The 141135-nt window shown below is 41.5% G+C and overlaps 5 protein-coding genes across 14 annotated transcripts; all 5 read right to left on the reverse strand.

Moving 5' to 3' along the window:
* Window positions 1-3924: 3924 nt before the first annotated feature.
* tmem145 (transmembrane protein 145) lies at window positions 3925-45118 on the reverse strand. The gene is made up of 15 exons (XM_008290054.1): window positions 45008-45118; window positions 28064-28138; window positions 27565-27642; window positions 25130-25216; window positions 24378-24479; window positions 15241-15325; window positions 14669-14740; window positions 12401-12469; window positions 11639-11719; window positions 11207-11285; window positions 9718-9811; window positions 7604-7776; window positions 6801-6921; window positions 6256-6444; window positions 3925-4167 (listed from the first exon to the last, which is right to left on the reverse strand). Exons 1-15 carry the CDS (start codon window positions 45116-45118, stop codon window positions 3925-3927), a joined length of 1659 nt encoding a protein of 552 aa, XP_008288276.1.
* A 1251-nt stretch (window positions 45119-46369) lies between these two features.
* On the reverse strand, window positions 46370-73940 carry lipeb (lipase, hormone-sensitive b). Of its 2 annotated transcripts, none has more exons than XM_008290055.1 (13): window positions 73818-73940; window positions 65808-66049; window positions 64788-65072; window positions 64023-64113; window positions 61343-61488; window positions 60801-60986; window positions 59700-59852; window positions 56702-56846; window positions 54813-55040; window positions 53488-53670; window positions 52348-52529; window positions 51338-51607; window positions 46370-50577 (listed from the first exon to the last, which is right to left on the reverse strand). In XM_008290055.1, exons 1-13 carry the CDS (start codon window positions 73906-73908, stop codon window positions 50176-50178), a joined length of 2604 nt encoding a protein of 867 aa, XP_008288277.1. In that variant the 5' UTR covers window positions 73909-73940; the 3' UTR covers window positions 46370-50175. The 2 variants fall into 2 exon arrangements, with proteins under 2 accessions (XP_008288277.1, XP_008288278.1); XM_008290056.1 differs by lacking the exon at window positions 73818-73940 and adding an exon at window positions 70269-71197.
* A 201-nt stretch (window positions 73941-74141) lies between these two features.
* On the reverse strand, window positions 74142-77019 carry cd79a (CD79a molecule, immunoglobulin-associated alpha). Of its 2 annotated transcripts, none has more exons than XM_008290059.1 (5): window positions 76854-77019; window positions 76085-76396; window positions 75259-75374; window positions 74933-74995; window positions 74142-74747 (listed from the first exon to the last, which is right to left on the reverse strand). In XM_008290059.1, exons 1-5 carry the CDS (start codon window positions 76891-76893, stop codon window positions 74622-74624), a joined length of 657 nt encoding a protein of 218 aa, XP_008288281.1. In that variant the 5' UTR covers window positions 76894-77019; the 3' UTR covers window positions 74142-74621. The 2 variants fall into 2 exon arrangements, with proteins under 2 accessions (XP_008288281.1, XP_008288280.1); XM_008290058.1 differs by having other exon boundaries at window positions 76085-76399; window positions 76854-77018.
* A 339-nt stretch (window positions 77020-77358) lies between these two features.
* On the reverse strand, window positions 77359-118183 carry arhgef1 (Rho guanine nucleotide exchange factor (GEF) 1). 8 transcript variants are annotated; one of them, XM_008290061.1, is made up of 33 exons: window positions 118101-118149; window positions 107010-107075; window positions 103396-103479; window positions 103184-103297; window positions 101298-101396; window positions 99341-99383; window positions 99095-99200; window positions 96774-96914; window positions 94238-94267; window positions 93262-93373; window positions 93010-93085; window positions 92744-92773; window positions 92097-92297; window positions 90913-91054; window positions 89778-89789; window positions 88796-88960; window positions 87864-88054; window positions 87596-87742; window positions 87185-87267; window positions 86749-86874; window positions 86477-86591; window positions 86019-86119; window positions 85780-85854; window positions 85615-85690; window positions 84765-84932; window positions 84567-84654; window positions 84373-84477; window positions 84188-84240; window positions 83934-84077; window positions 83686-83811; window positions 82926-83110; window positions 82389-82493; window positions 77359-80776 (listed from the first exon to the last, which is right to left on the reverse strand). In XM_008290061.1, exons 2-32 carry the CDS (start codon window positions 107034-107036, stop codon window positions 82419-82421), a joined length of 3240 nt encoding a protein of 1079 aa, XP_008288283.1. In that variant the 5' UTR covers window positions 107037-107075; window positions 118101-118149; the 3' UTR covers window positions 77359-80776; window positions 82389-82418. The 8 variants fall into 8 exon arrangements, with proteins under 8 accessions (XP_008288283.1, XP_008288284.1, XP_008288282.1 ...); XM_008290062.1 differs by having other exon boundaries at window positions 88796-88957; window positions 103396-103482; XM_008290060.1 differs by having other exon boundaries at window positions 103396-103482.
* A 4938-nt stretch (window positions 118184-123121) lies between these two features.
* erfl1 (Ets2 repressor factor like 1) lies at window positions 123122-130304 on the reverse strand. Its single transcript, XM_008290068.1, has 5 exons — window positions 130244-130304; window positions 129333-129567; window positions 127372-127549; window positions 125560-125689; window positions 123122-123939 (listed from the first exon to the last, which is right to left on the reverse strand). Exons 1-5 carry the CDS (start codon window positions 130302-130304, stop codon window positions 123122-123124), a joined length of 1422 nt encoding a protein of 473 aa, XP_008288290.1.
* Window positions 130305-141135: the final 10831 nt, after the last annotated feature.

Below are 141135 nucleotides of genomic sequence, written 5' to 3' on the forward strand. Positions count from 1 at the left end.
AGTTTTCGAGTATGTTTAGGGCCTCAAAAACGCGTGTCTTTGGCACAAATAATAATAATAATCCGATGGCACGAATAATAATAATAATCCGAGCAGTTCCAATAGGGTCTTCGCACCCTTTTGGGTGCTCGGACCCTAATAATAATAATAATAATCCGAGCAGTTCCAATAGGGTCTTCGCACCCTTTTGGGTGCTCGGACCCTAATAATCATAGTAGCAGAGGCCAAGGTATCCTGACTTTCTCTAAAGAGGGTCCAAGCCTTTAAAGGATGCCGCGCTGGAGCCTGCATTTCCTATAACACAACTGGACAGCATATTTCATCTGACCCCCCCCCGTTCTTAGACGACCTAGTGCAGTGCCGGAATTTAAACTAGTTTTGATTTCGGTTCAGAATTTTAATTGATGAAAGAAACTGTAGTTATTTACTGTTGTTCACTTACTGGCTGTATCTGCTGCACATGCTAATGAAAAAATCCCAACAGCCTGAAAAAAGCTCTAGCTTTGTGCTGCTTTTGTTGAAGAAGAGCCCATGTAGGTACAGGGACAACATGTAAACTCCACACAGAATGAGATTTGAACCTTCCAGCTGTGAGGTGCTAACCACTGCAACGCCACGCTGTCCCATACATAATCCATTTAGTCCCACTGTGAACTTTGTGCCTTTACAGTGATGTACCGTCAGTGTACACAAGGCTGAAGCAGTGATGCACCTTCAGCCTGTCGAGTACATCAGCTGTGGAAACATCAGGCAAAACGGCAGACCTACCGAAGGCCGAGTGAAATTTACAGTTCACGTCAGAAATCACAAAATGATGCTGATGTGTCTAAAATGTAATTTACTGCTCGCTGTAAACTATTGTCAGAGGCTTTTTATGTTCAGAGTGGTGAAAGAGTCAGTGTTGGATGGTAACAATGAGTCTAGAACAGCCAAAGGACAATGAGTCATTGTTAATGTCATTAATCACACGTGTGCTCCCCACGCTGCATGTCCTTGTCTGCAGTTAAAAGGGTTCATTATGTTGCACTATAATGTACAGTGTGCTTTTCTGTTTGGTATTTGGTGGACAAGTGATTGGCAGAGTGATGAGCCGTTTCCTCAAAGATTTATAGTCTGTTTGCATCAGATTTACGGTAGACAGTTAAATATTAATGGAACTGAACATCACAAATTGTGACAAACGATGTCCTCTCAAGACTGGCACTGGTTAGGAGTGTAGCTGTTTGTAAATTCTGTCCCTAACACAGTTCAGTTTGTCTCTGCAGTTTAGGATTTGCAGACCGGGGTATTGGCAGTGACTGTGAAACAATTAGGCTAGCCTACATCAGATTGTGACCAGGCTAGAGTCTGTCCCGGTGGTGTTTTACTTTAATGGACTCTTGTAATGAGAACAGATTCTAAATATGATTTACTCCTTTGGACACGTGCCCTCGTCCTAACTGGATCACAACACTGGCTTACTACCACAGCAGCCAAATAACACACACAGCCAGGCAAGGCCTCTAATAAAACCATATTTTTATTATTTGGCAAAAAGTGTATATGTACAGCATGTTTAGAATTATTATTTGACACCATTAAAATGCATTTGAACGGTGCTTTAGTGATGTGCTCTTAACCAGATCGCTCTGAGGAGCCTAAAAGCTGTGCTGTTTTCTGTCATGCATACAATAATCTCTTTTCTTCGAGTTGTCTCCCCAAGTCGGTGTGTCATTCCTGTAATTAAATGTCAATATACACAAGGTTGAAGTAGTGATACAGTGTCAGCCTGTCGAGTCCCCCTTGTGTCTTCAGTCAATTCATGGCAACCGCAACATCAGGCAACAACAGACGAAATGGCAAACATGCCAAAACGAACTCAAGACACATAATCAGAAAGAACAGCTAGTACTCTAGTTCAAGTATCATTCGGTTTCACAGACTACGTTACACCTCTGACTACACTTCTTACAAGTTACACACCACAGTCCTAACATCACCTAAAGTACTCCATGACAGCAAAAAGTTGCCACCGATTAAATCTGTGGACCATCAGCCGGGTAACCACAGCTTGTTTTAAATCCAGAAGCAAACGAAAGGTCGAGATAAAACCACTGAATTTCTCAGTGCACTTTAACTTTTTTTTTTCTTTTTTTTTGGACAGTTTTTGAACTGCACAAAAGCTGGTGGTAAACTCAGTTTTAATGTCACTCTTATTCTCATCTGTGTTTAAAATTACGCCGGCCAAGCATGAAACGTTCCCTAAAAATGTCCAGACGGTCGGACTGTATTTACAGGTGTGTGTGCATGTGGAATACTACTGTGATGAGGTGTGAATACAAGTTTAAAAGCAGTCTTATAAGGTGACATCATCACGAATAAACAGACTAAGACCAGGAACATTAAAGTGCTCCATGCAGGACAGACAAAATGTATAGTTGTGTTGCTGTTTTCAAAGTTCATCCACAAGGCTTCTTTTTTTTTTTTTAGTCATTGCTCAATATTAGGGGATACAAAACTAGTCATATTTGTTCAGCTTTTCGCACTGTATAAACACTGAGGTACGAAAAACCAACAAATACAGTATTCATGTTTTAGGTACAAGACAAATGTAAGAATTAGGCTACTTGTATATTTAAAAAAAAAAAAAAAAAAGCCAGCCTCCTGCTCTAAAATCATACATGTATTGTAGATCAGATGCCAAAGAGAGAAAATAAAAATTCGACAAAGGTGTACTACAGTAATCCAGTAACTTGAAAATTACCCCTGTCCTTGTGCTGTATTGCATCAGTACATTCACCAACGTCTACACACACAGATATGACATTTTTGAGCAGGCGTGTTCTGCACTCCAGTGAAAAATTAACAAAAACCGATAGAATATTGGCTTTGTGGTGTGTTTCAGACAGCGCGAGACGGTTTTGATTGGAAGTCATCCAATCCAAACAAAAATATATACGGAAGCCTATTGTATGTATTTACAAAAGTACAGATTTCAATACACACAATAAGCAAATATCGTATGGTCGTGTGGAGTACATATATCAGCTCGCTGAACGGGGAATACGATACAAACATGCGTGTTTTACAAGTACTGTACCTAGAAGTGCCCACAGTAAACGTGACATTTTACAGTTACACATCAGCATATCAATCCAGAATAACCAGCTGCAATGAAGGCATATAAGAATATAAATTAACCCAACAGACTCCATATAGGGTAAATATATCTATGCTTTATCAAAATGTGTGAAACATCTTTAAAAAAACAAAACAAAAAAAGCACTTTTTTTTTTTTCTTTTTTTACATGAATTTGAAACATGTCATGGCGTGAGAATTTTCTATGGTCACAGCACCAACTGGAATTTAATGATGCGGAAAAAAACATGAAAATAAATTTCCTTTTTGTTGAAATAAAACTATATAGAGTGGTAGCTCTCACCGATTTTAGCTATTTACAAACTCTCCCAGGCACACCATCAATGCCTCATGAATTTTTGAATGAAAGTATTTCAGGAATTTTGTTCATTTCCACATTGTGCACAGCTATCATTCTATTGCTCTGGCTTACATCCACTTTGTCATCTTTCCTCCCTGTGTGCCTTTTACTGGTCAACATCAAATATTTATTGCTTCTTTATTCTTTAACAAGCCCAGCACTTGTGTCTCAGCCATTTCCCCCCTCACTCCTCCATTCTGGTCATTTCCATTCACAGGTGAAAAAGGGGACCGTTTAGGGATTCGCTCCTCTGGTGATTTCTCTTCGTCCTTCCAAACTTTTATGTTTTGGCTGACCCTTTTGTCTTTAAGCAGTAAAACCTTCAATTCCACTCAGACTATTTCTTTACTTTGTATTGTCATTCTGTCCGTTGCCTTCGTGCCTCCCCCCCACCACCACCACCACCAACACCACCGTCTCCCGCTGTCCTGCTTTTCTCTCCATCTCATGCCTTCGTTCCAAGCCCCCCTCCTCCTCCTCCGCTCTGCATGCTAAAATACTCGGTGAAGGAGGGGAGCCGAGGTGGCAGCGGGGGCGAACGCGCGGCCGGGCGTGGGGGTATCGGGGGCGGAGGTGGGGGCAATATCGAGGTTAAGTCAGCAGCGGTGGTGATGATCTTCTGTTCGCTGTTCCTCGGCACTTCCGGTCCTTTACGGGCCACCGTCTCCTCCACCGTCTTCACCGGATCCTGGAAGGAAGAACATGAGAGTTTTACACTTTTGACCTGTCCGGATCCTCCAGATCTAGATTACGGCCGAGGGTTGAACGGGCCAGAAAGTGGGACCTTGCAGACACCGTGTCAGTTACGCCACACCGTTCCTCACATTTTGACAGCCTGCTCTCAAGGTCACCAACGGTGTGGCGGTTGTATCAGCTGGGGGTAAATTACACGTGTACTGGGTTTCCTGACCTCCAGGCTTCAACAGGTTTAATCACTTTACTCTTTACAAACTACACTTTAGCAACTAATTATGAAAATAAACACATGATTTTTTTTGAAAGGAAAAAAATAGAGATCAAAAATAACAAATAAATAAATAAACACATTTCAAAGCAATGAACCGTACTCCACTGTTACGCACGGCTGTTATGAGAACAAATCTTTGCTATGTGTAAAACAAACACTTCATAAGCTATTTTTTAAAATAATTTTTTAACTGCAGCTCGCTATGAATCATTAATTTCCTCCGTTTGTGTTTAGATAACAAGATCATACAATGGAATTTGATAAACAACAACTGAGTTATCACCCATGCCTTCCTTCATTTTGTCCGTATAGAAATGAGTGTTAGGAACACCTTCTCTCTAATGGTTTGGATTGTTCTGCAAAATATCTACGCTGCAGTGCAGCTGTATTGGCTGGTAAAAAGTGTCATTTCTCATGATTCTCTTTTTTTGCAAATTGTATTCTTACACTGATGCCTTCCAAATGAAGGCTCTTTTATTTGATGAGGCAGCAGTTCAGGTTTGACGTTGGGAAGTCTGCGTGTTTTAAAAGCACCAGAAAACAGGTACAATTAGGTACTGATCTAATTACGTGTCTGATGAAGATTCCCAGTCATCCAGGTCATGGTTCTCGTAGTTTAATCGTAGCAACTGGACTTGCTTGAGTTTCCTGAAGACATTTCACCTCTCATCCAGGAGTTCTGACTGACTAGTTGGGAGTTCCAGATACTTATATCCTTAAGGAGCCACACAGAGTATATCACAGAGGTGGAGGTCAGAGGCATCACCTCTCGCCTATTTACAACTCAGTTCTAAGAACTCTCCCCAGGAAGATGAACCCACATTCACACCTAGCCACAAAAGACCCTAACGAACACCACTGTGGCAGGGGGAGCACTAACGACTCACATAACGAGGGGGAGGAGCAACAAACTCCCAGCTGAAACCGAAACTCAAGCGTTCATGGCTCCTTAAGGAGACAAGTATCTGGAACTCCCAACTAGTCAGTCAGAACTGATGAAGCCTCTTGGATGAGAGGTCTTCAAGGAACTCAAGCAAGTCCAGTTGCTACAACTAAACCATGAGATTGATCTAATTACATTTCACATACATCGCAACATGATGGCAAGTGTTAAGTGGATGTACACCAATCAGCCACAACATTAAAACCACCCGCCTAATATTGTGTGCATCCCCCCTTTCTGCTGCCAAACACAGCTCTGAATCACCAGCACATGGACACCTGGGGTTGTCCTGTAGTGTCTGGCAGCAGATCTTTGGGTTCTGTTTGTTCTGGGATGGGGCCTTCGTGGACTGGGCTTGTTCTGACACGTCCCATAGTAGCTTGATAGAAGTAGGCTGTGGGGAATTTGGAGGGACTCTTTTTTGTGTGTGTTTCTCGAGCTGCCCCTGAGAGATTTTTGCAATATGGCAGGGCATGTTGTCCTACATGCCATTGGTATGTGATACGTGTCAAAGCAACATCTACATGAATGCCAAGACTCAAAGTGTCCCAGCAGACCGTCGCATTCTAACAAGATGATTAATGTCACTCACTCCAGCTGTAAGCGGTTGTAAAGCCACGGCTGATCAGTGTACAAACCCATACAGTGCTACAGCTTAACTCTCATCCTGATGCTCATATTTACCTGCTTCCGCTCCATTTGCTTACATCACACATTCATGAACGAGGTGGATGTAATGGGCAGAAATCAGTAAGTTAATTATAACAGTTTTCACATGAACGGCTCTCACTTGCTCTTCTGTGTGTTCAGCTCTCTCTAATAAAGTTTAATGGAGGATATCAACCAGGCATTAAATGTAGACTTACTGATTGGATGGAGAAGAGTTCGGTAAAGTTGGGTTGAGAATCTCCCAGGAAGGAGCTGTTCCCGTAGGCGTGATGGGGGAAGCTCTCCGCCCCCTCGCCTCCTTTCGGACTGGAGAGTAGGATCCCGATTTGAGATGTCCGAACATGATACGGGAAGTTCTTGTTGGCTGCTGAAGGTCGTGTAATAACCTAAGAGACAAAGGGAGAACAACGTTTCTACATATATATAGTCAATGAACTGTATACACAGCATATAGCAGGTAACACATAGCCAGGGCGTGTGAGGTTCAAGTGAGAAGTGCAATGCATTCAGTGAGCAGGAATATGAAAGGAAATTTGCATGAGCAGTATGGCCCATTAGTAAGGAACAATGTGTCGAAGGTGAGAAAGAGATAGATAATGATGTGTGGAGGAGACAATCAGCATGAGGCCGTTGTGACTCAAGGATAGTGAATAATGTATGACTGACAGTGGCAATAATGACTTGTATAATGTGAACTATGCAGCAGTGCAAGGGTCTGCGCGAGTGTGTGTGTGGTACGAACAAGGAAGACGATGTGAGCGTAGAGGTGGATGCCGAGCTGAATGCCGTTGACGATCTTCTCCCGAGCCCAACGAGGAATCCCAAAGTTGGCGATCAGAGCCATGACGGGCACGGCGAAGAACCTGGGGGAGGAAAATATTGTGTGAAGGTGAGAGGTGAAAGCACAAGAAAGAACGCTGAGAGAAAGGGCACAAAGAGAGCAGAAAAATAAAGCGCGGCGAGTAATAAAGATATTAGGAGGGGAGAGATGTAGACACTGAGGAAGGAGATAATGGTTGCAGTGAGTAAGAGATACACAGATAATATTGGTCTTTGTAATCTACCCTTCACTGTAGATAGCGGGTAAAGGACAGAGAAACTAAGCAGTGGATATATGAGCGTTTTCTCAGGGCGGTGTAAATTAAAAACACTTCTTTCCAGTTCAAAGGACTGACTATCTCGCACACATATATGGGAACATAAATTATTCTAATGGAAGAGATCTCATCAGCGAGGAAAAATAGATATTTTCCACTCGCAATCATTCACTCAAGCACAATTATCTACAGTGCAAGTTGAGCACAGAGGTTGGGCACACAGTGTTGTAGATGCATAGTGTAAAATAAACAACTTTTCATTCCCAGACAGCTAAAGCATCAGCTATCTTGTGCACATTTTTTTTTTTTACAGAGCTGCATAAATTATTCAAATTGAAGAGACCTCAAACAGAGTAATGTGTATTTTTCTACTCCTGCAATCTCCAGCTCAGGTGCTATTATCTGCAGGGAGGGCAGAGCCGGGGGGGGGAAGCTGCGCGGGTCTCACCATAGCGTGTACGTGGTGAAGAAAGGGACGTAAAAGGGCTGCTTCTCGGGGTAGTGTTTCAGAGAGACCAGCACGGCGTAGCAGAACCACACGTAAGCCACCAGCTGCAGGCCCATCAGTCCGTAGCCTGCAGGGCTGTCGTAGGCGTACAGCACCTCGCCTGGGTCAAAGAACTGGCACGAGAACATGAGGCGTTATGCCATGATGAAAACACACACGAAAATCAAGCAAAACTTTTACACAGTGGAGCGAAGAAATGTTTGTGGGTCGTAGCCGGTGCCCTAGTTGTTAAGACTGCCGATGGGTCAGGGATCCACTGCAATGACCAACCCAAAGCTCAGCTCCTAGCTTTCTGTTTGAACCTCGGATATTGACACATCTCCTCAACTAGGTCTTCGGTGTATGTGCGCGACTTTGTGGGTGTAGCTTTGGCCCGTGTGCGTGCATCCGTGGACACGAGATTGCATTTCACAGTCCAGTGAGTATATAGCATGAGCCATACAGGGTTACTCCTGCTACATAATGCATAGGTCCCACGGCTTGGTGTAGAGCTTCTTGGGATTCGACCGGCCAACCAGAGCTTGACAGATTCCCAACTGCAGGCTCAGTACCAGGAACAGTCTTCATGTCTTCATTTCAGTTTCAATTGTAACCTAGTTTAGCTTATTTTTAGCAGGAGCTCCCCTGAGTTTTAAGCTCTTTAATAGCAGGGCCCATGTAAGAGGGCAGGCGGCAGATAAATTATACTGCTTCAGATCCACATATTGCAGTGTGAGACATGGCTATAGGCTCCACTGTTAAATATAGCGAGGATACTTCTGCTGCACTGTTCCCACTGGGTCATTACCGCGCTGTATTCAAAGACTGTAATCCATGGTCCCTAAATATGCCATCTGTACATCTGATTGGCCTGAAGTCTCTGCACTATGCAGGGGATGTATGTAACTAATCCTGAGAGCGTTATTCATTTATGAGTTCATATGCTAAACATCATAGCTGGTCAAATTCATTTCCATCATCAGATACAGAACATAGAGAGGCATCATAAATAATATAACACTGTATGCTGATTAGTAAGATTAGCTTTAAAGTCCCAGGTATAGATCCTTGCTATAATATTTCTTATCTCAGGTATAGCCGTAAGTGTCATAAATGTTCTCAGTTGTGTTTGCAGATGGGAGTTGTCTGGTTGTTCCTGTCAGGATTCAAAATCTGTAGCAGGCTTTTTAAGGGACTACTGCACATGTCATGTTATCAGTTTGAAAATTAGGGCTGGCACTGAAGATTATTTTCATTTCTGATAATCCTGTCAATTATTTCCCCCAATTAATTGATTAATCTTTGGCTATAAAGTAAACTGGTGAAAAGAGCCTATCGCCAGTTTTCTAAAGCTTAAGATAATGTCTTTAGATGAACTGTTCTGGCTTCTCAAACACAGAGCATTTTAAATTTCCATATTAAACAGCAGAAGACAGAAAAGCAGTACATGTTCATATTTGACGAACTGAAATGCTTGGAAGAGATATTATTGCCAAGATATTTTCAACGTGCCAACTAGTGCTGGAATGGTTGGCAAATTAATCAACAAATTGAACATTATCTGACAACAATTTGGACAATTAGTGAAGATTTTAGATTATTTAACAAGCTGCTTACAACATAAGGGTTTGCTGCTCTTCATATGACTGTGAAGTGAATATCTAATAAAGACAGTTGGAAACCTTCCCCCCAGGCAAGCAAGTCTAAGAGTTTATAGCCGTGCTAGTGCCACTGCAAGGCTGTAGACTTAAGCATTGGACAAATTTAAAAACTCCACCTGATGGTGTTGCTACATGAACAGTCAGAAGACGATCTGGCTTATTACAATTCATAAAGTGTCTTCCAAATTTCACAGCAGTTCGCCCAATAGTTGTCAAGCTATTATATTCCACGCACGTCACCTCAAGTGTCAGGGTCATGGGGGGGCGGTGGTGGTGGAAAAGTTAAGGGATCACCAAAGATGGTGTGATCATTTTCTGGGCACAATGAAGGGCTGTCTGAAATTTCATGACATACTGCTGCCATGGCTGAAAATACATTGGTGAACTATTGTGGAGTGTGGGCGTATACTATACCTCGGCCTCGTAGATGAAGAGGATGACATAGGTGATTGTGTAGACTGTCATGTAGATGCTCAGTTTGACAGATCCACTGTGACTGATCCTCGCCCTGACACACAGGGATAAACCGAGAGGGTCAGAGGTTGCACACAAGTTGCAGAAAGATAAGAAACAAAGACGCACAAAGTGAAAAGGAAGGATACAGGTGCATGTGGAAGCACACACAGAATCATGCATTTAGTTCTTTATGCTGAAGCAGACAACTTAATCTAAAAGCAGCTACTGAACACCACACAGCACAAAAAAAAACAAAAAAAAACTGGTGCCCTCAACTCTCTGCTATTTATAAATTTAAACTGGCTGCAGGCTCATGGACAAAGCAAAAGCAGAAATTACTTCTTCTCTATCTGAAGGAATCAGCAAGTAGTAGCATTAAGCCTTTATCAGCATTTTAAACATCTTTTTTTCTGATTCATCACCACAACCAGAAAAAAAAAAACATGTCAAAGTGGTTGACTGTTAATCTCCAAACTGTCATCTGATCAGATCCGGCAGATAAACAGACATGTTTTTAGCTTGACACTGATGCAGTTTTGAGTTTATTCACTGGGGTTCGGTCTAGAGATCACAGAATATTCTGAACCCTGAGGAGGATATAGTCCTAGAGTCAAGAAAACCAGCTTAAAAATCTTGCAAGATCAGTTTTGGCTCCATTCAGAGTTAAGTTTGAAAAAAAATTATGTGGATTCCAGTCAGCCCAAAGCAGAAACCAACCTTCAAAGTATGCAAAATGGTTTCGACGATGATTCATCGTGAATCGAAACTAAAGACCTTGTGAGCTGCCTGGTAAACAAGCTGGTTAGAATTTTAAGAAAGCACAATTGTGTGAGTAACTTTAACACTGTTTTCTCTCACATTAAACTGACTCAGAAACCAATGTCTAAAATATGTGGAATGTGTTTCCAGTTTGATAACAGTTAGACAGATAGACAGTGCAACTGAAACACTGACAGGCAAGTAGGGCTTTTATCAATTTAAGTGAAACAGGGTAACGTTAAAGTGAAGAAGAACATTCGTAATGATTTTTTTGTGCATTCTGACCCAAGTGAACGTCCATCACTAAGCCTCGCCGAAAAAAAAAAACAACACAGTGAGCGAACCAAAAATCTGTCGAGGGCAAAAAGGTGATCCTTCAACTCAGATAAACCACAAAAACAACATAAAGTTCACACCGGAGCAGCATTCATCTGTCACATCCCCCTGGACACATCAGGTGTTCACGCTGTCGGTAACAGCTTTCTAACTGACTTTTTGACTGACGCCTCGCATTGTCACGTCATGAGATAGTGCTATGACTGTCACGGCGAAACCCGCCAGGGAAAGTCTGTGACAGCATAAACACACCCGTGGCAGACACACACACACACACACACAAATAGCACGGAGAAAAAAAAATAACATGTGCACACACACACACACATAAAAAAGTGCAACCCCTCCCCACCTGGTGACAGTGAAACCTTTGCCCAACAATATGAGCATCAGAAGGAACACCAAGAAACTGACGGAGAACAGTAATTTCCCTGGAGATGGACAGAGAGGTGGGGAGACAGAAAATGAGAAAGAGAAGACAGAAGGGTAATTAGGTTATGGTTTCCGAAACTGTAATATCAGAGGGGAATGATAAAATCAGGTCACCACACACATATTGCGCACACACACACACACACACACACACACACACACACACACACACACAGTCATATAAAATCATGCATGATGCTGCCTATGCCCATCAAAACCAGCTATTACATTTCCTCAGCGGCACACATCCATCATCGTCCACTCGTTCATTCTGCTCAGGCAGTGAGTGATTTTCCAGTGCAGAGGTAGTGTCAGTTATTCAGTCAGTGACCGATGCACGAAAAGAACTCACCAAGTATTTTCAAGCTGCCATTGCCAACTCCATCTCTAGCATACAGGCCCCAGTAGACACAATGGAACAACAGGCTGAGCACTGCCAAGTGGAAAAGAAGCAGAGAGGGGAGAAATGGGAAAATAAGAGGAGGGGAGGGGATGGTGGGGAGAAATAGGTGAGCAGGTGTTGCAGGAGAGGAGAAAAAAAGGCAAGAAGAGAGAAAGAATACACGTGGAACAGAAGATGCCAAGAAATGATAATGAAGGGAAGAGGATGGGCAGGGGGAGGAGAAGAAGAGGGAGAGGAACGAACGAGGGGGAAAAAAAAGGATAAAAGGAGCAGAAGGCTTGAAAGAAGTGGGAGGAGAGCGTGAATGAGAACTTAAGGGTGGCAGGAGAATTGAGAAGAGATTCAGAGAGGGGACAAGCAAGCGAGAAAGAAGAAAGTGAGATAAGAGGAAGAAGAAAGACGGGAGGAAAGGATGTGTGTGTGTGTGTGTGTGTGTGTGTGTTGGGGGGAGAGAGAGAGAGTGTTCATCAGTAACAGTATGCTCCACTGAACACTGTAGCGCAGCACGACTGTTTGCGATAGTTCCTATTCAGAGGCTAATAAGGGCGATCATATCTCCGCTCTTGAAGTGGGGATTAAGGTATGAGATGCTGCAGCCATGCGAGAGGCTCTTTGTCAGCTTGAGAGTGTGTGTGTGTGTGTGTGTGTGTGTGTGAGCTGTGTTATGACAATGTGTGTCTTATGATGTGTGTTGAAGACAGAAGCTCTCACCCTCCACACCTGCCGCCGTCATAAACATTTTGTAGGTTGTGTGAAGAAGCTGTCTTCCCTTCAGATTGTCTGCAGGGGGAGAAGAAAAAAAAAAGCACACACAAGAATGAGATAGAGGTGACAGAGGTGTGTGAGAGTGTGTGTGTGTGTGTGTGTGTTGGGGGAATAGAGATAAAAAGGATGGAGATATGCTAACAGATGGCGAAGGAGAGCGAGAGAGGTACAGACACAGAGAGAAGAAAACACAAGAAGAAACGGGCCAGATAAACGGCGAGAGCTGATCATTAGTATGCATCCATCTTATGACGCCCATCTCCAGATGAGGCCTGATACATCTTCTCTATTTTCCTCCACCTAATCTGAGAGGAGGTATTCCTAATGCGTATTTAACCAGGCTATTTTACTACCCAAACACTCCGGCAAACAGCAGTAGCCTGAAGGGCGGGGATTTATAGAGGGAGGAAGGGTCATAAATGTTCATACACACTCGTGGCTGCGCTTTATAACCGCGGACTTGGCCGGCCAAGTACTGCTTGATCCTCCTTTAACTTTGTCGAAGGCACTCTAATGATGGCTGTTAAAAGGAACGTATCCTCCACAAATAGGAAACCTTCTACTTCTACTGACTTCAGTCTTCAGAATCTTTAAGGAAAAAAATCTCACAACCCCCTTTCAGCCATTTTTTTTTCCACCTCTGTTTGCAAAACTCCTTCATAGGTAGGTTTACATCCTTCTTTTATTTACATTTCAGCAAATTAAATAAAACTTCCATATCAATGAATTACGACAGAGTATAAGGGTCACATTAAGAAAAATATTTTTCCATAGATTTCGAGAATAAACATTTAAACCGGTTGTTTTAAAAGAGGAAAGTTGTTAAAATGAGGGCAAGAAGGGCCGCCGCTATAGCTCACTTGGTTGAGCTGGCGACCCATGTACAGGGGCTGTAGTCTCCGATGTAGCTGCCATGGGTTTGAATCCCGCTCATGGCCCTTTGCTGCAACCCCTTCCCCCATTCTCCTCCCCCACTTTCCTGTCTCTCTTTCAACTCTTTCCTATCCAATAAAGGCAAAGAGGCCAAAAAAATTATGTAAAAAAAATAAATAAATAGGGGCAAGAAAATGAATCTATTCTGAAGGTTCTCTCTTCAGAATAGATGCAGATTCTTTTCAAGGTCGTGATACTAACAATAATGTGGTGCTGATGCGCCAAAAGACGACGTATCTCCTGGTTTGTGAAACCGATGCTGAAGTACGACTTCCCAAAATGCTCCACGGCCCTCATTTTACCAACTTTCCTCTTCTAAAACAACTGGTTGAAATGTTACGGCTCTATTCTTGTAAAATTACGACTTTTTTTCTCGTAAAATTACAACTTTATTCTCGTAATATTACGACTTTGTTCTCAAAGTCTGTGGAAAAATATTTTTCCTAATGTGGCCCTAATATTCCATCGTAATGAATAACCTAATAAGATTGTCAGAAGAGACATACACAGACATACAGCAGGTCCTTCACAGTCTTCAATCTTCAACCAAAGCACTACAACCTCACCAAAGCAGGCAGAGCTACTCCTGTAGACATTTACCTACAAAATAACTGGACGACCACTCTGGAGTTCATGTATTAAATAATCAAATAAAAGAAACTAACAAAACAATCTCACCACAAGTGCACAGAGTCTGCAAAGAGCTTAGAAAAACTGAAATTGAATCATCTCCACTTCCATGGCAACTGGTCAGCGCCGTCCGCTGTGAAAGATTCTGTGATTTGATCTTTCACCCGCAATCTCATGACTGTTTCATGGGGTCCCTGGATCAATAAGTGGTTTAGAGAGAAGAGCCACACCAAATAAATATCGGCTACACTGCTTCTTTCCTCGGAGCTACTGCTCTCCGCTGCTTCGGGGGGTTATTTCAGCTGTGACCTTCATGTGACAAACTCGCTTCAGTGACCTTAAAGCTGCCGCTAACTTCTCCATTCAACCATTTACCTTTACATAAAAACCAAGCCCCGCTCTCATCATCTCCTCACTCCTGCTTCTGTGTTGCTGTTCTGACACTCTCAGCCCGGGGAGAAAATAGGCACACCTCTACTTATCGAAAGAAACACGAGAACTTACTCCTATCCCATCAAGAAAACATGTAGATTTTATAATAGATCTGACGTGAAGGGCACTTAATGATCGCTGCGGGCTTTGAAAGTTGGAATAAATCATCTCGAGGAGGAAGAAAGAGAGATGAGAGTAAGAAGAGAAGACGGTACTTACAGGCAAAGTAGCATGAGAGGAGGAACACCATGGAGAAGATGACCAGGAACGTAATGTCCGTCTCCAAGATTCCTGCGAACATGGGGGAGGAGAAAGTAGACGACATGAAGAGGTGTGATAGAGGGGAAAGAATAATTGATGAGGAAAAGGTGAATATGGAGAGGCAGATGTACAGTGGATTCATAAGCAAAAAAAAGTAAAATGACAAAATGTCAAGATGAAGACAAGAAGGGACAACAGGAGGGCATAAGAGAAACAAACATGAGAAGTCAGCAGAGGCAGACACTTGATGAGGATATTGGATTAGTTCAGAGAAAGAACCGGGGAGTTACAGCAGAAGAAGAGCGGGGGAAATATTAGAAATGTAGGAATAATTCATTTAGAAGATATGCAGGCCTCTTCTTCTCATGCTTCCCTCTCAGTTCATCTATCATCATTAATTTATTCAGCCGTCCCTTCATTATTGTAATTTGTTCAGTTCAGTGTGCTTTATTGGCCGTGCTAAGTGGTGTTGGCTCGTGCCATCAGCGATTCGTCCTGTAATCTCTATCTTTCTGTCTAATCACTCTTACCGAACTCATCTGCAGAGAAATGCTGCGTCCAGAAAGACTGGCCATTGGTCAGTTTCATCTCGTACTCCAGCTGCAGGCCATCGCCCTGCAAGAGGAGAGGAGAAGACAGAGAGGCGAGGTTAGGTTAGAGGATGTTGGTTGGAGGTGGACTTCATTAGAATTATTTTATACATATTTTTTTTTATATGTAGGGACAGCAGATGCATCTGAGGGGTTGTAAGGAATAATGGCAAAGGAAAGAAGACATAAATTATACATAATTACACAACTGTGCTTTTAGCTTGTGTACATTTTCTGTCGTCTTTGATTTTTGGTGGGAAATTGGATCAGCTGAGCTTTCTCTGTCGTCCATGTCATGCTAATCATGCTTAGTGCTTCTTCTTTTTTTTTCTTTTTTTTTTTAAAGAAACAAACAGGAAACTCTAAAGATCTTCCACTAAAGCAAAAAAACACTATTTGAGCTGTTAAAAACTCCTTTAATGTGACACACAACTGTTTGTAAGTTGTCAGGAGGTTCAAAACTATTTGTTTAATCATTAAAAATATAACTTAAGCTGTCACAGAAAGCAGAAAGAAAAATATGTCCCCCTGAAATGCAAAGACATAGAAGTATAAATCAGGCTAAAATGAAAATACCAAAGTACCTCAAATCTGTGCTTAAACACAGTAATTGAGTAAACATACTTCGTTACGATCCACCTCTGTTGGCACTGTTAAGGTGTTGTGGTGTGTATACTTTCATATTTTATGCTGTAGTGGACGATTCTGTACGCTGAAGTGGTATTGAACGACTCTTTAGATGTCCATCAATCCGAGGACATTTTGATTTTTTATTATAATGAAAACTGAGATCTGCAGGACCTTCTGGAAGAAAAAAAAAAAAAAGGTCCGAGCAGCACTTTACGGTTAAATCGTAATAACCTCAGAGTGTTGGATCACCCAGATGGCTAAGCATTGTGAAATTAAAAGGGTTTTACTCAGGACTGTGTGGTTCAGTCTGGAGAAGTGAAATCCAATATCATAACATCGTCGTATCTTCGTATAAATATTCAGCAAACATTTACACACAAGAGTGGTTTCCGAAGAAGAATCATTAATAATTGAGGTGGAGTTCATTTGACTTTTTTTTTCATATAAAATCCTAAATATTACCTGAGTTTGAATGTCAGAAATAGGTCATTGAACACACAAATTACTAAAATCCAGCCTTGAAACATCTTACTTGGGAGTATATCATGTAGATAACTCTGTATGTCTGCATAAGGACAGCTTTTTAAAAAAATAACATATTCTCTTAGTCAGTACTTAGGTTTTCATCAGCTTTTAACAAACTATTTCACAAAAGTCCTGAACCACTGATGGGATAAAGTCACAGCTTAACAGAGGAGGAACAGTCCGTGGGGTTGAGAGGCCCACAGAGAGTTCAGACATGTATGGAGGATGCACAGGACCGGGAGGGAGCAGTGGGGAGAGTGTTGTCTATGAGATCAAAATAAATAAATAAAACTATGAGGAGAGTAACTATTATACAGTCCTGGCTCAACAATCCAACACTAAATGTAAAATCTTCTTTCATGTTGGATAGCAAGGCTGTCGGATTTTCAAGACGGAGGTCAAGATACAAGGATGGCTTGATGCTTGAAGGCTCATTTGTTGGTAATATTTATTGTTTGTAGTTGTTGTAATAACTAGTGTATTGTTAGAACACTACGCATCGCTGGGTTTCATGCCTTCTTGTTCGGGCCATTTCCATCCCGCTGGAGCGCACCCCCAGGGTGGAAGTGGCCGGAATGCACAGGCAGTATTTGGCTGCTGATGCTAGTTTAGTTAGTGGTCACACGTCTGTTTCCACCATCAGTGGCTGCAGGGGAGTGGCAGATGCGCTCCATTGTTATCATCCACGTTTACTTCCGTAAATACTGAGCACGCTCGCTGCGTGTGACGTCGTCGTGTCCTCTTCTGTGCATGCAGGACACTTTTGGGTCGTATGAAGTTCTCACAGCAGATCACATACAAGTCGCATTTAATTGGAAATGTGAACGAACTCGCTAAAAATCAGATTTCACAAAAAAATCTGAATTGAGCATTAAGTCCTGCAGTCTGAACGTAGCCAATCTGTCGGATTGTTCAGTCTGATAATACGCCGTTATCCTTATGTGCGACATAAAATGTCATGTCGGAGTCAGAATCCAAGGTTGTCGGTATGTTAAGGCTGTTTTTAATGGGTTCTGTTCGTTTTTCCTAAAAACCTGTCAGATACCAAGGTTTTGGATTGTTAGGGGTTGATTATCAAGTCACGACTGTACTATTGATAACCATATTACAGTGATGTCAGTAACCGTACTGCAGAGCCGGTAAGTCTGAGCAGCAGTTTGTTTTTTTAAGTGCTATAGTGAATGACAATTTTCTTGTCCAGAATACACATAAATTTTCTTTAAAAAAAAAAGTCAAACAAATACTCCAGAGCAGAACAGTAACTAACCCGAATACAACATCAGAAATTCAGCCCCATCTTGCAACAGATAAAAAAAAGGGCACCAAAACAGTGTGAAATTATCTAAACCATCTTTTAAGAAAATGAATGTGGTCATTTCCAAGTGAAGCAAATTCACATTGTCCCACATCCCAGCATCCACACATTAGCCGGCTTTTCAAAGTTCTCTAATTAATCAACTTGAGCAGCAGAAAATGTCCACTGATGTCCATTTTTCACACCACATAGAATTTACAGCCTCTGACTTCAGTGGATGGGTTGTTATTCTGTGCTGCGGCATAATTTTGTCATTTACTTTAATGAGATGGGTGTGTTGCATCGCCAGAAAATAGAAAATATCACAGCCCACCACGGCGTAAACAACAGGCCCCGGATTTTCCTTCCAACCTTTCCGATTACAAGAGGACAAAAACACCCCAATTTTCCTCGGGGAGGAGCGCGCTGTTGATATAAGTGCTGCATGTAATTGTGTCATGTAGCGAGCGAGTCTCCCAGCTGGCCTTGGAAGCACCTCAGGATCCCCAGGTATGTGGAAGAAGTTAGTTGAGAAAGAAAAAGGAATCTAGGCTGCTCTGCCTTCTGTGCTGCGAATGTGAAGATGACCCAGATTAACAGGAAGGATGGATGAACCATATCCATAGCAACAGTTTTCACTGACTTAATGCTCTGAGTATTCTTGTTTGTAATTATTAATAGTGTGACATGCATAAATGATTTCTTAGGTGGATTATTAATCTGATGTTCTTGCAATGCGATGGAAATTTAAGTATGCAAGAAAGAGGAGATGAAGAAATGAACACACCTGTGTGGGAAAAGTCCCTGCTGGAATACTCTTAATTTCTGGCAATCCCACAAACAAAAAGCATCAAACTAAAGTGAGTTTGGGAGGTGATGGGGAGCAAAGAACAAGAGAGAGGGCACAGAGATGGGTTGACAATCAGAGCACAGAGAGCTCATTTCACACACGCAAGTTCAAAGCCAATGGAGTTCGCGCTTGTTGCAGTGGAGCGAAGGAACACAGAGGGAGGAAAGGGAAAAAAAAAAAAAAAGGACTTTGATTTCATTTGGCAGCCTGAGACTCCATCTCACTCCCTCTATCAAAAAGGGCGAGAAGCATGGAGCGTGCACTGCCACAAAATCAATACAGACACAAAGAGCAAGGAGACAAAGATAAAGAGAGAGATAGATGTAGAGAGAGAGAGAGAGAAGAAGTTAAAAATACAGGTAGAGAGAACGGCAGAATGAAGAAAAAGGAGCGAATATAAAGAGGGAAAGGGTGCAAAGGGAAGAAAGGAGAGATGAGGGAAGAAGTGGCACTTCACAGCAGGAATTCTCGCTCTGTGGGACCGACGGGGAGGCACAGGAGGAGCTTTGGGCTGCTGGTTGGTTTCAGTTATGAAAGGTACCCCACTTCTGATCTACTGTGCTGATATATTACACACTGAAGATATTCTCACCTGAACATCTGTACAGTCTTATACAACTTGTGATCCCACGGGCGGCGGATAACTGCATTTAAAAAGGATTCCCGAGAGTCTTTTGAGAGTGTGGCTCTGGAAGATAAATGTTTGGTTACGGCTTGGAGACGAGTGTAGTCGACCTAATCGAAGTGTTTCTCTAAAAAAATATGAAAATTTGACACCTGAGGAAAGTGTGCCGACATCCGAACACCATGTAGCTAAGTGATCGTCATTCCACAAACTGAATATGCTTTACATTAAAAGAGAAAATACAGAAATACAGGGACAAACATTTTAAAAAAAACAGGAAACAGTGGCAACATAAAGTACAACAAGCATGAGTGAAATGCAGAATCTGAACCACTAATGCACACACCTTAGACAAAAATACAAGAACACAAACACACACACACTCACAGCCTTACTATCATAATTTCGTGTTGTTACAGTTTCATGAAGTTGGGGGATTCATCAGGACGTACTTACCTCTGCAATCACCTGATCCTACATTCCCTATCACGCCTTTTTAAAACCAATCTGTCAGTCTGTAATGCATGCTCTCCGTTTCAAATTTCCAAGGCTCCAATTTGAAGCCGAGGTAACCCGGGTAGCATCGCCGTGACATCGTTTGGGTTATTTCCAGAACTTGGACCAAGCTCCTCTAAAGTGACAAGAGCACCTTATCCAACTATTTCCACAGGTAATGAAGCACCAACCAGTAAATTTACTTTGTTATTTAAAGTGTTCCTTAATGGGCTGTCATTCTTGTGGGAAGGCTTTCTGCAGGGTTTTAGAACCTGGCTGCAGGGAGTCGCTCCAAGTATGAGTGGGGTCAGGCTTTCTGTTGAGTGAATGTAGTTGGTGCTCCAAGTCATCCGGAAATTGGTCAAAACCAGAGCTAAAGGCCAATGACAGTCTTCAACAACAGACTTATAACCGTCTCTAGAAAAAATAAATAATTAAAAAATGGACCATGCTTGTGCATGAGAGAATTGTCATATTGAAGTTGCATGCTGTATATTTACCCATATTTAATCTATTTTATTGGATTTATTTGATTTCATTACCTCCTCACTGTACTGTACACATCTTGCCTCTTTTCTCAATACAGTCTTGTTTTATAGGTCAATAATTTTATTATTTATGGTTGATAATTTAGCTTGTTAAATGCACCGTCCAGAGGCAGTTATTTATATTTTCGTCATGCCCCCATGTATGATGACAATAAAGCTATTCTATTCTATTCTATTCTATATTACAACTATTGCAGTTTCCTTTCAGTGGAAATAAGGGGCAAACCCGACTCATGAAAAGCAGCTTCAGGTTGAAACTACACTCCTGTTCACATACTGAACATATTGTCTGGAACTGAAATGATCAGTCCATGAATTATGTACTGAGCTGACTGATCAGTAACTAACATTTAAGTAATTGTTTGAGCAAATGCTTGCTTATTGTCGCCCTTCAGTTTGAATGATTTGGATGTTTCCAGGGGCTGCAAGATGTAGCAGTGGTTAGCACTGTTACTGCCTCACAGCAAGAAGGTCGCCGGTTCGCGTCCCGGTGAGGACACCCAGGATCTTTTACGTGGAGTTTGCATGTTCTCCCAGAACAGCGTGGGTTCTCTCCGGGTTCTCCGGCTTCCTCCCACACAGTCCAAAAACACGTTGAGGTTAATTGGTGATTCTAAATTGTCCGTAGGTGTGAATGTGAGTGTGCTTGGTTGTCTGTCTCTAAGTGTAGCCCTGTGATAGACTGGTGACCTGTCCAGGATGTCCCCTGTCTTCACCCTGAGTCAGCTGGGATAGACTCCAGCCCCCTCATGACCCTAGTGAGGATTAAGCGGTGTATAGATAATGGATGGATGGAAGTTTCCACCTTGTATGTTGAAGTATTGGTCAAATGTAACTAGAACTTTCATGTCAATACCGTGCACCCTCATCAATTTATGTAGGGAATTTTACACAAAAATCTGACAAAATGCATAATTAATTAATCAAGAAAATAAGTCTGATTACAGATTAATAGACAATGAACATTTTTTGGGCTGCAGTTACAAGATGTTGTCTTGAGATATATAAATAATACACCACAGCAGTATATTGCTAGAATCGTACTTACGTATTGCACTTCAGGTGAACATTATGAGCAACAATCTACAAACCATCAGGTCTGTTTATTTCCTGTATGGATGAATATATCTCCCAGAAGAAGCATAACATTGTCAAATGATTTTTTTGTTTCAATAAAAGGCGCAGCATTTAAAGTCCAAACTGGCTCTCCATCCGGCACAGAGGAATAATTCTCCTCTATGTGGCCGCGTTGTGAGTCTTTATGAGAGTCATAGTCTACAATTTCTTGCCAGAAACCTGGAAAATACAGTAGCTGTGGGTGTGTTTCTACTCTGCTTGTTCTATAAAGATGAGTTTCTTGGCCAAGCTGACAGCTGGGAAAGATTGGCCGTTTTTTTTTTTGGTTGTTTTTTTTTTTAGCCTGCACTCATTAAAGCAAGTCTAATTTCAGTTCTTCCTTGGTTCCCTGCTGAGGTGATTTTGTTTCATTAACAACAGTTTTGCTCAAAAAAAAAAAAAAAGGAAGAAGAAGAAGAAAAAGGCAGAAGTTGATTACAGCAATTCAAACCTTTCCATTGCAGCTGTTTAAGAGACCTCAAGGCCAAAAGCTGTGACAGTTGCTGAGGTCAATAGCAAGTAATGACGTTGTGCTATTGAGCAGCTCTGGTTTGGTGATTTTCAGTTAATAGTGTCTAATTAGTTCCTTCCAACAAGTTGTAACACTCTGACACAGACGGCAATACCAGAGAAACATGTGCTAGTTACTTGTTCAAAATGGAAAATTGATATTTGCAATTTTGCAACCGTAAAATAACAACTGAAATTATATGTATAATTTAAATTCTGTGTCAGGAGAAGAAAAGACAACCATGGGTTGGCGTTTGTGATCTTTGGTTATTTTAACACCTAAGATGAGACATAAAGCCTTAGTCCAGACTGCCAGAGGTTCTCTGTGCTGTAATTTGTGATGACCCAAATATTATTTATAATGACTTCCTAATGTTTTTTTTTTCTTTCCTTGATGAAATAATAATTTGCAGCCATGAGGTTTCCTGCTGCGATTAATCAGGTGAAATTGCCAGGAAGTGTTAAACACCGATCAGTCTCTTATTCTACCATTTTGTGCGGGCGAGGGAATTGAGAGCAGACATCCTCTGGTTTTAAGAGCCCATGAGCTTGATATGGTTTCATACCTACTACAGCGGAGGTAAAAACTGAGATGGAAAGCGCAGGAAAAAGAGATCTGGATAAGAGAGAAACAGGAACAAAGAGCAAAACATGTAGCAGCAGATAAAAGTGAAGGTGCCAGAAAAAATGCATTAAATGAGCGAGAGGCGAAAAAGAAACCGGCGAGATGGCGAGACGGAAAGGAAAAACACAATTAGAGACAGCCGAACAGAGAGGAGGAGGAGATGCAAAGGTAAACAGATATGAAAGGGTGTCCAATGTGTCACAGTTTGCCGACGGAGAGTTGAAAGAGAAGCAGGACACAGCCAAAGATTGTGAGTGACGGAGGTAGCGAAGATGAAGAAGTGTGAAAGCGAAACGGAAGCGAGAAGGCGAGCGGTGAGAGACGAGGGGTGGAAATTGGCTGTGGGACGCAGCGTGCACATGTCCGCAGGAGTGGAGACAAGCTTTTATACTCGAGTCCAACAGCATTAGGCTGCGTGTCTTTCAGCGGACGCTGGCGTGACACTAAACCACACTCTGCAGGAAGCATCCATTCTAATCATATCCCTCTTCAGCCAGCGCTCCCAACTGGCAAAACAAACACACACACACACACACACACACACACGCAATTACACAGAATCAGGAGCATGACTCGGGTGTAACGGAGAACATGTCACTGATAGCTAGGCAGACACACTATCACACACATCCAGCTGAAATTTTACTTATTTACTCTGTTCCTCAGTCACTTTCATGAAAACATAAAAAGCCTGCACACGTAGAACACAAAAACAACACACACACACACACCGATTTGTCCTTGACAGAAGCCCTCAGCATAGGAGGATGTATCATCGCTGAGCTATCATTATCCAAGCTCGCCGTTTCTGCGCCGGCTGCCCCGGCCCAGACTCACGTCAACAAACAACAAACCACGGCTACCACTTTGCTCTTTTTCTCCCGGCGCACTATTAGTACAACACAGAGTCCCATTATGAGACAACACAACGTTAAAATGTCCCTAAAGCAAGCTAATCAATAGGCTACAGTGGAGCCTAGATACGGCATGTTTAGCACGGTTGAAGCCGGGGGTTGCATACTAAGAGTCTCTGTGCTTTGTTGTAGACAGCACTGTGGTACGGAGCAGAGATACGACGGCACTTCAGAGTGTCAAGAGCCAGTCCAGAGGCAGATGCACAGATAGAGGATCAGTTGTAGCGCACAAGGAGCTGAGGTCAGGAGTGTGTGTGGCACTCTGGCCAGACATTTGTAGTGTCGGTTATACTACACTCGAGATCAGTCCTGATGATCTGCAACATGATAACAAAAGACCAGTTGACTATTGCAAATCACACGTTTATGTTTCCTTGCGGTTTCTATAACTTTGCTTCTGCCATTTGAAATATAACCCAGTGCAAAACACTCAAATGGGAAAGCACATACAGGCAACAAAAATTATGCTCAAGTTCATTTAAAATTTATAGGGAGGCAGCACAAAAAGTAGCCTTAATATATCCAGCATTTTTCAGGGCCTTCCTCAGGGTATGCTGGGTGGATTTTTTTGCCCAAGCTTTCCTGTCTTATTATCTGATTCTGCTGCTTGTACCTGAAAACTACTTTTTTTTTTTTTGGTCTGAACGCAAAAATTTAAAACTGCGGCTTACAGTTAAAATAACTCTGGACATTTAAAAAGCTACGTTTCAGCCACTTTACTGCCTGAGAAGTAATCTGTCTTTTGGTTTGATGTTGGGATAATAATGACACTGATGACGGTGAAGACGTTTGTTTATCTGGACACAAACAGATTCAAACTACAATTGAGTGGCTTTGCCTTCAAGCCAGTTTGTGTGATAACAGAGTTGCGTCACCACGTCGTCTGCCTTGTACTAAACCTGAAGAGGTAGCGGGGTCAGGGAGAGGTCAGAGGTCAGAGCTTACCCCACACTTGCTGAGAGCGATGTACCACCATCTCTCCCTCACCGAGCGGAAACTACGGCCGCCCACGCAGCTCAGAACCTCCTCGTTCCCATCTCCCTCCACCTGCGAGAGAAGAAATGTATGGATCCCAACAAGGTAGCACATTTTACCTCAGAGACACACTGAATAATCACAGGGGTGTGGGAGCTCGCGATATCGAGATGTGAGCATATTTCACACCCCGATATTGCCTGAAACGTGGCAACAAGTTCCACTAACCTCAACAACAACAGAGTCACGCTGGCAATTACACTTACTAATGTGATAAACAAACACGTCGTGCTGTTTATTGAAAAAGAGGGAAAAGGTTGTATTTTTTTTTTTTTTAAAAGGTTTGACGGGGAGGACAGAGCTTATGAAGCGATCGGATGGGACGCATCATCAACAGTGGAAAAGTGTAAATCAGTAAAAATGTTATGAAAACACATTAGAGGCCTTTGACTCTCGCTTCCTCTCCGTCTGTGTCTGTTTATTATTTCCCTCTTTTACATATTTCTATGCTTTTTTTTGAACTACCAAAGAGGAAAGATGAAAATAGGTGTGTGGTGATAAAGGGCAACAGCGTGATACCCTGTAATGCACACACATACTGTGTATTACCACACAGCAGGGTCAGAGGTCAAACGAAGCTACAAAACCGTTTGGATTTAGTTTCTATTTAGGGACCAGATGCCACTGAGGGAAAGCGGACGCATATATTTGTGTGCTCTTACCACACAGCCTGACCAGGTGTAGCGTGTGGTGAGGTTGATGACCTGGTTGTTCTCCGGCCGCAGCACCGCTTCCTTCTGGTAGCAGTTCTGAAAAATAAAACATTAAAACAATGTTTAAAACATTTTAAAAAAAACTGTCCTAACTGAAAATCCTCTTGTATCTAATTACCCCTAGCCTTTCAAATCTTTTTTTTTCATTTCAGTTTTTTTGTGATTTAACAAAGCACTTATCAATAAAGCTCAGAACAAGATGAGTTGAAAGCGGTTGCATTCAGCCGTGGTTTATAGATACTTTTATATGGCTGCATACTGAGGAGCAGCACAGACAGATTTTCCAGTTCATAAAATGAAAGGTGTGTTTAATCAAAATTTAATTGAAAATGTAAATGCATTGACTTGCAGTCTATTGAAGCTGCTGGAATTAATACTGATGTTTCTGTCTCTTCTGTGATGGATTTGTCCCCCGTGTGACTGCTGAATACTGTAGTGCAACAAAACAGAATATAAAAGTACAATTTGGTGAAAGGAGAATGAAGGCCATGGCATTTGATTCCAGGGATCTGACATCAGAATCTGGCTGAAAGGTGAGAAATTAAGTGTTGTTTTTAACATCGGTGGAAACACGTCAACGTAATGTCACTGCTTTGTGTCAGAAGATGGCGGACAGAAGCGGAGTATAACACCAGCTAAATGACTTGTTTATCCCAACACATTTATGTCGGATTTTTCTGACTGTGCTAAACCAGTTTCACATGAATTCTCCTATATAGTATGTTATGGTACATATCTGCTGTATAGTACATAAACACAATACAAAACACTTTAAAGTCCTAATAACAGTTCTAACCGTTTTCACTCAGAAACGTATCGCACTGTTTTATCACAAGACACATGAGATGTCATGAGCTGATGAACACTCAGCTGGTTAAGGGCTACTTTATAAGTTGAGGGGTGCACTCGTGTTTGTCTGAAATCAATGGATAAATTCTTCGTTATTTGTTGGTTGTGAAAGCAATTTAATGTGGATTTTATAGACTAGATATGTCATCGGATCAGCTGACTGTGCCATATGTAAGAGGAGATCAATAATTCATGTTTGTTAGTTTGACAACTAAGAGACAGACCTGTTTACATGAGTCTACACTCTTTCTGCAGCCGACGACTTAAAGTTCCTATCTTAGCACTGATTTTTTTTTTTGTTTGTTTAAAACCTTGCAACTCATCTTTAATAATCAAAATTAGTCCTTAATGTCCTGAAATGACTGTGAAGTTTAGATTTATCAACATGCAAATGGATCCCCACCTCTTCTTCCACCACCCACCTGAAGTTCACACTAGCCTGTGTTACACAATGGCAAGTTGTAATATTGGAGTAATTCAGCCACGGACTCTGAAGAAGAATAAGGATAAGGGAAGCTTCTTGTTACATCTGGAAACCTGGCTGCCTAAATCCATGTGTTTGAGTCTGTCATCGGTATGCTGCAGCTTCAAGGTGGAAATGCTCAGTCACGACGGTGACGGCTTGTTTTGGTCACGATATGTCTTCTAGCATATAAAAACACTACACGGACATTTTAATAAAGTCAATAAATTGATTTCACCAGAGGGGGAGATTTCATAATGAAGAAATCAGACAGATGTTAAATGTATACTGAATACGTTTAACAAATTTAAAAGGCATATAGTCTGCTGTTTGCACTCCAGCAAACTGGGCTATTAAAATAAAATGTAAAAAAACAGCAACTAGAAAACTGAAATGCTGACTTTATTAGGCTTCAAGGGTATTTGAGAGTGTTCACAATGATGCTGGCCAAACATTACAGGAATCGCAGCCAGTGTATGTCTGGTTTCCTAGTTTCTGATCAGCTGAGCAGGACAGAGAGAGGGATGGAATTTACCCAAAACTGATGCAAATATTATCAAATTAAGCTCAAATTATGCATTTCACCCCATAATCACTGTTTTATTTCAAATCTAATGTGGTAGACTTTAGGGCCAAAACAATAAAAATGCATTCACATACTTTCAGATTTTTACCACAACCAGCCTTCAGAGCCGTACGATCAGTTTGAGAAAAACTGTTTGCAGACTACTCTGTGCTGTCATTTTTGTTGAGCGGCTTCACTTCAAGCAGAACTCTCTGCTGTTCCACTTTGTGTTCAAAAGCATGGACTGTACCATCCTTGATCACTGCCACTACCATCAATAATACATCCAGAAATGTCAACTTTCCAGGAAATGGCAGCTTTGTTTTATTCCGAGCAGCGTGAGAAGTCTGTGATCCTTCAGTTCAAGTTAAAATACAAATTAGCCACACTGGAGCGACAGAACTTTTTTGTTACTACAGTGACATGTGAATAAGTGAAAGGAGCAGTGTTTGGCATTAATAATAGCTTGTCAAAAGACATGATGCACAGGGTGTCAGTGTATCTCACCTTTTCGGGCCTCTTGTACACAGCTGGCCATTGAGAACTGTCATCAAAGTAGAGCAATATGTTCTGACAGCAGCGAGACTGCACAGAGAAGAGACAGAAGGAGATGGCATTGGGATGTGGACGGATCAGAGAGGAGGCAGTGACACAGTTTGAGATTGATATGACAAAATTGTTCCCAAAGTCTGCAGAATAAAACAGTGAAGTAAGGCACGGGTAAAAGGAGGAGGAGTGGACGAATCAACAGATGCATAGAAAGATGTAAAAAAAAAAAAAGGGCAAGGAAGGTACAGGAGGAACAGCTGAAGGGAGAAAGAATAGAAAAGGGATAAAAAAGGGTGGCATCAGCTTGTATGAGGTAAGAAAAGCAAAAGAGAACTACTTAAGAGGAAGATACTAAAAAAAGAGTGAAGAAAGAAGACACTTATTTTGTTGAGCTAATTTGGAAAAAAATGATTAAAATGAATGATACACACACAAAACTTTACATCAGTCATCCTACCTTTGGATATCGGAACCGAAAATCCAGCCGCCCAAAGTCAGTGAGAAAGCAAAAGCGTGTCAGAAAAACCCAGTCCTGTGGTTAACAGAGCAAAGAGACAGAAAAAAAAAACATTAGCGTGTGGACGGAGCAAAGTAGAAACAAGAATCTACAGCCGTGCTAGTGCTTCTTTGAGCCGTAACTTTGGCACGGCAGCGCTCTGGGGAACGCGCCAACATCAATATGTCAGCATGCTCACGATGACAATTACAGATGCACCACACTGGATTTTAGCTGATATCTGATAAGATTATATTTTCCAGCCCACTTTGGCTATTTGCTACTGTTGGTACTTAAACCTATTTTTTTCCACCTATAATTGCAGAGAACATAAGAGCTCTTCTGCCCTTCTGTAGTGGAATAAACGTATTGTTATGCATGCCCATATCCTGACGGCCCACTGACATTGAATACAATGCTTTTCAAATGTACACGTTCACTGGAGGAAAAAACTTCAACTTACATGTAAAACCCACAGTATAACTTTAAGTAACATTATCAAACAAAACAGAATCTTTCCCCTGTCAGGTTTCACCTGTCAGTCTATATTCATTTGGGGTAATGCAGATATATTAAGCTCTTTATCAATAGTGTGCATCTCGAGTGGCAATGTTTCCATGCTGGCATGTAGCAAACCTAATTTGAACCATGCTAATTGTCTAACTTTTGTTTTATACCAAGCTGCTTATAAATACTAAACACAAAGTACAGCTAAGGACAATCAAAAAAAGACATTAGTTTTGCAGGTATTGGGTCAGAAAAAATACAGTCGTGACTCAATAGTCCAACACTAAATGTAAAACCTTCTTTCATGTTGGATAGCAAGGCTGTCAGATTGTCAAGACGGAGGTCGAGATACAAGGAGGGCTTGATGCTTGAAAGGTCATTTGTTGTCAGTTATTGTTCATAATAACCACTATGGCTGGTCCAAATATCACTTTCTGGTCTCTGGATATTCAGGCCCAATTAATGATGAATATCCAAATATTCAGAGCAGTAGAGGGGACACTTCCAGCCTGGGGGTGCACTCCGATGGGCTGGAAGTGGCCAGAACGCACAGGCAGTACTTGGCTGCTGATGCTAGTTTAGGATAGTGGTCACACTTCTATTTCCACCATTGCTGGCGGCGGCAGCGGCGGGGGAGTGGCGCTGCCACTGCTGCCACTGCTGCCGCCGGCACCATCCGTGATTACTTCCGTAAACACTGAACATGCTCGCTGCGTGTGACGTCATCGTGTCCTCTTCTGTGCATGTGGGACACTTTTGGGTTGTATGAAGTTCACACAGCAGATCACATACAAGTCGCATTTAATTGGAAATGTGAACTCACAAAAAAATCTAATTTCACAAAAAAATCTGAATAGAGCATTAATTCCTGCAGTCTGAACGTAGCCAATCTGTCGGATTGTTAAGTCAGATAATACGCCGTTATCCTTATTTGAGACATAAAATGTCATGTCGGAGTCAGAATCCAAGGCTGTCGGTATGTTAAGGTTGTTTTTCATGGGTTCCATTCGTTTTTCCTAAAAACCTGTCGGATTTGGATTGTTAAGGGTCGGATTATCGAGTCACAACTGTATTACACAAATTAAAAGTTTGGCCTTGGGTTGGTCTCCAATAATGTTTTAGACTTATTTTAAGCCTAAAAACTTGTAACACTGGCTCTTCAGTGTGTCCATGGTAACAAACTTGTGACACTTGCTGACCAGTGGCAACAAACAGAGAAAGAAGCCACGATTCCTATCAGTTGTCCGTTACTCACAATGTCATGGAACCAGCAACAACACGAAATTCTCATGAGGAGGTCAGAACATGTTTGGAACATGCAGGATATCATCAGCTGCCTCAGTTTATTAACGTTAACTAATCTGACTATCAAACTGGCAGAGAAATTGAGTCCTACAACATTAAACAGCATCTCAGATCTGCTGCAGCTCTTTACTGTGTTTGGAATATTTAATTACTGGATGTTTCTGACATTGTGTTGTAACACTGGATCCCTGTAACCACATTTTCTAATGGAGTGAAAGCAAGAGCAGTCCTTCTGTTACAACAAAGCAAAGCAGCTTTGTGCAAAAGATGAATTTTGACGTCCATCTGAAGACTAAAAGTCTGATTAAAGCCACAGTCAGAGTCAATCTGTGTGAAAACAGTCCCTGATGACTGTGTTAGATGAAAAGTTAAGGGAAGACAAAAGGCATTTCAATTCATCCTGTCTGTACCAAGTTTCATGGAAATACATCAAAGAGTTGTTAAGACATTTCACACAAAAACACAAATGTCAGTTTTACGGTGGCACGAGAGAAGACGTCTGGGGATCAGCAAAGTCAGTAGCGTTTATTTTTCGAGAACCAACAACGTCTTCAAAGATTTTGCACATCCGTCGACTGAATACTGAACAGGATATATGAAAACCTTTTAGTTATTCGCAATTTAGTCTCTGGGAAAAAATTTTACTGAAATGTACCAACAACCTATCCAGTGGATGCTGAGACATTTCAGTTGGGATAAAAATGGACATTAACCTCCCAAGATGTAAACAAGGTAATGGGAGCAGCAAGGAAAAGGGGAAAAAAGAGAAATAAGAGGTGGTGAGGTGATAAACAGGGCTGTAAAGGAGAGAGCAAGCACAGAGTGAGAACAGGAATTATACGAGCAGGCAAGAGTTTTAGGAATGTTAAAAACAAACTGGAAGGGAGGGAAGTAGTGCCAGGAGGGTAAACTCGTAGAGAGGGTACACGGGGAGGGCATTAAGGGGGTGCTGAGCACATTAATGAGCAAGAGAGGCGAAGAAGGAAAAACAAACTATCCATTCTTAATATTATTCATCCATATGCTTGGCAGCATGAGACCAGACAATAGTGCTGATAGTGTACTTCACTGAGCTTACATAAGGCAATGCAGCAGCGTCGGCATGGTGGATCAATGAGTGGTGATGTGCATACGCCCATCAGCCTCAAAATTAAAACCTGTTTAGTATATTACCCACATTTTCAGCAATTATCCAAGAAAGTGAACATTTTGTAAATTCTAGACTTCCATCCATCCATTATCTATACACCGCTTAATCCTCACAAGGGTCGCTGGGGTGCTGGAGTCTATCCCAGCTGACTGAGGGTGAAGGCAGGGGACACCCTGGACAGGTCACCAGTCTATCACAGGGCTACACTTAGAGACAGACAACCAAGCACACTCACATTCACACCTACGGACAATTTAGAATCACCAATTAACCTCAACATGTTTTTGGACCTTGTGGGAGGAAGCCGGAGAACCCGGAGAGAACCCACGCTGCACGGGGAGAACATGCAAACTCCACGTAGAAAGATCCCGGGTGTCCTCACTGGGACGCGAACCAGCGACCTTCCTGCTGTGAGGCAACAGTGCTAACCACCGCTCCACCTTGCAGCAAATTCTAGACTTATTGCACATAAAGTGAAATATTCAAGCCTCTCTGATTTCGGCTTAATTTTAGCTGATTATGGCTTATAGCTGATGAAAATCTGAGATCCACTTTTCCAAATTGGCAGAAAATTTCCTAAGATCAATCAAAAAAAGGATTTACCTTAACTTCTGAAAAGTATGTTCATTACTCATCATCATTCATCACTCAATACTTGGGGGCTCTTTTATCACACATTACTGCATCAGTGCGTCGTGGCATCAAGCCTGTGCTGAGGTGTTATTAAAGCTCAGGTTGCTTTGATAGCAGCCTTCAGCTCGTCTGTATTCTTTGGTGAGATGTTCCTCATCTTCCTCTTGACAATAACCTGTTATTGGGTTCTATTGGGCTCAGGTCAGGCGAGTTCAAGCACAGTAATATTACTGCAAGCAAAGCTTTTGGTCGTAGTTTTGGCTTTGTGGACAGGTGTCAAGTGCTGCTGGAAAAAAGAAGCCGCCACCTCCATAAAGCCCAGCAAATGAAGCATGAAGTGATCTAAATGAAATGCGAAATTTACTTTCATCTGAAAGACGACTCTGGAACCTGACGTTGCCTCTGATTCAGAAGTTGCTTGATATTAGGAATGCGACAGTTGTAGCCCGTTTCCTAAAGACGTCTGTGCTGATGGCTTTTGATGCACTAAAACCAGCCTCAGTCCTCTCCTTGTGAATTTCTTCCTCTTGAGTCAACCTTTCTTGACAATTGACTCAAGGCTGCGCTCATCCCTGTTGCTTGTGCAGCCCAAAGTGGGCGTGAAACTCCATCTAAGCTAAAGCATATTCAAACCCTGGCACACAGCAAAATTCCACATCTTACACTCTCACATGTGCAGATGTGATGATTGTACTGATGTGCAGAGTTCTACTTCTGTTAATGTTTTCTTTCCTTTAAATCTATTCTATTCTTCAAATGTTCAGCTACACAAATCCAACACATGATCGCGACTTCTCACATGAAACACGTTGACTTTCCAACCACACTTGAGAATTTGTTGCACATTTCAGCCTTTTCAAAGACCGGAGGACAGTTTTCATTTTGCTTATTAAAACATGCCTTAAAGGCAGGTTGTTATGAACTCTTGATCTCCAACCAACCAACAAAACTCCCTATGCACCATTATACTGTAATTACCACTGCCCCGAGTTTCCCCTACATAAACAAGCACAGTAATTTCTACGCTGAGAAATAAAGTGCAACCAGAGCAGCGTACCGTGGCCGGCGCTGCTGCCTCCATATATCACAGCAAAACAAAACCGCAGCCATATTTCAGCCACTGCCAGCCAGCTTCAGCCCTTGGTGCCTCTGTTATAATTCATGGCAAACTCCAAAAGTCACTGAAGCCAGAGACTCACGCCCACCTCTGTGCGTTGTCCTGGGTGACGCTTAAGGCTGTAACCATGACAACCAGGGCAGCAGAGGGAAGCATTGACCCAGAGATGAATCCCTGGAGAGAGGAGAGATGGTCTGGTTGAGATGGTGGGATGGAGAGGAGGGGGTATCATTTACCTCAGCATGTGAAACACCTCTTTGTTAGACGAACACGCACAGAATTATCCACAAGCAGCTGTCACTCTCTTTCCAGCACGCTATGGCTGATCTAAAACATGTATACCCACAGTCATTTACACACACCACGTAAAACACACACACATCGCTCTTAATCCCCCCCCCGCCATTAGTGCCATAGCAACAACTACTGCATACCTTCATTCGCAGCTGCCATAGAAACATCAAAAGGACGAGCCATTCATTCGCGGCACACACCCACTTTTATTTTGTGCCGCTCTCGTGCACTTGTCCTTCCAATTTTCTACCCAATAACCCGGCAGTAGTACACAGCTCCGAACAATGATGTTCAAAGTAGATAATTAGTCTGACTCCCTTGCTCCATGAGCCAGCTCTTTTAGCTGCTCACCGAAGACGGCAGTTAATTGTTGAGTTGAATTCCAAAGATTGAACTACTGAATAATAACCTGACATAAATCTAATCAAAGCAAAAGCTTAATGAGTTACCAACAGTTGTGACTCTTGCTGAAGTTTACTCATATATTCATTGATTTTTAGTAGGAGTCTATAAAATAAAAACCTGTGACTTCTAAGCACAAGTTCAACCAACACACCAGCCAACTGCCCAGCATCTACTGATCAGGCAACCATGAGATTAACTTAAAGCTTTTTGTTTGCTGCTCTTTCTTCTCTTGCCTTGTACAGCAGTGCCAGATGTTGCAGACTTAGGTCCAACTTAAACATGTGGCTGCTCTTTGGCCACTATGCTTGTGCCACGTTGCCTATACAAAATAATCACCTCTATTTGAAGTTTTCTCCTTTTATTGCTTAAACAAAAAAAAAAAAAAAAAAAAACTCCTTCATGTCAAGGTGAAAACTGACTTCTACAAAGTAATGAAAGTTATTTTACTTTTTCAATTAAGTTATTGCATAAGTCCATCCATCCATTATCTATACACCGCTTAATCCTTGTGGGGGGCTGGAGCCTATCCCAGCTGACTTAGGGCAAAGGAAGGGGACAAACTAGAATCACCAATTAACCTCAACATGTTTTTGGACTGTGGGAGGAAGCCGGAGAACCTGGAGAGAACCCACGCTGCACGGGGAGAACATGCAGAAAGATCCCAGTGCTCCCACCAAGACATGAGCCAGCGACCTTCTAGCTGCGAGGCAACAGTGCTACCAACTGTGCCCCCTTGCAGCCCTATTGCATAAGTGACTCAACTAAGTGTACACAGATGCAGCAAACTGTTGCTAAAAGTCCCAAAAGTACCTAAATGGAGATATTCTGATTGCAGTGAATGTGCCTCAAGTGACTGTAGTATAAAGACACCAGTGACTACTCCTGGCTGGAGCTCTGAACACGCAAGAACATTCCAAGCGACTCTGTGAAAAAAGAAATTGAAAATACAAGTGTAGGCATAGAAAGAAGGAAGTTTCTAAGTCACTGATGGACTACAGTTTAATCCATCATCAAGAAATAGCGGGAATATGGCACATGCGTAAATCTGCCTAAAGCAGGCCGTCCTCAAAAAATGAGTGACTGTGCAAAAAAAAGACGAGTGAGGGAAGCCACCAAGACACCTATGACTCCTCTGAAAAAGTTACAAGCTTCAGCAGCTAAAATGGGAGAGACTGCAAACAACAACTGTTCACCAGTCAAAGGAATATGGAAGAGAGGCAAGAGAAAGCCTGCTGCAGTCTGCAAGATGACTGAGGTTTGGGAGAAGATTTGTTTTCGAGGATGACAATGACCTGATGCATAAAACATTGGACAATGTTTTGGGGTTTGCCAAGTCAGAGAACAGCACACTTAGAAATATACTTAAAATAGCACTCCTCAATGTGAGATTTGTGTCCATAAAGAGTTTGATTTAAAATGATTCTGTCTCGTCTACAAACTTATATTTTGTGTTGTTAACTGAATCTTGGTTGCAAACTATTGATTGTAGCCCACTTGTTGACCTGTGCTCTCCACATTACGAGTGTTTTAACCAGCCCAGGATTAGTTGTGGTGCTTGTCTTGTGAGGATTTTTACAAAGAGCTTCAGATGTTATTGAATTGCTTGTGAGATTTTTTGTTTTTACTTTTAAAGTTCTTACTGGTGCAGCTCAAAAATTAGAATATTGTGAAAAAGTTTTCAAAATCTAATTCAAAAAGCTAAACTTTCATATACTCTATATTCACTCCATTGAAGTGAAATATTGTAGGACTTTCTTTATACATATTAATATGGTTTCTAGTTAATGAAAATAAACAACCAGTATATCAAATTATTAGAATATGTAATTTTGAGTTTGAGTACATTTCTGTCCAAACAGTATTAATCCTGTGTATCTCTCCGTCTAGTCCAGTTCATGCAACCCTGACCATGGAGAAAACTGCTGACTTGTAAGTTGTCCAGAGGACAATCATGGACACCCTCCAAAAGGGGGCTAGGCCACTGAAACCCATTGTTATAAAAGCTGGCTGTTGGCAGAGTGCTGTATGGAAGCATATTAATGGAGACTTGACTGTAAGGGAAGTGTGGTAGGAAAAGTGCACAGTGACGACCTGCAACACAGAGAGAGTGTCACAAACAGAGGACTGAGGCTGGTGTCAGTGCATCAAGAGCCACCAAGCACAGATGTCTTTAAAACCGGCTACAACTGTCGCATTCCTAATATCAAGCTATCCTGAAGCAGAAGCAACATCAGAAGCATCTTTTCTGGGCTAAGGACAAAAAGGACTTTACTGTTTCTCAGCGGACCAAAGTCCTCTTTTAAGATGAAAGTCGATTGTGCATTTCATTTAGAAATCAAGGCCTTCGAGCGCGGATCAAAGGTTGAGAGACACAGAATCAAAGGTGTTGGAAGTCCAGTGTGAAGTTCCCACAGTCTGTGATGATTTGGGGTGCAATGTCATCTGCTGGTGTTGGTCCACTGTGTTTGATTAAGCCCAAAGTCAACACAGCTGTCTACCAGGGGATTTCAGAGAATTTCATGCTTCCATCTGCTGACAAGCTTAATGGAGACGCTGATTTCCTTTTCCAGCAGGACTTAGCACCTGCCCACAGAGCCAAAACTACCAAAGTCGTATGCTGACCACCAGGGTATTATGGGGTTTTGATTTGGCCAGCCAACTCACCTGAGCTGAACCCCATATGGGTTATTGTCAAGAGGAAGATGAGAAACACCCGACACCAAAACACAGACGAGCTGAAGGCCGCTATCAAAGCAGCCTGAGCCTTAACAACACCTCAGCAGTGCCACTGGTTGATCACCTCTACTTCACGCTGCAGTCATTCCTGGTAATGAGGACAAACCAACTATTGAGTGTATAAATAAACACACTTTTCAGGAGTTGGACATTTCTGTATCGTCAATCCTTTTATTGATGGGTCTAAGGAAATATTCTACTAATTTGAAAAACTGGATTTCTAATTTTCATGAATCAGGCTTTGAATATTTCATTTTAAACGTAACGAATATAGGGCGACTGTGGCTCAGGTGGTAGAGCCGGTTATCCTCCAGTTGCAAGGTTGGCGGTTCGATCCCCCGCCCCTCCACAGTTGAAGTGTCTTTGGGCAAGACACTGAACCTGAAAATGCTCCCAATGGCAGGCAGCACCTTGCATGGCAGCTCTGACAAAACATTGTAAAGTGCTTTGAGTACCATCAAGGTAGAAAAGCGCTATAGAAGTGCAGTCCATTTACCAATATATGAAATTTTTATTTGCTATGATTTATCGTCCCCCAAAATCAATTGTCAACTTAAAAGCAGAAAATTTTACCTCCCATTGTTTTAAACTATGGCAGAATTGGTTTTGAAATGCTCATCCTAATGGTTTTTTAAACATCATGACTTCTTTTAACTGCAGATCAACACATAACCATGGGCATACAACCGACCTTGTTTTTACCCCGAGCGTAAAAACAGCATCTATTGAATTACCTGGGAAGACCGTATCAGATCACAACTGTATCGTTTTTAACCGTGAATCATCCACTTTAACAGCTATAGGTTCCATACTTACACTTTCACAAGCAAAGCACCTAAAACTTTTGCACTGTATTGGCGAACCAAAGGATGCTCCTGTCTGAACATCCAAACAGATTTGACTGACTGTTCTAGAAACCAAATCACATGTGACAGCTGTTTAGCCCTCTTGACGTTTTACCGACTAAGTTTTAATAACAAGTAATGGAATCTGTCGTGGCCTGGTTGCTTTCAGCTTTTGACAGTTGTGTCTCTGATTATTCTGAAGCTGCTTGTGTAACCCCACTGCTGAAAAAATCTGAGCCAGAAACCTCTCTCTCTCTCTCAAAACTACATTCCTATTTCCAAATTACCTTTTATGTCAAAAAAAAAGAAAATAATATCCAACCAACTTTTAACTGCATTAGAAAACAACATTTCTTATACGTTCTAATCTGTATTCTGGAGGTTCCACAGCACTGAGACTGCACTGCTCGGAGCAACCAAAGATCTTTTTATGGCCGCTGACCACAGCATTTGCTCAGTCCTGGTGCTGCTCAACCTCAGCGCAGCCTTTGACACAGTGGATCACAGCGTCCTGCTGGAAAGGCTGAGGCACTGGCTGGGGATATGTGGGACAGCTTTAGATGGGTTTTTATCTTCTCTGTCGAATAGAAGGGCCTGTGTATCCGCCAGCAACTATCGTTTTCCTCTGTCATGCAGGGGTGTGCCACAGGGGTCGGTTTTGGAGCCTATTTTATTTTCATTATATACAGATGTAAAAGCTGGTTTGTTTCTCAGAGCCTGGAGTTTCTCACTGACTGCATTACCAGCTTGTAATTGCTTGTAATTGGATTGCAGTGTATGGCTAAATCTATTTTCACTTTTGCAAGCTCTTTTGCATCATGTCAGGCCTGTGGTAAAAGAATCTTCGTGTTTCGTTTGACAACAATCTGAGCTTTGAGCAACACACCACGAAGCTTGTGCAATCATGTTTTTACCGTCTCAGAAATATTTCTACGTATTTTAAAACTTAAAGTTGCGATTTTACACCGTTTTAGTTCTTTTCATTTGGATTACTGTAACCGTCTTGCCCCACCCAAAAATCTTAGTTCAGAACTCTGCCAGGCTTCTAACAAGAACCAATAAATGTGATTGTTGAATTAGATCACAGTATGTTTGAGGACAGATTTTAAGATTGTACTGATCACTTTACCAGCCCGTCATGGCCTCTCTCTCAGTTACACTTCCGATCTTACAGCACCTTATGCACCAGTATACATTTTAAGATCCTGGAGCAGAGGTCTTCGGCTGAAAGCTAAAGGGGACAAAGCGTTTGCAGTCAGGTCCCCGAGGCTCTGGAACAATTTGCCTGAGGAAATCAGGTCGGCTGGATCAGTGATCTCTTTAAAATCTCCTGTTATACTTTTATTGGCGAGTCTTACCTGATTTTATTTGAGTTTTTATTTCGTTTGAACTGTCAGGTTTTTTTTTTCTTTTAATAATTTTTCTCTCCATAACTCTGTGTTGGTTTTACACTCTATTGTGCTTTCATCTCTCTTTTAAACTCTGATGATTGTATGACTTGTCTGTTCTATTTTGCTGCCCTGTGAAGCACGCTGGACTCTATACATGAAGAAGATAATGAAAATGCCTATTACTATTAGCACTATTATGAGTTCCCAGATGTGCTACATGCATCTACTAAACATTGGCTTGAGGGGGGTAAACACAATCACTCATTTTACATTTTAAATCGAGTCTTTTTGTGAATTCTTGTCCAAAAAAAGTCACATCAAATTGAACTCCATGTTCAAAAGCAACAAAAGGAGAAAACTTCCAAGTCGGGTGAATACTTTTTATAGCCTTTGTATCAGCCTGCCAGCTCTGGCGGTGTCCGGTTAGTCTTTTGGGCCTCTGGCGAGGTGCAATGAGTGCGTGGGCAGAATGCATGCAGGTAGGGAGGCACTTAGTGAGGCAGGTAGGCCATTCAATCACTTCATACAGACTGAATGCAATGATTGGACGGGCTTCTTATAGATCAGTTACTGCCACAGATAACAGATTTGGTTCTTATTGGCCTCATTAGAACACTTGATTTATTGATGGCTGTCCAGATGTAAAGAGATTTTACTGTGATAAAAAAAAAAAAGCTTCTGGAATACTTTGTGTACTCTGGCTTTAACATCCGAGACGTGAGCGAATACAAGAATGGAAACACACTTTAATATTTACTGTTTGAAAAAAATAATTTAATTCCTAAGCTGCAGGTATTAATATGCCACTAGAACAGCCACTATTCTTTCCACAAGACTTTGAAACCTTGCTGCAGGGATTTGCTCCTTTTCTGCTGCAGGGGCATTACTGAGGTCAGGCACTGATGTCAGGCGATAAGGCCTGGCTCGCAATCGGCAATCCACTTCATCCCAAAGGGTGTTTGATGGGGTCGAGGTCAGGGTTCTGTGCAAACCAGTCAAGTATTTCCTCGAGAAACTCAGTGAGCCATTTCTTTATGGACCCGGTTATGTGCAGTCGGCGTTGTCATAGTGAAAACAGACGAGGGATTTCATCGGACTGTTCTAACAGAGTTAAATAAATATCTGAATTTATTTTGTAACAGTTTCCCTTAAAATTCGATTAACCAATTGTTCTGTCCACACACAACAAAAAGACAACTTTCTCATGATGTGTTCAGCGGTTCAGTCATTTTTCAGGCTAAAACAATAAAACAGATTGAAATGTGACAATTTGCCCCCCGTCTTGTTTTGGATTAAACTAGAATATTTTCAGGTTTCAGACTGTTGGTTGAGGAAAACATTAGCTGAAGGCTTCTCTTGAGCTTGAGGAAATTTTATGTAGTAAACACCGAATCAATAATTGAGAAAATAATTGGGAAACAAAATGCTAATGACAGTCGTGCATATTTGCAGCCCTAATTCAACCCACGACACACAGCACCAGTGCACAAATATTATCCAAATAGTTTTCTGGCAATATCATGCACTGCTGTCGAGTATAAAGATAACTGTAACTGTATATACAAATCTGGATACAGATTTTCATTTTGCTCAGGCCCATTAATTGAGAAAACTTCCTAAAAAGCAATCATTGAAGCCATTTTTCACACACAAATGTCATATTTCTTGGTTGTAAAGAGAAAATCTAGATTTTACGCCATTAGATTGTGGTTCAAATTACGTGTTATGGTTAACATTTTATCAACACGCTCATAGTTGACTGAAAAAAAATAGAAATTTATTGAAAATAAGAAAAATAATGAGTTGCAGGCCATTAGATTTAGCAACAAGGGAAACTATTTTGTAGATAGTTTTAACATTTAGTTTAGTCTTTTTATATATTTTTTAAGCAAAAATGTCTTGTGATTGCATTTTTCACTATTTTTATTTTATTTTTAATTGATCCGTCACTGATGACCACAACTAATCGATGGTCAAACTGATTATTTGTTGTTGCCCTACAGAATTAAACACAAGTTTTTTGCATCATTGGACGGTGCGTTTAAATCAGCGCGTGTTTAACTTGAGTCAAACTGTCTACCAAAGCAGTGACGGCATCAACAAGCCCGTGTGGCGTTTGAGAGCTATTAGCACGATCCAACAATGGGGTCAGGCAATTCCACCGGCGTCAACAGCTAAACCAAGCGGCCACTAGTTAACCAAGTGTAGCTCAGTGTGTGTGTGTGTGTGTGTGTGTGTGTGTGTGTGTGTGTGTCAGTGGAGAACAGAAAAGAGACTGATCCCTGGAGAACAGCAACAGTGGATGAGGTGTCTACCTTAATCCCCTTTTAGTCCTGTTATTTCCCCAAGGCCACTGCATTGTGATGCAGAGTCACTCAGCCACCTCCCAAAGTGATGTGTGCGTGGTTGCACATGTGGTGTGTGTGTGTGTGTGTGTGTGCGTGTATGTACATCCCATTAATCAAGTGCTATGCCTTGATGCAGTATCTGGTCAATTCAGCTCCTCACTGTCTTGTTCTTTTTCCCTTTTTTTCCCCTTCCTTCCTCCCTCACGGTTTCTGTCCTTTTATCTTAGTAGCTTTCTGTCTTTTTCTTTTTCCTCTCCAGATCCCTGTTTGCTTGCTAAGCCTCATTAACAATTAATTACCAATCAGCTAGTCAAGTCACCCCTGGACTGCTGGGCTTCTCAATGATTCATTAGTCAGGGTTACACAATGCTGCAATGCATAAACACACTCCGGCACACTCATACGACAGACAAACACACACACACAGGCTCTGTCCCTCTCTGTCTCACTGGGTGTTTCGGCGCTCAGGCTTTGTGGGGATGTAAACACACATATTAAAGCAAGCATATGGACACATTAAAACACTTCCTCACATGCATCAGCTCATATAACATCTGTATCTAGTCACAAGGCCCTCATTAAAAAGAGCTAAAGGAAAACCGATTGAGTCGTGGACTATCCAAACAGGGCTCCCAAAGCATTAAAGTCTAATTCAAGGACTTTTCTGTGACTTGTGAAGGCTTGAAAATTCAAAACATAAAAAAATAAATAAAAAATCTAATTTAAGAGTTCACAAGGGGCATGTTTGAAGACACGATGTGGCATTAATTAAAATCTGACATCACATACAAGGCCTCTTACTTCAGGATTTTGAGTTCAGAAATCCAGGCAATATTCATTCCATAACTGCTGCTATAATAACTCAGATATCAATCACTGCATATTTCCACAGGATCTGATTTTAGGATGGAGAAAAGCCCAACGAGCTGAGGCATGTCGGTGAATCTGGGTTGCTAGATTTTTAAATTAAAACCAGAGCTTTTACTTTTTGTCTATAGCCATTTTTTAAGCAATATGCATTAATTACTGATTCTTTAAACTCCCTCCTGCAATGCTGAGAGTGTGCAGAAAACTAAGGATGAATGATTCATGCTGTCAAAATGTAACCGAGTTTGAGCTCGTACGAAGTCTTTGTAAATGTTTATCACTCTGCTGCAAATTCATACAGCTCTCCGGACACCGACGCAAGAGAGACACAAGCCTGAAGTGGCGGGTGGATTTTTCAGAGGTCTACGCGTGCTGTTGAAGGAGGGCAAAGTTTATTTCCCAAATTTCCCCAGCTGATTTCCAACCGGCGTCCTTCCTCTGCCCTTAAAAACACAACACCACTGCCCCCTCTACGGGACATTTTATCAGCGTGTCCATATGCCATGAGCCACTTACGCTAATTGTGCACATCGACCAGCTGAAAGAAAGATGTTGACTAGTCTGCCGCGCCATTGCCTTTGGATAACTACGCTCGCGTCTCACTATATTTCTCCAGCCCCTCGGCTATTTTCAACGGTTCATCCATCTCGGTGTGGCAAATTTTTGTTTGCCAATTTACAGCCCGGTGCAAACTCTGCCTTCACCTCTGCAGACATTGATACAGCCACAGCATCCAGGAACTGAAACCGAGTTCATTCTGTGAGCGAGTGCATGTGTGTGTGCTTGTCCAGCTATATTTGTGAGGACCTGTTTGAGTTTTAGGCCATCGGAGAGAGAGGACAGTTTGGTAACGTGAGGATCTCTTGATTTAAAAGATCGCTCTAAAGCCCGCTACATGGTTGTTTAAGGGTTAGGACTTGGTTTTAGGGTTGAGGTTAAAATTAAGTTTAGGGTAAGGGGTTTGGCTCCTAGATGGCCAAAGCATGTCTTCACAAGGATAGCAATACATGCATGTGTGTATGTGTGTGTATGTATGTGTGGGTGTGAATCTGAGAACGAGGGGATGTGTGGAGTGGAGTTAGTAGGTGACCTTGGGGCAGGAATGCACCAGCAAGACTGATGAGGAGTTAAAATACACACACACTCACAAACACACACACAAAATATCAATACGTCAAGCCTGGTCTTGCCTGATGTCATTCAAAGTGCTTTGTTTGCTTTGGCTGTCAAATTATTACCTAACTGGCTGAGGAACAGAAGAGGAAAAATCCCACCACATGGTTCAAGAACAAGCCTGAAAATTAATGAAAGAAACTGCACACCTCAGTCTTTTTTGAACATTCATTTACTCCTGATAAATGATTTCTTGATGCCAATTTGTCTAACAATACAGTAACGCTACAAACAAAACAACAGCTTATTTAATTAATCAGTTAGTTCATCCACAGAAACTGTACTCAACAGCTATTTTAGTAATCATTTGTCATGCTTTTTTAAAGGAGAAGACAAATCCACTGGCATCAGCCTATGAGGTGCATCTGTTGTCTGGTTTGAGGACGTCACCGTATGTTCCAGGATATTGTGAGTTTCACAAAACAATTTTTACAGACATTTTACAGCTTACAGCGCAGCTTTGCATACATACATACTTAAGTTGAATAAACTATGTGCTTATCTACCGGAGAGTAGTCGAGGAGTAGATGACTGTCCCTATAGTCAAACACACACACAGTTACACACTGTTGGAAGTTACCCAGTGCAACCTATTGCTGGCCACTGAGCAGCTCCGCTGGAGCAGATGCAGATTCAGCGCTGCGTTCAAGGGCATCTCTACGGCTGTGATGGATGGAGGAGTCCCTCTTGTTCAATTTATCCATTCTTATCCCCGTCGTCATTCTGGGGATTCAAACTGGTGGCTTGAGTCTCAGAGTCTGGCTCATTTCTAAAAATTTACTGTAGTCAAGAGTTCGGTGAACACACCATGTCAGCAAGCCAGAGTGATGATTAAAACAGCCCTGAATGCGTGGTGTTCACCTGATCAATGCAAAAATATGTATCCTGCATCACGCTGTATCCATCACATCGTGTTCTGAGCTTTGACAAAGACACCTGCTCGGCTGCTCGGTGGCAACAGGAGATTTCCTCTGCTCAGTGTTCATGTTAGAGCTGAGACCACTACCTGACTAAACTGACAGAAAATTATTCAGTCAACAGTTTTACCCTGAACGCATCAAGCCAAAATGACATATTTCCCGTCTCCAGCTTTTCATTCAGCTTGTTTATGGTTTATACAAATGTAAGCTGTACTGTCAGGAAAAACATGAAGTTTGTACAAAACCTCTGGATCTGTTCTTCCATCATATTCTTTCTTTAATGATCTATGAGGTCTGTTTGTTGAACATCAGTTTAATTTAGCCCATGTAACAAAACTCTGATGCTGATGTCAGAAACTGAAAGACTTGGGGATCTAGATTTTCTCTGCAAAATGCTGGTTTTGAGAGAAATATCACAACCACAAAAAAACTTGATCTGTCAGATTTGTTAAAGAGGCTACTTTGTCTGCAGAGTGACCTGCGTGGTGTAATTCACAACAAAATGGTAGGCAGCCTCATTGTGCTGCTCAATTATGTCAAACTTGAGCCCAACAAACTCGTGAGAACGCCAGCCAGGGATGAGGAACAGCAGGTGGTGCCTCCCTGAAACAGAGCTGCTGCTGCACAGTCAACATTTTGACTCTGAGAGCTCGTCAGGGTGGCTGCTGATGCTGATCCGGGTGACAGCAGAAACGAAAAAAGAAAAACCAAACCGGGCTTTAATGAGCCCAGCTCCTGAACGCTCACCACACATCCACCGTTGCGCGCCACAAGCCATATGACGCACACCTGTGACGGCTCTGACCATAAACACAGAAGGCAGCTTATTTACATCGAAGCATGGCAACACAACAATGCAAGAGAGATGGATTGGGCTTCACTAGCGACGCTTCGCTGGTGGACCGTGGACCGGTGGGATGCCGCTTGCTGGGGCAACAATGATGCCAAGGACTATCCTGATCAGGGAACAATATACGCCACACTTGACACGCATGCAGATGGCGCGCAACCGCTCCGTGGAGGTAAGTGTGTTTGACACCGAGGTAGGAAACAGCCTCGGAAATACAACTTGAATCGGTAGAATCTCCCTCGTCTGTGCTCGGAGCAGTCCACCTGCGTGCGGTTACGCAGTCAAGTCGTTTTTGCTCTCCTACCAGCCTGTGTCGTTGTCGCAAAGGCAACAAATTAACGAGGTGAAGACAAACAGCGCTCACCTCTTTGGTGTTGACGATGCCTCTGACGTATTTTCCGAGGACTGAATCCACGCAGAGGACGCTGGACAGCACGGCCAGGCAAAGGAGTCTCTCCCCGACCCTCACCTCCATCTTTCTCTCTCCCCCGCTGTCGCTCGTCTGCTCTCAGAGCTCCCTGAAGCCTGTCTCTGCGCGGGGGCGCGCACGGAAGATGGTGTGAGAGAGAGAGAGAGAGAGAGAGAGAGAGAGAGAGAGAGAAACCGACGTGCTCGCGCTGGTCCCTTAGTGCATGTGGCCCCCCTACAGCAGTTGAAGCTGCTGGATGGTGGATGATGATGGGTGTGTGTGTGTGTGTGTGTGTGTGTGGTTGATTGGGAGGAGAGGGGGTGGTGGATACAGAGAGTGCGCGCGCCCGGTTCCGCTCGTGCTTTGACAATGCGACACGTCCACACATTAAAAATGCCATCGCTGATTGCAATCATGTTTTCATTAGAGGTCACACACCTCTAATGAAGTAGCACTGAGACTGATGATGACCGGCCTTCTGTTCCTAATTATCCTATATCACTTATCGGTGAGATACACATCTACAGTAACAGGCTGCACTCCAGCTGGGCTTTCTTCAGAACTGCCACAGTGAAATCTTGGGTCCATGCTGAACAAGCACTCAGAGCTTTTTCCTCAAAGTATTCTGTTACAGGCATGTGTCTTGTGTTCAGACCTGGCCTATGTGGAAGTACAGGAATATCAGCGAAATGTCATTTAAGTATGAAAGGTGATCAAGTCTTATGGAGAGAGTCCACTTTACAAGTATTACATACAGAACAGGCCGTTGTTGAATTTCAGTGTTGGTCAAAATGGAGCTAATTTATAGGCTGTTGGGTTTAGTTTAATCCGGACAAAGCTCATCATGGTTGGTATGTTAAATTAGGTTATTTGCCTCTAAAATGTCAGGAGGACATAATAAACTGAGAGAAAAAACAAGTGCATCAAAACTGTGCTTCCTTATTTTCACCTCTGTGCAGACAAATCCTGATACATGAAGCTCTCTGCATTGTGTCTTCTTGGATTTAATCCAACACTAAATCTTAAAGAAAACATCACTTTTTTTTGTTCCTGTTCTCAAAGTCGTAGCTGAATCAGAATATAGTAATAATAGTAATATAATAGTATATATAATAGTAAATAGTAAAATTCAATTGAGCAGTTTTCTTCCTCACAAAGGCAGCCCTAAACACATAAAAGTCATTAGAAATACAGAGTATATCTCATCAGATTGAATGAATTAACATGTATTTTCTATTTTCAGTGACTTGCAGTTGATCTTTAGTTTGATCAAGACCTCAAAAAGGTTAATTCATGAGCTTGGACACAACAGCAGGATTCATGGGATAATATATTTATTTAGATATAAATCAACAAAAAGGGAAAAAAACAAAACTAGCCTAGTCATGGCGCATCAAACACATCATTCTAGTATGGAACCTGCAAAGAAAATTCAATCAACTGAAAACAATCTGCAATCAATAAATGTGAACATAAAAATATCTAAATGATTCACATTTAATATACATTCTGTTTTATTCACAGGTTTGCACTTGTGGTGTTTTCAACAAAAGAGCATTTACAAAGTAAAAACAAGTAAACTTAAAACATACTTTGTTTTTTTTTTTCCAGTCTATGGCTTGTTGTTTTTTTTTTTTTTAAAGGCTAATAATATTCTACATCAGAACTGATGCGGTGCAATTTGCATATGGAGTGCACATAGGCTATGACACTGATTAGCACCTGCATATTCAGTGGTAACGTTTAACAGCAAACATTAAACAGCGTGGACTGTACATCTGTTGCGAGATCCTACGTGCAGTCTTTGGTTCTGCTTTTAATTTCAACCATAAATGAAGAATATCAAACTGAGGAGACATTTCTAAGAGGTGCTTGAGGTCAGTTTCACTCAATGAGGCAGCTGTAAAAGCAGCTTCTTAAATCAACCTTAAGCCAAGTTTTACTGTATACGAGTCCAAGCTTAAGGTGATTCAAACACATTGCACAAATACAAACAAAATTCTAACTGAGGAAGCAGAGACTGTGAAAAGAGAAAAACTGAAGTGATGCCATTGTGTAACTACCATCACTTTACTGTAAATGCTGCCCTGACGGTTGAAGCAGCAAGCTCAGGTTTGTTACATTATTGCACTTTGCATGGCACATCATAGAAAATCAGCCCGGAGGCGAGGGAAATCTCTAATAAAAGAGCTTTTGATGGGTAAAACTGCAGAGGTATCCTGCGTATCTCGAGAGCTGAATATTGAAGAAAAAAAAAAAAAATCATATTCCACTGAAGCACTACGAGCTGTTTTACTTGCAGGGAATATTTGCAATTCTAAAGTTCCTCGCCAACAAGCGAATCATCAACACAGACGCACTAAAACAATACTCAACCAAATATGTCGGCTCAAAGTTACAGACAGCATCTAAGCATAGGAAGTGTGAAATGTGTCAGGAGCCGGTAAACTAAAAGCAGCAAAAAAAATCCTCTGACCAGAACAACAGATGAGCTGCGTGGTCCATCGCCTACGCTTTGGGTAGACGAACACATGACAGGTCATAAAGGGTGAGAGGCATATGAAGGCTAATGTACAGCAAGTAAATGAATTTGACACAGTTTAACATTTTCCTAGTGACTCACAGCTTTATGCAAGAAAGTGCTGATGACCAATCAACTCTGCTGTCCTTCATATGCAGTGGTGTTTAAAGTATTAATAAAGTCAAGTTGATTTACAGACATAAGACAAACAGTTGTCCTACTACTACAAAGTGGGTGTTTTCAACAACAGACGATTAACACGATGAATAACTTTTGATTGTAAAGCGCCGTTCCTGTCTTTGAGTGAGCGTGACACAAGGAGGGCAAACCAACCATGTGAGCTCATGTTTCCCTGCAGGCCAGAGACTGCTGCGATCATGTGAACGTGCACACACACAAGCGTCGCTTGAGCCAGACACCAAGCAAAAAACAAACAACAACAAAAATCCTATGCATACAAGCTTCAGCTTAAAATAAACTTGGACTGATTGACAGACCGACTACTGCGAAAGTGCACAGTGAGCATAAACAGCGGCTAGTAGAGGAAGCACAAACTTCAGCCCAACATCTCAGAGACAGCGAGTGTATAACTTTCTTCCTCTTCTCGGGTCTGGTTCTCTCCATCAATCTGACTAAAAATATTGCAGTAAGTACTTCAAGCTGACAGAACTGAGTATGGTCTAATCCTGTAGCATGACTTTGCTGCTTAAAATCCTGCTCTTCTACGCAGGGAGGATTTTGCACTCCGAGCATCAGCTAAATCCTATTCATCACACAGCATCCCTCTCTACAGACCTGGCAACCCCAGCCCTGTTACCAGGCAAGGGCAGGACAGTGCCAGCATTGTTGGCATCTATATTTAGTTGGACCTGATAGAAGGACTGACCCTCAGAAGGACATTTTTGTGTACTTCAAAGTGCTTTGATGGCAACACGCTCAGAAGAGTGTCCTCAGGTAATCACAAACAAAGTCAACCCCAAATGTGACAGTGAGGAGTAAAAATATCTGGACCACCAGTCACTGTTTTCCAGCCAAATACAAGTTCAATGGCTTTTAAACAGCACTTTTTCAATTGCTTTTCTTGGTCAGGGTGTTCGAGGTTTGCCTAAAAGCTTCTGATTTGTAACAAGAAAAAAATGGTTATCAGGCCAGAAAACCCCTGCCTCGAGAGAAGTGGTGCTTTGACACAGTGCATACTGTGCAGAGAAGTAGTGAGCAATAACGCTTGCCGAGAATCCGGGACAACCTAAGAGGAAATCAGTGCAGTCAAGTCTAAAATGTGTATTGATAGCTGAGAGCTGGGCCTTTTTGCAACCGCTCCCTGTCTTATTCCATTTTGAAAAGACAATATAGAATAACTGTTTCCAGTCTTACAAAATACAATAAAAACAATTAGCCTCCTTTAGACATCTGAGAGTTATGATTGTTCTTGAGAGACTCGCAAAGAAGGGGCCCGAGTATTCTTGTACTACGTATGAATGCATTTCAGTGCACTGCCAAAGATTGCACTGTAACAATCGATAAAATGCAGTCTTTGTATTTGTAATGTCAGCACAAGACAAAATCCAGACGTGACACTGTGTCCCTGCGTAATATCCCACATTTACTCTATCAGATCAGTATGTATTACTGGGAGTAGGAGATGAACCTAATTGGAAAAGCCAGGGATGTCAGAGCGGCTGCAGCTAAAGAAGCAGAGGTAAATATTGAGCACTTTTAGAAACATGGAGTAAACACTTTAAGATTACATTAAATAATAGAGTATACAAATCATCGAAAAGCCTGTTGTGACTCAGGGACTATAACAGCAATACAAAAATGACATAAATAACAAAAGCAATACTTCTGCATAGGAGTAATTATTTGCTTAAAAACTGCAACAGAACCTCAAGAATGAAGTAAATCAATTCATCTTGTTTCCAGTCTGTCAGTCTGCTGTGTTGTAGATTTGTAATTCTATTTAGGTGAGAGTCAACAGAGTTACTATCCACAAAGTGACCTGTATTGACTGCCAAACTGGCATAATGGAGAACACAATGTGGAGTTATTAAGTGTGATTTAGAGTGCCTCCCTAAAGGACAAGTGGCCATTTTGACGGGAACGACTCTACATAGAAGCATGTAGTGTGCCTACCACTATCTGATTAGGGCCTCAAATCACTGCCTTAGCCCGGATGAATCACCCATTCAGGCCTCGTCTCAAGAATCTCCTGCGCTGCTTTATGTCCGAGCCTCCGCTGCATAACGGCAACTCTGTTAAGTGTGTGTGCCGTGTGGGTGGGCGAGTGCTGGTCTTTGATCTAAGTAGCTGCTAAATTATCATTTTATTCTAAAACATGACATGACATGTTTTTTGTGGGTGTGTTCGTTTTGTCTACAAGATTTGCGTTGGTGCATAGACAACTGGCAAGAATTGTAAAGTAGAGGGAATAATATTTCAGCGCTCCTCCCCACCTCCTGCTTTTCAGGATGCTTTCTTCATCTCTCACTTAGGCACCACACTGCCTAAATTTGTCTGACTTTCATTTACTCTTTCTCCTTTCACTCCTCGGCGAAATGAAGCACACTTTCTTTTCTTTTTTTTCCCCCCCATCTAACCTTATTTAAGCCCCGATGCCACCAGCGTCAGTGTTATTCTGGGCTGCCACAGCAACTGAACCCTCCCCATCAGCAATTTTAGCTCCTCTCCCGACAGCTAGCTCCCCTCCCTCGGTGGGGCCAACAAAAAGAGGACCGCTGTCCCCAGAAGGGGCAGACACACCCCTATCGGTTCGTTCCAGCTTGCGGTGCTTGCGTGGTTCTGGGGGTGTGTCCTGGGTGAAAACGGCACGAATTCGCTCTGCGCAGACGTTGGCAGCTTCCCTTGTCTCCTTAGAGAGCTGCGATAGGCTGAGGAAGCCATGGGGGAGGTCATCCACCACACAGAGAGTGACAGGCTGGTCTATGTTCCTCAAACGCTTGGCAAACATCACAGAGTCATCCAGCATGGGGTCTAATGCACAAGCCTGAGAGGGGAAAGAGAGAAGAGAAAGGAAGGGAAGGGGTAGGAATGGTGAGAAGCAAATTTGAATTCCCTTTAGACGTGTCAAGAATCTTAATTAAGGGTTGAAGAAAAGGAAGCCAAGCATTCCAGTCTCTTTTGTCCAAGCTTTCTTTACATTCTCACTGACTCTGGCCACTTTAAAGTCAGCACCAATTTCTTCATTTTCATACAAACACCCTTCTCGAAAGAAAGAGCAGGCTTCAACCTCACCAATCCCTCTCGTCACACTGTGTCACTCTGATGTATGCAAGCACATCCTGTTACTCTGTCTCTTAACATTTTGAGTCTGTTTTGTTTTTTTTCTCCCTCACACACAAAATATAAATACTGTACGTGTGATATGATCAAAAGCTAAAGCTCCAGTCAAGTGTTACACTGCTGTCCTGACTACAAAACCATGAAGAAGTCTATGCAAATTGTTTTCAAAAAATGGACAATAACTACAAAACTGTGGCAAATGGGCAACCTTAATCTACTTGGAAGGCTGTGTTTCGGTAAAAGCTCCAATATTATTCTTTTTGTCGGTCTATCTTTCCAGTGCTGTATTCATTCCTGAAGTTTAATCATATGTGCTCCCTCACAGAAGATGACAGTGTGATAAAAAGTGTAGAAAGCAGCAAGTACTAAAAAGCAAAACGTTACAACGCAGTAACTGACGGATCAGTCGCGCTAGATTTGTGTAAGCTTTCAACCAGTGTGTTTGACTGTGACTTTCCTCTTACCACTATGTGTATCGGTGGCAACCCCTTAAGCATGCTATCAGGTGCCAGCAGAGGTGAGCAGAAAGGATCCTTGACCACTGGAGAGCTCTCCACTCTTATCTCAGCCAGCTGCTCTGAGCGCAGTGGTTCAAACCCTAGTGGATACTCTCTGCGGTGCTCCAGCTCTGATCCGTCTTCTCCAGCAGGGGGTGGTGGTATGGCCACTGAAGACAGGTCACTGGATATGGAGGTATCTCCATCCTTAGTGAGAAAGAAACTCACATCTTCTGGCTGCATAAGAGAAGAGATGAATAGTTATTCAGGTGAGATAGACTGGAAAAACATGTATCACACACACATGCACACATCACTCTTTGTCCCTGTAAAAATCTGCTAAAAACCTTGGCTGAGCGCCTGAGTCTTGGCTGAACAATCCCAATTTCAAGGAGGAAAAGCGTATTTAATATCTTACGTCACCTCTGCTTGCTATTTTTTCCAAGCCAGCCACTAATCCAGTCTGCCTGGGAGAAAATACATGCGAGGATAATCTGCAACACCTTGTCAGTCCTGCACAACTAAAAAGTTTTGATATTCTGTCAGCATTTTTTTTTTTTAGCCAGAACTGTTTGTGAGGAATGGGTGACATAATCTCAGCTGAGTTCATTGAAGTGAAACATGCACATCAGTGCTGGGGAGACAGCACTGTAAGATACAGGGTCAAAGTATCTCTGTGCTCCCAACATGTTCGACCTCTTAAAAAGGTTATGGTATGTGTTTTCAAGCAAAGATAAACTGATCATAGACAAGAGGCCAGTGGGGATTCTGTTCACTACAATGGTGATCACCACCACATCACACACATTCCTGTAATGACAATGATAATGTAAATTCCCAGAATAATCCTCACTAACACCCGAGTGTTCTTTAGAGCAAAAGCCCTTGACTGGTTAAATACAGTTAACTTTTTCTGGATAAGATCATCAGCAAAGAGCAAACTAATCTCAGTGTAAACATGTTCAAGTGTGACATACAGTGCGCTCAGACAGCAGCGGTGCACTGTAGGGTACGGAGTTGTTGTGGGATCCCAAGTCCTGGCAAGTCTGGCTCTTCACTGATAATTTCCTACTGAGCAACTCTGAGGGCTCTGTGGGTACAGGAGGGTCAGCGTGAGGAGAACAGATGGATGCCTCTGAAATGCTCTTCCTCACAGCATCTAGCAAACAAGAAGGGCAGAGGGGTAAATAGATTGATGAATGACACACAAATCAAAATGTTTGAAACGCACAAACTACAAAAATAAGTCCTTCAAAAAAAAAAGACTGTTAAGCACACAAAGTATTCACTTGGGCTCAGTAGCAGTTGGAGAGCGCACAAAAAATAAACTAACTCTGACAGTAACACAAGATCACTTTCACTTATTCTACTGTTTCCACTTATCATATGTCCTCTGGTTGACAGCCAACAGTTAAAAGCCTAAAATGCAAATTGGGATGTAGCAGGAAGAAGAGAGGAGAAGTAGGTGGAGGAAATTCAAAAAGTGCTGTCATGGTGATATCATCTGCCCGCCCTGAGCTGTCAAAACACAGCTGTAAAAGTCGTCATGGCTGGTCTCCTCACAAGGCGCTACTGATCTCCCATCTCTTTAATAATAAACTATCTCTGCACCATGATGGTCTTTTAATAAAGTACAGCCACCAATGACACTGTCATTAGACTGGGCGTGCAGCTTTGGGGGTGTCACCTAGCTAACGGGACACCAGGGAAATTACAATTCGCCATCAGATTTACGGTGGCGACAATTAACAATTACTGTCAAAGCCCTGCTGCTTCAAAAAGGTGGATTGATTTGAATTGGGCTACAGAAGTGTTATGCAACACCGTACAATAAAGTGACAACTGGTTAGTTGGATGCTGAAAAGCAGAGATCCATTGCATGTGACCTGTAGCATTTACATTAATTGGCCTAATGAACACTTTAAAAATGTGGGAGGTATGCACACACACACACACACACACACACATAGTGACCAGATCTGCACTTTTAGCAGAGATGCGATCAAATCCAAAATACATTTATTCCACCCACATCTCATCTAATGCTCCTGTGTAACTACACCATGAGCACGCATGCACACACACAACCACCGATGAAAACACATTTGCTGGTTTACCAGTGGCTCCTGGTAGCTCTGCATTCGTGCTGGGCGAGGCTGAGGCTCTGTTGGGATCCAGCAGAGATTGGATCCAGTTGGAGGCTCCCTGTCGGAAATCTCGCAGCATTAGTGCCGTGTCTCTCCTCACCAGGCTCAGTGTGCTCACCTTTGCTACTTGCTTCTCGGTCTGTGGCTCACTGCCTGGAGAAGGAAACAAAAACAGGAAGGAAAATAGATGTAGAAAAGTGATGAAAGTGTTTTTGTTATTCCTCAGTAAGCACAAATGAGTAAAAACAGAGAAGATGGGAAACCAATAATAAGAAAGGCATTGTAGTCAAGTAAGAAAACCACTGATAGAGTGGGTTGAATACTGCCACATAGCTATTTGTGTTACAAACAGCAATAGATAGTGATGACAGATGGAGCAAAGAGAAAATATGTAAGCCATCGACCCAGTGTTTTAGTTCAGTTATTGAAAAGAGACAGCGCAGGCAATATCTCTGTGTCAGTATTTGGTATTGTTGGCCAATACCTGCACTTCTCCACAGTCCTCTACGGTTATCCCCTAGTGAAGCAACAATTTACATGCAAGGGTTTCTAAGTGGGTTCTCTTGTTTTGTTTTGTTTTCAAGCATTAATGAAAATGCATCCATATGCTAATAAACTGCTGTTGAGAGGATTTTCCAGGCACAGCACAACTTTACCCTGCAATTGAAGTAATACTTTAGAAAAACTACTATTTGATCCATAAAGTTTATGACCATAATGGTGTACAATGCTGGTTTTGTCATCTATAAAGACCAGAATATTTTGTTTACGATACACCAAGATTCAAGACCAGAGAAAATAATTCTCCAATAACATGATACTGTCTTAAAACTAATGGAGGAAAAGTGCAGAAATTAGCTGATTAGCCAGCGAAAGATGCTGATAAACCACTTGTAGCTATTGTTTTGGCTCGCTTTTTCATATTGTGAATTAATTACAGGTTGTTGGGTTTTTTTGCTTTAGGAGTTGGTCAGACTTGTTAAATAATTGAACTGCTGTATTGATTAATTAATGGAATATGATTCATTTATAATGGAAACACGTTTCCAATCTGGAAAGACAACAACATATGAATTTCATAACAATCATTTACATTATGTCACTACTGCAGGTCAAGATCATTAAATTAACAGAATGTGTGACATGAAGCAGTGAACAGCAGGCACCTGAAGACGTGATTAAAAAGGAAGAACAATTAGAAAAAAATAGATCTAAACACAATTCTCTACCTCACCAGACAAAAAGAAGCATCCTGGCGAGATTTTCTTTTAAAAATACACACTAACAACTCCTACCTGCGTAGGCACTGAGACACCTGGAGAGCACAGTGAGCGGCAGCAGGGGATCCATAAGTGTTAGCAGACGGGAGGGTGATGCGTAGGCCGTCAGCAGGGTAGCTGGATAGGCTGCCACAATGCCATCTGGCATTCGCACACCAAAGGCAGCAGCACGCATTGATGTTGTTACACATAAGTTGCCTCCTGCGCTGTCACCGGCCAGACACACCTTCTCTCCAGTCCAACCTAGAGAGATCAAAATGGTGATGATAAAGAAGAGGAAAAGAGGGGAAGAAGCATTATTATTAGAAGGGAAAACTTACAAAATAAAGGAGACAAGAAAAATAAAAAAACTTTTCCTGAAACTATGTGAAACCCACTAACAGCAAAACATCCACTAGACAAGATCAAAGTCTTACATGTTGCGCCACCATTGCTGTTAGTTTGACACGTTTCAGTGATCAGATGTATCCCAAACTAAATGTCCTCTTTTTTTTGTTGGAATACTGAGCATGGCAATTTATGTGATGTTGCAGAACAGCAAGTGTAAGAAGCATGCAGCAGCATCATCACTTTAAAAGTGATAAATTAATCCTTTCAGGAGGTACACAGAAATGGTGAACTAAGTTGACGTTTTACAGAAGCACTTAACAGACACCTTAATGCTGCTCCTTCATTCTAATAACTTCCTTCTCTTTTATTGGCCTAAGGTATATACCATTACCACTTTAAACAAAGGATTCGGAACATATTCAGATCCCCTCACTTTTTGCACACATTATTTCGCTGTAGATTTATTCTAAAAGGAATAAAAATTTGTCCATCAGTCTACACTCAATAGGCCATGACTTGAACAAAAAAATGTTTTGAGAATTTTCTACAAATTTACTACATATCAAAAACTGAAACTGTCCAGTTTACAAAAGTATTCAGATCAGTAATTAAGTACCTTATAGAAGCACCTTGGCAGCAATTACAGCTTTAGGTCTTCTTGTGTAAGTTTCTATAACTCCTGGATTTGAACAGTTTATCTCAGTATTCCAAGCAGATCATCTCTAGCTCCGTCACAATGGGACGGGAAGCATGTGAGCTACCGTCTTAAGGTCTCTCCACTAATGTTCTCACAGGTGGGCTACGGCAGGGCCATTCAAATAGAGAGACTTGTCCCATTGCCTCCCCAGCACTGTTGTGGTTATATATTTCTTCACTTCCCTTGTTCCTGCTTCTCTTTGTTCTGACCAGCATTTCTGTCCCTGCCACTGAGAAGCACCCGCATAGCATGATGCTGCCACCACCATGCTTCACCATAGTAATGATATTAGCAGGTAATGAGCAGTGCCTGCTGTTTCATAGTTAGTTAGTTTAGTCTAATCAGACCAAATGTTTTTCCTTCTTTGTTAGTCAGTTTGGTCAGACTCTGTGAGGATTCCTGGTGGTTCATTTCTTTCATTTCACCATTACTGAGGCCACTGCGCTTCACCCTGATCTATGCCTTATCACAATTTTATCATATAGATCTACAGATGGTTCCTGGATGTCCTGTGTGAATTGTACAACATTTTTGAATATGTCCAAACAATTCACATCTCAAGGAAAATTAAGACAAGCAAGATTTAGAGTGCCACAACAAAGGGTCTAAAGAAGAATTTTTTTTTTCTTCCCACAGAAATGAAGAACTTATTCAATATAGGTAACTGAGTGTAAGTTGGTAGGTAGTGATGGTGATTAACCATCTAAAAATTAAATGTACAACACAATGCGTGCTAAAGGTGAGAGGGTCTGACTACTTTGTGATTCTTTGCTGGATACTATTCCCATTGATTCTAAAGTGTAAAACAGAAAATTCACAGGGGAGATAAAAAGTAAGTAAGCACTCCAGAATAAACAGTGTTGTGTGATGTGTGTACCAAGTAGGTGGTGGTTTCTCAGAGCCCAGCAGTAGGCATAGAAACATTCCTCTAGGGCCCTCGGGAAGGGGGCCTCAGGGGCCAGAGAGTAGTCCACTGACAGGATGGGGACACCAAGGTCCTGGGACCAACTCTTCAGATACGGCTGCACAAAACATAAAACAACGTTATGACTTTATGAATAGAGATGTTTTTGAATTTACAAGAAACGGGGAGACAGAAAGAAAAAGAAATACAGAGGAAGAGAGGCGCATGGGGTGAACATTAAGACACAGGGATAGAAAGTTATGAATATTATGTGCCCCTCTGATGTCATCTGTCGGCTTTCTGGCTTACTGTCTAGACAAAAGGAGAATGAGCACTGCCCTCTCAGTCACCTCCATTTCCTTTCTTCTCATACCATAATAACAAAGGTGCCCACATGTCCTATTTTGCAGAGTAAGAAGGTAGAAGACAGAGACAAGGGGCTGGTGTGGATTTAGAGGGAGAGTCTGCAAAAACAAAGTTAGAATACTGCGTATTTCTCTTTTTATTATTGTTACAGTCAGGTTAAGTGTTTAATATACTTATGTAGTGACCTTGAAATGAAAGCGAAGCATCAAAACTTATTGTGACATAATATTCTTCCCACAAAGAATTCCCCCTTTCCACTTCATCTACTTCCAGCCCCTTTTTGACTTGCTATGACAGTGCTGGCAGTGAAAAAGACAGATCTCCATTCACATTGCCAGGAAAAGCACAGTGTGTGTATGTTTGTATGTCATCCCACAGACCTGTGATTCAGTATGAAAAAAATAAAGCCAACAAAGTAGTAACTACACACTGTCAGCTGTGCTGTCTTAAAGCCCTATCTGTCACAATAAATCTTAGAGTGAGGCCACTGACAAGTGAGTGTGCATACAGTTCAAGCAGTGTTAAGGTCAGATAGTGTGGTTTTGTCTGCATCAGTAAAGGTACTCTTAAGGTGTGTGAGAGTTTGTGCAACTGAGTGAAAACCACAGCTGTCGTTGGCAGTCAACAATAAGTGTAAACATGATCGGAGTCCATGGGCAGGTCTGTCAGTCAGACAGTTCATTATCTGCCTGCACAAAAGGAGCTTAGCATGCACAACAAATGGCCCACTGGGCAGAGAAGAGGTGTGTATGTGTGTGTGTGTGTGTGTGTGTGTTTGTTAAGGTGGGATCCAGGCTGGGTAATTTTACATGACTAAGGAAACTAACACATGTTCTACTTACAACAATTTGCAAAGTCCCAAATCTGTTCTCAAAGCAGGAATTAACAAGAGCAGCAGTCCTTTTAATTCTCAGACGGGGGGAATCAGCTAATCGGCAGTCTTATACCTTTACCTTCCAACACTTGATGTGTGTTGTCTGTGCACAAGTTGCTAAACACACAGATGTAAGTACATCAATTCCTGTGATCTCAGCACTGCTGTGCAATGAAAACACCACGGGCTCCGGCAACTGAGGTCAAACTATCTCACGGAGGGGACAGGATAAACAAGATCAAGAGAGGGATATAGGAGTAAGAGAGATAACAGGGACAACACTTGTCTCCACGATCAGAGAACCTTTCCATTTTTCTATTCTTTTTTTCGCTCTTGAATGAGGGATTAAGAGAGCAGAAGCCACCCAGAAAAATCTGGAGAGAGGCATGTATGTGGTGCCCAAATACAACAAAAAGGAGACGTGAAAAGGACACTAAGTGAACAAAAAGGATTTTGTGAGATATTAGAAGGATTGAGAGGGAGGAGGTAATAAAAATGAGAGCCCAGAAGAAGAAAAGAGACAGATAGTCTGACAAGTCTTCCATTAGTGCCCGGGGTAATCTTTCTCTGCGGGATTGTACAGTTCTTCGTTAATTCAACATGACAGCCCTGCTCACCCCTTCTCTGATTGCTTCCTCTCATCCTCTGGTTGCTATGCAGCTGCAGATCAAGGATGCCCAAGTCCTTTGCAATTTCACAGAGCCCTGTCTTGCAGCAGCTATAAGTAGCTTGAAGCCACATAAAGACCGCACACGGCCACACATGACCATACCAACACAGGATAAATACAGAGCTCGGGTCAAATCATGTTAAAAATAATCGTCCTCATTAGCATCAGCAAAGCAACATATGCTCATCCAACTACAATTTCATATGTTGTCACTTTAAAAAAAACTTGTTGGAAAAAACATTACCTTTGGGTGTTCTATAGAATGAAAATGATAAGACCACATTGAGAACACAATTTCAAAGTCACAAGAGCAAAGCCTTAGTGTGTATGTCATGGAAAAAAAAAATGCTGGCGCACTCATTAACCAGTGATGTAGAAAACAAATCTAGGACGAGGCGTCCTCTTCTACAAGAAAAAAAGATGGGTGAGGACAAAGTACATGACAGGAAGCAGCAACTTCCACAAGACAAGGACCAGCTTTGCATACACCATAGCACGAAAAAAAAAGCATGGAGCGGGATCAAAATCCCTTTACTATATTTTCAGAGAACATTTACGAAAAAAATATTAGCTTAATAGCTCATTATATGCCACACAACTGACAGAGGGAGAGACTCAGACTGTTAGCCCTTTGCTCCTCCACTGTCACCCAGTATCTGTCTCATCAACACTTTAATTAGCTGGGGTACAATTACAATTAGTTTGAGGAAACACCACTAAAGGGTTTAGAAGGATCAGTGCTTTGGTGGTGCTGGCTCAAATCCTGGAAAAAGAACATCTGAGCAAGGTGTAGAATGGTGAAGGTGTAATGTTGTTAGTATTTTGATATGTAGGTGCCAGATAACATATTACGTCACCCTTTCCTGCAATTTGACCAACCGTTCCATCACAAATATCCCAAATAGGTAAATACTGTCACATACAGATGTGAGTCAAAACACTAAGACAAGACAAAAATGTGAATAGTCTATCTGATTAAGAAATCACCTTGTTTTTCTAGTCAAAGTAAAGCCAACTCTTAATGAACTTGAGCTAAATCTAATTGAAGTGTAAAATCTCACCTCGTGGGATTTGGAGGTCTGGGCCACAAAGCCTCCCCCATGAAAGTGGATGAGGAGGCAGGGAGAAGAAGGGAGGCGCTTGGTCTTCAGCCCCAGAGACAGAGAGATAGCACCCCCCTCAGAGCGGGAGAGCGATAGTAGAGTTTCACTGTCCTGGAGAGAATGAGACAAAGGCATTACTACTGAGGATAACCCAACAATAATCCATCATCAAGATCTATTTTTTTTAAGGTCTCATAATCACACAATGACCGGTCATGATGCTTGTTTAACTCTGATGAACTGTCTGCAGATTGTATAGACTGCAAACAAGTTTTCATTCATCTAACTCCTATTTCCATTGCTGATAAATGTTAGTGCAAATGTTAACAACAGGACTCCTTTGAGAAAGGGATTAACTGGTTGTTCTGTAGCAGCTTGTTACCAAACGTTCTCGGCCTGCAGGAATGTACACTAATTCCCACTCATTAACAGAAACAAGGAGGGATTGGAGCTATGGTTAAAAAAAATTTTTTAAAAAAAGGTCTCCACTGATGCAGGCTTGTATTTTGCCACATTTTAAAGGACACTGCTGTTTTGCTTCAGCATCATCAGTGGCTGAAATTCTCTGCTGACAGCATGTCTGGTTATATGCCACACTACAAAAAAAGGGAGAAGAACGAGCTAGGCTGGAGAGAAGGAGTCTCCAAGGAGAGTTAGGAAGGCAGAGTAGAAAAGGTGAAGGTAAGAGAGTGACACTAATGACAGTAAAATAGAGAGAGGGAAAGATATTGAAGCTTAAGATTATGCAGATTAGGCTGATGAGTTAAATTTTGTTTTTCTACTTAAGTATCTCAGAAAAATATCAGATATGCCATGAAATATTGTTGAACTGAGTTTTTTAAGAATTTGTGTGGCTGCTGTGTGCAAGGAGCCCATGGGGAAAACTGTCATAAACTAGGTCACACAACAAATACTTTCGTTACAAGGAAGTTGTGAGAGACGAGTTCACAGGAAATACAAGAGCTTGCCTAGTTGTGCATAAAATTCAAGGCAATGAAGCTTTTTATTGAGTTTTTAAAGTATGGCACTATAGTGTGAATTGAATAATGATTCAAGTACCTGTCCTTCACGTAAGTCATAAGAGATGAGTCTCATCTGAACAGGAGCAGTGCCAATGTGTGCCGACGGTGGAGATATAGTTACAGATGCTCTGTGGTTGGCCGCCAGGGGAAGGTCAAAGGGCACAGAGGGCACAGAAAGAGCTCGGTTCACCTTAACTTGAGTGGATGTCATGCTGGCGAGACCCTGGAGAGAAAAAAAAGATGCACAGAGAGAAAAAAAAATGAGACTGGATGAGAAAGAAAAGAGTGCAAGTTCCAGAGCAAGTCAGGTCACTGGAGAGAAAGAGAAACTTGATGAATAAATCATGAACCCCATTGAATAAATTGAATTCTACTCAATTATTTCTAATAGCCTGTAGGCTAAAATGCATAATGACAGAAAGGTACTTTTACCTGAGGAAAGCAAAATATCCTTGATACATCTTTAAAATGAAATAGGGCAGCACACATATCTGGGGGCATAGTTTAGCAACGGGAGATTACACATGTCTAAGAGCTTGTTTGTCTGTGTGTAACAAGATGCAGCAACAGTCCACTCACCGACAGAACCTCAGTCTCAGTGATGTTCCAGAAAGTCTTCCAGAAATGGACATCCAGGTTCTGGGTGATACGATCAAACTCTGCCCCTCTCAACTCTGGGTCGATGGCATACTTCCCTGAGTTAAATAGAGAGCTGGCTGCTACACCTGGGAATGTGAGGAAGGTGGACATAATGAGTAAGGTATATAATGGAAAGGAGATCTCAGAGACAGAGTAATGCAAGAAAGATATCGAAGTAGCATTAAAAGGCAAGAGGGATGTGTATGGGTAGTGAGGGGGTGGAAAGGGAATAGAGGAGTGATCGACAAAGACAAAATCTCAAAATGATGAGAATAAAGATTTCACAAAGACAGAAACAGTGCAAGAAGCAATGAGCAATACACTTGTAACTGGACCACAGCAGACAAAACAACAAAATTAAAAAAAAAACTCAGACAGAGAGCAAACGAAAGAAGGTGAAAGGATGGAAGAAAAGAGAGACAGATGGTCAACAGTGGAAATTTGTGCTCTATCATTTCTAAGAGATTTAGTTCTAATTGAGACCCGTCGTTACAGTCAACAGGGCAAACTGTTACTTACTCGTATTTCTTTTTTGCCACAGGAATATTGCAGATCTTCTGTGTTAGTGCCATGGCAAACCAAAGACACTCCACTGTATTATAAATCTACCCCGTTCTATAAACTATTGCACTTTTTGATGCCGTGAATCTCTCTCAAACCCCTTCTAGACATGCACCCTGTTCTGCTAATTTGACAGCAACTGAATGTGTCGCGGTCATGTCTGAATGCTCACCCCGGTCGCGGATCTGTGAATATCGAGCCGGCAATCGTACCAAGTCGGACTGAGTTACATTTTTGTGTCACTTTCAACATGGCACAAGTCTGAACTGCACCATCACTTTAACAAATAGGTGTGCACAAGCAACAGTGGCTCGAGTTGCAGGAACTGAATTAGTACCAATATTATTGCAAAAACATCAGCGTTTCCCACTTACTTTGCTCTACAATGTCAAACTTAATAGGCTACAAAATAAAATGTACTTGAGTAAATAAACCTTGCTGAGATGAAAACAGACACTACCAGCTTAGATTAATGACACTCAACAATAATAAATGCAATCCAACTTTTTTCCACCCTACAAGTCATTAAAAGGAGCTGAAGTTTGTTGAGTTCAGCTGTTTAGGACTACTTCCTGCAAGTTTATTAAATACCTGCAGCATCAGAAAGCAGTAGGATCCACAAGTGTCTCCAAAAAAATAAAAGCTGCACAGAGAACAGTAGTGCTGGGACTTCGTTAAATTCTTAAAATGCTAAATTATGCCTGAGAGAACATCAGGAGAGTGGATCTGTCTGGGCCAGGATCCACCAGCATGTCACACTGTGTAGTACGACTTGTCTTCACATCAGACAGGTGTGCTGCTGTCACGCACCAAATCGCAGTTTGGTTTGTTGCTTCGAGCTGTTGAGGACTACTTTCTATAATTACAAAACACCTGCAGCATCAGACAGCAGTATTATCGATATGAGCGTCTCCAAAGAGAGAGAGAGAGTTGTGCACATGAATACAAAGAGCAACATTAGTAACCCAATTAATTAGTTATAATTATATATTATCCTGACACAGAAAAGATCAATCAGGATCGAACAGCAAGTCACGCTGTGCACTTCTCTTCATCTCAGTCAGGTAAGCTGTCACAAACAGTCACAGTTTATCAGCTGCTGTTAAATATATTGCTATATCTCGGCTGTCCTCAGGTTGAGCCCTGAGCTTTTAGTTTCACTGTTTAAGAATTCAGAAATAAACTTGGCTGTTACTTATTTGGACACTTTGATAAGTTGCCATTAGTTTAAACTGAGTCTGTTATTGCATTATTGTGCATTATACATAACTTGGCGTATTGCCTAATCTTGCGTGAATGACAAATAGTGTGTGTGTACTGCAGCTCTCTCCGGCACTCTGAGGGGTATGTCTGCATGAAGCCATGAGGAACATCAAGGACAAGTCACCTGCAGTATGTCTGAATAATAAAATGCCATCACTTTAACGGACTGATGAAGCCAGAAATGTTCTATATGCAATTATGGAAAAGGGCTACAGACTTCAATCTATGAACTAAAATACAGACAAAGGACAGCTACAGCAGCTTACAGTGATAAGTGCTAAACCACTTAGGATAATAGGAGCTGTGGGACAGAAGAAGCTTCTTCATATAGTCTCTTAGTGCACTACAGAGGACTATGATGAAGGGGTGTGGGTTACACTCACCATATGGTGCAATTGGTGTAATACCTCCTGCCTCCACTGAGATGCAGCAGAGAGTACAAGAAACCATAAGAGTGAGATAATTCTTTTTAAAATGTTAAATATTTATGTACGCCTGTGTATGTGTGCACAGTACAAATGTGTATATGATGGCGAATGTTCTTCTATCTCTGCCTCTGTACATAACTGTGTGCATGTTCAAAACATTCTGAAATATAGAAGAAGCACACCAGCTAGCCCTCAAGATTCCAAAGGATGAAAGAGCATCTACAATCCAAACACACAACATCAAAAGGTACACAGTCAGGGGCCAAGGAGTAATGTAGAAGAGGCGTGGAGATGGGTGAGTACGATCTATGAATGAAAATGATTGCTGGATGATGAGAGGGTGCAGCTGCAGACAAGATGATGCTGACCTATTCCTGACTGATGGCGCTTGTAGTTTTCTCCAAAGGCCACAAGGCCGATAGCGATGGTTTGAAGGCAGGGTCGAATGGCTGGAGTGAACTGCAGTGAGGGATGGACACAAACAGAGAAATAATTTAGATTCAAAACCACTAACCAAGGTACACTTGCAAACAAGAAATATACTATGATTAAAACTGCAATCATTCAAACAGAGAAAGTGAAGCATAGACGACAGGATTTCAGAGCATCAGAGGGGCATGACACAAATTAAATTAAATTAACAGAAAAGAGGTACAAGGTGGGGAGATCTCTTTTTAAGGTCAGTCCCTATAAAAAGATATCAGCATAGCAGTGAATACTTTCTAACCTATAGAATACACGAGTGTCCTGTGGGCAGCATTATTCTGCACGTAAGTCATAATACAATGACCACAATAAAGACATATTGAGAAGCTGTAAAATGTAATATGAATTAATAAGTGAGTGACCTTTTCCAGAACAGTAGACATGAGTACAGGGAGCTGCTTGTCTCAATGTGAGAATTAATGAGTATGAGGTTGCTTGTCATTAACCTTGCATTGCTGTGAGTTGTTCTATTACAGAAAAATGTAAATACTTCCAACCCTACATCAGCTAACTTCGTGTGAATTTCTTCTTCTTAGAAACCCGCCTAAAGTCCAGAGTTCTGGAATATCAAGCATGAGGTAGCATCACCCCTTTCTATTGCTGATCCTTCACACTTCTTATCACAAAAGCTACGCAGCTCATCTCACCTGAAAGCCCAGGCAACGGCCATAGAAGCAGCCCTTGTGCATGGATGCGTATTCGCGGACAAAACTCTCGCTGAGGCCACTTTCATCCTGGAAAAAGAGGTTACCATGGCTGTTATCATGTAGCATGCGCTGAGCCAGGTACAGCAGGGCGCGCAGCTGGCACAGAGCGTTGCAGTACGCCTCCATCTCCCCCGCGTTGTGTGCCACTCGGAAGAAGATGCTGCGGCGGTTGGCTGTGATGTAGCGCCCCTTGTGGATGATATGAAGAAGACAGCATCGCACGACCTAGGAAACAGTCCAAGGAATCCGTTAATAAACTCTCTACCACCTGAAAGACCACAATCTTTTAAAAAATTGTATTCATTCTTGACATAATTGAAATGAAAGGCAGACATAGCATTTTACATTGTAGCTAAGCCAATCATAGTTCTTTCATTGTGCACTCATCAAAGAGGCATTTCTTCTGGGTGTGCTTAAGTTGTAATTAAGATCATTGTGCTGAGCTGGAAGCGTAGAAAAGTGTGTGTGATAGCATGCCTACATGTGAGCATGTAAAAAAAAACTTGCTGCTTTACCAGGGTGTTACGGATTAGTGAGAGTGGTACTGCAGGGATGAAAAGGATTATAAATGTGGAAATGGAGAGGCTACAAAACAGTGCAGTGTTCATTTACTGCTATGCTAGACTCATTCAGTTGTGGTGGGCAACTGAGGGTCACGATGTTTCGTCAATAACTGTACAAGATAAAGTACAGTGGATACAGTAGTGGTAGATATTTGCAAGTTGGAGGAAAATCTGCAACATGAAATCAATCTGTAAAACAAATGGGCTGACCTTGAAACAAAGCAATGTCAAAGCAAAGAGGTGCTGGTGAATAGTTTTCACAGTACGGAGAATATAGATAAGAATGTACTGCCATATCGAGGTCTATTAATCTCCCAGCGGCACCAGGGATGAAGTGAAAACACATCTAAGACTCACACACACACAAAAAGATCTTAAAAACCATCTCAAAGCCTACCTTGACCAGTGAGCGATAGCCATTAGCAGGTATGTGTGGGTCAAAATCAAAATGATGGTAAACAGCAGCAAAGCCGGTGATAACGGGCTCCAGACTGCGAGCGTGCTCCTGGATCACATTCACGGCCTCCACCAGTCGCCTCGCTGCATCTCCCTGCGACCCCTTAGCTCCTCCTGAGAAGAAAGCGGCATTCTCTTCGCACACACTGTACAGGGCCGCAAACACTGCCTTGGTGTCCATCACTAGGAGCAGTTCAAGAAAGGAGGAAGGAAGAAGATAAAACAGAGGGTAAAATATTTGTTTTGTATGAGACTGCATGTAAATAATAAATACATTCTATTAATGTGATGATTTATGTTTATGAGTGGAGAAATTCTCTTTTTGCCCAGGCAAGCAACACCTGATGTAAAAGCATGTATCTAAATACTTAATGTTAAATACAGCACCTTTACGTATTCCCTAATCTGTGAAATCAAAAAGTATGGTATCACTATTTTCTGCGGGTACAAAAACTGCCAGCTGATATCCGATCCTTTGAGCACAAAAAGTAGCACTATGATCACTGTTCTGTACCACAACCATACAGAGCCTATAAAACATTTACCGTAGAAATGGTTTAAAGACGACAAGGATGTTCTGGAGTGGCTGAGTCAGAGCCCAGATCCCAGTCCAACTGAGAATTTATGGCTGGACTTGACAGAGCTTAAGCAACTTTGCAAAGAAGAATGGGGTAAAAAATTGCAGTGTCCAGATGCATAAGGCTCATTGAGACCCAAAATACTGCCTTAAAGGGGTTGAATACTTACGCAACCATTTTTAAAATTATTTAATTGAAATTATTTTCCAGAAATGTTTGACATGAAAGAATCCTTTTTTTTTGGTAATTTCTTTAAATTTCGTAAAAACCAAAATTAATTTGACCATGAATAGGGGGAATAGTACAAATAGTACAAAGTGGGATATCATTGATAATGACTTTTTCTGGTAATTAGACACAACAACTTTACTGTGCTAATTTATCAATCGTTACATCATGTTTACCCTATGAACTGGAAAATTACATTAGTTGCCCTAATAATTAGCACACACCCTCAAACATTTGCTGTTCAAACATCAACTGCAACAAGCGTTAAAAAAAATCAAGTGGATTCTTGTAAACCCCAAAGGCAGCATCTTGGCGCGGAGGCCGCCTATGCATGCTATAAAGCGAGCCGTTATTACCAAAGTGAAACATGGTTTTCACGATCAAACTATAGCACCCTTGTCATACAATTATTTTCAAATTCCCTGCCATTCTGGAGAAGTAATAGCAGAGACAATTTCAGTTTGCTGGAAGGAATCACATCCCAACGACATCTGCAAAGAAACACTTCTCAGCCAGACAATTTGTAATATGCACACATTCTACTGCATGAAAAATCTCTTCAGCTGCTACCCGTCTTCCTTTTTCTTGGCTCGTGTCTGCGTCTCATTCCACTTATCTTTCAGGGAGAACAATTTTTTCACGTCTTACAAGACACGTTCTCAACGGGCATGTTTTTCTGATATTAAATGCAAATTTGTAACAGTTAGAATTTAGAATGAAATTAATAAATCATGCCAAGTTGATGTGCTCTGAAATGTTTTAAGAGTTGGCAAAGCTGAACTGGAAAATACGCCTTATCTAAACAGACCCAAATTGAAACCCCAAATAATATAATTTTGAGTTACTCGTTATGTTGTTATGTCTCATGTCCCCCCTTCACAAGTCAAAGGGTTCAAATTTTTGCATAAAGAAACCATGTGGATGTGTGTGATGTTGCACTCAAGCCTTTGGTAAATGTCCCATTGAATGTAGGAGCCATTTCTTTGGCCCTGAGGAATACAAACAAACTGAAACAAATCAGCATAGCGTAACTAAATGGAAGGGCTACACATTAAAGCATTGCAGTGGAAATAAGTGTTTCGTTACAAAGTAAAGTTCTGGACACGCAAAGCTTAAGGTCCAACCTCAAATTGATTTTACTATGTGAAATGAATACTCTATCCGACATAAATGTGTCCCATGATTTAAGGGGAAATACAAACAGATTTTACACTGTGCTAAGCTAAATGGCCAAGTGTCTCTCTGAACTTGACATCAAGACTTCAACATGTGATTTCTGGCACCACTGTTTTGATTTGAGCCAATGGCAGGAAATTCAGACTGGGTCTATCACGACAAAATGTTTAATTTCATCCAATATCAATAATCGCGATAATAATGGGGCGGCTGTGGCTCAGGTGGTAGGACGGTTGTCCTCTGATCACAAGGTTGGCGGTTCAATCCCCGCCCTTCCACAGGCCAAGTGTTCTTGGGCTGAACCCGAAGTGGCTCCCAATGACAGACAGCACCTTGCATGGCAGCTCTGTCGCCACTGGTGTATGAATGTGTATCTACTCTCAGACGCACGTCCCTTTAGATAAAAGTGTCTGCTAAATGCAACTGTAAATTGTAAACTATTAAATTTCCTATTTTTAATAAAGGCCAGGAGAAAGAGGCTTATTTTACACTTGGGCACTTTACACCATTTATGGAGTTCATAATTTTGATGTTAACAGATACTTCTTTAAAATAAATAATGATAAAGGAATGATCTCACCTCGCCACACATTAAATAAAGAAAGGAAGTAAAACCCTCAGAAGCACACCACACTGAGTTTACGGTTCTGAGTGGCTGAGTGGACTGGGTGTCACCAGATGTGAACCCCACACTAGCCTCCATGTCTACCCTGACATGAAGTCTGTAAGGCCGTCGGAGCAGGCTGCCAGTGGTGTATCGTTTAAGTGCAGGTGGTCTGGGACACAAAGTGTTTCTAGACCACAAAGCCCATCTTGAAAAGGACAACCAACAGTCCCTACCAGCTTCTCCTCTCCTATGGGAGGTCTGAGGGTGCAGATGAAGCTGAGGAGAGGCCCTGGCGGTCGAGGATGAGTGTACCTCGTGAGACCGTTGGCTTCTGTAGGTCTTCCAGAAGCCAAAGGGAAGAGCCACAGAGGGCGAAGTGGCTCCATTATCAAGGACTTTGATCAAGGGAGCAGTAATGAGGTTTGTTCATGCAACTGAACTCTACTTTGTTTTTTTTAACCCAGCTTTCATGGTATCAAATGCATTTCAGTGAAACTGCTGAACATTCTATTGAACAATCTTCTTATTGCTGTTGATGAAGTGCAAACCGCCAGTACGAATTGGAGATTTTTTTTGATCGTCCATGCCTACATGAAATTTACTTTGGTTCTGTGATAACATTGCCTCATAAAGGCAACCTTTGACTGGACTGTACAAGACTACGGAAATAAAATGCAAACGTTTACCATAAAACTTCATCATAAAGATCAATGAAGAAAGCCAATAGGAGGACTCAAAGATGCCTCAACGGGTAACAACAAAAAACATCTGATGTCTCAGGTTTCGGCCAAGAATCCGTGGATTACACAGACTGTGAATGTTTAGAACCTGACAACATAGGCGGCAGTTACTTAATGTTCAACAATGCATTTACTATAGCAGCATAAAACTGGAAAGAGACACGAAAGGAACATTTATAAACATACTTCATCAATCAGCATCAACACAATCATTACGGTGTGGCCTTGCTGGATATGGTGACCGGTCCTGTCAAGCAAATGCCATGCTTTAGCAGTCAGACCAGTATGGGCAAACAGCCAAAATGAAGATTACATTACTTAATTAGAGCAGGGGATACAACTCTCTGATCTGAGCAAGCCAGCAGACCTAATGTTGACACAGTAAGCTCGGCCTGAACTTTACGCACCCTTGGATCAGCGTAAGCTGCTCTGAAACTTGCTTAATGTCATCGTAGCTCTCAGACATTACATCCCTATCTGCAGGGAGCATGTCATATGCAAATAATATGCAAATGAGCACTGTTAGATAGACTAGTATCATCTTATCAAGAGCTCACTCGGAGTTCAAACGCACAATGGTCCAGCGCAGACTTCACCTTTCCTTCACAATGCCTTAAACAGACAAACTATAAAGGGCACCTTACACTAAAGCCAGGACAGCTGTCAATATACGATCGATGTGAGTAAGAAAAACAAGACACTACTGGCCTTACCCTCTCGGCCTTTTATGCATCTGCAAATGCTCTAGGCTACTGCTAACTACATCAGTAATGAGCAACATGTTCCAACATCATCACTGTACGTTTTACTGCGTCGACTGTAAGCCCACTGCACCACTCAGTTGTACCTGGGCTTTCCACATTAAAGATGGATGAGTGTAGGCATTAATAAGTCATGTACAGCAAAAAACCCCAGCAACATTACAGGCATATAATGACTCCTGTGGGGCCGACAGATAGTGTGAACTGAACGTTTGCATAAAACCACCCACAGGTTGTTTCTGGCACAGCGTACAATTGATGGTATGTACAAACTATTGAAAAAGTGGAAGGAGAGAAAAAAAAAGTGTTTACCAGTATCTGAGTTCAAGGCTCTGTCCATGTCTGTCTCCTCTCTTCCACGAAAGCAATGAGAGCATGGAGAAAACAAAGAGAGGATGAGAGAGAGGGGAATGGAACGGAAGAAAGATACAGGCTTTTCCGATTGGTTCTGTTGTCTCTCTGCTTCTGTCGCTCCCTCGTCTTCACAATGTGTCTCTTCAACTCTCAGTCTCTGTAAGTCAGCCTGTCACAACCAACTCTTCTTAGAAGCAATGTGTTGTCTTGTTCTCTCTTCCTTCTCTGCCGGTCCCTCCCAAGTGTCTTTTAAAAAGGGTAGGGAATCTAGAGACCACCCCGGCCCAGTTAACTTTCTCCCTGTGACAGTCTAATTTGTCATTGGCTGTGAGCCTGCAACTCCCTGTGACCTTCAACTTACTTGGCAAAGTACGATCGATATTGGCACAGACACTATGATAGGGTTATGAGATGACGACGATAAGACTGTTGCAATTGTTCCGAGGTTTTTCCATTTTATTATTTTTGTTTAATAAGGTCAGCTGTAAAACACCTATTATCTTTATTTTTAAATGAATGTACTACTTCACATCCTGGAGCGACTTGTAGAATTGACTTGACAACTATTAAAATATCAAAAGTGTGTGACTAAACATCCCCTTACTACCCACTATGTTTACATTATTCTATACAATCTACATATATAATACTTATACATTATGGCATTCCTAATGTTAATACTTTTAATCGATCAACTGTATTAATGTAGAACCTTTGAACATATTTTTAAACTAATTTAAGCAGCAGAAATGTTCAGTATGTTCCAACTGTACAGAAACACTGATGGTCTGTAATGAACGCGGAGCATGATCAACACGTGAAAACCTAAAACCACATGGGGAATGTGTCATTTTGAGAATATTTTTCCTGAGGAAAATAAGACGTCAGATTTAACTTTTTGACTGATGACACAGATGACAGCCTCATAACTCTATGAATGGACACATGATGACCCCTCACCCACTCATAGAAACACAGAGATACACAAACACCCAGAAGAACACTGACACACCATCACGGAGTTCAAGAAAAATGTTGCTGTCTTCGTTCTTGTTCTTTGTCTTGTTGTTATTCATGGCTCTAAGAGGGCGTTAGCTTTATCTGCTTTCTGACAGATGTTTCTAGTTTTAGCAAAACAGAAGACGCTCCGGGGTCCAGGTGGGTTCAGAACTTATTATTACTCCAAAACTGACGCTCTTCATTCTTGTATGCTTTCTTGGGTTCCTGTCACTTTTCACCTTTTAGGTAAGTTTATTTGTTTATCTATTTATGTGTTTATTTGATCAGGGATCATGTATTTTTACATAGAAAACATCTGATGTATAGCATATAGAGTGTATAGCATTAAGCTAATTGTCAACTCCTGTTCCTGGATTGGCTTTTCAGTAAAAATAGACAAATGACCAACAACACCATTAAAAACAGCACAGACAACATTATGAACTTATAATCCTCCACCCACCCACCCGCACGCACACAATGGCACAATCCACAGTCAGTCGGACCTTATACATGTCATAGGTGGGTACACTCTTGTTTTTCTTTCAGCCAGTTCTTAACTTTTGCTGTTAAAGTTTTTAAATCTGCTAATGTACTAATTTCATTTGGTAATGTGTTCCAGATGTGATAACCTTTGATTGAAAAGGCCGTCTGATCAACCGTAGGTCTGCGGTAAACTATTTTGCAGTTGTTGTTGGTGGAACTTCTGGTGACCCTGCTGCCATCCTGCCTGTGGATGAATCCACAGAGTGGCTGTGGCGTAAATACACAATGTGACTTATATATAAAGAGACAGAAACTAAGATTTGTTCTTTTGTCTGGAAAAATCTTTCTTGTTTATATCTGTGGCTGTAAGTTAGCGGGCTCTTTCCTTACACTCACCACATTCGCAGGAGTCGCTCTATAACGGAGCCGGATCTTAATGTGGATATAATGAACTGTGCTGATCTCATAAGTCTTTTTGTTTCCCAACAGATACATTCAGTCAAAATGTTAAGTCTATTTAAAAGTAACAGCAAAGACATGAAAACACAGTGGCCGTTCCTTGAACTGGAACTCGCCATCACAATGTCCTCATTGATCTATGCAAGGAGAAATTCGCAACATGTGTTGAGAAATGTACCCACTTGTTTTTTTTCTATACGATACATGTAGTCCTTTTTTCTTTTTAAGAAACTCTTGCACATATCTGATACTCCAGTAATGTCACGTCTACAGGAACCCTGGTTTAAAAACAGACAACTTCAAGCAGTTCACAGGGAAGAGGAAGAGCCTACAGCTGGGCCCCTGTAGTGTCATGTGTTGTAGGTCTGACCCCTCTTCCAGACAGAGTACCTTTACACACACAAGGCCGAACGCAACAACAGGAAACTAGCAACAATGGGCCTCCACACCCCCATCCACATAAAGGGCTTACTTCGGTTGTATGAGACAATGCCTCACATGGAAAAGAAAATTAGAATTTCCATAAATCGATGTGCGCCAACAAGTAAGATTAGGTTTAAAGAAAGTCTTCTAATCTTATTATACTGATCTAAATCATCTAGAAACACATCCTTTATTTTATTAGCAAATACACTGATAATGTGCAGAATATTTTGAAATACCTTGACTTTTGTTACATTATTGGCCTATTACATTTTAAAAATGGCAAACTCATTATGTTATCTGACGTTTTACCTTATTGGCTTCTACATATCTGACGATGCTAAAAATAAAAATTTAAAAAAAAAACTGTTTGTTGACCCTGTTAAAATGTTGGAAGTGGTTGGATTGTTCCAGGAGAACAGAGCTGAAGTTTGTGAGGGTATTAAATGCCAACAGCTGATTCACTGTCCCTGCAGGCGGCATCTCATTAGGTCTGCCCCATATTTCGCAGGCGGTCTATTCGTCACCGTGTGTCAGCCTACCCTCACAGGCAGACTTAATAACAGCGTCACCATCAGTTCGCTTAATCGATTTATGCACAGTGCAGTACAACCGATACCTCTCTTCCTGACACTCACAGCATAATCTCGTTAATCTAGCCCCCCCACCACCACCACCACCACCACCACCATCCCTCCCTCCCCTCTTGCTTTTGTTGGGAGTACCTGTTCAGGTGGGTCCTGTCAGTGTCAGAGGTTGACACTAAGGGCACAGAAAGTGAAGAGTGAATATGAATGCATGTAAAGCCAGATAAAGGCTCGTGCAGAAATGACTACAACTAACGGTGTCGTAGCTATGACTGGGGGGTGAAGCTCCTGAGCAGGGACAGAGTTTGACAGGACATTTTTTTCAGAGACACTTTACAACAGCATACTACTATATTTCCATAATACCGACTTTTTATGTCACAAAGCAGTAAGTGGAACTAAGCTGCTGAGGCGAACACAGCGGCGGCTACTCAAGGACGGCTAACCTAGCCGCTAACAGCACGACAGCGGGACGGGAAAAGGGGCGAGCTATTGAAGGGAAAACCGACAGGAGGGGGCGGCGAGGTGGACACAGCAGAGGAAGAAAACTCACCCACTGGACCCTCTTTGTGTTTGGACGAGCGTCTTCCATTCACACCTTTCTCCAATCTGTTATTTACACCACCCTTCTTGCCCGACGCCATCTTCGCCCACTCTGTTTACGCACCGCCTCTCTCATCTATCCTACATACCTACCTGGGTAGTCCGAAGCCCCGCCCACCGCCAAAAATGGCAGCCAATGAATGTCCGCGTCTCGGGATTTTAGCCAATCACCGACACGTGATATTTCAAGGCTCCGCCCAGTTTACTTGGTTGGACAACTTGGTAAAGAAAGAAAGTGAGCCTTATTCATTCATGACATCCACAAAGACGTTTGTTGTTGTTGTTGTTTTTAACACTGTTTATTCTTCCAGTAATCACAGAAACAATAGAAAGCACACAGATTGTCACACATCATGAAGTCGCACAGTAGACATTAATTTTATAGAAGCTTATATAAACATTAAAGAAGCTGATAGCAAAAAATAATCCCACCACAAGGGACTGTGAAGGAGTTCATTTGTGCACAATCTCCTCTGCAACTAGCATCTCGTGAGCATTTTTCACTGTTGATCATCTGACCAGCATTTCATATTCTTTGTCCTAAAAATAGACAGCACACACAGCTGTTTGTTTTAATGAACAAAATAGATGAAACTTAAGCGGGCTAAAATCCTGGTAACAGCTCTAAATAAGTAGTATGACTGTATTATCAACGGCTATTTTAATTTTTTTAAAAGACTGAATGTGGTTAAGCAATATGTTTTCAGACGCTAAAGATTTCACACACTTCACAATCTTCTCTCTTGGCTTCCTTTCATGGTTTCTCGAGCTGCGCTTCCTCCCCTTCTTCCACAATGTTGGCCACATCCTGGTACTGACCCATTGCCTGGGAGCGTTCAATCTGATCATAAGTTGCGCAACAATCATCCAGATTTAGCCCCTGGTTGTGAGATAAAGAAAAAGGAAATCAAGTAAGCACAAAAAATACATAAAACACATTCATATTAATTATTGATTAGTGACGTAGCATGTTCATTCATATCTTTGTTCCTCTGTTCAGGAAAGTAGCTCCTCTGGAAAAACATGCATTTGAGTTAAAGCAGATGTGACTCATTTAATTTTCACCTGATATATGTTTTCCTCTTCCTTCTTCTCTTTCTTCTTCTGCAGTTCATGTAAGGTCTTTGACTGTAAGAGGAGTAACAGAAGTTGGTAAATGGTGCAACTTCCCACCAGGGAAAGGCAGGAAACACGATGAAAAATATCAATTTGAGAAATGTGAATCAGTGTGAGGTAGGAACAACTGAAGTAGGACTGTTCTACATCACCATTTGTGGTGCGTTGACATGAATGATAAGGCACAGCCCTTATTATGAAAGTTTGGAAATTAAGCATGCTACTGGTCCGGCGGTTTGTTGACAGATCAGTGTTTAATAATGTGACATTCCAACCTTGAACAGAAGCGTGGCGGAGGGCACCAGCACACACAGTAACAGCAGGATTCCCTCGGCTGTCAGGATCTTGTTTTTGGTGCTTTCCGTCATGTCTATTGTCTTCTCAAGTGGCTCTAAGTGTGCAGAAAGGGTTCAGAGGGGAAACAGGCCAAACAACAGTTGCACATTTAGGCATGTGAATACAAATACTTTTTGTCTTGGCAGCAAAGATGCACATTTAAAAGAACCTGGAGTGCATAAAAAAAAACAAAAACAGACTGAATAATTACTCAACAGACATTCAATGAGATTTAGGTGTTATGTGTTAGACCGACGTGTTATATAACTGTTCTATTCAGTTTAAAATACATAGACTAATATACAATTGCTAGTATTGTTAGGTCAGGGGTAATGGTGTGCTTGGAAACTAATGCAGGTTATTTCACACGTAATCCCAAGAGTTTGGTGGTTTTACATTTCCACATCTTCCATCTGTATTTAATGAGATTATGATGCAAAATGGCATTCAGTGTGACTAATGTTTTTACACACTGATCACCTGCAACTTGATGTAATTTTGGCACTATTTAAAGTAAACAACCTGGCAGCAGCCTGTAATGCGACCATCCTGATGATGCAAAGATTAACTAAGTTGCAATATGCAAGAACGCTGCCACTCAAACAGCTCTTGGACAGACTAATGTTAACAGGATTTATGGCTTATGAGGTGTAAGCGGTGCTTAAAGCTCGCTAGACTCTATGACTGTATGTTAAGCACACACACACACACATGCAAACGGGAATTTCTGATTGGTTTGTGCTGCTGACACACACACGCACTTACTGTAGACGTGAAGGTAGGTGCCATGAGTGAACTCTTTACTGCTGTTCAGCAAACACTGGTACAGTCCAGAGTCATTCACTTGGACTGGCGCGAAGGTTAGGATGCTGCACAAAGTGTCATCTTCGGAAGGCATATTCTGCAAAACCCTATTGCTTTGCACACTGACAGTGCCGTTGCCAGATTTACGACGTTTGAACCAAGTGACCAGCTCTGGCTTTCCTTTGTAGCAGCAAAACAGTTGAGGAACGTCAGAGACCAGCACCCTTAAATAGGGTCTGTCCGCCTTTAAAATCACCTCAGTCCGAGTAATACCTACTGTGGAAGAAGCAGTAAGAACATGACATACTGTTTTCTGCATTTGTCAAATTATTCAATTATGGTTGCATATATTGTCATAACATGGCATAAAGTGGGAATACAGTGTAAGAAATAAGCTTAATAACAAAAATAAAGAAAATGATCTGTAGATTTACAGCAAAGCAAACTAAGGAAGCAAAAAAGAAAAATCCCCCATGATGGCATGGCCATCTGTTTTTGACAGGAAGTGTGGTTCACTGGAGCAGGCCTCAGAAGAGCTAAAAGTAAAAATGCTATATAGAGTTCATACATACACGAGACTGACGTGCAGAAAGCTCGAATTTCCACAAAACCAGAGAACAATTGCTCTAACTCTTTAAATTTGTGAGCTATAATGAAAATAAATATAACATTTTCACCAAATGACACTATTTCAGCAACTTTAGTGCCCAAAAACAGTAATTCAACTCACCTGCCAAGCTGCAGAGGACAAAGATTACTGCTATTCCCATTTCTTTTTCTTCTTCAAATGTTGAATCCAAAAATAATCATAAAAAAACAACTGCAAAATTCAAGTAAAATTCTGCACACGATGATCCAACCTTCCTTCTTTGTAATGACACTCTGGTGTCTTGTTTTTCTCTGTCAGGATTTATGCTTGAATGAAAACAGACCACCCCTCATTTGCATAGGCACTGCATCTGAAACCTTTTTTTTAAAAACCAAACAATACATTATATAATTTTCTTCCATATGATGTTACACAGTTTATGTGTCCTTTTCTTTTAATATATACGCCATACATTTATAAAGGATATAGAACGGAAAAGGTATATGGTCCAAGGAATCGTGTTCGATTTATATCTGGGCTTTATCTTCAGGTTAAGTCAAGCCCAACTGTCCCTGAACAATTAGCTCATGAATCTGTATAAAACTATAACTGACTGCTAACTATAAAATGACAAAACAGGTAGTTATTTCCCCAGTTTATTTAAAAAAAAAAAAAAAAAAAGACTTAAAAAACAAAACGTACCACAATGTTCCTTAGGTATACATCATTAAAGAGCCTCTTACACAATAAAAAAAATTAAAACTCAAATACACAGTATAGTTCTTGCATATTCATTGTTTATAGAAAGACAAGATGGCAGATGCCAGTATGACAAGCAGCAGTGTGTTTTCTATGCAGGGCTGAGTTGGTAGGGGGCACAAATCTTGCTGATGTAATGGAATTGGACAAAAAAAAAAAAAGATTGCGTATTCACAACATGTCAACATACAACCACAGCCCTCAACCCTAAACCCACCCAATCAGAATCCTGGGATAATCTCTCATTGCTCATTAGTTATTTGGTCAATATGTCCTTTTGTGTGAGGTCCTCAGTGAAAAACTAAAACAACAGCGATTGTGTTTGACTTAAGAGCCCTTTATGAAGAAAACAACTTGATCATCAGAACAAGGCACCACTCTATAAATATATTTTCTATACATTTTGTAAATAGAATACATGAGGGGGAAAAAAAAAAAAACGCATCTGAAGGAGAGAGATCGAGAAGTGCCTGTAGTAGTCATTCAGCCAGTGAAGCCTGAATGCATCACTGGTGGTAACTGGCTTTTATCTGCTCACCACTATTGGTAAACAGCTAAAAGCCCCTGGTTGAGATCATCTCTTTAAATGCATCCCATAGGTAAAGCTTAACAGCTGCAATGCAGACCGGGCTGACATTACAGGAATCTGTCATGGTTACAATATTTGCATAAATGTTAGACCGATTCATGCATAGACAAGTTACAGACAAGTCCTGTCTCTCACCAATACAGCAAACGCATAGTACAAAAATCACAATACACTTCTTTGAAAAAAAAACAAAAAAAAACAATGGGAAAAAACTAACAAAAAAACGTCCCAAACTGTTGAAGCAAATGAAATACACAACATGTGACTTGTGAAAAGAAAATAACAAAAATGTACAGTAGGAAAAGATGATTATGCCATCAAGAGAGGTGAGTGTGTGTTAGCTAATAAGCTTAATAAACACAGGGGGGATGGGGAGTTTTTTTGTTCCTTCAAGCTAACATTCATGTAATTCATGCAGTTTTTTTTAAAAAAAGATGAAGACATAGGGAGAGGTGCCAGTAATGTTCAAACACAAGCTTATATAAGTTTGCAAAGTGTGATGCTCAAGTAGCTAAACTGAGTCAACCTGCTGAGGTTCAGTAGGTTCAAAGGCAGCGTTTGTTGTTGTGGAAACAACGACGAGAATGTATATCAGGAAGTGATCATGATTTCAGTGTTGGTAATGGCAACATTGGAATGAGACTGCAGTTTTTTTCTTTCTCTAAACCTTCAACGACTGCTTCAGATCCTCATCTGGCTTCCACCGTCTTGTTCTTTTGTTCTGTGAAGGATCAGGTCCCATTAGGTCGACTAGGTAGGAGAGATGCTAGCAGTGCTTGGTCTCCGGTCCTCTATTCAGTACAGTACAGCTTGTTTCAGTCACACCAGCATTTACTCAGTGACCCAAATAGACTCAGAAGACAACGCTTTCATTCACTGGTTTGCTGTTGGACGTCACTGAAATGTAAGCGAGAAATCTACAGATTCAGTTTGAATTTGGTCATATGATTTGAACAGTCCACCATTCCTTATCTATCTGGTATTTACTTGTACATTCTCAGAAAAAAAAAAGAAGAAAAACTCAACCACTTCATTCATGTATGTGCTCCTAAAAAACCCTTTAAGTGAGTTGCAACATGTGAGAGAGAACACTGGGGAGTGGAGAAGCAGCTGCTGACTGCCGTCGCTCCTGCATCAGCGTTTTGTGATGTGGTACTATACAGGTGAAAGTAAAAATTAAAAAAAAAAAATCAGCTCGAATGAGGATCGAATGGTGCTTTGCTTTGTCTTTGGTCCTGTGTGCACAGCCAGAGTTATGGCACTACTCTGAAATCCTATCACATAATTACAATCAACTGCTCAATAAAATGCAAAGGCAACTCAATTTGGATACAAATATTGCTAACAGGGAATAATAGACTTTTTTTTTTGTTTTTTGTTGTTGTTTTTTTTAACTAATACACATAGTATCCAATGTCATATAATACAATTTATTACCTCATCTCAAGTCTGTGTCCTGGATCAGGAGTTATGAACCCTCTCTAGGGGATAACTGCAGAAATGATGCTGGCATTTGTGTCTGTTGTAAGCTCTCTGTTTGGGTCTACTTGAGTACAGAGAGTGCAAACCTTAATGTTCCTGTTCTCTTTTCCTCATGACCGTCGAGCTCAAGCTATCTAAACCGAAGCAACGGGAACCTGTAAACCAACCTACATACCTACATGTCTCTGTATCACTCTCTGCCTTCATCTGTGCTCCACATTTCAGGTTTGCCTTCTTGTGTCCGGCTCTCGTACGTCGCCCTCTTTCTTTTTGGCCCAGTGTTGTAACAGTTTAACTCAGATGAGGCAACTCACTGACCTGACAAGACTCAGAGGAATAAATAAAAGCGGTACATACAAACAAGTTCTCATTATTAACAACATGACTACCTATAGTTCCACTATTTATAAATGTTGTTGTTTTTTTTAATGTGACCTAATTACAATAGGAACCCTCCAAACATACATAATTCATTAAAAACTTTGTAACACACATACACACACTGTCTTGCATGCATCTTTTCAATAATGGGGGCTTTCCATATGAAGCCCAACTGTTCAAGAACCATACTGAAGAGACTAAAAAATGAAAGATTTTGCAAAACAGTGCATGTTTAACTTGCTTTGATCAGAAGAAAAAAAGTGCATCTCTGTTGTACTTTGGCATAGACTAGAAATAACACTAAATATCAGCAGTAGTATTTCAATACATCATCTTGTGCTACATTGGCCTTTTAAGGCTTTTCTCCTTTATTTTACATCTGTTCTTGGCATTGATGTAAATTATTTTCCAGCCTGCATGTCTCTGGTGTGCGTATGTGTGTTACAGCATATTGAAATCACTACGTTTTGTTAGGCAGCATCTCTCTCACAGCAAAAATATTGCTTCATTTCTTGTGGCACCTCTCTGCAAAAAAAAAAAAACAGCCTCCCACTCAAAAGTAGGATGTCTCTTTTTTTTCTCTTCTTCTTTGTTTAACTATCAAGCATGCACGCAAACACACACACACACACACATACACGTGCGCACACCTCCCATCTTCCATCACTGAACCACTCCACGGTGCTGAAAGCCCTCCCTCCTCTCCAACAGGCTGAAAACTTCCTGCTGGGCTGCAAACAGCCTCCATACAAACGAATAATGCAGCAAGGGTTCAGGCAAGACGTATGAGGGTTTAGGGATTTCCAGGAAAGCCGCTGACTGTCACTCAGTCCAAGGCAGGACCAATAAAAACCTAAAGAGAAGATAAGGGAGATTTTTTTTGTTAGATAACGACATATAAAATTAATCAGTGTGATGATGAGCGAGGCCACAACTCCTTCTAGGAATGGGGATGCATGTCTCCATCATACTTTTGCAGTTTGATTTACCCAGAATCAGAACCAAAAAAAGCTTTACTGCCAAATGAGCTTGCACAAACAAGGTCTTGGTTACATGAAACACACAGTACTCACAAAGGGCTAGTAAAACAACAAGAGTTAGTACGCAATAAATATAAAATTGTCATCTAAAGTCCTAAGGTTTTAAAGCCATAAACATTGAATTTACTACCAAAAAAACAAACAAAAAACTGCGGCATTATATTTACATAAATAACATAAATCACAGTGTAAAAGAACTGCAGATAGATTACACTATTAATTAAACATGAGTCCGTTATTTGAGGATTCTATTTGTGATTAACTGCTTTACTCACATATAATATGCATCAATTATCCAATGATTTGCACACCATGTTGTTTTTATGTTTTACCACCATTCATACATCTATATTACTTCTTAGCTCAAATGTCGTTTCTCTGTTCTCTAGGTTGATTTCTCCTCTTTTAATGCTATTTTATTCTTGAGTATATATTTCTGTTTCAACTTATATATCTCAGGTCTGATTATGTTTAAGTTGTCGTGCTGTTTTATCTTGGCTTTTTTAAATAACTTTACCAATTGACAAGTGCTAGAAAAATAAAGTTCACTAATGCGCATTTATTACATTACAAGCCAAATACCCAATTTCATTAGATTTAATTTGCTGGATTAATGCTAGAAAGAAAAAAAACATTTAACAAACAAACGTGCATCTATCCAGTTCTGTAGCTACGCCCTTAATGACTTAGACAGATACTTAGCAGCAGTGTCACACTATGAATGCTGTTTCAACAGCAGAGTTTTTTGAAATTATGACTTTTTTAAAAATATTTTTTCTTCACAACCAGCACTCCTATCCACTTAATATTCCACATATTGAACACTTTTGGGATTGTCTATATAAGTGTCAAGTTTGAAGTGTATGGCCTTATTACTGTCTGAGATAATTGGAGTGAAAAATGCTACTAGAGGCTAAAATTTTTCATGAATTTTCCAATTTTGGAAGACAATTACTCAGTAACTGCAGGGAGCCCACTTGTGGAACTGTTTGTGGAGGAAGTCCAGCTGATTTACTTGATTAAAACCACAATTAAAAGTATTTCCCACGATACTGGAACAGAAGTCAATTACTAGGCACTTTCTAAGAGCTAGCCTATGGCGTAGAACAGCAAAGACAAAGATGGCCAAGCATGACCGGATACATTGTGGCCAGCTTGTTCATTGGTATTGTTAATGTTGTGGTAAATAAAGGGGAACTGGCTTATAGCAAGAATAAGTTTTTTTTCCTAATTCCTCAAACAGAGCTTGTTGGGAGAAAGAAAGAAAGTAATGATGGTGAAACAAAAACATGTGACTTGTTGATGCTTCCTTCACCAGGTCATTGGAGCAGTTGAGGATAGCTCACAGACTCCCATTGAACATGACTAGCAGCCTGTTGCTTTTCCACCAGTAGCTTGAACACACCATAAATACCGTCTTCTCACCTCGTGGCCAGCAGGTGGAGTGATGGCGTCTTACTGGAAGTTACCGCGTTCCAGTGAGAACTCGGAGAGGGCCTCCTGCAGCCTGTGGTACTCCTCTTCTACATTCTGCAACACACAAAATCAATATCACCTTAGGAACTGAGAACACACACATACACACACACACACACCTCTTAACATCCTCTCTTCGTCTCCCTCGCTGTTTCTCTGACACATCCCATTGCAAGCGCTGGACATAATAGCCATTTTTACAGAAGTCCAATTTCACAAGGCAATTTTGAGCGAAGCAATAACAGCAGTGGTTAAACGGTTTTCTATTCTCTAGTTTCTCTTTTGTGCCATTTGGCCCCATTTGTCCAACACTCCCTCCTTACTTAAGTTATCCTCGCTGAAATCCTTGATGCCAAACTCTGTGCCTCTTTCCAGTCAGCTCCCATCTTTTGTTATGTCTCACATCTTCATCTGACCCTGTCATACTACCCGCTCGCTGCTCATCGTTTTTTCTCTGTGTTCTTATCCATCTAACTGTGTGTTCACCTGTAGTCTCTTTACTCGTTCCTCCAGGCTGTGCAGCCTCCTGCACACTTCCTCCATCCTCTCCTGGGATAAAACCAGGGGAGCACTGATGCTCTTCTCCTCGTCTCCTTTCGTCTCTGCACCTTCTTTTTCACACGTGTTGGCGTTTACCACTTCAGACCCTCCGTCTCCGCTCTGATTTTCCTCTGTGGGAAGAGAGACTCCATTCAGATGCCTTAGCAGTGAGCCGTGTTTTTAGGTTGTACTAAATTAAAAATGATTAGCAGTTGAAAATCCCCCGACAGCGCAAGCTCGTCGACATAATGTTGCTCCAAATAATGTTGCTGTATTAAATTAATGCTTCATAATGTGAGGAGGAATAGGGATTTCGTTTCTTGTTCACTTTCACTTAATGGCAAAACAGGTCATGTAGTTTAACTTTTGGAATGAACAAGAGGTAAAAATCGATTCTGCCATGAAGAAGTAAATGAAAACTGTTGATAAAAGTGAATTATTCATAATAATACGTTCGAAGTTAAAATAGATGAAGGCAGTTTTCAGACATTACACAACATGGAATTATAACAGAAATGGACATGTGTAATAAATAGGCATATAAGACTTTTTCCACTTGATTCCAGTCTTTATGCTAAGACAAGCTAATGGCTTGTTGGCTCTAGCACCATTTTTGGCTTACAGATGTTACAGTGGTGTTTAGAACCTCATCTATGTCTCTGAAAGCAATCAAATGTCACACTATTTATTGAAATAAAACACCAACCAGTTGACTGACAGCTATCCATTTCTTGATTGGGCCTCTCCGGTTGCTCCTCTTCATTTTCTTCATCGGGTTTTGAGTCGTCTGATAGACTGATGCTGGCTACCAACAGTCTTTTCAGTGACTTGACTAACATAGGAGACAGATCAAGTGGTTTCATTAGGTAGGCAAGCTACTATTAAACAAAGCCAAGATGAAAAAGAATGACATACAAATCATTAACAGAGGTACAGGGACGACCCCCTACTCACCTTCATCCAAAGCACTACTGGCCACCTTCTCCTGATCGCTGTTGGAGTGGCCTATCAAGTCAAAGCCTTTTTCTGACAGGAAATCAATCAGCCTGTGCCGGGGATCTGTGGACTTTTCATCCGTCAAACTGTCCTTGTCTCGATCTACAGACAGGAACAAGGCTTAACTTTGGCTTGTACATTCAGAAATGTGTAACGTTGGCAAATTTGTTCTATTTGTTAAGTGTTAAGCTGATAAAGCACTGCGGCCTCACCAATGCTGCTTTTCAAACTTCCATTCTCAGTCGGGCTCAAAGGGGCATTTAGCCTGACGGAGAGAAAATGACGAAAGAAATAAGATATTTTGAGATGTGTGAGCTTTGGCAGGCAATGAAAAAAAAAAATATATATATATTGCTCTTTTAACTGACAACACACACATGCACACAGTGACACATACGTGGGACTGAAGGGAGGCATTCCACTTCCTGGAGGCAGAGTCAGCCTCATGGGCGCACCGCTCTTTTTCAGATCATCCACCGCTGTCTTTATCACCTCAGTCCAACTAAAAATACACACACAAATAAGGTGACAAATCATCCTTTGATTTACCTTCAAAAATGATCATTCTGTACAATTTTCTTCGACACTCACGCTTTCATTTCTCCAACAGACTGAGCCACCAGTTCATAGATTTGAGCTCCGCTTTCCCAGGTAAATATCACGTAGAAAGCCTTTCGATCTGACAGAAAAGGAAAAAAACAGCAATTGGAAGGCTGAGTAATATTGATCTCTCCGTGGAAGTGACCTCCACTTGTCTGCGAACCTACTGTACTGTTTTGAACAGCTAACCTGTGGCCACCTCACGGAGGAAAACGGAGTCCAGCTTAATAATGGGGCTCAGCATCTGCTTGCCCTCCTGCACAGCGATGTTACTCTTGCTCTGGCATTTGAGGACCATCTTGTCATCTTGCCTCTGGAGGAGCACCAGCAGGTCCCCGAGCAACACACACTGCACATCTGAGAGAGGGGAAGAAGAAGGAGTGGGGCAGGGTAATAGGGCAGTCAGAGAAGATCTATTCTCATTCCCACAAAGGGTACATAAACCACTGTGGACTTTATTTAGATAGTCATATTTATCAGTGCTTTATTTTTATTTTATTTTTTTCCAATTCCAAATAAAACAATTTTGGGAACTGGTAAAGTATGCACTGATAATAACTCTCATAACCTCTTATTGTTTTTAGTTTTGTAATTAAACATGCTTTTGCTTTCGCTTTGTCTTGCAGTGCACTGAAGTTTAGGGGAAATAAGCTGAACTAATAAATACAAAAAAAGGGAGCCAAGAGGCCACTGTGATCTCAGTCAGCCAGCTCGGTACATATGGGTTTCCTGTTATTGTGTATTCTGATGAAAAATTTAAAAAAAGAGAAGTGAAATAAGAGAAATGATGCCAACGTTGCTTCAAATAAACCCTTCTTTCCAAGTGTTTCTTTTTCTTTTGGAAGTAGATACATTTTAAGTGAATAGTGTCAAATAAATAATAAATATTGAAGTGTGTTTAGGATTACTGGATAAATAAACTGCTTAATTTAGCTGCTGGACAAAAAAAGTTCTACAAAAATTGTAAAATCTCTCACAGATTTCTGACCTTGTTGCCGAGAAAGCAAGGCACCTACACACAAGTATACGTAGTATTTACCAATAGCCTTCTCCTTGGTGACTTTCCAGGTCAGTGGGCCTTCATAAAGCATCTTCTTCTGAGTCAAGTCAATGTTCTGTTACAAACAAAGAGAGAATAACAACAAAATCTTGTAAATAAAAATCTGTACGCAGCCCGTTACAAAATCTGTCGAAAGAAACTCACCTTGTATTCCGTATAAAGTTCATTACTGGGTTTAAGCCCCGATGTGTCCAATCTACGCTGGTAGTCCTTCACAGTCTGGGAGCAGAGCGAGAGATTAGGGGGTCAGACTGTACTCTATCTGACAGAAGTAGCCTAACAAGCAGAAACCTTCACAAGACTTAAGATGAATTTACTAGACCTCAATTGGTGCTGAATTACTACATAACAGTTTGTTGAGTGGTGGATTGTGTTTCTCTTACCAACAGGTTCTCCATTACTTTGACCTCCTCGTTGACGTGGTTGAGGATCTTTCTGCAGCACTCTGCGCTCTGCTGGATCCTCTCCTTCTCCACTGGGTCGTCTGTGGAGAGAGCGAAAGCAGAAGTGAGGAAAACATAGCTTTCCCAGCAGTGCCTAAACAGAAGCCATAAATCACAAGTGCTCACAAAACACTTTTGAGAAGAGAAAGTAATCAGTTGTACATCTTGTCTATGTAGCTACACACACACACAGACACACACACACACACATACACACACTCCCACCCAAACACACCCACACAGGCACCATATTTCACAATTTAAAGAACTCGTTTCTATCATAATACTCAGTCTCAATATATCCATATCAATGTAAGTAGCTGCATACCGACCCATACAGATCAGACAGCAACAAGCAGGCCTTGGACACACACACACACACACACACACACACTCACCTGTGTTCTTGGCGATATTCTCCAACAGCAGTGGATACTTGGTCAGTCTCTGCATCTCTATAGGAATAATGTCCTTGAGCTGCAGCCTGCGGCACTGGGGCCTACTCTCTGCCTCCTGGGATTAATACACACACACAGAGTCAGAATGAGACCACTTACGTGACTTCTTGCACGGCCTTGTACCTGTGAGTGCATCCATGTACGTCTCTGTTAAATCTTTGAGAACTTATTTTTGGGCAGTCCGTCTGTTTCTGTGTGTGTGCGTGTGTCACCTGTATAAAGGCATTGAAGCGTGGCTCTTTCCTCTGTCTGCTCTTGATCTGATCCAGGGCCCACGACTGGTGACTGCAGAACCGGGCTGTCAGTTTCTGGAACCACTCGCCCTCTGTACCACCGAACTACAACACACACACACACACGACACTACAGTCAGATATGGTGTTGTGCTAGACATCAGTAAATAGAATGAGAGGAATAAAGAGAAGTAGAGCTGTTAAGATTAAAGACAGATGACGAATATAACTGTGTTGATATCATAGCCGCTATTTTCTTATAGATACTCGTCAGCATTTGCTAAAACTGCAAAATCATATTTTGACATTACCGTTCAATTACATTTAACTAAATTGTTCTCACATATCAGTTGGTGTGTTCCTGAAAGCAACTACTGAGCATAGACAGAAAAAGAGAAACACTAGGAGGACTCACTCTGTTGAGCACTGTGGTGCTGATGGATTTAACTATGAAGTTGTCATCCAGCCGCAGTCTTTTCAGGTTCTCGTAGAAGTTATCTGAGATCAGAGTGAGAGACAAACACAGAGTTCAGTGTGTTTCCTAAATGTCCTTGCAGTTTAATTAGCACTTTGCATGCTATGTCTAATATCTAATTATTGGTTTGAGCAACAAATTTAGACACAAACAGACACAGAAGTTCAGCGACAACACAAAACACACTAGTACTGAAAGAGGTTGGGTAGCTTTTTTCAAATGATGTTTTTTTTTTATATATATAAAAGATTTTTTACTGTGCACCACAAATGGAAAGGAGGACGGTAAATTCATGTCTGACTCTGGGAGCACACAAACAATTCAGAAAAGCTTCTTTGCAGCAGCACTCACAGTGCATTTCAATGATCTCATCGAGGTTGGGGAAGATGGTGGCGACCTCAGTAGTGGTCAGGAGCTCTTCTCTCTCCAGTGGCTTCGAGAAGACCATCTGAAGGACACTCAGCATTCGCATATGGGCGTACTCTGTGGCAAACAGCTCTGACAAGGGAGACAGTAGGGACAGTTTAAGTGATGCCAAAAACACCTACAAAAACAGTCTATGCTAGCTGCACGCCTGTTTTCTTCTTATCGTGTGTTGCGTTATCTGTTTTCTTCTCACCATTAATAACTTCCTGCCTTTTGGTCTCCTTCTTGCTGAGGCTGGCCAGGGCTTCAGGAGAGGCCAGCTCTCTCCAGTTGGGTGGGTCCTGCTCAAACTCCAGAAGGCGTGGCTCCATCTCTTCCAGCTGTGGTGAGGGACAGGTGGGGGATTGGCCAGGCCCTTCAGGAACTAAAACTGTCCCATCAACACTAACCAATGAATGGAGTGGGAGAAAGAAAATCAAGTTTAGAATGTTTATTACCACCGAAAACCAAGTGTGACCCAGGACCCTACCAAGTGATGTGAGACACACTCTGGCAACACAAGTGGAGGTTGTTGGCTGAGGCTCAACACTGCTGGTCTTTTTTAATTGTGAATGGCTTAACATTACATAATACAAGGAAGTTAAAAAGCTATATCTAGCAGATGAGCTACCAATAAATGTCTAGCTAATCTTGTAGCTCGACTGCAGTATCAAGTAGAATCTGACATTACTGAGTGCATGTTAAGATGCAAAATGAGCAACTAGCTACTGATAGTTTACAATCACAAACAGGTAATGGTTGAGGTAAAACCAAACTGAAACCTTTTCAACTACAAACCTGTGATTCACTTGTGATTACTGTATTAATGAGATGACAATAAAAGCAGAGAAATGTATTTACTGAATGATGTTGACCTCTGTTAGCTTACTCAGGACACGTTTTTTCCCCTCTGAGTCCTGTTCAAGTGATGGCGTTGCCAGGATTTACATTTGTAAAACAGCAAGTAAGCTAAGCTAAAAGCCTGGCACTTAAAGATGCCGCCAATATTGTTTATGGTATATTTCAAGTGTTTAAGTGACTCTTTTAGCACAACTTGTTTTATCTGTCAGTATTTGACAAGCTGTCTGTCCCTGCTGTGCACCTCTCCAGCCAAAGAGGCATTAAGAGGGGCTTTGTCCATCTTACGGATGGAGGTGCTGGGGGGTGAGCGGGGTAGTTGGTGTTGTCGTGGTAGAAGGTGGCTGAAGGTCCACGTCACTACGGGAACGAAACTGTTTAGCCCGAGAGGAGCCACGGCGCCGAGACGAGTGCCGGTCCACGCGTGCACTCTCGCTGCGCCCCACTTTCCTACTGGGAAGGAGTGGAAGAGGATCGAGGGGGGGAGGGAGATGCGTATAAGAAAAGATAGGGGAAGAATAAAGAGGGGAAAGGACAGGTAGGATGAAGAAAAAAAACGAAAGCAGCAGGAAGAGTAAAGAGGAAAACAAACGTGTGGATGGAAGAGACAAAGGGAGGTGTAAGAACGAAAAGCAGAGAATCCAAAAAGAGAGTAGAACATTTTAAGAAGGAAATAAAGAGGAAAAATCAATTATATGCAGAGAGGGAGGACAGAATTTGAGTTAATTGTGTGATTAAAAAGGATGATACAGAACAGGGTGTACACAAAAAAAGTTAAAATATTACATCAATAAAGATAGAGTAAAGGAGAAAATGAGTGATAATTAAATATGCATGGCATGTCATGCATATATTGGTGAGTAATGAAACATAGATTATGTTTCCTACATTGTAGAAATGGCAGCATTTGAATGCCAACCTACAAATGTATGTTAACAAAATAGCCATGCATTGCTGCTACACAATGACCTATACTACGCACAAAAAATTTCCAGTTGAGCGACTCTAGCAGTCCCCACAGCTCTTCAGTTTCACACAACGAGCATACACATCAGCTAAATATAATCCAAGCTGATCTCAACAATCAAGCTCATTCTAATTCCTTCACAATCAGGGTAAAAAATACTTAGCCATGTGTGCGTTATATATCTGCTACAACGTGAGGTGTGGATGCGTGTGAGTGTTGTCTGTTGTGTTTATGTATGCGTGACATGTGATCAGTATAAGGCCTGAAGCATGTCCATGACTCTGTCAAGGCGCTGACACCCACCTTGTCTTCCGTCTGTAAAAACACGGGACACCACATTGTTACACACTTGCTTTTATATACAACTACTGCAAGCTACAGCAACTTTGTAACATGCAAATGCACACCCCCAACATAAGAACCTACACAACTGTTCAAACCGCAGTCAGAGTAGCATGCCAAAAAAACCGACGCCAAAGCCCCCCTGGCACAACATGTAACCGCACATACTGTGGAGACAAGCAGGACAAAGGATGGGTCCTGATCACGACAGACACACACCTTGGAAAGCACATGGCAAGAGCAGCTCAAAATGAACTAAAACACAAAGAACAGACCTAAATGAACTGTTGACTATAAACTAAATAACACAATGTGAAGATTAGCTTCTTTGTCTGAAACCTGGCTGAAGACAAAGTTGCCAATATTCACAACTTTTAGGATTTTAAACAAAGTTCAGACAAAATATGACCATTTTACTGCCAAACCTGTTGCATAAAAACCTGCGGCTCACAATAGGCACAATAAAGCTGGAACAATAACTAATGTGTCAGCTTAGAAGAGACACGGGTCTATTGCCAAAATGTACCTAAAGCCAATAAAACAAACAGGACAGTTAGTACAAACTCTGCCTATAAGCAAAAAAAAACCTGCAACTCTTGTTATAAACAGAAGGAGATGCAAAACAGGTCACACACAAAGTACACAGAACAGACAGAAGGATATCAGGAAGACAGCACATTTGCCATTGTGAGGAAGAAAAAGGAGAAAGGGTATGAGGAGAGGAAATGAGAAGGGCCGGTGGGAAAAACTGGGTCCAAGTTCACCTGGTGAGGGTCTCTTCTCAAAACTGCAGGATCTGTTAGCTTGCGAGCGACGGGCAGCATGACAAAAGCTAGCACACAGCAGGGACAGACCGCTGGGGGAGTTTTACCACGCTCCCTCAGCCTGAGCAACTCAGAGAGCAATTCATTGCACTTCCCCCGTTTTTGTTCCCTGGTTGTTGGCGTTTACACCTACCATATAGTCTAATTATAATCTGATTACAATACCTAATCCTCTATATGCTTAGTACTCTCTCTTGGTGAGTCACTGCACTGCGGTTATTATCTCCCTCCCTTGATAATACTCTGTTTATTACCATCGCCGTGCTTCTCACCTTTCTTTCTCCACAGTCTCGTCTGTGGTTGCGTCGCTAGGTGAGAGGGGCTCCCCGATGGTCAGCCCACCTGGCATCCCGACGGGGGTAACATCGCCCCCGTCTGAGAGTGCTGGGGGCTCTAAACGATTGCTTGAAGGACCTAGAAAATTCAGGAAATCAAAAATTAGCAATTTCATTTGTTGAAAAAGAGTTAACTTGGAGCCTTTATCTAATTTTTAGTGTGTTTTTTTAACAAGAGAAAACAATTAAAATCAGATGTAAGGCTGACATACAACAACATTTCAATGTTTGTATGCCCAAATACATATATACCATGTTTACCAAAGGTGTATTACATCAGCTGAATATATATACTTATGCCATGGACTCTGGAACTATGGAGTTTTTATATGTGTTTAACTGTAAGCAATCAATAAACTAACTGCTTAAAAATAAATTAGTTCATTATTTAAAAGGACATTAAATTGTGAATCTGGAAAAAGTGCATTTTATTGTGTTAATATCAAAGGAAATGAGAGTATGCACAGGGCAGTGACTTGTAAAACAGGAAAAGTCAGGCCACCATGGTGTCTCTTGACATTTTACCTTTTGTTAATGGGTTTATTTAGAGTAGGTGTCTGCCAATCATATTCCACGTCACAAATCATGTGTCTCCACTCCTTCTTTACACAAGTATAGCTTGTATTTTGTTTAGAGGCGCAATAAGATGTGGATTTACTGAAGGCAATGTTGTTCAGTCGGTCCACCACATTAATACAAACTAAAATGTTGGGAAAAAATAAAAACTACTGGATGGACTGCTTTGAAATTTTGTACAGATATTCATGGTCTCTGAAGAATGAATCCAACTCAAATTAATAAGCCCCAGAAGTCGTAAGGGTTTAGATTTTAGTCTTTGTAGGAACAGTGGTAACAACTGCTGAATGGATTTGCCAGAAAACTAGTATAGACATTCATGTGATGAATTCTAACGATTTTGAGGAGTCTTTACTTCTCATCTTTACAATATTTACCAACTAGCTAAGCTATGATGATAAACATCAGCATGTTCATGCCGTCACTGTGACAAAACTAGCATTAGTATTCAGCTTAAACCTGCGTTAGCGTCACATAGCTGCAAAAGCTGCTGTAGATTTGTTTTATTCATCAATGCCAAGACCCGAGTCAATGAGCAAGTTTACCATCAGGGTGTAAAGACTCTGGGCTATTGGTAGTGCTGATGTTGTTGCCTGAGCCGTCACTGATCTCTACTCCAGGCAGTGAGGCAGGGCTTCCACTGGAACCAGCCTTTCTGCTGGGGAGGGCAGGGACCGCGGGGTCAGTCAAGGAACCTCTGCCAGGAGCAGGGCCTTTCCGATCCTGAGTCACTTTCTCCTTTTCGGCTGAAAAGAGGAAAGAGTGTGGCAGTTTTACAAGAGGGGAACTATAAATAACAACAGATGCAGAAAAACACAACCCAAAGCACCTCAGCCAGTTAAAAAAAAGAGACAGAGACTTAATGAGACTGACAAACAGACAAGATGAGTATGGTGCAATCACAGCCTCTGTAGCCAACGAGAGGGTTAGTTTGGTTCAGGGGAACATCTACAATCCTTCAGGTGAGATGAATATGCAACATGTGAAGTTTTCTGGTGATTACAAACTACACACTGCGACAAATTCTGTAAACAACCACCCTGAAACACATAATCAGCTAAACAATGCTCAATCCACATTGATTCGGTACATGCAGACATGCTTGGGGGTTGATTAGTTGGGATGTGACCATTCTACAGATTTACAGGGGTGGGTTGGATGGGGACGGGACGGGAGTCTGAACAGCTAGTACCTTTAGCCTCCGTTTCAGGTTTGACCTCAGCTGTAACAGGAAAGAAGGGCAGGACAAAATGTTCTCATGTCCAGAATATTCATGGATATTCAAATGGAAAAATACTACAAATTCAAATATTAATCTAATACATCATTATAACACATATCAATGTACGTTGAGAGATTGTGACTATTTCAAAATATCATTAAAAATGGTCAGAATTTAAATACACATGCAAAACCGTACATATCTAAATTTGCAAAAACACAAAAGCAGATACACACTGTTGCCTCCAATCCAGCTCGGGATGCCAGGAAACACCCCTCTGGGCTTGGGTTTTGTGGATTCATCCTTCTTATTCTGAAACGATAAAAACCAGGTAGGGAGTTACTTGGAAGGTCAAATTAAAGTCATATATAAAGGACAGTAAAAAAATAAAATTGCTACCACGCAAAGGTTTATTGAAGGCTGTTATATTTTATTGGGCCTTTTAAGGATAAGGAAGTTGTCCTTCTACACAGATGACGGGTGTTTACCTTTACTAGCTTACTCCTGAAGAAGCCGCCTCTCGACTTCTTACTGTCAACTGCCCTGGATTTAACCCCAAGGTGCTTCATGTAGAAGGCCACTGCAGTAAAGATGGATTGGCTGTGGGAGAGACACGTGTGGATTAATATTATTTAACAAGGACGTTCTGTTTTGCTAGATTTCAATAAATAAAACTTGTTTAATTGCCTCGCAAAGCTTGAGCAAAGTATTTTAAAAAAGTGATGCAGCTGTGTCTTTGCATGGTATCTGGTGTTATGGATGTAATGCTGAGAGACTTGCAAAGAATGCAAATGAGACAAGAGCATGGAAACAAAAAAAACAAAAAGGATGGACAGATGCGGTAATGGGAAGAGGGAGGTGGGGAGTTGAAATCATCCAGAGGAGGAGCATGAAGAGGAGGAGCTGAAAAGAGTGAGGAGGAGAGAAAAACGAAGGGCCACAAGGAGACAAAGGAGGAGTCGAGGACCAATAAAAAGAGTTGGGAAAGGGAGGAGACCCTGGGGATGTGCACACAAAAGTGGCTCGCATCACAAGACAGCACAGAGTTTTTAGAAAGCACGCTGTCTGAATGCAACGAGATAAAAAAGTTGAACTGCAGAGCACTTAAAATCTTGGGAGTAAAAAGCCTACAGGACTTCCATGACCAGATTTAATCATTTAATTTAGTCAAATTTATGCACGAAAGATTTGTTTTTAAAAAAACAACAACAACAAAAAAACACAAAACAAGAATTTAGAATGCAACACATGCGTATAGTGGCAGTTCTTCAAAAAGAATATATATATTTAGTTAAGGGCATTTTCTCTCTACATAATTTAATGTGCATTTGCTGCACTGGAGCAGTATGTAAAATCTTGTGGAGTGACCACACCCAGGTAGAGAGAAAGCATGCACAGATCAAATCCACTGCATGTGCACAAGCAACTACACGAAAACACTTTAAACTTCATAAAAAGACTTACCATTTCTCGTCATCCGCGACAATTGTAGGTCTGAAAGAAAAGAGACAGGTGTCAGTCATGTTCCTGCCACAGAGGTGAGAAACAGCGTTACTACTGGTGCAACATCAAACTCACCTCTTTCTTTTAAGTAACATTCTTCCTTTCTCTTGCTCGACTGATTATTAACTCTGTTTTGGGCCGGTGGAATCTGAAGTGATTAAGCTTTTCTTGATCCAACTCAAAACTGACGATTGTGTTTTTGTGTTCAGAGCTGAAGCTATTGATCATATTCTAAAATGTCCAAAAAAAAAAAAAGGTGAAAAAAAAAAACCTAACCAAAAAAAAAAAGATCAAAAACTTGCAAGATGCATCAAAAGCTTCACGTCCTACTGCTATGACAATTTAGAACTCAACTTGCACTCTTCAAGATCGAGGAATAAGTCAAACTACTGTCTCCAGATGTCTAAAACAATCTGCTTCGGTTTGTCTCTCCGCACTCTGCAACAGGAATCCCAAGTCAAATGCTCCAGCACAGCGGAAATATCTATTTAACTATGTTTTTGTCTGATGCAACATGCAGGCAAGACTGTGGAAATTGGATACTGAGATGAACATAAAGGGTGGGAGGGGTTTCCCCGGGATTTCCCTGCATAATCCAATGAAATGGTCCGGCTGCCCTGTTTTCATCACGGACAGACCAATGAGAAACAGAAGGGGGCAAGGTCACTGTGTTGTGGTTAAGTGAGAAGGGAAGTGTGTGTGTGTGTGTGTTGAGGGGTGACCGAGTGCAAGAGCGAGAGTGGTCGTGAGAGTAAGAGGAATAGAGAGATAATTGTCAGGAGAAATGAATGGAGTGAAGCTGAATGAGTCATTTGTGCAATGGAAATAGAGATCCGACTGTGTGATAGTAAGCGAGTGTGTCAAAAGCGGAATTATCATGTCTTTGATGCGGACTGCTTTGCAGGCTTTTTGTGTCTCTTCCACTGACATTGTGGTTACATCAACAGGATGAGTGCCGCTTGTGCACAGTGCATCTTCTTTTATTTCTGCTGTTCATTTTTTCCTCTCTCTCCTGACAAGATGAAGTTAGACAGTCTTCTGCCCTCTCCCTGGCCTCCTTTCCCTCTCTGTCTGACTCGCTTCTTGTAGAGGATAACACATTGTAGTTGGCCACGGGGTCAAGGATAGATTAACTTTCCCCTAGATCTCATGCTTTCTTTCTTTAACCATGGTCCAAGGCAGGAGCTATCCAGCATCGATAACCCTCTGGCCCTTTCTCTCCCCTTTTCTTTTCCGCTGTATTGCCCCCCCACCCCCCCTAGTTGGCAAAATGCCAGTGGAAAGCCTTCCTGCCAGCGTGGCACAGCAGACTCCATCTTTTCTTCTCTGCCTCCTCATTTTCTTCTTGCTATGCTGTGTTTTGTTTCAATCACAGCTTTTCTCTCCAGCTCTCTAGTCCAGTGAGCTTCTGTATCGCTTTCTGTGCTCCGTGGTGAACAGGACATTTGGAAAGACTGCATTGTTTTAAAGAAAAGTGAAGCAACAACATAAGCAAAAACAGAATCTCAAAAATCTGCTTTGCCCCCATATCTGACAGACAAGGCTTCTTCTTCCTGGGTAAAGCAGCAAGTAACTAAGAGGAGACTGAAATAACTTTGCCACTGTCCAGTAACTATGTAAAGATTTTCTGTTAATCATACCTTCACAACTCTTTAATTGTTCTTTTTAAGTGTGAAATTTGCACTTTGATGTTGTAGAATTTAATACTGGTCACTATTCCTCATACAAAAACACACACTTGGCCTCTTTTCCTTACATGTTTTGTGAACATACACGGGTTGGTACACCTTTCAGCTTTTCCATTATTGCAACGTGTCAGTCATTTGCTCTTTTTTTTTTATTATTCATCATTCAAGAAAGATCTGAATGGCTACACAGGCATGTACAGTCGTCCTCAAATGTATTCATAACCTTCCATTAAAGAAAAGGCACAATTCACAATAGTCACTCAAATAACTAGAAACTGAAAAAAGTAATAATAATGAAAAATTAGCTAAATTATAATTTAGTGAAATAAGACATTGCTTTTGAATTGTGGTTGAAAAGAATAATTAAAAAAATAATAATAATTAGAGCACTTTGCTGATGAGCAGTGGGCCAAAATCCAAACACTTGTCAACAGGTGCAGAAGTCTGACTGAGAGTTACAGAAAACACTTGATTGCAGTGATTGGCTCAAAGAGTTGTTCAACAAAATATTAGTTTGCAGGTCCCTTCATGCTTGTTTTTTTTTTTCAGTTGTTTTTTTTTTTTTAAGATTTCTGTTGAACCACAATTCAAAAGCAAGGCCATGATTTTCATTATACTTGTATTTTTTATTACTTCTGTCAATTTCAACCTATTTCAGTGACAGCTGGTTTTTTCCTTCTTTAATGAGAGGCTATGAATAAATTTAAAGAGGATGACTGTACATGTCTAAGCAGAAAAGAACCTGACTTTCACCTTGGGAAAGCTGAATGCCCAGAATAATTCCAGATAAGCACGACACAAACACTCACTGTGTCTCGGACATCTTCTCCAGCAGGTTCTCAGCCACAGACTTTTCCTTCATTTCCATTGGGACGCGGTCGGTGGGATAGTGGTTCTCCACATCAATTAGCTCAGCCTCATTGGGGGTCATACCCATCCTCCTCTTTTGCCTGTGCGGGACAAAACAAGAGGAGGTAGGAGATTGGAGAAAAAAGTTCATTTAAAAAAAAAAAAAACACTCAAAGCAGGATAGTTATGGTATGTAGCTCTGTTTTCCCAGTTCTGTGAAGGGGCCCCTGATGTTAGACACATAAAAATGTAGTGAATGTGTGGTTATTCCAAGGCCACTGTTAAATAGCTAGCCTTTAAATTCAAGCAACAACTGATCTGATATGATAATATCCATGAAGTCAGTGTATTTCTATTGTCTTCTGAAGCTCACACATATACAGACAGATGTGGACACCACAGATGTGTAGTTGTTGCTGGTATACTACTTCCTGTTGCGCTTGGAGGACTGCATTTCACAGTAGGCTGGCATGTACCTATTCGGCATGTGAACACTAATACCGAACATGTGCACTGGTGCGCTTGCAGGCCAGTAGACACTCTGCAAGGGCAGCAGTCAAGTAAACACAAATTTTGGGCTGCACACGGACGGACGTGGAGGAGTCTGTGTGGACTCGTGCAGTCTGGGGCAGGAGGTGAAAATTATATCCCGTGGACCCAAGCATATCACGGTGTGATTTTACTTTTTACTTGCCTCTCAGATCAGAGTGTTTTCACTGCAGCTAAATCTGAGGCAGCGCTTCTGATAGTTTTTTTGTTCGGGGTAAAGAACACAGCTAAGTATCAGGGATTTTAAGGATAAAGCACTATTGAAAAATAAAATTGGAAAGAGAGGGATCAGGATGACCTTTCCAATGCCATTCACCCTAAAATCCTTCCAGGAAATACAGATGAATAATGAATAATACAATGAAATATAAATATATATTGGCTTTAATAAAATAAAATATGATAGAACATAGTTATATATATTACACGTTATACATACAATGTATATAGGGGACAATAAATATAAACCATATCACAAGTATGTAATGACTTCAACAGCAAGGAAGAGGAAGTAAGGTCTGTATGCAACATGCAGGGTAGTTAGATTTTACCAGATGGTCTAAATCTACAGTGAACAGGTTATTTTAGGAGCTGCTGATTCTTGTCATGTGTTGGATGAAAATCTACTAACACACATATTTAAGTTAACTCTGCCTGTTCATGTCAGGATTAGAGAACAACTGTTATGGTCATGAGTCAGCCTTATGCATCAACATTTATTAGTGGCATTCTTTGGGATAAATTACACATAAAAGCACATTTCTCATCTGTTTCTTGAAAGTGTTTGTTTATCATGCTGAATAAAATCAAAGGAGACCAATCTAAAAACTAATCAATGACTTTGCTAAATGGTCTGAAGTAATGTTAATTCATGACACGTTGTAGTTGGTGACTCAGTCCATGCCAAATAATTGATATGATCATTTAAAGTGACCAAGTGTCAAGAAAACTTATTGCACTTTGTACTCTGATTTTCCGGTTTTCTCTTAACCACAACGGAAAACCAAAAATGTGATTTTCACACTGATTAAAGGTGAATGCTTGTTAGTAAACTGACTGGTTGGTTTGACTGAACATTTCTGAAACCTCCAAAACAATCACAAGAAGGAGTTTCTCTTGTTCATTCTGAGAAACATGAAACAACCTCGTCACATCTCTTTAGGTTAATGTACAGTGTGTAATCTACACTGTAGAAAACTTAATGAGTTGAGGTAGAAGGTCCTTCAACACATCAGTCATTGGTCCCAATAATCACAAAAGTCGGTGTTGTGATAATGCCGTGGGATGTTTATTGTCCATCCATCCATTATCTATACACCTCTTAATCCTCACTAGGGTAGCGGAGGGCTGGAGTCTATCCTAGCTGACTCAGGGTGAAGGCAGGGGACACCCTGGACAGGTCACCAGTCTATCACAGGGCTGCACTTAGAGACAGACAACCAAGCACACTCACATTCACACCTACGGACAATTTAGAATCACCAATTAACCTCAACATGTTTTTGGACCTTGTGGGAGGAAGCCAGAGAACCCGGAGAGAACCCATGCTACGCAAACTGAACATGCAAACTCCACGTAGAAAGATCCCGGGGGTCCCGAGGCAACGATGCTAGCCATCGAACCACCTTGCAGCCCTTGTTTATTGTGGATTTGCAAATTAAATACTACAGCACTGGTATAATCAAGACTGCACTATGCTGTTTAAGTAGCGCTGAGAATGGATTAATCTCACCTGAAATCCTCCAACTGTTTTGCCACCTCAGCAGTCTGCAGGTGTTGAACCTCCTGAGCATAACGCTTCTGGTTGTCTTCTGAGAGTAGCTCTGGACGGATCCGGTCTTAGAGAGGAGAAATAAAGAGTGAGTGAAAAGTCCAAAAATAGAGAAGGATACACTGAGCAGGATTGAGGTTTTTATACGTGGCAAAGAATATGTAATGACTTGACTTTTAATCTAAACACCACTGGAAAATAACTTACCCAATTCATATGTTATATTAGCCGGTACTGTCACTCTGAGAATCTGCAATGCAAAGCAGATGACAAAACACGTACAATGAGAGAAATAAAAATAATATGGAGATATTGCTATTAAACTGTTTATTTAAAAAGGGACCATGCACAAGATTAAACATAAATGTTGCCATTTGCTGTTTTGCACCAGAGTTAGCTTTAAGCTAATTTCCATCTGCAGTCTCTTGGCAGGTCACAATGAAAACATCCAATATTAAAATGTCACAAAAAAAAAACCTGGACTATAAAATACATGACACAGTGAAACACAACATTACACACACACACACTCTTAAAAGCACATACGGACACACACTCACACAAATTAAAATTAAAAAGACTTTCATGGTTGCACTTCTTAAGCAAGTTTTTCAGTTTGTTTTTAAAGCTGCCGATAGAAACACAGCTCTTAATGTCATCACACAGGGCGTTCCACTGAGTCGTAGCGTATATATGGACATATGGAGAGAAAAGAAATAACCTCACTAAGGTTATTCTTCTGTAAAACAAGATCTTTGTTTTGAGTGGCCCTGAGAAAAAAAACAGAGTGCTGCACCAGCTATATATCACCACAAGAGGTCATTTTAACACTAGAAATTAGAAGGAGAAGAAAAAAACAGAAGGATGAAACATATTCCAAATGGGAAATACAACGTCTGTCACTGACGTGAGCATGACCACATGGGCCAACGTTAGGTCAATAAGTTCAGCAGAGGCTGGGGTTTAAAAAAAGAAAAACCGAGAGAAGAAGATTCCTCCTAAAGAGCATTCCCATGATCCTGACAGGAAGCTGTGAGGTTTGACAGACGGACGGACAGAAAGACGGACAGATGGGCAGACTGAGCTGCGTGAACCAGCTGAGTTGACAGACATGTACACTGCGTGAGCTCTGAGGGGGAAATGCAACAGTGAGGTGATGAGGGCCAGGTGTGTCGGGAAGAGTGATGTAAAGAGATACTGAGCTGCAGCACAGACAGAGCAAACACAACTTGCAAACAAACCATGTGCACACAATACACTCCTCTCTCATGAGTCCAGCTTATAGACTACAGCTGAGCAGCACATTAAATCCCTATTGATACAAAACCATGAGAAGGCTGCTTCGTCTTTCTAACTTCTTTTTTTTTTTTTTAATACAACCTAACGGAGAGCCTAAATGGAGATAGAGCCATAAAAACTGTGATTATAGCACTAGTGGAAGTATTTCAAACTACAAAGCAATGCAAACACAACTTTCATCACTCAAGTCAAATCACTTCTGCATCAGCTAAAGCAAACACAATCATGTAAAGGGTCCAGACAGTGCAGCAAGAAAAACGAGCTGTCCCCTTTCTGCAGGCATTAAAAACAAAACACAGAGCAGATAGAACCTTAGTGCACACATTGAAAAATGAAAATGGAATGATATTTCAAAGTTCACCAGACTGGATACAATGCGTAACAGAATACTGTGTGTGTACCTTAATCATTTTGACATCCTTCCTTCTACACCTGCCACTGCGAGGATTGTTTGAATGTACTTGCACTAATTATTGGTTTTTATTGCCAACACAGTTATTTTTATTTTCTCTGAAGTTTAGAATCAATGTAATGTGTCAGCCTTTATCCCTGTGTCACGTTTATGACAAGCAGGTAGCTTCTTAACTTCCATTTTAAGTCGATTTGCATCTTCTTGTATTTCTTTTCTTTTCTTTTTTTAAGATTATTTTTCTGGCCTTTTTGCCTTTATTAGATGGGACGGTGATTGAGTGAGACAGAATAGGGGGGAGGACCTGCAGCAAACTGTCGTGAGCGGGAATCGATCTCACGACCACTGCGTTGGGGAACTACAGCCCGTGTTCATGGGTCGACCGCTCAACCAGGTGAGCTCTCGGGTGCCTATCTCCTTGTATTTCATACTCCAAAATATAGGATGATTACTTACAGCACCCTTGTCCAAGAAGGTATTGTTGAACTCCACAAACTGTTTCTTGGTCTCTTTGGCACTGAGGCTCTTGAAGAGGTCAGCATGGAGGTAACACAGCTGAGAGAGAAGAGGAAGAAGACAGGATATTAGGAAATTTCAGTAGCCTTTAGTGTGACACTGTGTTGCATTGCAGGGTTTCTATATCTTTGTTTTTTGCACACAATTAACAGATTATTACTAACTAACTAACTATCATCACTGCTAAAAGTAAAACACTCAAATTGTATACCGGCATGCCACATATTATAAAATGTCTGTGTACACTTAAAAGTCAATCCACAAACCACAGAGACGAACTGAATATTCCAAACCTAATGGCAATATCTCCTACAACAATAGCCACAGTCAAAAAACAATCATAACACTGTGAAGCTGTGGAAACACACCAAAGCAAAAGCAGCCACTGACCCAAACCACAGATGCAGATTGTTAAAAACCCTGCAGGATAATATGTGTGTTTGTAAACATGCTACACGACTGATGGTGTGGAAAATGTGAGGAAAAACAGGGAGTGTGTTACAAAGGGAGGGCGCTGTGGCTGTAACAGTACCTGGGTGGGTCACAGTGTCTGCATGCAGAATAAAGGGGACAGGACAACAGGCGTGCTTTAGGACACCACTGACACATACGTAGCCATGCGCGCACACAAATCAGCATAAGCCTCTGAAAACACTTTCAATCTACACTACTACGCACTGGATTCTGTAAATGTGGTTTCACACAAGCTGAGGTGGCGTAAACAGTCTTACCACGATTTGGATTAAATCATACGTAACAGGTGCAATAACTGGCTTTTTTATGTGTAAAGCGGCTTATCGTTATCATTAAATCTGTAAACTGTCTGTGAGTAAGCCTTTGTTTTGAGGACGCTGTGATGATTTCGTTATCTCAAAGCTAGTTGTTTCCAGGCAATAGCTTTTTTTCTTCATGCTGTTTCTTTAGAACCAGTCTAACTGGTCATTTTGCAAACTCGTGTGAACTGTGTTGACACGTGGAGCTGCTATTTCTTTACATCTCAGGTTGTGAATAAAATATTATCATAGCACATATTAATGGTGGCCAGAAAGCAAGGACACAGAAGACATTAATAACAACAAAGGGAACGCTACTTCAAGGGTAACAGAACGTTCTTTTCATGCCAAAATTGGAAGAATTGGAAGAATATTCTGCCAAAATCATACAGTTGAGATCCCTATCCTAAGAAAATATTCAACAGATTATTGATTAATAGACAGTGAATATAACAGTTAGTTGCGACCCCTTTCTCTGTCCTCTCATTCCTGTCTGTATCTGTATATTTTAAAAAAAACAAAAACACATTTCTCTTTATAAAAAGATATTAAACAATATTACACAATATGCCTACAACCAATATTTATTACTGTTACCAAATGATTTTGCAACAATCTTCTGTGGTATGAAAGAAAAACTACACAGCAAATAATCACACCTGCGATGTTTGGTGTTTCTATCTGAGGGGTATATCTGAATAATTACTATCAAAATTCCCATCGATTCATTTCTTGTAAACTGCCTAATTGAACAACACTCAACCAATTTATTCTGGGAGCTGTTTCAGCAACGGTATATAAATACACACACTGCAAAACTGTATCTACACAGACTTGAGAGCAACCTAGAAGCTTAAAATGACCGTCAAGCCCACACTTACACGAATGACTTGCAAGTAAGAGCAAGACGCAAGCCATTACAGGGCCTGTAAAGATGTCCGTATTGATTAAAACAAATGCATATCTGTTCTGTCAGACGTGTAGGAGAACTGCGGAGGCTGAAACACATCCTGTGCAGACAGAACGTTGCATTACAAGCGTTGCAGTTCCTACCAGGGGAGCAGGGTCAAACTGTAGAATGACATGTTGCATGAAGACCAGCAGGTGGGTCGGCCGCTCCTTCAACACCTCGATGTTGTTGAAGTGCGTGCACTGGTCATCTGTCGCCTGAGTCGGATAAAGAAACACAAAGAGGCAAGTGTAAACAGAGAAACAAATCAAGGAGGCAATGATGGCGGTAGATTCAGCTGTCACATGTCACTCACATCATTCAGATCATTCTCAAAGTCTTCATCCTCAGCCCCGATGATGCTCATAGCTGGGTTAGAGCAGTGAGCACCAAACGCACCCTGCTGTGGAGAAAGAGACAGAGACAGAGAGGGGGGAAAAGAAAAAAAAAACAAGACAATTAGCAACCATTATGTGCTATACTTTGAACTGGTAGGCCATGTCTTTGACATCCTGAGCCCCCACTGAGCAGAGCCAGACATAAAGCCAGATCAGAGTTTGGACACAGTGAACTTTCCCAGTGAAAAATAACATCATGCAGAAAGATGGGAAATATCCCAGCTTCCAATCCAGCCTCCCGGAGAGAGGGAGAGACAAGCCCGATGTGTCATAAAGCTTGTGGTCCTTGAATTACAAAGAGCTCTAGTTTAAGTAGCATGGCATTCCTATTAAATAAAGCGAGGCAAAGAGACGTAAGGGATCGGCTTTCACAGAGAACTAACGATGTGAACAATGATACTCACTGAAGATTTTTGTTTTAAAATAAATCGTAAGTCTTCTGGGAATCAGACATTGATAATGAATCAACATTAAGCAAAGGTTAAAAGTTTTAAACCAAATACTTTGGAGTATTTTAACAAGATGGGGGTGTTCTGTGAAATGCTAAAATCCTTTTCCCCTAGGCGACACTGAAACATTTAGGTTATAAGCTGAACTCAGGGGAATAATTCAGTGTTTAACTTGCATTGCAAAACAGCATTTTCAAATTTGACCCGTCTGTGAAGTTTGGCCGTATTTTGCCTCTGGGACTGTTTCTCAGACGTGTATTGGTTTCGGTTAACCGCTCAGCGAAAGGCTCTCCTTCTGAATGCCATGACATAAAACGCTCCAGGTCTAAAAAATGCAGCTAATCTGAAATTACAGGTTTTTGCCAACTCTTGCCTTAGAAATCCATGAATGGGGAAAAAATGCATCAGAGCGGGTGATGAATTTACCCCCACCCCTTACAAACCCACACCATTTCCTCTTCCCCAAAACACACAAACAACACATAGTCCTTGTATTCAGTCCACTAAAGGCCACAGACCCAGAGCCGCCACCAGGGAACACCCAAATGCACACACAAACACACATCAAAAAGCTGCAACACACACAGCTAGGTGAGCACAGGGAGTTTATGTAGAGCCTAAGAGGTGTGAGTACGAATCAAAGCAATGAGGGGAAAATATAAAACTAAAACTGTAGAAGAAACTGATCTGAATATTCTGAAGATTTCATCAAACGTATCGTAAAGACTTTTGATAATTCTGGTGTACGAATTCACACGTTCAGGTTCCACACTCGTTTAGCGCTATGGTCCCTGAAGATCATCATTTACTGAAGGGCTGGGCAAATGATGATTAAACCGCAACTTGAGATCCTCCAGCAGAAGCCTCTCGCTGCAGCTATCCCAGAGTCCAGACTCACGACAAGTCTTTTCTGTCCAGTTTCGGGACACAGAGCGAGTGAGAGGGAAGCTGGGAGACTGACAGAGAGCGAGAGAATGTGTTCATTCATGGCCACATCCAGTGGGCTGCAGGTTGAGAAAGGCCAGTGTTGGAGCAACATGCGTAGGAGGGGTTAGCTAAACAGAGAGACACAGGCTCGTCAGGGCCACAACATACACAAACATAACGGAGCGCACAGAGACACGCCTCCTCTTTTCCACACACACACACACAAACCCAGCCACCGACACCTTACCGAAACGAAACCGCCGCTTCACCAAGACAATGACAAAGTTGTTATGTCGCCATGGCAGCAACTGACCGATGCTGCCAAAACCAATATCCTGGTGGAAAGATAAAATGCTCTCATTCTTACTTCAACCATTTTCCTACACGTGTTAAAGGTTTAATGTTAGGTGCTTTGGTTTTTTTGTTTGTTTTTTTTTAACTGGGAAAAACACAGAAATCCTGCATAGTGTGATTCATTTGTAGATGTTCACAAAGAAAGATGAGATTTATTTGAGTTTGTAGTCAGATCTACTTTGTAAACCCAGTTTCATCTCTGACCTTAAGTCTGCTCAAGTTCCCTTAACAGGACTTTAGAATCTATACAGCTAAATGCTCCTTCTGGTTCCAGACCATTAATTCAGACAAGAACCTAATTCTTCTATCTACTACTTATCATTCTGCATGTGCTATTTTCTCCATATTCTTCATGAATCTAAATATCACATCATGGCTGCAACTAGCAATTATTTCCTTCAACAATTAATCTGCAATTATCTTCCTGATTAACCTATGAACATTTAAAAACCCTAAACAGCATCCTGAGCACAAGACAATGTTGGTAAATGTCTTATGTTATGTGGCCAGCTTTCTAAATACTTCATTTATGCATTTTTAAAAACTAAATCCATAAAAAAGTAGCAAATTCTCTAAGTTTGGATACTTAAAAAATGACTTATAATAATAATAATACTATCTAGAAAATATATGTGACTAAATCATATTGATGAATAAATCAGTTGGCTAATTGCGACAGTGAAGGATTTCTGTGTTCTTCCCAGGTAACTGTCACACTTTTATTATGATGCAAAAGCCTAACAAGTCTTTTAAACTTTCAGGAAAGTGAACTGCTGCTACAATGCAGCACTTCAGTCCCGTCATTACAGGTATTGCTGTAGCCAATCCTCTGTTTTTGTTATGTCTTGGTTGATTTCGAAGTAACCGCAACACCTGATCATTCTCAGAGAGGTAAGCTGAGGTAGGCGGGGAGGGGGGGAAAGCTAACTGCGGTTTCTCAGAGTGGAAGTAGGGAAGGTCATTTCCACTCTGGATTTAAAGAGCACAGGGCTGCAGAAGGGCAGGAGTGGGAGTCTCCTCTATCCAGAAGGAGCCAAGTGGTGCATTCCAGCATATGGCACAGTTCAGACAACAGATGGAGACAGTCTGAGTTTCAACAGTAACCAGACCCTCTTCTCCTCCTCACCTCCATTATATGAAAGCTGGCATCAGCTCTCCACTGCGAGGGTCTTTAATGGCTGATACAAGCGTGGCCGAGAGAGAGGGGGGGGGGATAGAGAAGACCACGAGTGTACAGTGTATGAACAGAGCGTCCCAGAAGTGCGGAGATGCGGCTCTGGTGCTCCTGAAAGTCAGCAGCTGCCCCCCTCCCACCAACCCTCCCTCCCATCACATTCCAGTACTAACTAAGTGTCAGGTGGCATCAATCTAATGATAGCCATCAAGCGTACGTGCCTTTGTGTGTGTGTGTGTGTGTGTGTGAGTTAAGACTGAGCACGTATGTGGGAGGGGGCCATTCCTATGTGATTGTAGGGAAGCTGCCGGTGTACTTCTGTGTGTTCAATGACAACTGGCCTTTACAGGAGCATTCCTCTCCACCTCTGACCGGGCCGAGGCCTAATACTGTACATGAGCAATCAAAAAAGCAGCACCTGCTCATTAGTTAAGCGAAGTAGCGGCACGCTTCAGCATTTCATATTTCCACCAGGTCACCAAGGTTACAGCTAATAATAACTTGAGCATTTGTTACATCAGCTCTTATGCAAAGCCCACGTCCGTTGTGAAACCGTTTGAACAATCAGCTGGTTTTACTGAAAACCCCTCTGACCAGGAAGAGAGGAGGAGTCAAACTGTGACCTCACCCCAAAGTGGGCATCTTCAGCATCCATAGCGAAAACCAGTGGGGGCCACACCTGTCAATCAAGTTCCTGCAATCACATGATGGTGATTATCAGAAAGAAGTGTGTTGAGTTGAATGGACCAGGACCGGGACGAGGTCAAATAGCAGTGTAATACCACAGTCAGCACAGCATGTAATGAGGACAGATAAGCAGGGAACTTTTTCTTTTTTTTTTCTTAGGTTCATCTGCTTTGAGTATTCATCCAGCATTTTGGTGCACACAAAGAATGTCCACAGCACAGACATTTATCTGATTGGCTAGAACATTAAAACCACTGACTGGTGGGGGGAAAATGTCCCAGAAGGCAAAGGAGGACACCTTGAAAGTTCCACGTCCTGATAGGTCAGAGCTGTTCTGGTGCCACAAAGGGCATCTGCACAATGTTAGACAGGCACTTTTAATGTTGTGGCAGATCAGTGAGTAACTCCAATGATAAAATGTATATATCAGAAGTTATAAAGAGGACGGATAAATATATTTTGAAGAGTAGAGACGTGTTTTCAAAGATAGAAAAATGTGATTTGAATAATATTTTCATAGTTTAAGAAACTTAAAACTACCTTTACAGCTTCATGCTCATTGAAAAATCCAAAATCTGTGAATACGCAAATATTTTTTAATTTAATGTTTAACTGCTGGACTCCTACTGCTCCTGAAACGTTCAGTCTCAGTGAAAGTGCACCAGAGGGTTCCAGTTTTCAAATCACACTTGAGTAAGTTGCATATTGAACCATGACTGGCTTCCAAACTCATTAAGCCACAAGATCCTGTTTTATATTCACACGTTAAAGTCAGATTTAATGTGAGTTCTTTCCCTCTTCAGCAGACGAAAGCAAAAACAGCCTTCTAGTGTCAAACTCTGCACATAAATCATACTGCACAGGGAACGTCAAACATCCCAGAGATGTAACAATAAACACAACACATTTGTGACACAAGGAGAAGATTAAGATTTCCCACACTCGTGTGTACTAACCAGCAGTGGTTAAAACCTTTACCCTCTGCGGTGTGACCCAGTATATTCACGTGGTTGTATGTAAATGCAACTCATGTCTGACCACACCCAAACACACCTATCAGTGAATCAGTAGTGGCGACACAAGCTTTGAACTTTAAACCAGAGAGGGTGGTAGAACTCATCTGGTGTTTGACACCCAGGAGGGAAGCGATTATTTTAGACTAGGTGTAGAATTTCAGAACTTGTGATTGTGTGGCCTCCTAGTGGCAGTAAGGCGGTCTGGAAGGCAGGGACGCTTTCAGGGATTCCACATGCTGAGACGACATTGGTTTGTTTGTTAGAACAACAGTGACTACCATATATTGATTTTCTACTTTTTTATTATTTAAAACAGGTAAAATCTTTATAGAGTTGCACGCAGCCCACCGCTAAGCTGAGCCCCTACTCTCGCTTTATTCTCACAATGACAACGAACCTGTCTGTGAACAGCTCCTTCGCTGTGTGCACAATTAGCGCAAATCAAAACTCGATGTTAGGAGTGATCGTTGCTGGCTTTTCCCTGCAGAGAAGACAGCTGGCTTAATTCCTTAACAGAATCTAGGGGGTTCACAAATGGTTGGTATCATGAACAGCTCTGCACCAATCTGCTCAAAAGCAATGCAGTCAAGTCCTTCTAATGAGTCAGTCCATCTATGTTCTTAACCCACAATGTCAATCAGGGAGACCAACTGGTTCATATAAGTTATTTGCAAGCATATAAGGAGCCTTCCAGTACACTACAAGTTATTGCTAGATTACAGCTGGGTTGTTGAGGTTAGCATCCTTTTCATAGATGCTAGTAAATATCAGCTGCTTGTATACGTGAATATTATTCATTCTTTAACTCTGAAGCTGAATGTTTGCTCTTGAAATAATGGAGGTGTTTGTCTTTCCCAAACTAGCAGCCGACGACACTGAAAATGTCAAGTTTTGCCAAGAATGTGGATCTTCTGCAAAACCGTAGTAATAAAGCTATAGTTACTACATGAGTCTATGATGCTGATTTGTTCATCCTTCTTGATTAGATTATCTGAACTTGATTTCAGTGGAAAGGATTCAAACTGCACAATGTTGTGTCAGAGGTAAAGCAATTGTGAAGGTTAATCTGCTGTTGATCAGATGTATGCAGGTGAATGACAAAACAGATAAAATCTCTGTAAGGAAACTACTGAAAACGCTAAGATTAGAATCCTTTGCAATTACTGGGTGCACCTGGCCACAGCGTCCATTGTCTACGCATAGGTCACTGTTGTCTCCTTACACTTGCTCACAATAGGCTGTGTCCTGTCCTCTATATGCTATGAGGGCAGCGTCCAAAAATAGCTGAGCAGCTAATGGCTATAGCTTGCTGTGTTTGTGCCGCTGTTTATCTGGCTCGCTCATCAGGCCACAGTCTCATTAGGAGGGACTGGGGGATTCTTACCGACACCACTGCTCCTCTGCTCCTTCAGCGGCTGCTCCCTGAGCAAAGATAAGGAGAAAGAAAACTGGGGAAGGTGGCAAATGGGGAGGCATACAGACAGGAAGTGGGTGTAATTTCCTCAGGAAGCTATCAGAACCATTTCCTGTATGACCTATCAGATCAGAAAGAAGAGAAAGAGAGCAAGACAGACAGAAGGAGACGAGAAAGAGAGAAAATTAAAAAAAAAAAAAAAAAAAAAAGGAACCCACAAGTGCTTCCGTAAGAAACCTGACAGACAAAACTGCATCAAATGAACCTCCTGTGCCACTGAGCTTCAAGGTCACATGGTAGCCAGAGAAGGAAGCTACCGCACGGCGTGAACGAAACTGACAAATGAGGAAGAGAGCTCACGAAAGAATGAGTGTGACTAGAGGAGGATGGCCTCATAGGTCAAGGTTTGGGGCCACATTTTGCATTTTTGGATGCCTCACGGATTATAAGTTCACCAAAACAACTGTTGCAACAACAAATTTTTTAAAAAATAATGAAAACCTAATTTAAACAAAATGCACAAACAGAATTATTTTTTCTTGTCGTAACAAAACAAACAGCCATATCTTATTTTTGCCAACTTAGACCGCCATAAAATAAATCTCTAGTTCTTCTAATACTTTTAAGCCTCACTGCGCCTGCAAGAACTATCCTATAATAACTCTATAGAAAGAGAAAATAAAAGCAATGGGGCTAGTGAGGAGGCATGTGGTGGAGGAGATGGAGTGTGGTGTGGAAAATAAATTAAAAGAAGGGACACAGTGCAACGGGGGAAAAAGAACAAGGCAGCAACAGTGGCAAGACAAAAAAAAAACAAGCAGTGGAAGCATATGTTGGACACCAGTGAGCAAATAAATACTCTGTTGGAGCACACACCCACACCTGAAAGCTTACAAACTAAAGATCTGATTCAGCATTGCATTCTTCCAGCCTTGACCAAATGATTTTGGCTGCAGCTGGCAGAGTTGCCAGCATTTCAGTGTAAAGACACCCGAAGGCCTCTTTGACTATAGAGCATGTGGGGTGTGTGCACGTCTTTATATTTAACATGGAGGCTGTTATTGCTAAGAAGTGGTTATATAACTGGTGTACATGTGTACAAAAACGCATGCACAGAATGGGTGTGTGACTAATTAGTGCAGGGTGACAGAAGGGTTTGAGCAGGACAGGTGTGAGGTGTAAATCAATGTTTTAAAGTCAGTGTGAGCTGAGTGTTCCCAAACTCAAAAGATATGATTGAAAAAACTAGAAGTAAAGGTCCTTGAAAATCAATACTAAGTGGCTGTGAGTGATTACATTTATCCTATAATGAAGCACTTCTATGAGGTGGCCTCTTTCAGGATGCCGCCATCCACAGGGCACAGAGGGTCCCTGAATGGTTTATTGATAATGTGAATCATAAGCTATGACATTTTACAGTTGCCAAGTCTCAACCCAGTTAAATGGGAAAGTTTAGACCGACGTGTTTGACGACTTTCAACCACCATCAACGAAACACAAAATACGGGAATATCTTTTGGAAAATTTTCATCCAATCGCTGGAGTTCCAAACACCTAAACAACGCCAAGGCCCGTTGATGCTCTTGTACTTGGCGGCCCAATACTATATCAAGACACCTTGTGTTGGTTTTTCCTTCGATGCGTCACCCATCTGTAGTTGCTGGGCAGATTAGAAGAAAACTCTACGGGCTAAGTAAAAACGAGTAGTTACGTTTGTCCTCTTGCCAATATTACAAAACTTGCTTGTCATGACATCTCAGGCAGACAAACACTTCCTGTCCAACTCTGCACTGATGTCTTCAAGAAACCAACAATAGTGATGGTACCCTTGTCATCTTGAGCTGGGTGCAAGATGTTTGCCATGTATAGAGGCTCTAAAGAACGACACCATGGAGGTGCATTATGGGATGTGGAATCCAGTGTTCTGTCATACTTCTCAACATCTACTGCTTCAATACTGACAATTTCCCATAAAACAATCTCTCAGAAACCCTTAAACACCATTGGTGGATCAACCCTTTCATAGGTGCATTACTCCTGAACAGATAAGGCCACCAGACAACAAAAGCGTCTTAAATTATTCTATAAACACCGACTTGATTGAAGGTTGTACTCTTATCAATTCACAGAGATAAGAAACTTCCCGATAACGGGGGCGTACTGTAACTGTCTGCGTGTTAGTTCAGTGAGATAAAAGGGCAACAGAACAGCAGTCTGAACATTACAGGGGACAGAGTTATCCCAGAAATCTTGTCGTTGCGCAGACAGTAAGCAAACAAGGCCGGAGAGGGTGCATTGCGAGACACTGAGACGGTCTTGCTCAGCAGAGTTGCACGGACGGGGGAAGTGACATCAGCGTATGTGTGAACGAGGGAGTGGCTCATCTGGGCAGAATGTATTAAAAAACATGCCCTTTCAGTCATATTTTCCCTCCTCGTGTTCGCTACCTTTCTCCTCTTCCATCCTTTTTTTTTTTTTTTCTCTGCAAGGTTCAAGTACTTCTTCTTCCTTTCCTCTCTCTTAACCTTCATCTCCTCCACCTTCAATATAAAAGAAAGCAGCCCTTGTACGCTCACTCTGAAACAGCCGGTGCATTCATAGCCAGTCGACAAGGGCCAATTATGTAATTTAACGACCATTACGTAGTGGCTAAAATAAGATTATGGTCAATAGCGCCAGCAGAACACAGGCAGGGTTTTTCATGACTTCACTGGACTCTACCTTCCATATTGTTCCTCCTACAACAGGAATCACACCGTTGAAGTCGTTTCACCGCGAGACCGTCTCTTGTTTTCAGCGACTTGCTCTTCAGATGATTTTAGTCGAGTGCACTCTCAGAGGTTTGTAATGATACTGAACAGACCCATCCCCCCCTCCACCCACCCTCCCCAGCCCTCCACCCCCCAATATTTCAGACTCCCCAGCGTCTGTTAACTTTTTAAACGATGTCAAACAAGGTATCCCATATAATAAGCGACATCCTCCTCTGTTCTTCATGCACACAGTCTATTCAGAAAGGCTTCACACACACACATTTGTTTTATTTTCCCGCCTCTACTTAGAGCTAAAGTACACTTTGCTATCATAGTCCAACAAACTGCCACCTCCAGCCAAACCAAACCACATGCTTTTTTTTTTTCTCTCCCTCTCTCCTTATCCCCATATAGAGGTCACTGGCTTCATGGAAACAGTTGATAGGCCAGGGCAAATCGACTGGCATGGATCGCCGGTTCACAGTGAACCTCCAGCTTGGCCTAACTGCTTTTGTGTGTGTGTGTGTAGACGTTATCGCTCAAACCAAACACAAAAAAGCATTTTCACAAGACTGTTGTGTGTATTAGCGTGTCCAACGGGTTCATTTGGAGCCGATTTTAAGACGGTACCAAACAAAGCTAAAAAATGCCAAGGCTCTGGCTGAATATTTCTGGAAGGAATTCAGCCTGTCCAGAACCAAAGCTTCTGAGGAGAAACACTGCCAAAAAAATGCCTGTGTACTCGCACACAGGCACACCTTGGTTCACGATGCTGCAAACATTTCGTGCCAATGGTGCGCAATCCTGATATGCAGCATTCTTCTCTCCGTCTCCTTCTCAGGATAGACCGATTAATAAGGCATCAAGGGATAACTCTGTCCTTAACGATCAATATCTTATCTCAAAGTTAAACAACACAGCTGCTGACTTTTCATGTGTGAGACTCTAACGCCAAAATCATGTCTGCAAAAATCAGCCTCACCCTTCTATGGCGCGGTCAATGGGCGGTTCAAGAAAAAAGAAAAAGAAACTGAATCCATCCATACATTCTTTTTCCTTGTCAAAACCTAGCATCTGCATTAGCCACAATGCTACTTGACAGCCAGAGAGCCAGGTTTGTCACACTTTATAGGTAAATATGATATGAATTCACTGCAAATGTGAATATTTGCTGTTTTGTTTTTAACCTTTATTTAACCAGGAAAAGTTTTTCAAGAGTGCCCTGGCCAAGACAGGCAGCAGCACGATCGACAGACAGACGAGGTCACAACAGCATCCACACAGACATCACGCTCATAATGCATGGTGATTACATACTGAAGGTAAGAAATCAACAGATCAGAACCATAACTAGCAAAATAATCATCTGTCGAAACATCTGCAGACTGATGTTTCTGCCTCCAAGTCATTTAGGAACACTTTAACAGTATTTAAAGAGACCAGCCATGAAGTCTCAGGTCTTCTTTTTTTTTAAAGTGATATATTAAACGAATTATTTAGGAACTCTTGAACAAAACAAGCTGCAAAAATAAGTTAACAGTACTGCAATCAATAAACAGGAGCTTGTTTTAAAACTAGCTCCTCATAGATTGAGCTGTACAAACAGGCTCCATCCATCAACAGAAGCATGTAAATTATTTTGGGTATGTCACATTAGTCGTGTCAGCGCACTTTACAGGAAAGGCTTAAACATCACATCTGCATCTCTTTATATAACAGCTAACCACACGCGTACATCCACGCCTAAAGTAGGATCCCTCTTCTCTTTCTTCCCCTAGAGTTGTACTTCTCTTATCTTTGTCAACTTTACTCTTGATATGTGGGTATGTGATCACACCACTTGATTTTGTAATCATCAGAACAAAGACAACAAAGCTGAATCTGCACCGAATGTCACAGATGCAGGAAAATAAAATAAGTGGTGGTAACAAAAGTTGGTTATTCAAAATGACTACGGAAAGTATGAGCTTTGGATAAACACGTCATTATCATTTATCCACAGTAGTATAAGACTGTAGTTGCAACAGTGTGAGAAACACAAGATTCCTTTTTTGTTTTGAAGGGCCGAGCGCTAACACAGTCTCCTCACATTCACTTGACTAGCAAAGGACCTTTCTCACCAACAAACCCCCCCATCTTTCACTCCTCAAGAGTAAACATCATCTGCGGAGTCTAGTCCAGCTTTTTCCACTCCGACTCTCAAATGAAAGACCTCATTCTCCGCTTCCTCGCTCTCTAAATCGTATGCTCGCTGTCACATCAGCTTTCCGAGCCGTCCCTCTGACTCACACTCAGACAGATGGATGCAACTCTTTCCATTTTCTACCTTTTCTCGAAGCGTGAGGAACGAGACGCAGCAGCGGCCCGGGTCCAACAACTCGAAATCCTCTCATTATTAAGAGCGAGAGCATGTAAAAGTACTTGGACAGAGATTGCGTTCGTCTTGGATCCTGATGGGGTCATTCAGTTGTGGGGGGATGTCACTGCTGCACACCCATGACTCACACGTCTCGCACGCTTTGACCACACAGACTGCGAGCAGCGAGCCTTATCTGGTTTTACAGCAAAGAGACTGGCAAGGGGATACTCTGAGCTGCCTGTTTTAGATAGTTTAACATAAAAATCATTGTCCTGTGAATATGCTGCACAGTGGTTGTTATGGTTTAGCTTTGCAATAAACTGATATTAACTTGTGAATTCATGTTTTGAGTTAAATACTTTGTCAACTCAGACAGAAGTCAATATAGATGACTTCTTTACACAGAAACTCAACGTCTGAACTGAGAAATTCACACATGATAAATGAAGGACTGTGAACTGTATACGTACATCTCTTAAAAAGTCTCCAGCGCTGTCGGTCTTTGCATTGTTTAGCCTGTTTATATCTTGTTCAAAAGAAGTTCTCTGACCTCGATGTGAGTTACCCACGTAAAATCTATCTGCTATACAGCACTCTCTGAAAATTCATCTGAAAACCCCAGCAGATCAATAAGCAGATAGGGATGTCTGCTTGACGCTAACCCAGTTAATAATAGGGGCCGACTACTGTTTTTTTTTTTTTTTTCTTTTCGCAGGGTCGATATCAGTTATTATCAGTTAAGGAGACCGATAACCAATATGTGGAGCCGATATACATTCGCAGCAAAAAATTTTAATCTTGCTGTCAGAATTTTGAATAATAGAAACCCTAACAAAGTTTTTTTTAATTGCCTTTATTTATGTTTAGTTCAATTAAGAGACCTCTTAACATTTCTTTTTTAGTGCTGACGAGCGACTACTCTTGACCAGAAGTGTGTGTATGAATACAAATAGAAATAAACAGATGAGAGTATAAATACATTTTAGGGGCAGCAGTAAGCAGATAAAGTTGATGAGACAGTATTTGTGAGCATCTGTTACAGCCTCTCGACTAACATTAACTACAGTGAACAAGTTACTCCATCAGGTTAGGGCTATTCTATATAAAACCATTACGACTTAAGTTATCTGCTGGAGAAGACTCAGGCTGGATTGATGTGTCTAATGCTTTGGATTTTGTTGTCCCAATCGCTGAATAGCTTTCAAATTTTACATTTTTAAGATAGAAGCATCTGAGCAGTGCATGTTTAAATTAATGTACTAATCTGTAAACGAATCGATGAATACAGTTAGTAAAAATATGAGATAAGAGGAAAACAATGGAGAATATTGGCTCTGTTAATCCGCCACGCCAACACTCGGATGATCCCTTGTTAACAGCTAACAAATCTCTGCAACGCATACATTACATAGGCGCGAGCTGCTCGTGCACTGCGGAAGCGTACTGCCTTGCTTAATGCGGAGAACAGCTGTGGTTTTGGGTATACTTGTGCCACAGGTGCAGCACAGCAGATTTCCACGCACTTATCTGCAACTTCACCCCGCCTCACCTATGGAGCTCTTTCAGGAGGAATCAGTAGATTTCACCGCTGACCCGCCGAGAGAAGAGCAGCCCGGTCCGCTCTGTCTCTCATTATGTGCTGCCTGTTCGTCAAACTCACTGCAGCCAGAGAAGAATACCTGTGTTCCTTTGAAGTGCGAGCCCGACTACAGTAAATTATTAGCTTGCCATCAGAGCGAGCAACACAACGCCAGGCCCTTAGGACACCCCCCGGCTGTTTGTCTGCGGGTGCCATTACCCGTCATTCCAGTTGTTGGGTATCTCTCACAGGGGCTAAAAACAACTGTTACGTCTCACCGTAGTACTATCCGAGTTTGTCTTCCTACCCCCTGAGAGGCAGTGGATGTGGGTGAGTTTATGTAGGCCTATAACAATAGAGAGAGCGAGAGACAGGGAGGGAGAGAGCAGCACAGCAGCTCAGATTAAATAGCCAACATTCCTTTAAAAGGAAGAGAAGGTAGCCTTTGGGCTCCAGACAAGTCTGCACTTGTAAAACGTGGGGAGAGAGAGAGATGACAAGTGCAGGGCTCCTCTAGTCTAACAGAGCGTAACAGGAAGTGGCAGGGCCTGCTTCACACGGGGCCTCTGGGGTGCAGCGGCAGGCTGGGAACACGTCACAGTCTCCAAAACCACCATCTGCAACGCCCTTAACACACACACACACAGCGTCTTCTAATATTCAGCAATCGTTATTAACATTTCCTGGACTTGTAGGTTCGCTTTGACGGCACTAAAACTGCAGAGAAGTGAAAGAAAGAGCATGAATAAAACAAACCGGCCTGACAACCTGCTCTTTGATGAGCGGTTAATAATGTAAAAAAAAAAAAACTTGACGGCTTACTGGCATGCACAAACTCATACCGTGTTATCTTTAGGTAATGACTGCTGCAGCTACAGTAATTGAGGTTTCCTGTGAGCGCCGGAAGCTCTTGGCTTTTTTTTTTTTTTTTTCTCTGCACAGGCCATGTCCTCTGTCTGACAAAGCAAAATCATCATGGGTAATCAATTATTTTCAGACACTAATTACTGAACATTGTCTGCAGTGAAGCTTCCACGCTATATAGGTTGATCTGATTAGCGGTATAGGAAGAGGGGAGGGAGGGGAGGAGAGGAAGGGGAGCAGGGGAGGGACTCATTTCATATTGTGTAGCATGATTGAGGCCTTCTTTCATGTTGAGCCAAAAACATAATTGACAAATAAATAAGAGGAAAAGTGTAATCACAGTGCTGCTAGCTGTGTACACCCCTGCATCAGTATGTTGGAGGTGACTTGAAATATGAAAACGAGCATATATGAGGTGAAATGGCTGCATATGCTTAGTTTCCCTAATTAGACAGAACCATTTGATAACTTTTACAAGCATATTTTTTTCAAAGGAGATAAAAAAAAAAAATTTCACAAGGTCGCCAGCTATAAACATCCCACTGACTGCCCATGTCACAACATAACTCCCTTTGAGGATATAAAAGTGATTTGTCGTGCGATAAAAAAAAAGAAGAAAAAAGAAAAAAAAAGTCGTAAAAACTCCTCGATACCTTTTATGCCAGAAATTACACCCGCTCCAACTTTTGCTACCTGAAGTACGGCTAACTACCCCGCGACTCATAAAGAAACAAGACTTTGCTCCACAGCTGCAGGGAATTACTCAAAATGTTAAATAAATGAATTTTAAAAAAAAGCTCGACTATAAACTTTATCCAGAAACAGACGACATGCCGTGCAGCCAGCCGAGTGCAGCAGCAGCATTCCTGTATGCGGACGCTACCGTCTGCTGCTCGGGCTGTAGGGGGGATAAGCCATTACTCTTGGAAAAAAAAGAAATATATAAAAAAAAAATACCAAAGACGAATTTAAGCAAACCAGGCAAACACGTAAAAGTCCATATGCTTTATAACGATAGTCGGCGTTAGGTTTAAATCATGTACTCACCCGCAAATAGAGAGAAAACGACAGGCGAAGCGTCTAATGGGTTTCCTGTTCGAAAGTTGCCGTGTGTCAGTGGGAAAAAAAAAAAAAAAAAAAATTGTACGCGGAAGTACACATCCAAAAAAAAAAAACGGTGATTAGAAAGTGGCCCTTTGTCGTCGGAAAATGTAAAATAGTCGAGTTTAGTGTAATAGATAGTGCATTAAATCTGACAATAGTGTAAGTTTTTGTTTTGTTTTGCGTGTTTTGCAGTTTAACAATGACTGTTTGAAAAAGTAACACATCCAAACAACTTGTTTCCGCGCTGTGTCACACACTAAGTCGTCCCCACTCCCCTCTACAGTCAGCGCTGTGTTTGCATGATTTACATTGCACTTATGAATATCAGGTCAAGGTTTGTAAATAAAAATAAAATAGATTATAAATGATGTGCATTTTTACAAAACAACACCTGTCGGTGCCCAACACTAAACTAATTCTGACAATAATAATAATTAGCAAGTCATGGACTGAGAGCCTGTTCACTCAATCACATCATTGGTAATGCACAGAAAATGAGCTTCTCTCTCTAAATGAGCGTCTTAATTGCTCCTAAACAACCCAGATCTAATGTGTGGAGCATCAATTAACTTATCCATCAGATACCTGCCAGTAAATAAACCACACTCCAGTATGATGCTACTCTGAAGAGATCACAGATGTCAGAAGAATATCGGTCTTTGTACGAGTCAAAACAACTGTTTACAGACCTGAGTGCTCAAATCTAACTTCCACTTCTTCGCCTGATCACGTTAATTCCAGCCTCCTGGCGCCACACCATGGACAAACATGGTCATGATGTGGTCCCAGCCAATCTGCACAACAATCCGCTTTCACTGGCTGCTCACTTGATTTGTCACAATCAGCCTCCATGACATTGGAGGGAATCAAAACTCGGGATTTCTTAGTACTTGAGGGATGTTTTATCCATGTTTGTTGAAAGTAAAGCCCGCATGACCCCTACGTTTTTAATAGTTGAATAGTTGAATAAATAAATTAATTAATCTTTTTTTTTTTTTAAATAACTAAAAAAAATATAAATTAATTAAATAATTCTTTTCTTTTTGTTTTTTCAACTTTTCTGCCTAGTTAAAGTAAAAACGCACAGCAATTGTATCTGAAGTTCTGGACAGATTAACCCCATTCAGGACTTTTGGGCTCCAGGCCATTTGGTTTAGGTGACAGGTATTGTTTTTTATTTTTTTTATTTTTATTTTTTGTTTGTTTTTAAATATAAAGAGAGGGACATTTGTCATGCATTTGGAACCAAAAATATGTCAACTTATCAGAACATTTATTTAAAATAGTATAAAAGTCTATCATGAATACCAACAAATATTTTGCACATATTCTTTCTTAGGGTCCAGTGAACCTGAAAGACCTTCTACATATGGCAACATGAAAGTCCTGAATAAGGTTAAATAAACACAAACTCCCAAAGAGTTTATATGAGTCAGTTCAGGTATTATAATATATCTGAGACTGAAGCTTCAAGTCATACTGATATATATTCTGCAGAGGTTGCAGGTTGGAGGACATTTACCTGTTGATGATGACGACTTCATCACTTCCTGTTTGGTTCTCTGTCCTCCTTCCTCATGGTTTGGGTCATAAACATGAATATTTGTCACAATGGTGGAGCAGTTGCTGTATGCTGCTTTTGAAACTGTGTATATGATAACTGATAGGATTTGGTTTATCTACAGACAAACCACATGTCTAAAATGGCCAAACTTAGTTTTAAGATGTTTTCACGCTTCATCCATCGATGAAGCTTCTGCTTTGAACATCATGTGTTGGGGACATGTTCATCACTCAGGTTTTGACTGACCGAACCGCTGAAGAAGCTGTTTCACACACTGAATATGCATTCAAACTTGCTATTTACTGGAGTTTTCCCTCCATACTTTCCCATGTTTATATGAGCTTACTCAAGGAAGGTTGTTGAGTTTCTCCTTATTTACTACAGGATGACTTATTTATTATGCTATGCTGTGATTTGGTGCCATATGAATAAAATGAAATAGATTTGCAGTACGAAGCCCACAGAAAACAAAGATGACGTACAAAAAATACAGTTTTAATTAAATTATCAGCACCTTTTCTGAATGAACTGCTGAAACCACGGCCTATAATGAAACATTAAAGTAACAAAATAGAAGCTGCAAATAGTCTGACAGGATTTGTAACACTCAGCTTTTAGGTATTAAAGTGTACGTATGTCTGAATGGCCATGACATCTTGTGCCGGTGTGACTGTAATATGCCTCTGATTTCTTCATTGGGGCTTTATGGATTAGTATATCAACATGTAATGAGTTTCTACAGGACTGTTGTTTACTGTTATCATTAGCAGCAGAAGGCTCTCTATGTCTTGTCAGCTGAAAAGAAAAGGAAAGCAGGAAATTAGCGTGTTAAGTACATGGAATTGGGTACATTTATGGCTGACATCTTTTCATTATTAACAGCCTTGATAAATTATAATTAAATTGACGTCGTGTGTGATTGTTTTTGTGCTTTTCAGTTTTTGGAAACACGCGTGAAATTGTCAGCTTAAGTGTCTGTAGATTACTTTTATTAGTCAAACTTGATCTGATTATTCAATCAATGTTTTCATTTTATGAAAAAATCTAATTAAATGTGGACAAAGTGTTTGGACAGAAATCCATATCAATTTGCTGTAATATCATCAAACTTTCTACTTTTAATGTATAAGATAATACGAGACATTTTCAAACTATTTCTAAGTTGTTTGTGTCAGTGCGGTGCGATCCTCTCCACAGCAGCACAAATACTCAGATTACTCTCAGTAGCAACAGTTACTATATTAAGGTGTGAATTATGAAAGACTGATAACCAACATTTAAATTAACCAAATATTAATGCCTACATTATTTACATTTCCTAAATTAAAATATTAATGTTGATATGAAATCATAAAATAGTTAGATAGAAGAGTTTTTACAATAAATTGAATCCCAAATGTAAAAACAGTGTCTCTGTTTTGTTTCAAAGACTGATCGACTGAACATGTGGCGGAAAAGCTGCAATCAGCTTCAAAGGCGATGACAGAATATTCCCGGATGAATCCCCTCTGCCTGATTTGCTCTCACACAGCGAATCCGTTCGACAAACTCACAGTCACCAACAGTCCACTATCCAGAATAATATTTATTGCTTTTGAAGATATTAATCTTTTTTCTTCTTTTTGCACTTTCCATTTTTCCTCTTTACAGTAAAACAAAGAAAGATGACAGGTAAAACCACTGCATTGTCATTTTTGGATGTGTACACACACATACACACACAAAGGAAACAGTATTTACAGCTGTTATACTCCAGGTGGATGTGACTGGAGGCCTTTCCTGTAGCAACTCAACAAACATAGAGCTTTACATTAACTTTACAATAGAGCTTTCACAACTAATCTTTATACCGCCACTGTTTGACAAACCATAGGCTATAAAGGCTATGAAACTGTACAGTATGGTTTCGTGTTCGCTTGGTGCTCGAAAACTGGTCCGTAGAAAGGATGTTGGTCATTAGATTTGGGGAGAGCGAAGACAAACAGCTTTTGTAAATATTTTTTCCACTGATTAATGTCCTCAAGCAAACCAAATTGCCCTGCTGCTGGCATAGACAAAAAGCATTGATTGAAAAATAATCAAAACAGATTTTGGGGGCAGGATTTAAAAAAAAAAAAGAAAATGCAAAGACCAATATTATTCACATTTGACTAATTACAGTACAGTTACACTGGGTGAATGCTAACTAGAAAAATAAGTCTACCGGCATGATTTTGAACCCAAAGGGTTTGTACACTGGGCATCTGGCAAAAATGACCAAAGGGCACAATTAACTGGGGCTGAGGAAATCAGAGACAACTCCCAGTGTGAACTCTGTCCTCATCATAGAAAACATCTTCAGAGTGCAGATCTTCTGCCATTAATAATTTAAACTTTGATACACCTACGCTTATAATTTTTCCAACATGTTTAAATATTGAATTAAATCACAACAATACAGCTAAATCTTATCATAGTGGATAATAATTAAATGTCATGTACACCATATTAAAATATATACAGAGAAATATTCATACAAATTCTAGATTGGTCCAGCTCCCTCTGCTCTCTTTTTCTTTCCTAGTAGAAAATGTGCAGGAAATCACAGGACAAAGAAAATATTCACAGACTGTCACAGGTAACACTATTAGAAAATATGGATTGTTAGCATTTAAATGAACCCACAAGAAACAATTCTTTTTTTTTTTTTTTTAAAAAGCGCAAATTGAACTCGGTGGCGACGATTTCACTCACAGGACTGCAGAGATGAGGAGGATTTCCTTGAAGGAGACGTTGACAGAAATGACCACTAGGTGGCAGTATTCGACTATGTTTCAAAAGTCATGGCGATTATATATATATAGTCTAAATCTCAAGAATTACAGGACAAATCTGTAAAATTGGATCGATCTCAGCATTATTTGTTGTTCTGTTCTGTTAGTATAGGGATGTTGTTTGTTAATGTTTGTCAAGGCAGGGATTGCTGTGTTGTAATTTACCACCTCGCTGCCTTCTTTCATAGCTCAGCTGCAGACAGCAAATTGTAGAGTACTGCTGGCAACGTGTAAAACAAGTCTACAAAGCATGGAGCGAACATTTGGTGTGAGAGATCAAAACAGAAAGGACAAGATGGTGATACAGACAGCCGACACCCTAAAAACTGTACGCCCCATGTATTCTAAGATGGACAAGTCAGTCGTGTAATGGACTGCGGGCAAGTTAAAAACTTACACAGCAAATAGGGAAACACTAGTTCCAGAAGTAAAGAACTTAACTGCCTTCCCTGGAAAAAGTATTTATCAAGAGTGATGGAATATCGGATCACTTAAAGCAGAAAAACCGTCTCGGCGAAATGAAAGGAGAGAAGAAGAGAGTTATCAGAGCGTAGACTGGCAAGATGGTGGATGCATCAGAAAATGTCTTAACTGTGTATCATTTTGAGGGTCTCTGTCTCCCTGTGTCTTTCATGCAAAGCCATGGAGGGGGAAAGCGACGGAGGCAGAGATGGGGGAGGAGGAGTGATGGGCATCAGGCTCTTCAGAGGATGCGGGGACACTGTTGGGGGGAGAGAGGAGATGGGTGGCAGCACGCTCCCTTTCTTTCCATCCAGCACGAGCTGTGGTCGGTTCGCCAGGCTGGATTCCTTCCCGATGCCAAATTCGTGCTCGTTGTCGTTGTCTGAGCTGCAGTCGCTCAGATCTGTGATCTCCAGGTCTGAGTCTGACTCTGGGTCCTGCTTCACCCCTCCTCTCCTCTCCGTGGGACTCTGCTGGCCTGTCCCGGTCCCGGCTCCGAGGCTGACCGCTCCCAGCCCCAGACTCAGCCCCGTGCCCGGTGGATTGGCCTCCGCCCTCTCCCTTTCCCCCAACGTCGCCCCGTTGCCAATGTCTGTCCGACCCAGCGACAGGCTGCCCGGGTAGGGTGGCAGGCAGATCCTGGCTGGCTGACCACCTGCCGTGCCGTTTGTCCCGCCAGTTTGCCCCGCCGCTCCCCTCTCGCCCCCAGCGGCATCCCCCGGGGGGAGTAGGGAGGAGAATGGGTGAGGCAGCTGGGAAAGGCTGCTCTGCAAAGGGTTGGGGTAAAACTGGGAGGGGTAGAGGGAGCCAGGGGGTAGTTTGGGGCAGTTATTGAGAGAGAAGGCCCCTGGGAGGTAGGGGTTGAAGCCCCAGGGGTAGTCAAAGGGTGGGTTGCGAGGGTACGGGCCCAGCAGGGACGGAGGTTTGGAGTAGCACGGGGCACCTAGGACAGAGAAAATCCAGAGATGGAGGTTAGTTCTGAGAAGGGGCAAAGGTTTCCTGACATACAACATCCAAGAATGTTCACTAATTATAGTCAGAGGTATTAGCAATTCTAATCAGGAGCCACAGGGGCTAATTCTGGCACGGCTGCTTTCAACAAAAAAAAACCTGATGGTTCATTTATGCATGCCAGTACTGTATGGTACACCCACTGCTGCAAACCAGATGTGGACACAAAGATTCTGCACTGCAGTGAAAAGTAATCAAGCACATCTTCTAAGTGGCTTATTATTATTTCTGGGATGTTAAAAAAAGAAACACGCTCTGCCTGTGTTTTGACAGCACATCATCACACCGACGACAGCCTCACTGTTGAAAAATCGAGCCGAGCAATAACGTCGATCTCTTGTCCCCACAATGTCTCGACACGTCATCGTATCATTTTAGATTAAGCAAAAAAGCTCACAGTGCTGCAAATTAAACATTGCACTGTATTTGAATTCGGTTCCTTGTAAGCATCATTTGATAACAACCAAAGGGGGTAAATTTGAGGTGATACTGGGATTCAATTTTAATGAACAAACAAAAGCATTGCCTCTCAACCTACTCTACTTCCTTCCAAATGACAACCAACTCAAAGATTCTCTCTCGGCTGCACCCTCCACCTCTCCCAGTCTTTCTCACTCTCATCTTTCTCTCCCTCTTTCACTCCGTTATTTACTATGCAGGGCTAATTTGACAGTGGTGAAGTCTCTGCGTGCTGGGCCAGGAGTAGCTGGCAGACACATGAATATTGAATCAGTCAGGCAGGCCTCACTTGCTTATGAAAACACAGTAATGGGCGCCCACAGGCCACAAACTGAAGCCTGCACCCTCAATTAGGGCCTTCCTGCCTGGGAAGGGATTAGGACAGCGGGGACACATGGGAGGGAGAGGAGGGTGAGAAGGGAAGAAGGGGGGAATAGGACCTGAGGACAAACGGAGTGGGGAGGAGGGAGGAGGTGCATGTTGTGTGATGAGGACTGCATGTGTGTGTGTGTGTGTGTGAGAGAGAGAGAGTACATCTGTTTACACACTACCTATCGAGCTCTGCAGATCCGTATGCATTCTGTATAGAGTGTGCAAAAATACAAACAAAAGCAGATGCATCGACGCCAACGCTGTCAATCAAGCGAGCGCGCACAATTCCACGCTGCATTCATTGACACCGAGCGTGCTCAAATAGAAGAGGACAAATGTGAACAATCATGTTGAAAAAGGTGGATGGTTTCTCCAGCCTTCAACTTGTTTCTTACTTCTGCCGGCATGCATAATTCACAAGCTAACCTGGCCTCTTTCACCTGAAGCACAGCCTCACTGCAGGCTGCTATGGGACAGCCATCTCTCTTATTTCCTTTAACAATAAATGTTCATGCCTCCCCATATCCTCATTCCTCTCTCTGCTTTCCTCCTTTCCCTCTACCTTCTCCTCCTCCCTTTGTTTGAGGTCTGTTTTCTGCCTGTACGCTGCCTATACACTTCATACACACTCTATATATAAGGTGTTTTCTTTTAATGGAGACCACTGGAAGGTTTCTAATTTTGCACTGGCAAACAAACTTTTCTCATTCCTTCAGCTCACCTGAACTGAGAAAAGGGAACGCATCCAGTCTCAGTTTGTCTCCTTCAGGTCCCGGTGCCGTGGTCCCTCGATCAAACAGGGATGTTCCTCTACCAGTGTCTGGCAAACGAGGAAACAGGGACTGTATGGCCTAAATGACAGAAGGGTACACACAAAAAGTAATTTTTAAAATGAGTTTGTATCATGAAAAAACATTTTAAAAAGAGAACAAATCTGCACTTATGACGCCGCTGCGCTGAAGTCCCATGTTGACAGCAGCACCCCGCAGAGCGTGATGCAAACAGTGACACAGTCGCAGCAAGGACAGGATGAAAAGTGGCGCTATGGGACTCGGGGTAAAAACGGGAGGTAGGAGGACGCAGAGGCTCAGAGATTCAAAGGCAGGAAAAGTACAGAGTCAAATGGAGACCAGCGATTAAGATTGTAAGCACAAAGGATAAATGACAAGGAGAAAGAGGGATTGTGGGCCAGTTGTTGTAAAGGGACACAGGGCGAACAGGAGTGAGATGTGAAAGAATGACATCTATTCAGGAAGTAGGGCAGCTGTGCGTGTGTGCATCAGTGTGTGCATTTTTTTTTTCTGTCCGGAATATGTGAAGGAGAGGGAGACAAGGTAAAAAAAAAAAAAAAAAAAGGTGGAACGGTTGAATCTTAGGAATCAACGGGACAAAGGGGGGATTTTTTTCCCCTGGCATGACTGCGGATCAATAGTATCTGTCACAGTGCAGCTCCCAAGTTTGAAAGGCAAGACTGTACTCCCAAGCTGCGAGATCTGCGTTGCTTAACAAACCGCATTAATGACCCGCCATTGATCTGATCTGATGCGACCCCTTTGCTTTCCATTTCTTTCATTTTCAATCGATGACAGATGGATACGCCATCGGAGACGGGGATGAGAAAAGGAGGGGATCACGTCTTCTTTTGTTTTAAGGGCAAGTTAAAACCATCCCCCTCCATGGTCTCCTTCAGAGTCTGCACCTCCTTATCCCATCTTAAGGTTGGCACAGACAAATGATGGATGAATCTCTCTTACTGTACTTTCAAGTTACGTGTACTTTCTGGGACATTAGCCGTCTAAAATAAAATTATGTGCACACAGGCACTTAGATTCAAGTCAAAAAAAGAGTCTCCTTCAACATTTTTGTGAGGCCACATCCATTATTGAACCTAAAAAAACATTTAAATTGATTTGTTCGTTGTTTAAAAATGCATCTAAATTTCTTTGCACCCAAACAGACACGCGAGTGAAGTTATAACTTTAATCCTGAGCCAAATTAGGACATTTTTGTTCGCGCTTCCTGTATTCTGATGCAATTTATTTCAGTAAAAATTTTACCATCTCTCAGGGCAAATAATAAGTGAATTGTACTCTATTATGACCACCATTAGAGACAGTGAATAAAAGATAGATACGATGAATACCAGGATTTCTTTTGTAAAAAAGGGAATGCACAGCAGGAGCCTGAGAAATATAACAGCAAAATCATTAGGAGTGAAATAGATTTCAGTCAGCTGAATTAAATCACTGTTAATAAAAAATTAAGGAGTCTTGCTAGATCTCCTCTTTTTGTCTTCTCTTCTTTTTGTTTCCTTTGCATTTAAATACCACTTTTTATAATTACCTGCTATGGACACACAAATGTGGATATTATTAAAATTCAGTTCTGTATGACTTTCATTTCTCAAACTATAAATATATGTTTGTTTTAAAAATGAATGCAAACTATGTATTTGTATCTGACAAAATACACCCAAATATATCTTTCTCATCAATCGTGTCTCTTCCCGAGCCCTTCATCTCACCCTCCGTACCTCTGGGCTGCAGTCTGGTGTGGCAGAGCCCCCATTGAAGTGGTTCTGGGCCAGAAAAAAGGGCGAGTTGGCCATGTCCAGGATGGGGTAGTTCACCAACACCACCTTACTGAAGTTGAACTTGTAGGTGAAACGCTTCCCTTTGGTTTTGTGCAAAATACGCTTGTTGTAGTAATACCTACAAAGGAGGAGGAGAGGATATCGATGGAGGGATAGAGTGAGGTGATAAAGGATAAAGGAAAAAGGAGGAGGAAAAGGAAAAGAGGAGGGAAGGATTAATATAACGCTCACATCAAGGTTTCATTTTTCATCGCTATAAGAAAAGAATAAGTAAACAACTTCAGCCCTGTGAGGCAAGAGCTATGCTGATTTCCCACTGTTTTTATTCATCTCTTCCTTCCTCGAATCAATTCATGTCTGACTGCCTTGATTCAATACAATATGGTTTTGTAGAATGGAATTTTATTCAGCTGTTAACAGACAAAAAAAATCAAAAAGCCAAAACTCCTGTGAACCCAAGCACACAGAAAATACAGAACAAAAATTTCCTTTCATTAGACCAAGACAAAAAAAATAATATGAGCCTCATAATATAATATCTTCTAAATTTAAGACATCAAAATAAATGAACAGACTATCATGATGGTGTCTTAAAACCAAATGTATTTCTATTAAGTAAAATCACAAATTAGTCAAAGTAAAAAATAACTGACAGAATGTTCAGAGGAGAAGCGTGACAGAAGAACTTCCTTCATCCTGCTATTTAGTTTGAATAATCAGAAGCAGTTTGGTCTTTAAAACTGTCATGTAAATGTACATGACACCGAGGAGCTGTCACCATTTCCAACAGCAAAGCACATTTACAAAGAGGTGGGACAACAAGCGGAGTCTCCATGGTAACGACCTCCGGTGACTCCCGCTGGGCATGTCAAACCGTCGTCATGCCAGTTTCCTTTGCCACCCACAGAGGTGTCACATTGTACAATCTGCCAGGATGCCAGGTTGATCAGCGTTAAAGGAAAAACATGGAGCCATCTGGTCCAGGTAAAGAGTGCTCAGGTGGGGGGGGAGCGGGATGTTACAAATTTAAAAAAAAAAAACAAAAAAAACCTGTGGATGGATCATCGCGAGATGTGAGTTTAAATCTCGGACAGAATTAGATTTCTTTGTTTCAAAGTGACTACGGTGGGTGCACCAAATACAAAAGCCATTAGACAACCTCAGCATTAAATAGTGGTGAGCAGCACCTCATTATGCACACGCACTATATCAACAAACACAGCAGCATGTACATATCAGCGTGTATCCACAGTGGCTGAGCCCAGCGCAATGATGTGTACATGTTTTGCTTTGCGTGGCAATTGTGCCGTGGCCCTTAATTGAGCAATTAAGTGAGGCTAATTAAGAAGGCTAATTGTGGCCCCAGCCAATTCATAACAATTAGACTCTGACGACAGCCCCCATTAACAAGAGGCCAAAGGAAAGCAGAGGGAGGGGGGTGGGGTGGGGGAGCAAGTCGGGGTAGTGGGTATTTGCATAAGAAAATTGTGTGTGTGTGTGTTTGGTTGAGGGTGTAAAATGCTGAAGGTATGGAGTGTGGCATTGTTTTAATCACCTTCGCCAAGTTTCGGAGGTGAGCAGTTTCCCTGTTCTAAAAGAAGTCTAAGCAATTTCGCACTGGGGCTTAATTTTGAAATCCCTATTGAATTTTTTATTTGGCAGTTCAATGGTGAACTTTCCATTAGGATGTCCAGCGATAAGGAGAAATTGAGGGTATTGATGTTCCCCGGGAAAAGTCCCACCTTTATCTTTCCATTTTTTACCAACATGGGAAAAGGAGACGTTAAGTAAGGATTAAATCCAACAAGAGTAAACTATTTATGTAAACCGAGGCAGTGATAAACACTGTGATTTATCGGAGTTGTTGAATGACATTCAACGCGTCGTGTACCAGCACATACCTCAGCGCCCTGCTCAGCTTGTCGTAGTTCATGTGAGGTTTGCATTTCCTTATCCCCCACAGCCGGGCCACCTCATCGGGGTCCTTGATGACAAATTCCCCGTAATCTCCTTGCCAGGCGATCACCCCCTGATACTCCTCCTTCTGCAGCAGCTCCAGGATGAAGTGCCACAGCTGGATCTGTCTAGAGCCGGGGCTCGACTCGGGCTTGTAGGCCCAGTCTGGGAAGGCAAACCCTGAGCAAAGGAGGGGGGAGAAGGAAAAAGAGGGAGGATGAGGCTTGTCGTTTGTCCCGCTGCTCGCTGGGGGGGGGGATCGCTGTCTGAATGACTGATGAGTGATGGAGGTAAGGGATGATGTGTTTAATATCACAGCACGTGCCTTGAGCAATGTTAGTCTGAGCTAATAGCCTCTAGCCTCAACAGATTGGTCAGTGGGATGATGACAGCTCGCTTGGAGAGGTCTGATTGATGCTGCTCGGGTCTGAATTTTAACAGCCAACTGTATGCACATCATGGATAAAGTTAAGCAACTGTTTGACTCATCCCGAAGTGAATCTGGCACTAACTAGCTTAGTAAAAACATTAGATATAGAACCAATTACCAGCAGAGATTCAATTTGTTTGGCAATGTGTGTGTGTGTGTATGGTTAATCTTTTTAAATAACTGAATATCTGAGACAGATTTCAACACACAGTTCTGAAGATGTTTCTCAACTTTTATCTCAGCTGTATTTGCTTGATTTGGCTGTCTGGCTTTACCCAATTTACACATGTAGACTGGATTTAAAGATTAAAGATTTCTCTACACTTTTTAAATTTAAAAGAAAAAAGGTAAAGCAGTTTGGATACAACAATGAAAGGTTTGAATAAATATTTGTGATTGCAGTCAGCTAACCTTGATGATACTGACCTGGCGTCCAGAGGGCGGGCACCGGGGGGAGCAGCAGATCACTGACGCAGTTACAGTCCATGCCTCCACAACACCTGATGCACAAACAAAGAGAAGACAGATTTTTTGCGAGTGGAAACGGAGTAATTTTACACCTAATAGAGAACTACTGTCGGCTACCCAGCAGGTTTGTGGCTGTGAGTTGAAGTTGAAGACCGTAAACTTTGTTGAAAATGAAGGTATTGCATAAGGGTCTAAAGGCGCAATATGAGTTCAAAATGATACCATGAATCAATGTGAAATATAGCAAGGTTATGTTTCATATGTACTAGGTAGAAATAAGGTGTTTGATGGATGTGATCTTGTCCACCTGAGGCCGCGTCTGATGCAACGTGGTGGACATCCCTATAGTGCATTTATGAACAGGAGGAATTAAATACACTTTTGAAAACCAACTTAAAAGCTGAGCTATATTATACATTAAAAATAACGTTTTTAAATAGATAATAAGGTCTGGGTATTCCTTGGTGGAGTTTTTAAAAGTACAAACTACACAGTAAGTCAAAAATCTCAAAGTTATGTTAAGGGCTACTAAGGGTTAGGTTTAATGGTCTCCCAGAAGAGGAATAGCTCTGCTTGTTGTGTGTTTTAGGTAAATAGAAAATAAGACGAGTTTTTTTCAGTTAACATATGATGAGTTAAGAGGTATAGTTTTTACACACAGGTAGCAATTCAGATATGTAAAATACACCTCTATGGGTAAATACAAGTACAAGTGTTATAGTTTTGATAATTACTATTAATGATTTGCATTGTTGTAGCTGGTCCAGGTGGAGCTAATTTCATTTATTGTTGAGTAATTAGATCGTAATATTTGATAAGCTCTCAGTTTAAAGTCTTGATGTGTTGTCTGAGTTGTAAAAATGACAAAAGTACCCTTCGTTGATTGTCGTAAAGGAGAAATATAAAGCAAATACCATTATAACAGAAAATATTCAAGTAAAGTACAAACACCGTAAATTGTTCTGAAGTGTTGTTATATCACCACTGACAATTTTACATGAGTTTTTGAATAATATGTGACATAACAAGAAAAAGAAATTGGCTCCAGGTTATACGATGTGACCATTAAAAAGTAAAACATGTTCAATATGAGAAAGAAATAAAATACGTCAGAACTGATGCAAAACATCTCTGTTATTTCTATAAAACAGCACAGATATTTTTCTTTCTAAATGTTTCAACTGCCATTTTATACCATTTGTTCTCACAAACACACCTGAGGATCCTGAGCGAAAGCACCACTGGTGTGCACAGAAGCACAGAACAAACTGTTGATTTTTTTCCACTCCATCACTTTACCTCCTTTTCCGCGTACAACGATTTGCGTACGTGCGAGTCGGGGATTGGCTTTATTAAATAAGAGCTTATCATGATAATGCCTCTTAAATAAATGCATATAGGCATCTGCTGACGGGAGAGGGTGAGGGAGACTTCAGCGTTTCCATGATGAACACAGAGACGGAATCTAGTTTGGATATCACAGTTTCATCAGGGTTGTTTTACAAAGCTCAGATGGAAGAGATGCCCTGCTGCTACACTGGTATCTTTAATGCTGGCCTCTCTATCTCTCCCTTCACTCTCTGCCTCTATTTAATTATGCTCTGTGAATTTTGGATTTTCCCTCCAGCATTGAAATGGAACGTGAATTATTAAGGTGTGTTTGTATAAATTATTATTGCTAACTCCAGGCATTTCTCACTCTCTCACTCTCTGACTGAGTCTCTCTTTCTATCTGTCTCTCGTTCACTCTCACCCTGCTTCTAGCCTTTGGATTGTGGCCCCTCTCGCTCTCTCTCCTCCCGCTCTTCATCCTCCTTGTTTTCAAGCCGTTCCCTCTGTCTTCAAATATAGAGTTGGCATTCATCCTATCTCACTCACGGTTTATTCCGCATTCATTCATGTTATGGTTCCTTTATTTCATCTTCTTTTTGTTTTTTTCCACCCGCCTGCCGCCTCTTGCCTGCACACTTTCCCGTAATGAGTCAAAGTTATCGTAATGGTTCAGAAAAAAAAAACAGCTTTAGACAAAGATTCTGATTTTCACAAGCTCGTAACAGACCGTTTTGATCGTTCGGCGTGGCGGCGGAATATCAAATCGATCTTCACGTGATTAGAAACTATTCCAGAACGCATGTCCTTCCATTAAAATGTTGACACCCAGCCCATTTATCTGACTGACGGCCTCTGCAAAGATTGGTCTTTAAAGAATGAGATATTCTTTGTGTTGGAGGTAGTAATCTATAAGTTTCCTCCTTCCCTGTGGGCTACAGGTCATCAATACTGCATCATCTCTTTCATTTGCCATATTCACATGGTCCACAGCATGTATAGGCTTCATCTCCTCTGAGGAAAATATATATGTGCGCCTGTCTGTCAGGTCTCTCCAGCTACCTCTCATACCACCTACGCACTACCTCAAATCTATACCCATTCTTCCTTTTCCTATCCGGCAGCATATCTATATAGGTGAATCCTCCTTTCCTCTTTCCCACCTCCTTTCCACTCTCACACACCTATCCACTGTCTTCTCCCCCTCCCTCCCTTCCGCCCCACCCATCTCCTTTTCTCTCCCTCTCTCCTTGCTCTGTGTGTTTTGCTTCAGCGCAGTAATTTTCCGTTTGATTTCGGAGGTAATGCATTTTTTACAAATCAAAGAGGAAGCCAGGCTGCCCCCCTCCTCCTCCTCCTCCTCCCCTCCCTCCTTCCCTCCTTCCCTCACCCTCCTCCTCCTCCTTCTTCTCTCCCTGCCCAGTCTCCCGTTCTCGCCCCCCTCGGCCCCCCAGGCCAGAGAGGAGATAAAGGAGCCCCCATCATTTCCTTGTTAGTTTTGATTTGGGCAGCACAGGGCTTTCAAGTTCCCCCCATCACCCCCAGAAACATTATAACTAGCAGCCCAGGGAATACTGTTCCTCGTACGCACACACTTGTACACACACATGCATGCACAGACTGTCAGATACAGACGCTCGCAGATTGTAATGGATCGTACATGCACAGTAAACACACAGTCTCCAGCAGATATGGCACAAATATGCAGGTATTCATGCAGCAGTCACACACACAAGTGAAAAAGCAGCACACAAAATAAGACATGGAGCCCATAGATATTGACTGAATCAATATCGACACACTAACACACATCTCGCCGAGCTGAAAGAGAGAATGCACTTTGTTTACTAAAGATGCTGGTGCACTGATAGAGAGAAGAGATGTGGGCAGACAAAAAAAAAGAAAAAAAAACACAAATGCATTTTATTTCGCACAGAGTGACTGCGGACAAAACGGATCAAACAAAAGACCTCTCTCCCACAAAAGGTCACCCATGAGACCCACTGCGGATGATGGATCACACCGTTACCCGCGACAATAGTAAACACATACAACAGGGGCACCGAGTTAGTGTACACGGTCGCATCTTGACAAAAAAAAAAAAAAGCACACATTCACTGCTCAAAGGAAATCTTAGCGGCTCTCCTCCACATGTTGTGAAGTGTAGGCCCTGCACTAGGTCTCACAAATGGATCATTACTGCTGGAAACCCTCTGGTGTGTTGATGAGTCAGAGGCTTTTCATAATTCAGTCAACTTAAAAGCATGCTCTGGGTTTTTGTGACATGTTTTTCTGTGTCTTTAGGACACAACAACAACAACACAAGGACACGCACAGACTTACTATGTCAAGGCTGAAGGTGAACGGCTTTGCTGCTGCTGCTGCTGCTGCTCTACTTGCACACATCTGAAATCACTTTCTGCACTTTATATTTTTAGTCATTTTTGAATCGTCTTTCAGAGAAATTTACACACTCTGAAATGCCCTCGAAAATTCTCGCTATATAAACGAAGAAAGCGGTCTCGATCACACGGACGCTGCTATTTTGCTAAACATCCCGCAACGCAATGGATTGTGTTGCTCGGGATGAAGTGAACTGCTGAATGCAGATGATGGAGGATGTAGTGAATGAGTGGGCCGGGTGTTTGTGGACACAGCCTCAGAGAAGCCACATCAGTCCACATGTTGGGAAAAAAAATCTAAAACTTGCTTGCTTTCTTTGTCTTTTTTTTGAGTTTCTCCTGAAGAAGTCTTTGTGATTTTGCTTTTGACAAATACAACAGAAATAAAGTTTGATGACTTGTTTAAAGACAGTTCTCCCTCCTGTCCTCCCCTGTTATTAGTCACTGTCTTTATTATGTTTCTTGGATGGGATGTAACTGGTAATTTCATTGCTCTGTACTTGTAACATGTGTCGTGACAATAAATCTGATTCTGATTCTAAAGCAACCTTTAAGTCACATGACCATACTGGAATTTTGGGGATTTGAACAAAAAACAAGAAAGAAGAAAGGCTTTAAACACAGGATAAGGACAAGTTTGAGCTTCTTCTAAAAATCTAATTAAATTAAAGGACTGGTTTACATTATTTCTATCGATTTTTCCATCTAAATGCTACATTCTTATGTTCACGCTAGCTATGCAAGATCTCTGCAGTTAGTCCTCCTGTTGATACTGGTCAAAAACACATTTCTATTTCTGCTATTCAAATATAAGAAATGACCTGCACAGTCTAAGGTCTTGGAATTATGGCACTTTAAGTTATTGCAATGTTTATATTGATATGTGTGTGCCATTTTCAGCTAGACTTGATAAAAGTGATTGATAGCAGTCATTATTTGTAGCTGCAAACTTGATGCATTTCTATCTATGACCTCGCGATAAACTCTAATCCGTATTAGATACCAATCAAAAGTATTGTAAAGGAATATCCTCAAGTAATCCGAGAGTCAGAAATAGATTAGTCCCGACGTACTCTCAAACGATCACCCAGGTTGAGGTCATGTATTTCTATTTGGAACGTAACGTCTTCCTCCCAAACAGAACGGACCAAATCGCACTGACGCAAGTTTGCAACGAAGCTGGCAATCTATAGGACCGAGCCCATCAGCAGAGCTGGCATACTTGTGAAGCCAAGGTTAGTAGGCCACTGACGAGAGTGAAAAGAAAACAGCGTGAGGAATATACTGTAGCACCAACTATGTTTTGAAATTCTGCAGAGTGACTGGGGTAGAGGGAGGAAGGGGGGCAGCCTGACATTCAGGCAACATTATGTCTCCAGTGCTGTCTAAAGAAGGAAAGAGTGATGGGTCACGATATAAAAAGATAGAAAAATGTGAGAAGCATGAAGAGTCTGGCCTCTCCCGCTTTCTTTTTCCACTAGATGAAACGGACTCTGTACATCTGTCTCATCTTCCTTTTTTTGGTTGCCCCTGAAAAAGGCCCAACTGAACCCTCTCTCTCTCCCTTTCTCTCGGCTTGCCTCTCTCCCGCTATCTCTGTCTCTCCCTCTCTCTCTGTTCCTCTCCCTGGTTAGCTCTGACACACTGGTCAGCCTCAGGGTGGAAGAACAGAGGGACTCTGCTATGGGTTTGTTAGAGGAGATGGAAAGAAGGAGAGAAGAGAAACGAGGAGGGGAGAGACAGAAGAGAGAAGGGGGAGGAGAGGGGGAGGAGATGGGGGGGAGGGAGGGAGGGAGGGAGGGAGGGAGGGAGGGGGCTGGTCAGGAAGAGGGAGAAGAACCTGTCTATCCAAATGTTAAAGAGAAAAGTCAACGCTGAATCAAATCCTGTCCCTGCAGTGACTTATAATTCTTATAAATCACAAAATAACATTTGGGACGAAAGGATCACGTTACAAAAAATGAATTCTCAGGTCTTCCCTGACATTCTTTTTTTGATATTTTTACATATTCATGTACAAAACACAAGAGAAATAGTATTCAGATTTCTTTTTTTTAAAATCTGCATCATCCCAGAGAAAGTAGAAACTAAATAAGCATGGGATTGTCATGCCTAAACTTCACTAAACTACGAGAAACAATGACCAAAACCTCATCTGTCTTCACTCAAAGCTTTAAATACTTTTAGCGGACGTTAAGCAAAAACAATAACTCACTTGAACCTTCAGCAGGTAACTGATTTGTGAAAATATTATACTGTGAACAGTTTAGTGCTTGTTTAAGATTCTGTTGCTTAATTTGCCTCCTTTCTAACATCTTCACACCATGTTGGAAATAAGCGCTTTCACCTTGGATTGGTTCAGATCCATAAAAAAAAAATTAATATATTAGATTGTAAATGCTGAAACTATTTTGTAAAGAGTTTAGGAATCAAAGAGTTCCGTAAACTAAGAACGTACCGATCATGCTGCAACTTTCATGGCAGCTAAATTCCCACATGATCACTCCTTTGCACCTTGAACTTCATACACCCATCACACTGTCATACGTACGAGTGAGAAATCACAAGAGCCGCTGTAATAGGAACAGGCAGCGGTGTGCTACTGTCAGTGTATTTAACCAAGATGTATAGTTACAGGAGTACTGAGGCTCTGAGACTCTGCCTGTTCTCCCACAGAGCACCTATTACTGCACACTGCGGGTTCAAAGATAATACCGAGTCCTTCACACTGAGACAGGCTATCATCTGACAGGACTGCCCAGCCAGAATATCATTCAGCGAAATTTAGTGTGAAAGACACAGTACAATAGCGGTATACTGATCGTCAATGCATTTTTTTATTTTATTTTTTGTTAAGCGATAACGTCGAGGACAGTTAATGATGTGCTGGAAAACACAACAGAGAAATATTAAGTTCATATTTGAAATTGTTTAAAGGTAAGGAGTTTTTTCACAATTAACTAAAACTGTTCAGAAGATAGCAGACATCAGGTTCAGGGCTTTGAGTAAAGCAGGGATTACATTTTACCTCTTGTCCCAAAAACTTCTTTAATCCCTTTATCCACAGGTGTCTCTACTTGATATGCCAATTTAAAAAAAAAAAAAAGAAAAAAGAAAAGAAAAAAATGGGCCATAGCTTCCTTTAAAAAGACTAATTTCACCAAACAGCTGGGTATTATAGTCCAGCATATGTTGCATTTGTTGGGGGACTACTTTCAGTCGCGGAGTAATACACATTTTGTTGCCCGTCTGAGGGGTGTAAGAGGGATTGTGGCTCTGATTGCACAGGTAGTTTTGCGGTTATTGATAATAAAATAAATTTAGAGTATCAGCAGCCATTAAAATCATTCAAAGGCCAGTTCCATTCAGGAGGAGAAGTCAGGTGAAGTTTAGACTCCAGCTCGGGTCATAAATAGACTACCACATCCTGTGATAAATAAGGAAACTTGTTTTTTCGGACTTTGGCGAAAGGTGAAGAACTCCAACAAGTTTAAGAAGAGGTGAGTGGAGATGAGGATGTCGAGCGCGTGAAAACGGTAGGCTATTAGTATGATATAGAACGCCGGCCTTAAGAAAATAAGGAAAAGAAGTGGGGAAAAAAGGATGAAGAAAAAAGTATCAATCGATAGGGTTAAATTATTCATCGTCATTAATTATCGATCGCTCTCCGCTGCCGGCTCGTCCGCCTCGCGCCAGAGTTGAAAGGAGGGAAAGCGCGCTTTATTAAAACCGGCTCGAGCCTCATTGTTTCATGTCCCGCGGCAAAGAAAAAGCTCGAGTTTGGCTCTGCCCGCGCCAGTAGAAAAATATACACACCCGCACACGCACACACACACACACACGCATTGCTCCACCTCCCTCCTTTGCGTTCTCCCTCTCCCTCTCTCTCTCTCCCTCTCTCTCTCTTTCTCCTGACGCGCGGGAGGAGCTTTGGGGAGCCTCGCGCGGTGTTCACGGGGCGGCTGTGTCTCGCGTGGATCGATGAGGGATCAATGGCTCGCGCTGACTAATAGCCAGAGAGCGCCTTTGATCTCGCGGCTGAGAGATCAAAACCTGCGCGAGAGGGAAGAGAAATAGGAAAAGAAACTGCGCCGGCGAGCTGACCTTCACACACGCGCGCGTACACACACGCACACACACACGCGCGCAAGCACGCAAAACTCACCGACGCACGCGCGCGCGCTGCTTTTTCGGAATTTGACTGCAGGATATCCTACCAGCAAACAAAACGAGATGCATCGCAAACCAAACTGCGGGCGAATATGCATTGGACACATTTAGAATAATAACCAGTGTATCCAGGGTATAGCCTGTACCAGAGACTCACCACAATGCAAAACACACCCAAACAATTCACACACACACACACGCGCGCGCGCACACACACACCGCCTCGCTTCCTAGTCCAAGTTGTTGCTCTTGATTTTGACTTCCTCAGACAAGGTGATACAGTGAGAACAAGGGAACCATCTGTTGTTTCCAGAGAGCAGATGAGTGTCCTATGGGCTTAAATCCACGCCTATAGAAACAGAAAAGGAGAGTGTGGATGTGTTTGTGCCTGTTTCTGGGCGTGATGGAGAGAGACTAGGTGATTGCAATGTGTGGTGAAAAAAAACTAATAAAACAAACAAACAAAAAAAAAAACAAGGAAGGCTTAAATGGAGCTAAGTTTGTTAAGGATGTGAAAGCAGGTTGTGACAACTCTGTAATGAACTTGCAAAGGAGTGGATGAGATGTGACAATGTCCCAGTAAGACCACTGACATCAGTGGTGATGTGGAGACTGTAAGGCCATCACAACTTACTTGGACACAATTTTTAAATATTCTAACAATGCTGTGGTTTCTCATTCCATGTAGGTTTTGGGGAGTGGAGACTTTTTAGCAGCTCTAAATACACCTATCACTTTGGCAATTACTGGTCTTTTTTTCCTAATTGAGAAAACTTGCTCTTAAACCAATATGATTCAGATTTTTTTTAAAAAGGCATGAGTCTGATTTTGCTATAAATTCTGGCAAATATCCCTCCAAAGTCCAAAATAAGCCCAATTTGAATTTCTGTTTATTTTTATTTTTTTTAACAGTTTGTCCATCTCTGTGGTCTAATTGACCCCAAACATATGTCACTATGCAGCATTCTTTAATGGAACTTTATACATATTTTCTTTATGAGTGACTACTTAGCGAACAAAAGCAGCCTTGCTCATGCCAAGCCTGTAAACAAATGTTAAAATATTTCCTTGTCTCTTACGGCAGAAACGCTTTATGTTCACTTTGTCACATCTCCTTGTTAGAAGGTCTCAGTGCTTCTCTATACAGAGTTTTGAATAAGAGCCGTCTTCTTTTATTACTATTAATACTCAAACAGGATAATAATGTCAATAATCCCCAAAGCACCGCAGCACAATTCCTTGCAAATAAAAAAAAAAAAAAAAAGCCAACGTGTTTTCCACACTTTTACCTGAGGAAATGCACTTCTCTCCCCCTCTGTCTCTCTACTCACCCTCATCACGCTCTCCCTATCTCTCTCTTTATCCCCCCCATACGCCCTCCCTCCCCTCTCTGGTCAGTGAGTTACTCTCTCTATCGCTCTCACTTCCCGAATTAACCACTCAAGAAGTCACCACCGACTCAATCAATAGCTCATACATAAACCCTGCTATAATCGCTCCCCCTGCCTGTCTGTCTGTCCCCCTCCCTCTCCCCTCCTCTCCCCCTTTCTCCAGCATCTCCTCACACTCTCTTCCCTCTCCCGCGTCCCCGTGTCTCTTTTTATGTCTTCTTCCTGTCCTCTAATAATTTGAGACGCTCTCTCCTCTCATAACCGTCAAACCTCTGTCACGAACATTAAGGCAAGAACGAGATCTTTCAATTTGAAAATAAGTCCTCACACCTCCACTCGTGCAGCTCGCGCACCTTCTAAAAAGAGCCTGAACTAATTTGACACACGAAGAGAGACGTCTAGTCTTTGACAAATGACAAATTTTGCTCATTTGGCGGGCACATGATGAAGACCTAACCCTGCCATAACCAAAACAGCATCTGCTCTGCATTTCCCTAGAAGATGTCACGTTGATTTTGCAGTTAAAAATGCCACTTTTTGTACAATATCACATCAGACTGTGCTTTTGATGATTCTTCTAAACTGCAATTTTAATATAAAACACTTAAAGTAATTGTTTCCTCTGCTGTCCCTGCTGCTTTCACAGTCCAGCAACCTTTATGAAGAGATGCACGCACCCAGCGTCAGTCATCAAGACAGATTTTGTCTTAAATAAACTAAGCTTTAGGAGCTGGCATTAACAAAATGAAGTGCTTCATAGTCATGAAGACGGACACCAAGTCAAGCTGAGCCCAGAATCATGTGTCTTTCAGAAACCAAATGCATTAAAAAACAACTCACTCAGTTGAAAACTAATAAAGTCCAATCTGCAGTCCACGTGTGTCTTGTGCTGAATACTTAGTATGAAAGGTGACCTGGTGCTGCTTTGGGAGTATGTTAACTCCTATGGTTTCACCGGCTACTTATATTCCTTTAGGGACTTGATATTTGTGTAGCATCCCTCGAAAATTTATTACAGAAGCGCAGTAATTCTTTTAAGTGCAAGGGCACTATCGGCCTATGTTAGCGTGTCCAGCCAGAATGGGCCCAGTATTGCGTTATAGCAAAGACAAGGAGACATCAATATTGCATTATCTCATGTTTAACTGTGAGACACAGATAGTTGTTTTGGGGGCCTTAAAGATATTGTATTACCAGAGGAGATGCAGACAGACACACACACGAGGAGGAAAAAAAAAAAAGAAGAAGAAGAAGAAGAAAATAACACATAGAGAATTTTAAAATTATAAGGCCTCTACACACCCTCTGCTCCTACCCCTTCTCTCTCTCTATCTCTCTCTCTCCCTCTCTCTCTCTCTCTCTCTCTCTCTCTTCCCTCCTTCTTCTTCTCTGCCTCTCTCTCCAAAGTCTTTGATTCGTCCGTACGGTTTGATCTGCAAGAGAGCGAGTTTTGTAAACACATTTTTCACGATCATATAGCCACGGGCAAGGGGAGCGTGAGGCGCGGAGGAAGAAGAAGAAGAGGGAGAGGGAGAGACTCAGAGAGAGAGAGAGAGAG

This window comes from Stegastes partitus, unplaced genomic scaffold, assembly GCF_000690725.1.
Source record: "Stegastes partitus isolate 25-593 unplaced genomic scaffold, Stegastes_partitus-1.0.2 Scaffold654, whole genome shotgun sequence".
Taxonomy (NCBI): Eukaryota; Metazoa; Chordata; class Actinopteri; family Pomacentridae; genus Stegastes; species Stegastes partitus.

What these genes read in the sequence shown, in the direction of transcription:
- lipeb (XM_008290055.1), bottom strand. Translation starts at nt 73,908, where the DNA reads ATGGCGTCGGGCAAGAAGGGTGGTGTAAATAACAGATTGGAGAAAGGT. An exon ending in GCGCCATCAGTCAGGAATAG is followed by an intron (nt 61,489 to 64,022) that starts GTCAGCATCATC and finishes TCACATTCCCAG; the next exon opens with GTGTAGCAGCCAGCTCTCTA. An exon ending in AGAGCTACCAGGAGCCACTG is followed by an intron (nt 52,530 to 53,487) that starts GTAAACCAGCAA and finishes CTTGTTTGCTAG; the next exon opens with ATGCTGTGAGGAAGAGCATT.
- erfl1 (XM_008290068.1), bottom strand. Translation starts at nt 130,304, where the DNA reads ATGGACTGTAACTGCGTCAGTGATCTGCTGCTCCCCCCGGTGCCCGCC. An exon ending in CACCAGACTGCAGCCCAGAG is followed by an intron (nt 125,690 to 127,371) that starts GTACGGAGGGTG and finishes TCTGTCATTTAG; the next exon opens with GCCATACAGTCCCTGTTTCC. An exon ending in GTTCCCTTTTCTCAGTTCAG is followed by an intron (nt 123,940 to 125,559) that starts GTGAGCTGAAGG and finishes TCTCTGTCCTAG; the next exon opens with GTGCCCCGTGCTACTCCAAA.
- cd79a (XM_008290058.1), bottom strand. Translation starts at nt 76,893, where the DNA reads ATGGGAATAGCAGTAATCTTTGTCCTCTGCAGCTTGGCAG. An exon ending in CCGCCACGCTTCTGTTCAAG is followed by an intron (nt 74,996 to 75,258) that starts GTTGGAATGTCA and finishes CTCCTCTTACAG; the next exon opens with TCAAAGACCTTACATGAACT. An exon ending in AAGAGGAAAACATATATCAG is followed by an intron (nt 74,748 to 74,932) that starts GTGAAAATTAAA and finishes TCTCACAACCAG; the next exon opens with GGGCTAAATCTGGATGATTG.
- arhgef1 (XM_008290060.1), bottom strand. Translation starts at nt 107,036, where the DNA reads ATGGATGCTGAAGATGCCCACTTTGGG. An exon ending in GAGAAGATGTCCGAGACACA is followed by an intron (nt 94,268 to 96,773) that starts GTGAGTGTTTGT and finishes CTTTTCTTTCAG; the next exon opens with ACCTACAATTGTCGCGGATG. An exon ending in GGATAGCTGTCAGTCAACTG is followed by an intron (nt 83,111 to 83,685) that starts GTTGGTGTTTTA and finishes CTCTTCCCACAG; the next exon opens with AGGAAAATCAGAGCGGAGAC.
- tmem145 (XM_008290054.1), bottom strand. Translation starts at nt 45,118, where the DNA reads ATGGAGGTGAGGGTCGGGGAGAGACTCCTTTGCCTGGCCGTGCTGTCC. An exon ending in TGGCAGCTTGAAAATACTTG is followed by an intron (nt 11,286 to 11,638) that starts GTGAGTTCTTTT and finishes GTCCATCTCCAG; the next exon opens with GGAAATTACTGTTCTCCGTC. An exon ending in AAAGGTTTCACTGTCACCAG is followed by an intron (nt 9,812 to 11,206) that starts GTGGGGAGGGGT and finishes CCTGTGTGTCAG; the next exon opens with GGCGAGGATCAGTCACAGTG.